We start from the raw sequence: 144,179 nt of genomic DNA, 5'->3' as shown, positions 1-144,179 counted from the left end.
TTAGCAAGCTTCTCCACATTATTGCAGCTGTTTCATCTGTCAGATGGTATCTGCTCTTTCCTGACAAAATTTTCTCATTGACATAAATACTTTTGCTTCAATGTTGCTACTTTCAGTTCATGGGAAAGTTGCAGAGCTTCTAACACTCACTTTGATGTGCCTTGGGAAGGGAGGCAGTGAAAACAGAAGTGCTTTTGTATGTTTTTCATTACTTGCATATTTTGCTACAGAAAAGCTATATCCCCACTTCAGCACAGGATACTTAAGGGGTTTTGGAAACATCAAAAGTGTTGAATTCAAATTTAGAAATTTGCAAGTTGTCCTGGCTTGAGCCAGGATGAAGCCAATTTTCCTTTTAGTTTGTTTTGTTTTGTTTTGTTTTTTTCCTTTAGTAAGCTCTCTTTTAACTAACAGCAAGTGTTCCAGCCAGTGAACTGATAACAGTGGAATGTTTGTAACTGACAAGTTGCTAAGATTGCGTTCTAAATAACAGTTCTAAAAAACTACAGGTATAAAAATCCTAGATATAAAACATCCTGTTCCTATCTTAAACTTTATAACAATCTTAAAAAATTTAAACGTACAAAGATCTCAAAAATATATATACTGTAAACTTGAATAGAAAAATACAAGGCATGTTGAACTGGAGGTAGTTTGGGGGTAACAGGGTATAAAAATATTCCTAGAGCAATTGTTGATGCTCCACCAACATGATGTTAACTGTATCTAACCGGCTCCTGACAAATGACACGAGTCTGTTCAGTATGCAGGGTCCAAAGATTAATGCTATCATGATCATTGTGATCGGTCCCATCAAGGTAGATATCAAGGTGTTCAGCCATGGTGAATGGTTGAACCATGCTGCAAACCAATCTTGTTGTGCCTCTTGTTGCCGGGGTGTGCAGGTCACGAGGACGTCTGGTGATCCGGTTCTGTGGATAAAAACTTAGTTTTCATTAGTTTCATTCTGGAGGTCAGGCTTAATAGACTTAAGCGGACACCGCTTGACTTTCCCATCTTTTTTGACTGCAGCATACCCTCGCCCTGTAAGGACTAGCCTCCACCCTTGTTCCCATTCCCCTAGCTCATTTCTAATTATAACCAACGGGCCTTCTTCTAGCGCTCGAGTGGCCCAATGTTTTTGTGTAGGGCTATTCATCTCTTCCCCTCTAGGAAATTGATTCAGTGCTAAAAGAGCGGTCGCTAGCAGGCGTGCCTGGTCTCCTGAGGGGATGACATTGACAAAACCCTCTGTCTTTGCCAGCACCTCTAATTTAGTTTTCAGGGTTTGATTTGCTCTTTCGACTATGGCTTGTCCTGTGCTATTGTATGGAATGCCATGTATTAGGGTGATACCCCATTTCAGAGCAAATGCCTGGACTGATTTGGAAACAAAATTCGGGCCATTGTCTGTTTTGATCTGACTAGGGATACCAAGCCATGCCATGACCGTTAGCCAATGCTGGATGGTCGCTTTGGAGTCGGTTTTGGCGTGTTGTGTGGCTACGATCATTCCGCTATAGGTGTCCACAGTTACTGCTAGCCACGCTCGAGGTTTCAGCAACTGACAGAGTGTAAAGTCTGTCTGCCACACTTCAGAGGCCTTGAGACCTCTGGGGTTGACTCCACTGGACCACAGTGGTGCTTTCTGACAGTGAGGACATGTAGCAACTACGTGTAAAGTTTCCGAAACTGCTGATACCAGATGGTCCACCTGACTTCCTGACGGTGCGGCGATCAAGATATCGTCCATGTACTGAATGATAGTCGCTGTTGGGTCACTGCGCCGAACCGGTGCCAGCGCCCGATCCACTGCAATCTGGCAGATGGTAGGTGAGTTGATCATTCCCTGAGGCAGCACTTTCCACTGGAAGCGCAGGTTAGGGCGTTGGCTGTTTGGGAACACGACAGAAAAAGCAAACCGCTCCTTGTCCTCTTCATGCAGGGGTATTGAAAAGAAACAGTCCTTAATATCAAGGACGGCACAAGGTTGTCCTTCTGGTATCATGGAGTTCATAGGTAATAACGTTTGGACAGGACCCATTGGTTGGATCCTCTTGTTTACTTCTCGCAGGTCATGAAGGAGACGAAACCCTTCAGCAGACCGTTTGGGGATTACGAAAACTGGGGTGTTCCATGGGCTGGTGGAAGGCTCTATGTGACCTCGTTGTAGTTCTCGGTCAACTAGTTCAAGAAGAGCGTCCATTCGAGGCTTTGGTAGGGGCCACTGCTCGACCCACACTGGGTCGGACGACTTCCACATCTGTCTGATTGGTGGAAGTGGGTGTACAGCAGTGGCCCTCACGGTAAATTTGTCACCCTGGCTTTCAAAAGGGCTAGAGCGTCCCTTCCCAACAGGGGTGGGACTCCAGGCATGACATATGGGAAGAGGGTTATGGTTTTCTCTGGTCCTTTTTCCGTGTGAAGCGTGAGCGCTACTAATTGAGCGCTCTTTCGAGCCTGGGTTAGTCCTCCGACTCCGCCCACCATGGGGGCATTCTCCAATTTCCAGTGCTGGGGCCAGTTTGTTTCGGGAATGACTGTAACATCTGCTCCGGTGTCAATCAAAAAGGGAACACTAATGGTGATGTCATTTAAGGTATTGCAAAGGGAACAGATCCCCCAAACCACTGGCGGGCTATCACATTTCACTGCCAGGGCCACCCTGGGGTCTCGCCCCCAGAAGGTGGTCCTTGCTGTTCCTGAGGTAGGGGCAGGTTTGGCTGGATTGTTGGTTGAGCCATAAAGTTGGTTGCTTCTCGAGGGTGCTGCGGGTTTGGATGCATTCCACCCCATCCGCGGTTGGTATAGTTGGGCCGCCTCATGTCCCACGTGGGAGAGGGCTGTGCACGGCCCTGGTGCCCTCTCCCCCTCCCGTTTCCCTGGTTTCTACATCTGCATTCCCTGGCGAAATGTCTCTTCTTTCCACAAACCCAACAGAGTCCTCTGGGTCGATTTTGGTGCGGGGGGAGCGCTGTTGGTGGGTCCCCCAACCGAGGGCAGTTTGCTACCATATGCCTCGCCTGACCGCATTTAAAACATGCCATCACATTAGCCATCATGGTATTAACAGCCATCTGAATTGGGGTTAGATGCTCTTCCCTTGCGACGTGCCTAATCATGTCCGCAATACTCGACCTCACTGGCAGTGAACGTAGGATTTCTTTGGTTACTGAGTTACACTGCTGACGTAAACAGTCTGCGACAACTGGGCCTTTTGCTTCCGCGGGCAGGGTTGAGGAGTCAACTGCTGCCTGGAGGCGATCCACAAATTGTGCAAAACTCTCACTTTCCTTTTGCTTAATCGAGGACCACGGCGATGGCTTGACAACAGTTCTGGAAGTTGCGCGAATGGCTTCTCTGGCTGCGCGAGTGGTTGCCATAATCTCATGGACCCGCAGGCCCTGGGCCTGCGCCTGGGGGGCGATCATTGTTGGGTCTTTACCCATCAGCCGCTGCAGTGTGGAGCCGTAGAGTGGGTGGTCTGCCCCGGTCACCTGGGCTAGTTGCATTGTACAGTGGTCCTCCCATTCTTGTTTAAACACAAACATCCCTGCTCCATCAAAGATCATTCTACAGGCTTGATTTATATCAAATGGGAGCAGATCATCTCCCCCAAAAAGGCCATCTATGAGGCTGGTGACCATAGCAGAATTGAGTCCTTTGTCTGCAATTGCCTTAATAATTGTATGTATGTCCTTAAGGTTTATTGGTGAAAAGACCCTTTGTCCTCCCTCCGTTAGCCGGACCGGGAATGCTAGTGTGGTTGGTGGGACCAAATCAGCACACGCAATTTTTATTCCTCTCCAATCAGTGAAAGGGAATTCTTCCCCTCGCAGTCCTTTTTTATTTCGGATTTTATTTTTATTTTGGATGGGGATATATTTGCTTTTGACTGTATTTATTCCCCTTTCCTCTTCCTCTGAAGTTGAATCCGTCGCGAACTCCTCGCTCCAGTCCCTGTCCGACCCGAAGCCAGAGCTCGACTGACCGGCCGCTTCCGGTTGCCAGTGCCCTTTTGTCAGGCTCCGGCCCCTCCCCCTTCCGTCACGGGCGGTCGGACTCCGGCCCCGCCCACCTCCTCTGCGAGTGGGCGGTTCCCTCCCTCCTGGCTCGCCCCGCCCCCTGCGGGGCGGGCTGTTTGCCCTATAAGGCGGGTGGCTCTGATTGGCTCCGCCCTTTGCTCACGGCCCCCTCCCCCTGCCGCTCGTGCACGCCCAGCGATGCCGGCGCCTCCTCCCCGCCCCCGCCACGTGCGCCTCCTCCCCGCTCCCTCCTCTTGCGCTCGGCGCCATCTTGGGGCGCACATGGCGGCGGTTCCGCCCAGAGCTCCTCAGACCCCGGTATCTCCGCGGCGCCCCTGGCCTCCTCGGCCAGCCCGCGCCAAAAGGATACGGCTCGTCTAAGCCTCTCCGTGAGCGGGTCGGGCTCTGGGGACCGTGGGGGGTCTGGGGACCGTGGTGGCTCCGGGGACCGTGGGGCCGCGCCGCCCCCCCCGCCGATCGGGGCTGGGGCTGCGCGGGGGGGTCAGAGCGGGCGGAGATTCCAATGTTTTTGTCTCGCCTCCCCCCGGATCCCCGGGCTCGGCGGAATCGTCACCGCCCGGGGGGTGCAAGGTCTGTGTGGCCGCCCCGACTCCCAGTTTCGGGGTGACCTTTAAACAGTTCTTTGCCTCCCTCCAGGTCTCCTGTTCTCGTAGGGCTTTCTCCAGGGCCTGCACGACCCTCCTCCACGATTTCAGGTTTTTTCCACTACCCGAAGACATCGTCTCCTTGGCTAAAGCCTTAGTACATTTGTCCCACACCTCAGGGTGGAGAATATCCACCGGCTGGTCAATGACCCCGGTTTGCAAAAGTCTTGCAATAGCAAGAGTAAAATCTTTGGGCTTACAATCAATCCCCCACTGCTTATGTATTTGTAATACGACCTTCACAAGGGTTTCCATTTCGACCTTCACGAGTGCCTCAATCCTCGTTGGTCCCGGAGCGTCCTCCTCCTTGTTGGTCCAGGGCGTCCGCCGGGCTGGTTTTACCGCTCCGGCCGCTGTTCACCAGATTCCAGGCGATTTCCCGATTCCGGCCGCCAGACCCTGGCTACACCATGGGCTGACAAAGAAGGACTGCTCTTCTCCTACGTCCCGTTGCACATGCTGGGAATCCCTGGGAAGCGCCCAACAGGTTTGCAAGCAGATGTTCATACAGGTACTCACAGGATTGGCTGTGCTCCCGAGAGAGCAGGTAGATGGCGAGAGGGGCTGTGTAGTTCAGGCACTGCAGCACTGTGTTGAGGAAGCAGGTGTTGCTTAAGTTTTGGAGTCCTGCTCCAACGTCTGGTCTTTCCTGCCAGCCCGTGCTTCCTTGTGGAGCCATTCCTGCAGCAATGACTGCAGGGAAATGACATTGGGAAAGAGAGGAGACCATATGCTTGCCTAAAAGCATCTTTTAAAAGCCCAGTTCTTCCTCTGCAGGAGCATCCAGGGCAACCGGCCTGAACCTCCAAGCCAGAAATGCCAGGGGAAGCCTGACACTGCCACTGGAATGGACTGGTCCTGAAGCACTTTTGGAAACTAGGCCGCTTGTTCCCCTGCTTGCTTTGCCCCTAGTCCAACAAACCCACACTCAGACTTGTGTGCCTCTGGCTAGCTTCCTTTTCCCCTAGAGCCTGGAACTGGCTTATCAGGCCAAGCCTTCCCGTTTCCTGGTGGTCACCGGAGGAAAACAAGCCAGCACCGAGCACAGAAGGTAGCCCTACTGACGGCAGATCTTCCTACGAGCAATGCCATCTTTCAAAGTCTCGTCCATAGTGGCAGAGAAGTGACACAGCCCATTTTCCTGCATCTCATCCAAGCCCCCTGGGTAAGTCTGACTGCTGTCAGGCATGCCCCTGGATTCCCTCTGGGTTGTCAGCACATCAACACCTGGGGCTGCAGCCCCAGCCCTTGCCTCTGGCACTCACTAAGCCCAGACCTGCTGAGGAAGCCGCTGCTCACAGGAGTCGTTCCGCACTGTGGCTGTTGCTGCTCTCAGGAAAAGAGGGGAAATCTCTGGATGACCAAGATGACCAAGGCTGTCAGGACGTGCTCCAGAAAGAGAAGGTCAGCGCCAATCCCGTTGCCTGATTGCACAGGAAGGATTGTAGCTCAATGAAATGATAAGAAAATGCCCCAGCCAAAAGGCACAGGTTCAGCATCTGCCACCAGGAGTGTCCCTGTGGGGCTGGCACCTGCTGCAGAGCTGCAGGCCTGAGGGCACACAAGTAGCCAGGGAAGGAGCCGACGTATCCCAAAGGTGAGCTCAGCCCAAGTGGTTGTCAGTGGGGCCCACACTGGGGCCACTGGGGCTCTTATACCCCGGCCACGTGACATCACAGGTGCCACGCCTGTGCCACATCACTGCCCCTTTGTGACGTCACAGGGTTGCGTGGCAACATGTCCCCTCACTGTAAAGTCAGGGGGTTCCGTGGCAACTGTCTCCTCACAGCCTGGTCACCTCCTGCCCCCACTGGGCTTCCCCAGGTGCTGCTGATGAGGGGCTGTTCATCCCCTGGCAGAGCTCCCACCTCTTCCAGGAGCTGCACAGCCGGACAAATGAAAACCTGCCCAGGGCTCTGGATTTGGGCTGAAAACAGTGTTGATAATCCAGAGTAGTGTCAGATTCCAACAGAGCAGCACTGCAAAACCTGCAGACGAGAAGCCGCCACGGGGACTTGCAGGGTCTGCATGTGGGAGGTGATGGACAGCCCAGCTTGCCTTTTCCTCCTGTGGTGAGCTAGTTTCTTGGCTTGAGCCTGCTAGCACACGATCTTGCACGGGATTGTAATGAACTTGGTAGCTTGTCTCCGTGTGTATGGATTGGACTTTGCACGCCCGGTGTTTTTTGGGACAACATTGCTGAAAAGATCCAGACAGTTTGGGCTTGCAGCAGGGACTGGTTGATTGAGCACACAGCTCACCAAATCAAAAGATTCCAAACTGTGGTGCGTTAAGGCACAGACTCCAGGGTGAGAAGCAATGGAATTGTTTATTTTGGGAAAATGCTCCCTCATAAACTTTTACAGGGGGAACTGAGAACAAGCAAGCAGAGTGCAGAGTGTAAACAGCACTCACACCTGCCCCTTGGCACATACACGGTCCTTGGGTTCCCAGGATGCAGCCAATCACACACCGAGCACATGACAAGCGGTGTCCTGATTTATGTCAACGCTCACAGCGCTGCTCACGGCAAGCCATGGCCCTTAGCTGCTCTCATATTGGTTTTATCTACTTCTTTACAGAGAGAGGAGGCCCCTTTTCTTTTCCCATGGCTCTTCTCCACACCAAACAGCGGCATTTTGGACACTTCTCTGATGCTAGAACTAGTGCAGCAGGGTGCAGGAATGCTGCTCACCTAGGGCTGCTCTGCTCACCTGTGTAGGGAGAAAAACCATAGAATCCAGTCCAGAGGTTTCACTGGCAATTATTTGAGGCCCTTTTATTGACTCCTGCTCATTTTTGTCAAAACATGCCTCCCAAAGGTGGGAAGATCCAACAGAGGGGGATAACCTCATGGGTCGAGAGCAAGGCAGTGAGGCAAAGCTGTGTGCACAAGCAAAGCCGAACAAGGAGCTTATTCTCCACTTCTGGCAAGCAGATGTCCAGGCACCCCCTGGGACCTGGCTCCATCACACACAGTGGTGCTCCACCCCCAAGAGATTCGCTGCTCCCTGCAGAGCCAGCCTCACACCTCCCCATGCTCCTACGCAGCCCCCCTGGGCTCACAGGCTCTCCCCACAGCCTTGGGGCCAGCAGCTTGGCCTCCCACCATGTCCTCCACCCATGGCTTCTCCCCACGCCTGAGCAGAGACCCCCCTGAGCCAACCCCACCTGGCCTGGGTGGGTGGGAAGAAAGCTGCGCGTGTCCCCCTGTACCAGGTGTGCAAAGCCCAGCAGCTGCAGGCGGGCTGAGCGAGGGGCGTCTGGCTGCCCTGCTGGGCTCCTGCATGGCCACCTCCCTGGGCAGGGCAGGGCAGGTCCGTGTGGGGACTCTTCCCCGAGGCTGCAAGGGACTCCAGGGACACGAAAGCAGCGTCAGCTTTGCTGCTGGTCGCGGGAAGCCCCTCCGGGCAAGCTGAGCCCCGCTGGGCGCTGAGCAGAGCTGCCCATCCCGGGATGCTTTCATAGCTCGCTACTTTGTACTCTAAAACCTGCGATTGGTGCTGCGCCCTCTGCTTGGAGCCATCCTCCAACCAGAGCCCCAGAACTCGCTGCAGTCTGAGGGCGGAACAGCGACCATGTTGCGGTTTTCCCGCCACAGGGTTCCCGGCTGGAGTCCTGCTCCCCGTTGCGGAAGGCAAGTTGTTTAGTCCCTGGGGAGGGGGAAGGCAGGGAGCACGAGGAGCAGGCATTTTGAGCAGCTTAGGGCAGTGCTCCGCGAGGCATCACTTGCTCCAGAGCGGGGACCCTCACAAGGGGTGGCAGCCCCTGAGCTGGGGGCTGCGTCTGCAGGGCTGGAGCAGCAGGAGCTGGCAAGGGCCTGAGGCCGAGGAGCCCGAGCTGTGGGCAGGAGAGCAGGGAAAGGCAGCAGAGACAGTGGAGCTGCAGGGGAGGCTGTTCCTGCCTGGGACAGCTGGGCTTTCCCCGTCCTGCTGCTCTGCTCTCCCCTTGCCACGGCCGCCACGCTGGGCATGGGGCTGCTGAGAGATGTCCCTGCACGGGGCAGAGCAGCTGGCAGCACGCAGGGCACACAGCCCCACACCCTCTGGTCCCTGGGGGTGCAGGGGGGCAGGTCCTGCCAGAGCTGAGCCTGCAGCAGTGCCCGGCCCTGCACCAGCTCTGGCCTGAGGGGTTCGGCCCCATCTGCCTCCCTGGGGCCCTGCTGCTGGTGCTGCCGCCCTCCCTCTCTCCCTCAGGTCTGCAGCTGAGCACCCTGAGCTACATCCAGGACGATTTACTGTTGGGAAAGCCAAGGTAACTCTTCCTTCCTCATCACCTTTTCCTTTGTATGTCCAGAAATACGTCTCCAGAGACCTCCTCCTGTGACTCCCCAGGGACTGAGGTGAGGCTGGCCAGCCCGCAGCTCCCCGTAGCATTCCTTCTGCCTTTCCTGCAGGTGGACCAAGGTGAGTTGGCTGACCTGTAGTTTCTGGGTTGTCTCTCTGACATTTTGGTGCAATATTTGTCTGTTCCTGGCTGTTGGGACCTCATCTCCGTGACCTTTGAGGATGGAAGCGAGCAGCCTTGCAAGGGAATCTGTCACATCCTAATAATGGCAGGGGACATTCTGGCATATAGAGAAATTCATGAGTTAATTTCTTATTTCCAATTGTGCACTCCATTGGTTTCAGGAACGGCTTTAAAACTCGCTTTCCAGTTGCCTCAGCAGTGGATATTGTAATTGGACTTAGAGGTCCCTTACAACCCTGAAAGGTAGCTACTGAATGTGTGGCTCCAGCATCTAACAAAAAATCTATAGTTTCACCCCCCGGCTTAATTGGAACTAGAGGATCAGCTGAGAGAATATTAGTAATTTCATGTGGTCCCCCCTCAGTCTGAGTCACATTCTTCCACCACCATCAAATTTGCATCAGTTTCCAAATTTTCCCATTCCCTATCTTTCTTGCTCCTGTTTTGGGCACTCATTTTTCCAGTGCCCCTCCTCCCGGCAAGCTGCACACTGATTTAGCCCTAATGGGGCTCAATTTCTGTGATCCCCCATAGACAATGATCTTACATGTCTCACGCTGCCCTGACCTCTGCTCCCCCCCCCTCTCTCACAATTACTCTCAGTTCTAGTGGCAGGTAATAGCAGTGCCTGCAATATCATTTGGGTTAGTTTTTCCTTTTTTCTCTTTCTCATCTCAGCTACTGCACACCTTATACACTAGTTCCATCAAGTGCAAGATCAGCATTCACACAGAATCACAGAATGTCTGTGGCTGGAAGAGGCCCAAGATCATCTAGTCCAACCTTAGACCTAACACCACGAGCTCGCCACTAAACCATGTCCCTAAGCACCAGGTCCATGTGCCATTTAAATGCCTCCAGAGATGGTGACTCCACCACTGCCCTGGGGAAACTATTCTAATGCTTGACAACCCTTTCAGTGAAGAAATGCTTCCTAATATCTATCCTAAACCTCCCCTGGTGCAGCTTGCACCAGGGACCCTTTGGTCCTATCACACGTCAGCAGGGAGAAGAGGCTGTTCCCCTCATCACTCCAGCCTCCTTTCCGGTAGTTGTAAAGAGCAGTGAGGTCTCCCCACAGCCTCCTCTTCTGCAGACTGAACAGCCCCAGCGCCCTCAGCCGCTCCTCATAGAACTTGTGCTCTAGGCCCTTCACAAGCCTCGCTGCCCTTTTTTGAACATGCTCCAGCACTTCTCTATCCTTATAGTGAGGGGCCCAGAACTGAACACGATACTCCAAGTGTGGCCTCACCAGTGCCAAGTACAGAGGGACGATCAGCTCCCTATTCCTCTGGCCACAGCCTTCCTGATACAAGCCAGGATGCCACTGGCCTTCTCAGCCACCTGTGCCCACTGCTGGCTCATATCTAGTTGATTATTGATCAATACCCCCAGGTCCTTTTCCACCCTGCAGCTTTTCCACCACACATTGCCAAGTCTGTAGTTTACCATGGGGTTGCTATGACCCAAGTGTAGGACCCAGCACTTGCCTTGTTGAAGCCCATACAATTAACCTTGGCCCACTGATCTAATCTGGCTAGGTCCTGCTGTAGAGCTTCCCTACCCTCTAGCAGATCGACACACCCACCTAGCTTGGTGTCATCTACAAACATCTGCAAACAGCAGTTCTGCCTGAAAAGCAGGAGCTGAGAACTAGCCAATTAGCCAGTTTCCATGGAATTTCTTCAGGATACTTCATTTATCTAAAGGCAGTTCTGGTGGGGCACATTATGAAGATTCTGCTGCAGCCACATCACCACCTCCCTGCAGGTCTTGAACACGTCACTCCCAGAGGCACATCCAGCTTCCCTGCTTGCCTGGGCCTTGGCCAGAGGACAGGCTGAAACTGGAGCTGGGGGAGCTTCCAGCAGCTTCCAAGAGGAGCCACCCCTGTGGGCCACCCACCCCCTAAATCCAAAACAAGGATTTTGGGTACAAAAAATACAAATGCCAGGTCAGTTCTGGGAGCACCCCAGTTTCCTCTGCTTCTCTCCTGCAAGGCCAAGTGCTGGATCCTTAACAAAACCTATTGCTGCTGCTTCAGGAATCCTGGCCCCCTCATCTTGGTTTGCAGAACAATGGACACAGTGAAAAGAGCAAAACAGTCAAATAATTAGTGTAAACATAAAGCATTTAAACAATTAAACAGTGATTTAATTAAACAGTATGAATATAAAACATTTCAACAATTGAACAACAAAACAGTCAAACAATTCAACAATGTAAATATAAAACATTTAACCATTTAAACAGTGATTTAATTAAACTGTGAATATGAAACACTTCAACAACTGAACAGTGGAAAAGTCAAACAATTAGTGTAAATATAAAACATTTAACTACTCCAAGGTGAAATGGTGAAATAAGCATGGAAAATATAAAACAGTTCAATAATTAAACAGCGGAACAGTCAAAAAATTAATGTAATTATAAAGCATTTAAACAATGAATCAGCAAAAGACTGAAGGAATTCAGTGTAAATATAAGACATTTCAACAATTAAACAGTGAAACATTGAAAAAAAATTGAACATATATTTAAACAATTAAACAGCAAAACTGAAGAAATTTAGTGTAAATATGAAGCATTTCAACAATTAAACAGTGGAAAATTCAAACAATTCAACAGTGTAAATATGAAACATTTCAACAATCAGTGAAAATATGAAACAACTAAACAGTGCAAATAATAAAGATTTAACCAACAGTGATATAATTAAACAGTATAAATGTAAACCAGCTCAACAATTAAGCAGCAAAACAGTGAAACAATTCAACAGTGTAAATATGAAACATTTAAACAATTAAACAGCAAAACAGTGAAACAATGAGTGTAAATATCAAACATTTAAACAATAAGTGAAATGGTGAAAAAATAAACATTGAAAATACAATACTTAAGAAATTAAACAGTGAAACAGTGAAGGAATTTAGTGTAAATATAAAGTATTTCAACAATTAAACAATGGAAAATTCAAACAATTCAACAGTGTAAATATGAAACATTTACCCATTTAAACAGTGATTTAATTAAACAGTGTAAATACAAAACATTTCACCACTTACACAGCGAAACGGTGAAATAAGCATTGAAAATATGAAACAGTTCAACAATTAAACAGCAGAACAGTCAATTAGTGTAATTATAAAGCATTTAAATAATCAGCAAAAGACTGAAGGAATTCAGTGTAAATATAAAACATTTAAACAATTAAACAGTAAAAACCCACCACAGTAACCCAAATCAAGGATTTTGGGTACAAAAAATAGAAATGCCAGATCAGTTCTGGGAGCACCCGTTTCCTCTGCTTCTCTCCTGCAAGGCCAAGTACTGGATCCTTAACAAAATATAAAGCATTTAAACCATTAAACAGCAAAACAGTGAAACAATGAGTGTAAATATAAAACATTTAAAGAATAAGTGAAATGGTGAAAAAACAAACATTGAAAATACAACACTTAAGAAATTAAACAGTGAAACAGTGAAGGAATTTAGTGTAAATATAAAGTATTTCAACAATTAAACAGTAGAAAATTCAAACAATTCAACAGTGTAAATATGAAACATTTCACCACTTACACAGCAAAACGGTGAAATAAGCATTGAAAATACGAAACAGTTAAATAATTAAACAGCAAAACAGTCAAACAATTAGTGTATTTATAAAACATTTAAACAATCAGCAATAGACTGAACAAATTCAGTGTAAATATAAAACATTTCAACAATTAAGAAGTGAAATATTGAAAAAAATTGAACACATAACATATTTAAACTATTAAACAGCAAAACAGTGAAGAAATTTAGTGTAAATATGAAGCATTTCAACAATTAAACAGTGGAAAATTCAAACAATTCAACAGTGTAAATGTGAAACATTCCAACAGTGAAAATATGAAACAATTAAATAGTGCAAATAGGAACAGTGATATAATTAAACAGTGTAAATGTAAACCAGCTCAACAATTAAGCAGCAAAACAGTGAAACAATGAGTGTAAATATGAAACATTTAAACAGTAAGTGAAAAGTTGAAAAAATAAACATTGAAAATACAACATTTAAAAAATTAAACAGTGAAACACCGAAGGAATTTAGTGTAAATATAAAGTATTTCAACAATTAAAGAGTGGAAAAGTCAAACAATTCAACAGTGTAAATATGAAACATTTCAACAAGCAGTGAAAATATGGAACAACTAAACAGTGCAAATAGGAAACATTTAACCAACTCTTGATATAATTAAACAGTGTAAATGTAAACCAGCTCAACAACTAATCAGCAAAACAGTGAAACGATTCAACAGTGTAAATATGAACCATTTAAACAATTAAACAGCAAAACAGTGAAACAATGAGTGTAAATATCAAACATTTAAACAATAAGTGAAATGGTGAATAAATAAACATTGAAAATACAACACTTAAGAAATTAAACGGTGAAACAGTGAAGGAATTTACTGTAAATATAAAGTATTTCAACAATTAAACAGTGGAAAAGTGAAACAATTCAACAGTGTAAATATGAAACATTTAACCATTTAAACAGTGATTTAATTCAACAGTGTAAATACAAAACATTTCACCACTTACACAGCAAAACACTGAAATAAGCATTGAAAACATAAAACAGTTCAACAATTACACAGCGGAACAGTCAAACAATTAGTGTAATTATGAAGCATTTAAACAATTAATCAGCAAAAGACTGAAGGAATTCAGTGTAAATATAAAACATTTGAACAATTAAACAGTGAAACATTGAAAAAAATTGAACACATAACATACTTAAACAATTAAACAGCAAAACAGTGAAGAAATTTAGTGTAAATATGAAGCATTTCAACAATTAAACAGTGGAAAATTCAAACAATTCAACAGTGTAAATGTGAAACATTTAAACAATCAGTGAACTAACAGTGAAACAATAAAACAGTGTAAATAGGAACAGTGATATAATTAAACAGTGTAAATGTAAACCAGCTCGAGAATTAAGCAGCAAAACAGTGAAACAATTAAACAGTGTAAATATGAACAGTTAAACAATTAAACAGTGAAACAATTAAACAGTGAAAATCTCAAACAATCCAAAACTGCATTTCCTCTAGCCCTCTACTACTAAGAAATTGTAATGGTAGAAATACAGGTTTCTTGGAATAGGTAATATAGAACAGATTATGCAAAAAACATTCCAAGAGGCCGAACTGCTGCATTGATAGACCTTTTCTTTTTCATTCCTCTGGCGAAGGGGCGTCATCGCATTCAAACACCTCCTCCATGCTGACAGTGTTGGTGAGGCAATCGCTTGTCCCTTCGTCCCAGGGACTCTGCAGGAGAGCAGCAGCCATGAAGGTTTCATCCCAGCCCGGGCTGTTCTGCTGGGATTCAGTGAGGACCTGCTCCTGCCCCTGGGGACCCTCGGTGTGCTGCCCACAGACCATCAAGTCTAGGTCTTGCATGATGGGGCCGGTTGGAGGCAGAAGGTCCAGATCCCCAAAAGTGGACAAGTCTGCGTTCAGGCTGGTGTTGAAGATGGCCTCCCAGTCCCAGTCACCTTTCAAGGATCCCAGCTCCTCTTGCTCTTCCTGGCTCAGCAAGTCAGAGCTGGAAAGCCGAGCCACCTTGGCCGGTCGGGTGGGCAAGGGCTGCTGGTGCTTCTGCCCTGCTTGGCCCCCAGCTGGATCACAGGTCTGGCTGCCCATGACTTCTTCAAACTCCTGCAGCAGCTGCTGCGACTCTCTGCTGACCCTGAGGACGTTCGTGGGGGTGCACACTGGAGTGGCTGGGCTGGCGTCACACCCTGGTTCTTGCTGGGCTGCTTCTGTGAAGGCCGGGTGGGTCTGCGCTGGGGACCTCCTCCGCTTTCTGCAGGCACCCTTCTGGAGCCGCTCGGCACGCAGGGGATCCATCTTCCAAAAGCCTCCTTTCCTGGGCTCATCCTTCTCCCGGGGCACCCTGATGAAGCACTTGTTGGAGGAGAGGTTGTGCCGGATGGAGTTCTAGGCACCAAAGAGAAACAAAACCAGGGTGGAGTGCTTGTCTGCTGCCACAGCACCACCCTGCATGTGGATGCTGGGGGAGAGGCCCCTTTCCAGCAAGGACCTTTGGGAAAAAGAAAGCAGACACGGCAGCGTCAAGCCTGGAGCCAGGCTCCTGTCAGCAGTTGCCAGTGACGGGCCAAGGAGCAATGGACACGAGCTGGGACACAGGAAGCGACCAGAAGGGTGCCAAAGCACTGGAACAGGCTGCCCAGGGAGGCTGTGGCGTCCCGTTCTCCGGAGATATTCCCAGTCTGCCTGGATGCAGTCGTGCCTCTGCCCATTGCTTGTGTTGAGGGGAAAACACTTGGCTAAAAACAGGCACCATCCCTCCCTGCATCCAGGCGGAAGAAAGGAAAGACACACGAGAAAGACAGAAAATTTAGAAAGAAATCAAAAAAGAAGGCAAGAAGGCAAGAAAGAAGGCAGGGAGTCAAGAAGGAAAAGAAAGGAAAGAAAGGAAGGAGGAAAGAAAGGCAGAATGGAAGGAAGCAAGAAAGCAAGCAAGAAAGGAAGAAAGAAAGACAGGGAGAATGTCCTACCTGCCAGGTGGGGTTGGCGTGCCGGAAATAACAGAAGTTGTCCGTGATCCACCGGTAGATGGCCGAGAGGGGGATCTGGGGCTCCCCACTGGCTTCCATCGCCATACAGATGAGGCTGGCGTAGGAGTACGGCGGCTTGACCTGCGCGTCGCTCTCGCAGCCCGCGTCCTCTGGCAGCTGAGGGCACGCGGCCATGGTGCGCTGCGCCGGCCTCCCGGGGGAAGAGGAGCCGGGGTGGGCGGGAGTGCGGGGCACGGCCGTGCACGCCGGGTCAGCAGCCGGGGGGGAGCAGGGGGCAGCAAAGCTGGGGCTCCCGGGGCGGTCGAGGGGGTCTGGGATCCACGGGGGCCTGGCCATGCCGGTGTCCTTGACGGAGAATTCCCGCAGCCACGCGAGGCTGGGCGGGCTGTCCGTGCCGGCCGAGCGCCTCTTCCTGCCCTTCCCGCTGCCGTCGGGCCGCCCCTCAGCCATGCCTGGGCTCCTGCCGGCACGGGCTGCGCGGGAAGGGCAGGAGGTGACCGGGCGGGTCCTGCAGGAACGCCAGGGAGAGGGTTGGGGCTCCGCAGGGCACCGCCGCTCTCCCGCACCCCCGCAGGGCTGCGGTGCTGCCGTTCCCGGGTGCTCCGGGTGCAGCTTTGGGCTGAACAGCCGGAACCGGCGGGTTCGGGGCCAGGAGAGCGCGGCCGGACCCGGCCGTGCCGAGGAGCGCCGCGCAGGCTGAGCCGGCCCGGGCGCCGCGAGAACGATGCGGGGCTCCAACCGCCGCGGCGGGGCGGGACCGGCAGCCCCGCTCCCTGCAAACAGGCTTTTCTCTCGCAGCAGAGAAGGCTGGGGCAGCCACGGGTCGCTCGGGGGCCCGACCCCCGGTGTCAGCCCTCGGCCCCCGCAACCTCCCGCCCCCGCCAGGAGGGAGATCCCTGACACGCCGGCTGCGGGGGCGGCGAAACGCATCCCAGCACAACCCCTGCCCTGCGCAAACCTACCGGCCCTGCAGGGCCCGAGCAGCCCGGCTGGGCGCCTGTCCCACCGTCCTCCCGGCTGCTGCCGCCCGCCCCCGCCCCCGCCCCTCACCTCGTCGCGGCGACGTCCCGCAACTGCCACCAAGTCCGCAGGCTCCGCGGGCACCAAGAAGCTCCTGGGGAAACAAGAGCAGAGAAAGAGAGAAGGTGAACGGCGGCCCCACGGCGCAAGCCCCAGGAGCCCGTGGCGGGGAGGCCGGGGGGTCGGTGCGGTCCCCGGGCGGAGGCGGCTCCGCGCCCCGCAGCCCCTGCTGCCGCGTGCGGGACCTGCGGCCGCGCGGGGAGCGGCTGCTCCGCGAGGCTCGGCGCGTGCCGGCCTGGCCCTGGCCCCGCCCCGCACTCAGCGCCCGGCCCTGCCATTGGCCCGCGCGTTGCCACGGCAACCACCCGCTGCCGCCCGCGTTGACGCTCCCGGCTCCTCCGCCTTCTCCTTGGCCGCCTTGGGAGTCGCTGCCATCGCTTCCTCGTCAAAGCTGTTCACCAGGAGCCTGCAGGGGATGCTTCAGAGGAAGTCCTGCAAGGCCAAGTGCTCCAGCTCAGCCTTGGCACACTCCAGCCCCGCCAGGAGCCCCTCCAGCGGCAGGTCACAAGTGCTCACCTTTCAGATGGTGGCCAAGAGCAGGATGGGCTGGGGCAGCACGCTGTCCTCCCCGCAGAGCGCTGCCAGGGCTGCCCAAAGGGTGCCCTGCTGCAGCTGGAGCCCACCTGCCCTGCAGCCTGATGCTGCTGATGCTGCTCTCTCCTGCTGCAAAGGCAAAACCGTTCAGAGCCCACCAGTGGAGACCACCAGGCAAACGCTGCTGGAGCCTGCCCTGTCTGGCCCTACCTGTAGCTTGGTGTTGAGCAGTGCAGAAAGACAGGCAGGGAGCCCGTGGCTGGAGCTGTGGCTCCGGCTCGGAGCCTCCTGAGAGCCGATGTGACAGTGGGACGCCTGCTGCCCAGGGCATGTCCTTGCTCCTCTTTGTCCCTTGGGCTTCTCAACCTGCATGGCAACACTCAGGGGAGAAGTCAGTGCAGCTCAGCGACTTGCAGGAGGTGGCTTTTCTTTCCAAAACTCACCTGGTGCACAGAGAATCCCTCTGTGCTGCTGGATGGGGATGTCTCAGGCCCTTCCTTGGGATCAGCCTGCAAGAACCAGGCTGTGCTTAGAGAGCAGCCCTGCAGCAGCAAGGGCAACCAGCACCAGCAGCCTGAGCGTGGCACAGCTGGGACCCTCTGTCCTCCCAGGCTCCCTGCCCCACACAGCTTGTTTCCTACCAGCACCACCAGCCTGGATATGCTGGTGCTCCTGGTGGCTCCCCAGTCCTCTCTGCTCCAGGAACGGCACTGCAGGAACCTCCCTCGCTCCTGCACAAGCTGATCCCTCTGGCCTCTCATTCCTGGTATTCAGAACAGGCCAAGGTGAAATGCAACCATGCTCACCTCTGCCTGGCTCTCTCCAACAGCTTCTCCAGGTGCCTGGTGCTGAAAGTCCTCCACTGGGCAAGAGAGAAGGAGGGGAAGAAGGTGAGCAGTGATAGATACCTCTGCTGCTGGGCTGCAGGAGCAGTGCTCGGGGGACAGAGCCCAGACCAGAGAGACACTCACGACATGGCAGCAGCTGAGCTCCTTCTCCAAGCCTCTGAGCAGGGGCAGGCAGGTGCCGTGGGCTCCCTTGGCTCCTTCTGCTCTCCTGTGCACCAGGCATGGACATCCAGAGAGTTGGCTGAGCCCCCAGCTGCCCCTTCTCTTTTGCCAGGCACCTCTGCCCAAGAGCTGCCGCAGCCAGAGGGGCACCTCTCCCCTGCTGGGAGCTGTGCTTCCCCGTCCGGCTGCGCCTGCAACCTCCCCACGTCTTACCCTGCAGGGTGCCCAGCACCCGGGAGCTGCAGGAAGAGAGGAGAACCAGCATCAGGCCCTGCTGCCCCCCAGCCTCAGGCACAGGCCATGCACAGGGTGGCAGGGGCATGGCTGGGAACCTCTCCTGCCGGCCATGGGACGTGGCAGCAGGACTCACTTCAGATCAGCAGTGCAGGAGCTGGTGGGCCAGGCAAAGATAAGGGAGATCATGTCCTTCTCACGACCTCCCTCGTCTTCTTCTTGCTCCTGTGCTGGCTCCTTCCTGCTGCTCAGCACCCACAGGTGTTCCAAGGCCAGGCAGATCTGTGGGTGCAGCGTGGTGCCACCTTTGCAGAGAGGAGAGGAAGGCAGTGAGCTGGAGGTGGCCTCCTCAGGCTCCCCCCGTGCAGAAAACCCTGTCCCCCGCCTGCCCGTGGGGATGGACATTGGTGCATCCAGGACCAAGGTGCTGGGGCCGGGGCTGCTGCCAGGGTGTCCCTGGGGGGGGCTGGGGGAAAGGCCACGGGGCTCTGAGGGTCTTACTGCAACTTGGCGACCACAGTTCTTCCTGGAGGAGCAGAAGTTGCCTCTTGCTCCATTTGCAGCCCTGAATCAGCCTCATGTCCATGCTCAGCACCAGCTCGGTGTCAGATTTCTTCGGAACAGTATTGCCCCTGCATTTGAAATTAGGGAACACAAAATCGAAACTGAATTCAAGAAAAATGGTCACCCAACTCCCTGGTTTTGCTCTGTTGTTTTTTTGTGTGTGTGTGCTGCGGGATCAGCAAGTGGAAAATGTGGAGCTTTCTTCACCTGCTCTCTCTGCTTTCTTCACCTGCTCTCTCTGCTTTCTTCCTCATTCTTTAATTCAGCTTTTTCCCCTGCAGCCACGATAATTGGAAACACTTCCTTTTCATGAAAACAGCCTGTGGGGAACGGTCCATCTTCTCTGCCCCCACATAAGACTAAACAAAATGCCTTTCAAGCCGGCAAAACAAGAATGATGCATTTTTGCTGATTTAGCCAAGGACGGACTGGAACAGGCCCCCTATTCTACCAGATCAGTCCACAGCAAGAGAAGAACATAAGGCTTATGACAACTGGCAGCAAAATGGACAACAGGTTAAAGCCTGCCTCTCGTACCTGGCCAGTGCTAATTGGCTAATTTGAACAGTGGTACCTAATTTGAATGGTGATCTCTGATGGTTGGACTTGATCATCTTAGAGGTCTCTCCCAGCCTTCATGATTGTATGATTCTATGATATGGACACGGTCATGTAACGCTAGCAAATTCCAGAGTTTGCTGGAGCATTCTAGCAATATGAAGACAAAGTTGTTTTTTCAGTGGCAGAAGGGAGATACGAAAATGGGAGCTTTCAACTCATCACAATCAGAGGAGTTATGACAAAACTACATTGTTCTTCCAAACTACTATTTCCACACAAACAACTGATTTGCAATTGTGAAGATGAGTGTCTTAGCACATATAGGCCCTTCTATTACTAAAAAGTTGCCTTATTCCTTCACTGTAGTTATCATTTTAATAAAATGAATATGAATAATTTTTTCTACTTCTAAGTCTTGTTTTAAAGGGACTGCTTTTATATTAGCTTTTCCTTATATATGCTTTTCAAGGGTAGCTTGTATTTTGTCTTAGTACCAAACAGCTCTAATCAAGGACTTGTTCTGCTGCCCTCATATTCAGTGAAGCTTTTCTGTTTGGGGATCATTTTGGATCATTCCTCCTATGATATCTTACAACAAATTTGCATAGTCTTAACACTTTCAGGGAATGGCAATTTCTGTCGCTACAGGTGCTGTGCATCGAGCCAGTAGTGAAGGGTTTAGAGCTGCTCTCTGATCCCAGTAACCCCTATTCCTTGATTATCTGTTTTTCTTTACCCTTCACCTGTGTAACCCACTTTTGTCCTCCTCTATGAACACACACAGCCCCTGATGAATGTCTTGAAATGTCTGGGAGGCATGACCACTTTGGAAATAATACTTCTTCACCAGCAGAGGTGTCCATAAATTTTTTTGGTTTTAGAAAATTGTTCAAAGAACAGCATGCTGTTGCCGATGGCTCTGTGGCCCTCTGCGTACAGCTTGGGTCTGTGCTGCAGACACACCCCTCTGAGGTGCTATGGACTTCTTTGCTCCTAGAGGAAAACTCAGCCATGTCCTCACTGCAGACAGGCTGAGTGGCATTACAGAAAGAGGCACAGTCAGAAGGTTAATTGCACTCCCTGTTTGTGGCCCTTTTTTTTTGGCCTTATGAATGAGAGGTGCCAAGCATTGTAAATGCATGGTTATTAAAGAAGCTGCCAGGACATTTTGCATCTGTTCCTGCAATAAATGAATCTTTCAGTTAGGAATGTATAGAAATGGGAGGAATTCTTCAGCAATAGCCTGTGAACAAGACTTCAGTGAGATTAAGTATATAGGAAGAGAACAAGTTATTGCATGAAGTGCATATGCCACTGCACTGTGTGGACAAAAACATGGCAGAAGATGAAAATGCCCATTTTTAAGCTTAGGTTTCATAAATCACATCCTAGATTTATTTGTAAACTGGCTTGAAGCTCATTTTCTAGCTAAACCAATAGCAATATGATTGAAGGGAGAATCCTTTTTTGGCCCTCACATAATGTTTCATTTGCACTTTAAAGCAATGATTCAGACTTAGTTCAGCCTTAACTATTATGACCTAACTAATTTCTTTATGATGCAAATCGTATCTGAATGCAACATATGCTTTGACATGTTAAGGGCTGGCTGTTTATTCTCTGGCTTGATCTGTCTTCTCCTGACTAGTTTTATGTCACAGCACTTGCCCTTTCCATTCCATGCCTAATCTACTTAACATATTTCTATTACGTGTCACTAGTTTCCTACAGGGAAATTATGCAGGATTTTGTTTCAGGCTGTTTTGCACAAGGTTGTGTTCTTTCATCCTCAGTGGTTGTGTAACACATGAGCTTCAACAGCCTGAAGGCAGATAGCTCACACTTTTTCTTCATAATGCAAAAACCAAAACAAAACAGTTTTCTTGGAGCACAGAAGCATTCCCAGCAATGCTTTTTATGGTCAACTGATACATTTAATCAATTTCATGCCTCCTGGAAGTTTACAGGTGCAGTACAAATTAAAAGCTCTTTTGAAATAATTTTACTCTGAGATTGGCTTACAAAAATGGAATGTTAAAATAATTATTTTCAAATAATCCTGAGTCTTGTACCTGGCAACTGCTGTGTTTAGATCTACAGAAATGGGTGGAGAATGAAAGTTGGAAGAGAAGTATAAGTCCTGCCTAACTCACAAGCAAAGGTAAAATAACCTATGCCTTTTGTGCAAAAGTATTACCTAGAAACCCTCACTAAGCCCTATCTATTGGAGATCATGATGTTATGGCTACGAAAACAGCATCTCTCTTGGAGTATCTCTTGGTTTTCAGAAATAAATATACAAACTATGGAACTCCTTGTCATTGGTCATCATATTGGCCAAATGTATAAAAGAGTTCAAGAATTACTAAGATGAATTAGTGGAGCTGTTAGACCTACTAAGCAAAGAGGAATAGGTTTTAGGGTTAGGGTTAGTTTTAGTTCAAAAACCACTGGTAGCTGGAATTTGAGAATGAAGACTGACAGGAGTGTCAGTCTATGGCAGTTCTCCATTTTATCCAAAGCATCTGCTTCTGGATGCTGGAAAGAAGGTACTAGACGAATCATTGGCTGACCAGTAAATCATGCATTGTGTTATTTGATACAACTGAGAACAAATTATTAGCAAGGGGCAAAGTGGGAAAGGAAAAATTTCCTTTACTGCTTTTAAAAACTTGAACAATAGATCCAAGCCTATAAAAATTCTCTTTAATGAACAGTTCTTGTCATGTGCCACTGTGGTGTTCCCTACCCTAAGTCCCTGATTTACTGTATTGAGTATTCTGTTTTAGATTGTATTTACTGGACACCACATTACAAAGTCTTGCTGAGCATAGACAGTGTTGGGACAAATATTTTTATGCTGCTAAAGGCATATTTCACAGTAAAGAAGGCAGATCTAAGGAAAAAAAATAATATCCCAAATGTGGGAAAGTATTACTCTTCAAGATCTGCAGAAATTTTCCTTCTTAAATTTAGACTCCTTTTTTTAAAGTACCCTGAAGATTAAAGCACACCAGATTATGAAGTGGAAATTGACAAATATTTTTGTTATTTTAGTCAGTTGTCTCAAGGAATATGCTGCAAGCTACAAAATGTATCCTGATTTAGTTGGTGTTCAATTTCAAAATCAACTATGCTCTATAAGGAACTCAAATCTTGACAAAAATCAAATGTTCCCACTGATTAATATGTGACATTTAGTTGCCAACTCGTTGTTCACTTCAAATATTCCTGACAAGGATCTGTCTGAACTGAGAGTCTTTATACACGTGTAAATGCCAGGCAGGCTGTGTTAAAGACTGCTGCTTTTGGAGACAGAATGAAGAAAGGCAGCTTTTGTCCCATAAGGTACTGCTTCGAACTTGAGAACTTAATTGCACTGAAAAACTCACATTCATTTTCTGTTCAGCTCCAGATGTCAGCAGAGCTTTAGGTAGCTGGCTCGTAATCAAGACTTTTACAATACATACAGCACATCACATGCCACACCTAATGTACTGCATGATTTCTACTAAGGTGTGAAGAATTGCTGTCCTCTGTCCCTCCCCAGTTGTTCTCCTGCATCCCATGTTTGATCTGCTCAGTGCTTTGTGGTGCATAATTCCATTCTGCTGCTGTTCCACAGGGAACCACTCAGGCATAAATTATTTGCTCACTTCTGCTAGAGGGTTCCTGATGCTGCCTAACTCAACCAAGACCAAATACCACCTTATAAGAGTTCAAAAACAAACAAACAAAAGGGCATTTGAGTGGTTAACCCCCCCCCCCCTTAGGCTTTACTTGGTACCTGTCGAAACCCCACCTGGGGTCGTGCTCAAAAAGGGAATGAGGACACTGAGCGAGGGGTTTATATGTGCCGATTATCTGTAAATAAAGCAGGGATGAACAAATGTAAATACAATGCAAGCCGCTGACAGGGTGCAAAGGATAGGAAGGGGATTGTTATGATCAAGGGAGGTGATTCAGAGCGTGTCGCAGTTCCCCCCACTGGGGTCAGCAATGTGAGTGTGAGAATGGGGAGTGAACTCTATAGAGAGACAGGAAAGAAGGGAAGATTTGAAGCTGGGGTTCTTGCTCTCCTGGCGCGTTGAAGGTGGCCCCCTGGGCTGAGGGGCAGCGGATACGCACCACACGGGCTGCAGACACGCACCGCGTGGGCAGCAGTTGCGGCAGCGCTCGGGGCTCGGGTGCTCCCCGGTTCCACCCCCGGCTTCGTTAGCTCGGCCGGGTCCTTCAGGGCGGCGGTTCTGGCTTGGTTGGTTCCGCCTGGCTCGTCCCGGTTCTGGCTTGGAACCAGAGCTTCTCCCAGCTTGGCTGGGCTGGGCTCCAGCACAGTGCTCCAGCTCTGGCGGCTGCAGGCGGCTCTTCCTCTCTTCTCCGGGAGCAGGCAAGGATCTCAGCTCTCTGTTCTTAAAAGAACAGTAGCGTTTCAGCCTTTATTTAGCCCCTCGGGTCCCACAGAGGTCTGGCAGGCAGTAGCAGAGCGGTGCGCTGTAAGCTGTCGGTGATTTCCGCTCTCATTTCACCAGAGGCAGAAGCCTTCCTCTGTTGTCTGGTGACTATTCTCAGGTTAGGGTGTTGCAAGCTGATGCCATCAGAGAGGCTACCGGCTGTCAGGCGCTTCTGCGACTTCCCCCCCCCAAATTGGAGGGGTATTTAAATGAACCCGAGGGTCGCACGTGGTGCTCGCCTCTCACGGCCGCTGCGGGACCGTATCTTAGAGTGGAGATTAGAATCCCACCCTCACCACGCCCACAAATTGGTACTGAGGCCAATATTTACTTTACGAAGTAACCAGTTTATTGAAGAGCGGTTACACTAAGGGATGAGGTTCAGGAAAAATGTAAAAACGGCAAATGGCTACCAGGGATATATGCAAAAGTACTGTGCCCTTCAGGGAAGTGATGCAAAGCTCTGTGCCCTTAGGATGCTCTCTCCGAGAGAGGGCTGCGGATCGAAGGAGAGGGAGGGAGGCGGGCAAGCCTCACAAAATTCCTCCTCAAAAAGGGGTCGCGATGTGTGTGCGAGTACAGGGAGTGGGACCGTGGTGGGGCAAAAGGGGGTTGTGCAGTGTCGTTGCCCTCCCGCAGCGGTTCCCTCGGCGGCTCCTTCGGGGCCCGCTGGCTGTGGGGGGTGCAGCCCCTGTGCAGCCCCGGCAGCTTCTGCCCCAGCGGCAGCAGCGGCTGCTCCCCCGGCAGGGCCCCGCGGTCTGGGGGGCAGCCCTTCACGGCTCGGCAGCTGCTCCCCTCAGCGGCAGCGGCTTGGAATGAAGTGTGATTTTAAAAACAGTTCTCTGTCTAACACATAGGACCTGTAATTTGATAATGAGAAAAATTCAGCCTTACAGTAGTTCCTCGAGTTTCTGGGGATAGAAGGAAACAGCCCTATCTTTTGTGGGACAATACCACTTTCAAAAGCATCTCAAGGCCTGATTTTAAGAACAACATGGTGTGCTGTCTGTGTGTTTGGACAAGAGCGGTGCCAGGAAATGCAATGTACATCATGACTCCTCTGCTTTTTTCAATTACTCTCCTACTACACCTCTGTGAGTCTGTGAGATTTGTGGCAGGGAGGAGAAATGTCACAAAGCCTTCACCTTCTAGATGTTCTTAAGCTGTCATGGACCATCTGTTCCTTAGGAAACTGGAGTGATAGCTCTTGTGGCTTCAGCCTTGCCTGAGACTAAGAAGAGTGTCCTGGTGGAAGGAAGCAAGAGTCCTGCTTTCTTTAGGAGTTTCTCTTCCATTTTGAGGAAGCCTAGGTGAGCACATTGGTCAAGGGCTTGCTTTCATTGGATGTTTTATCTTAGAAACACAGAATCACTTAGGTTGGAAAAGACCTGCAAGATCATCAAGTTCAACAGTTAACCTACTACTGCCAAGTCCACCGCTAAACCATGTCCCAAAGTGCCATATTGACACATCTCTTCTTCTTGCTTTGCATGCACTGGGATCCTGTTCAGATTCCTGAATCTCTTCTGTATTATTGTAGGATTAAAGTGTGCCTCCTGCCATGTTTGCAGGACTTTTATGTGTCTCCGTGGTGAGTTTGCACACATCGCACCTTCTCCTGCTGTTGTGTACTGCTGTGATGACAACTTCCATCTATCTCTCCTAAGGAAAATGTGGTGGAATACAAACACTGGCTTGATAATATCTTGCTTCTCTCCCCTCCAGAGCAGTGTGTTTGCATGCTAGTCAGAAACATGCAGCATCTTGTAGAAACAGAACCGGAAAACGACAAGATTGGTTGATTCCCAAATCACCAGCAAGTGGATGGACCTCCAGTGCTTGATGGATGCACATGAAACTTCTCTGCTGTTAGACATCCCCCCTTAACTCAGGAACCTGGATAGATTAGCAGAAACTGGTGGCACTCCTCACTCCCTATGACGCACAAAATCAGAGTATGTACTCTTGATACTGGCTCTCACCTACACAAAAAGGCTACCATATCAGTTCACTTCCACCAGTAAATCTGCTGACTAAACACTAATCTTTTGTGTCAGGTAAGAAAATTGGAAGTGAGAAGGCAGACACAACAAATCTTGGTCGGAAAGAATGATTTCAAAGCAATTGCTTTTCTCGTAAATTGTTTCTTGTTAGGGTAGTACTTTACTTGTTCATGGTATTAACGGGCAAAAAAATCCCACTGCACAGGAGATAAACTGAAGTATAATTGAACACAGCATGGTGACATATGATTAGAGATTTTTTATCTCAATGCTGCATTTCATTATGTATAGCTCTCTTGCTACTGTTTCCATAGGAAAAGATTTCCACCCAAAGGAAATTTAATTATATTCAGTACCTTATCAATTAGGTTTTCAAAATAAAGCAGAAGTGGCTTCTGCAGACTAGTTTGGTGGCATTTGTAGTTAATTTACTATGGTAAGCCATGGTATTTCCTGAATAATCAGGCTATTTAACCTTGAGTTAAATGGAGATGAACAAAGGTAGTGGAGGGCAAAGCAGAGATGCTGCAGCTCTGAGCAATTCGTGCACTATGCAGCAATTGCTACTGGCACCAACACAAGAGTGACAGGTACTCTTCCAAAACAAATAATTGGCAGAATCAGATCTCGTTAGCAACACTAATGAAGTCGCTGGAGCCAGTGGGCAGGAATGGAGGTTCCTCTGGCACTTGGACCCTGCAAAGAGTTGAATTCCTCTCACTGTTCAAACACTTGGTGCCCAATTGTGCTGTGTTCACAGTTCTCATCTACAGATTTTTCATTTTCATTTCAAAATCGGGCCTGGAGAAACTGATTCTGTTCCCTAAACCTGACACCAGGCCTGACTACCCAATTGCACAAATCTTCAACAAAATAAAAGAATCTGGGGCTTTATCTCAAGTGGGTTTCCTCTGAGACTAATTTAAACAGGCAGACTTCCTCTCCCTCATCTGAGACATTTTTTATGTCGATTGCTGCCTGTATCAGCTAGACACTTCAATGTAGTGAAATCATGGGCTGTATTGTGAACATGAGAGTCCAGAAAGCAAGGCTGCTCTGTCTGAGACAATCCTGCATTCTACACCTGAACACAAACTCTTCCATACTGCTCCTGGGGATGTGTTGTAGTCAGCCCTTCCAAATAATTCAGAAGTTTGACAGTAGAAGGTTAAGTTATCACAGCAAACATGGAAAGTGAGATACCACTCATCCTGGAATTCTGCTTAGGAATTTCAGCATAGCTGGCCTCTGACAACAGTTGGCCACTGTTGTGCTATGTATAGTCCGATAGATCCACCTAAGCTACCATGTCATTCTTGGTATTTTCTGCCCTTAGATATTGCGACATGATCTTACTTCATGCTGAATTTTACTGGCAGTAGTGGTTGGGGACAGTACAAATACTGTTCTTTGCAAGAGTATTGTAGCTATCTCCATAACACCTACCTGGTTTCGGCATTCTGGTGCAGAAGAGGTGCTTACAGACCAACAGCAACCTCAATTTCTGTGCAGCTGGAGCCCGCTCCTTAATTCACAGTGAATCACAGAATCATAGACTGGTATGGGTTGGAAGGGACCTTAAAGATCACCTGGTTCCAACCTCCCTGCATGGGCAGGGCCACTTCCCACCAGATCAGGTTGCTCAAAGCCCCATCTAGCCTGGTTTTGAACAATATTCTTCTTCCAGGGATGAGGCTTCCCTTAACTTCCCTGGGAAACATGTTCCAGTGTCTTACAACCTTCATAGTGAAGAATTTCCTCTGAATGTCTAATTTAAATCTCCCCTCTTCCAGTTTTAGGCCATTACCCCTCATCCCATCACTCCATGCTCTTGTCAAAAGTCACTCCCTGCTTTCCTGTAGCCCCTTCAGGTACTGGAAGGTTCTCTAAGGTCTCTCCAGAGCCTCCTCTTCTCCAGGCTGAGCAATACCAAATCTCTCAGCCTGCCTTCACAGCAGAGGTGCTCCAGCCATCTGATGATGGGAATGCAAGGAAGGGAATCTGTGACTCAGCTCCAGGGTGCCATGTGTCACATCCCCCACCCTTTCCCCACAATTCCTTTGCACCCATGTACTTGGGTAAGTGCATTGGGGGCTTGGTAAGTCATAACATCAGAGAATGTCCTGCTGTTGTGACAGGGGGTGTTTCCCAGATTCCTTGAGGTAGTGCCACCCCTTTGTAACCACCAGCCATGGCTCTTCCCAGGGGAGGGGGGAGATGGGGCCTTTCTTAGTATTCAAATCAATCTTGCTTAAAACAAGGGCCTAAACAAAAAGAAAACAAAACAAGAAACAAAAAGCAACCCAACAAGGAAAAACAGCTAAAAGTTTTTTACTAATTTAATTCTAACTAAATATAACTAACTACATATACCTAAAACCAAATTAAAAATGCCTTTCTGAGGCCAGCAGACCCTGCCTTTTCTCTTGGCCACGGGATGTCCCTGTCAGGCACTGGGATGGGGCTGAGCCCTTCATGGCTGCTGCCTGCCTCTGCTTGTGGGCCTGCTTGGTGGCTGGGGCTGGGGGGGTTCAGCTGGGGACCCCCCGTCCTGCCCGGCTGCCGAGCTGATGGATCTGTCCCTTGAGGTCACGAGGGGCAAGCAGCTCCTCCGTGCCTGGGAGCTGTCACCGCGGGCTGACGCTGGCCTTGTGTCCCTCCTCTGCCCTGGGGACAGCCTGGGCTCATCCCTCGGGAAGCCTGGCAGGAGAGAGCAGAGGGAGCTGGTCTGGGGGCAGCCAGGGGCAACGCGGAGGGGGGAAAACCTGCACCTCCGAGGGCAGCCTGCCCACCTCGCTGTCCCCTTCACCCCCCGGGATGCCCCCGGACCCGTGCCCAGCCGTACCGTCCTTGAGCCCAGGCAGCTGCCAGTTCTGCTGGCCCCTGTCCCTGCGCCCATCCTGGTGCAGCATCTCCAGCTCATCCTGCAGGGAAGGAAGAGCAGGCTGAACGAACCCGAGGCCCCTCCTGCCTCACCAAGCAACTCCCCCAGCTCTCCCTGGGGAAACTCAGGCACGGAGCCCTGCGGGCTCTCGGCATCCCCCTCTCAGCCCTGTTCACCCCGCCTCCCTCCCTCCTCCCCCCTACCTCGCTGAGGGGCTGGAGCAGCTGCAGGGCGCTGGGGTCCAGGGGCGGCAGGCGCAGGGGACGCGGCTGCGGGCGGGTGATGGTGTGCCGGCCCCCGCAGTCCCGAGGGACCCTGGGGAACCTCCACTCGGTCATCTGCTCCCTGTGGATGGGGCACGGGCTTGCTTAGTGTCTGGCACGGCAGCACTCCTGGGCGTGCTTAGTGTCCGGCACTGCAGCACTCCTTGTGCCAACCTGCACCAGGGCAGTGGCCGGGAGATGTTCCCAGCTGGGCTCCACTGCTTCTCTGGAGGACCCGGACCCCCCCAAGCCCCAAGGCAGGCTGGGACCTGGCACTAAGTCATCACATGGAGCCTCAGAGCCCTGGAGGTGGAGACCTGGGTCAGAAGGGGCAGCACGGGGGAGGCTGTGGAACCCCCCAGAGCTGGGGCAAGCACGGCTGAGCCTCCAAGGCACATCTATCTCTCTGTGCCCCTGCTCTGCACAAGCCCTCCCCGTAGCCCCAGAAAGAGCTTTCCCCCACCAGGGCTGGGCCACTCTGCACCCAAGGGGCCGGGATGGGTCTCTCTCCCCTACCTGTGCCCGTGCTGCTGGGCTGGCTCCCACTTGCTGTCAGTCTTGGGGCGGCGCTCCTGGTGGACGTGGAGTGGTGGCAGGAACGGGACGGCCTCGTCATTCCTGGGGAGGGCAGGAGCCATGCGTGAGTGACAGGAGACACACGACCTAGTCCAGCTTGGGGCAGCACCCCAAAACCCATGGGCTTGTACACCACAGCCCCCCCATGCCCCTGGGGAGGGGTCCCTGTGCCCCCTCTGCCTGACGGGGCTGCAGGGGGGGCTCAGCAGGGTCACACCTCCCAGGCAGACACCCAAACCCCTGTGCCCAGCACGGCAGGACACCACCAGTGCCCACGGACCCCCCACCCGTCCCTGGGAGGCTGCTGGGTGCTACTCACTGGCCAGGCACCGCAATGCTGTGGGGCTCGTCACAGGACAGGCAGTGGCAATGGGTGTTCCTGGAGGGGAGAGAAACGGGCTGGGGGAGCTCGGGGGAGATGCAGGGGGTGTGATCTGGTCCTGGGGTGGGAACTGCAGCTGGAAGTGGGGGGAGTGGGCATACTGGATCACTGCCACTGCCAGGAGCTGGAGCTGGAGCCGGAGCCGTGCTGGCAGTGGGGTGGCTTCTGCCTGTTGGCTGGAAGGGCGGCTGGGGCTGGGAGGGGGAGAGCAGGGGTGCTGCCCTCCTCCCTGGGGGATCAGGCCAGCTGGTTCTGCATGACATAGAAACCTGCCGTGGGTGCCTGGGGGGGATGCAAAAGTGGGAAAGCAGCTGGGAGGGTGGTCAGGAGAGAGGCTGGAGCTGTCACGGGGGCTGGGAGGAGTGGGAGGACTGCATCTGGGAGAGGAGGGTGGCTGGGAGCTGTGGGCTCTGCCCCAGGGGAGGATGAAGCAGATGGGGCCAGAGCCTGTCGAGAGCTGGCACAGGCCAAATGCCCACTGCTTCTCCATCTGCCCAGTTCTCTGCCTGCAACTCCTATGCACAAGGAGCAGCTTTGGTTCAAGCTGCTGTGGGCAAAGAAGGCAACTGGATAGTGAACCCCCAAATCCAGCCAAGCTGTGAATCAACGGGGCCTGAATCTTAAAAATAATAACTAAAAGAAAAAAGCTGTATTCAGAAGAAGATGAGAAGCCCACTGGTCTGAATTCTCACTGCAAATACAAATACATGATATTCCTTAAATCTATGCAATGAACCCACACATTTTTATCCATACACGTCAGGCAAAGGGAACTAGGGAGGAGCTGACAACTTCAATATGAGAGGTGCTGTTCTCGGAATTGGGATAACTTTTAGTATTAGTGCTTCTGGTGAGAACTTTTCCTATGTCAGGATGTATTTCAGGGTCCGTCTCCAACAAGATGAATCATCAGCCTTAGAATATTTACTGTTCCTTTCTCTGATCCAGATCCTAGAGTCATGGGGCCATATGAGAGTATCTACTTCCTTTTGACAAAGACCATAGCTAGCCCTGAGGGTCCTGGGGTAGGGGGCAGAACAGCACAGGAATGCATGCTTCATAAAGAATAACTAGGCCAGTAATCTTTTCTGTCTCCCTTTCCACAGAATCACAGAATCACAGAATCATAGGGGTTGGAAGGGACCTCGAAAGATCATCTAGTCCAACCCCCCCGCCAGAGCAGGGTCACCTAGAGTGCATCACACAGGAAGGCATCCAGGTGGGTTTTGAATGTCTCCAGAGAAGGAGACTCCACAACCTCTCTGGGCAGCCTGTTCCAGTGCTCTGTCACTCTCACAGTAAAAAAAATTTTTCTGATATTCACCTTAAACCTCCTATGCTCCAGTTTGTATCCATTACTCCTTGTCCTATCACTGGTCATCACTGAAAAAAGCTTAACTCCATCTTCTTGACACTCACCCTTTATGTATTTGTAAACATTGATGAGGTCACCCCTCAGTCTCCTTTTCTCCAAACTAAAGAGACCCAGCTCCCTCAGCCTTTCCTCATAAGGGAGATGTTCCACTCCCTTAATCATCTTTGTGGCTCTGTGCTGGACTCTCTCAAGCAGTTCCCTGTCCTTCTTGAACTGAGGGGCCCAGAAATGGACACAATACTCCAGATGCGGCCTCACCAATGCAGAATAGAGGGGGAGGAGAACCTCTCTTGACCTACTAACCACACCCTTTCTAATACACCCCAGGATGCCATTGGCCTTCTTAGCCACAAGGGCACACTGCTGGCTCATGGTCATCCTCCTGTCTACCAGGACCCCCAGATCCCTTTCACCTACACTGCTCTCCAGCAGGTCAGCCCCAGTACTGGTGCATGACATTTTTCTTCCCCAAATGCAAAACTCTACACTTGCCCTTGTTAAACTTCATCAGGTTTTTCCCTGCCCAAGTCTCCAGCCTGTCTAAGTCTCTCTGAATGGCAGCACAGCCTTCTGGTGTGTCAACCACTCCTCCCAGCTTGGTGTCATCAGCAAACTTGCTGAGGGTACATTCTGTACCCTCATCCAGGTCGTTGATGAAGATGTTGAATAACACCGGTCCCAGTACCGACCCCTGAGGGACTCCACTAGTCACAGGCCTCCAACTAGATTTTGCCCCATTGACTATGACTCTCTGACTTCTTCCTTTCAACCAGTTCTTGATCCACCTCACTGCCTGATCATCAAACCCATACTTGATCAACTTATCTACAAGGATGCTGTGGGAGACAGTGTCAAATGCTTTACTGAAATCAAGATAGACCACATCCACCGCTCTACCATCATCTATCCACCTAGTCATTTCCTCATAGAAGGCTATGAGGTTGGTCAAACATGACTTACCTTTGGTAAAACCATGTTGACTGCTCTTGATGACCCCCATCTCCTTGATATGTCTAGAGATAGTGCCAAGGACAAGTTGTTCCATCACCTTTCCAGGGATGGAGGTGAGGCTGACCGGTCTATAGTTACCCGGGTCCTCCTTCTTGCCCTTCTTGTAGACTGGAGTGACATTTGCCATCCTCCAGTCCTCAGGCACCTCTCCTGTTACCCATGACTTACTGAAGATGATGGAGAGTGGACTAGCAATGACCTCCGCCAGCTCCCTCAGCACCCTTGGACGCATTTCATCCTGACCCATCGATTTATGGATGTCCAGATTACGCATCTGATCCCTAACCCAATCCTTATCTACCTGGGCAAACTCCTCCTTTATCTTGACTTCTACTGGGGCTATATGAAACTGGGGCTCATGGGGAAAGCCTGCAGGAGTAAAGACAGAGGCAAAGAAGGCATTCAGCACCTCTGCCTTCTTTAAATCCTCTGTCACCAGGGCACCCGCCTCATTCAGCAGTGGGCCTATATTGCCTCTGGTATTAGTTTTGTTGGCTATGTATTTGAAAAAGCCCTTTCTATTGTCCTTAACCCGACTTGCAAGGTTAAGTTCCAAGGAGGCCTTAGCTTTCCTAGTCGCCTCCCTACATTCTCTGACAACAGTCCTATACTCCTCCCAAGTAACCAGCCCCTTCCCTAGCAGACTAGACAGATGACCAAAACTGGCTAAATGGAGTATTCCATCCCATGTGTGTCATACTTGGTATAAATTGGGGGATCACGGAAGTCAAGGTCTCTTTCATCCATGGTCGATGTCCAAGAAGGACTCTGTCTGTCCATCTCCACTGATCCCTAGGCCTGTGCATTCCTGACCCTTGTGTCTCTACTCTCAGCTCCTGGCTGCCTTGCCACTGCCTCCGGAAGCGCTCTGGAACTTCTTTTGGGACTGCCCTGCAGCTCAGGGGAGTGCTGTGGGAGTTGGGGGGGGGACACAGCAGGGGTTTTATACACTCCTGTATATATTTGTAGTTTTCAGTCTGGAAGCTTATCTCCTTATTCTCCTTCTCCTTTTCCTATCTGGGCAGGAGGGGGAGCGGATAGAGAGCATTACCATCATTAGTTTAATTGCCAGTCCTGCGCTAAACTGGGACAGGAATCGTGTGTCCTGAATTTATCCCAGGTGATGCAGGACGCAGGGGTTTGAATGTCACTACATGTCTGTGTATCAGACGGAGTTTGGCAGAACTGTGACCATACTAACAAATAAGCATAACTACTTACAAGGGCATATGTAAGTATGAAATAGGTCATAAGAAGGCTGTCAAAGGTTCTGTTTTGCCTTGAATTACTTCTGTAAGTGGAAACTCAAGAATTTTCAGGAATCCCATTCTACCTAGTCCCAGAAGATACCTCCATTATGGAGGTCATTAGGTAGGAAGAATTAATTTGGCATGCAAGCTAAAACTGAGTAAGAAAGGATGTATATGCACAGGCTGAACAGTACAACTGAAATATTTGAGCTGCATTTTGAGAGTGATTTGGCAGAATGTAAGGCATGAAACATGGCTTAATTGTAATTAGAGTAAGTCAATTGCTTATTTTGGCCCTATATTGAAATATCATAGAATAATGAAGGTTGGAAAAGACCTTAAAGATCATCAAGTCCACCCACCCTATAATCCCTAACCACTAAACCATCTCTTGAAACACCACATCCACCTATTTTTTAACACCTGTAGGGACAGTGTCTCCACCACCCTCCCTGGGCAGCCTGTTCCAATGCCTCACCAGTCGTTCAGTGAAGAAGTTTTCCCTGATATCCATTCTGAATCTCCACTGGTGCAACTGTCCCTCCAGTCTTGGGGAATGATGAATGGGTGAACAAGAAGACCTCACAGATCAATTCCTGGCTCCAAAACTGGTGCTACCAACGGGACTTTGGGTTTTTTGGTCATGGTTTTGTTTACAGGACACCTGGCCTGCTGATATTGGATGGGAAGACCCTGTCCCACAGGGGAAAAAGGGTACTAGGGCAGGAATTAGTGGGACCCATTGACAGGGCTTTAAATGAAGTTGGAAGGCAGTGGGGGATAAAGCCAGGATTACTACAGATGAGCCTAGGGGTGGTGTGGTGGTCAAGTCAGCTAGTCAAGCAACTTTACTGAAGGCCCACCTTAAATGCTTTTATACAAATGCAGGCAGCTTGGGGAATAAACAGGAGGAGTTAGAGATGAGGGTGAGCCTGCAGGGATATGATCTCATTGGCATCACTGAGACCTGGTGGGATGGCTTTTATGACTGAAGCATCAGAATGGAGGGCTACAAACTCTTTAGGAAGGACAGACAGGGGAGATGGGTTGGGGGTGTTGCCCTCTATGTCAAAGACCAGCTGGAGTACATGGAGCTCTCCCTGGGGAAGGATGATGAGCCAACAGAGAGTTTATAGGTTAAGATCAAGGGGAAGAAAGGCCAAGGTAACATCATGGTGGGGGTTTGCTGCAGGTTGCCTGAGCAGGAGGATAATATAGACAAGGCACTATATAGACAGATGGGAGCAGCTTCACATTCGCAAGCCATGGTCCTCATGGGAGACTCCGACCACCCTGACATCTGTTGGAAGAACAACTCTGCTAAACACAAACAATCCAGGAGGTTCCTAGAGTGCAAGGATGATAAATTCCTTTTCCAAGTAGTCAAGAAACCAACAAGCAGAGGTGCTGTGCTGGATCTTGTCCTCACCAAAAAGGAAGGGCTGGTGAGGGAGCTCAAGGGTAGCCTTGGTTGTAGTGACCATGAAATGTTAGAGTTCAAGGTCCTTAGGGCAGCAAGGAGGGCTCACAGCAAGCTTACCACCCTTGACTTCAGAAGGGCAGATTTCAGCCTCTTCAGGGATCTGCTGGAGAGAGTGTCTTGGGATAACATCCTGGAGGGTAGAGGGACCCATGAAAGCTGGCTGATATTTAAGGATCACCTTCTCCAGGCCCAAGAGTGTTGCATCCCAACTAATAGGAAGTCAGGTAGAAACTGCAGGAGGTCAGCGTGGATGAATAAGCAGCTCCTAGAAAAGCTCATACTGAAGAAGGAAGCACACAGTGGATGGAAGCTAGGGCAGGTTCCCTGGAAGGATTACAGATAAGGAACTGGCTGGATGGCTGCACCCAGAGAGTTGTGGTCAATGGCTCAGTGTCCAAGTGGAGGCAGGTGATGAGTGGTGTCCCTCAGGGGTCAGTACTGGGACCAGTGCTGTTTAACATCTTTGTTGGAGACATGGACAGTGGGATTGAGTGTGTCCTCAGCAAGTTTGCTGATGATACCAAGCTGTGTGGTGTGGTTGACACCGTAGAGGGAAGGGACCATCCAGAGGGACCTTGACAGGCTGGAGAGGTGGGCCAGTGCCAACCTCATGAAGTTCAACAAGGCCAAGTGCAGGGTCTTGCACCAGGGTCAGCAGAGCCCCAGGTACAAATACAGGCTGGGGGGAGAATGGCTGGAGAGCAGACCTGAGGAGAAGGACTTGGGTGTGGTAGTAGATGAGAAGCTCGACATGAGCTGCCAGTGTGTGCTGGAGCCCAGAGAGCCAATTGTGTCCTGGGCTGCATCAAAAGAAGTGTGGCCAGCAGGGCCAGGGAGGGGATTCTGCCCCTCTACTCTGCTCTGGTGAGACCCCACCTGGAGTGCTGTGTACAGTTCTGGTGGCCTCAGCACAAAAAAGATATAGACCTGTTGGAGAGGGCCCAGAGAATGGCCACCAAAATGATCTAATGGCTGAAGCACCTCTGCTATGAAGACAGGCTGAGAGAGTTGGGGCTGTTCAGCCTAGAGAAGAGAAGGCTCCAGGGAGACCTTATAGCACCTTCCAGTACTTGAAAGGGGCTACAGGAAAGCTGGGGTGGGGCTTTTCATCAGAGAAGATAGTGATAGGACAAGGAGCAATGGTTTTAAACTGAGAGAGGGGAGATTTAGGTTAGATATTAGGAACAAATTCTTCAGTATAAGGGTGGTGAGGAACTGGAGTGGATTGCTCAGGGAGGTTGTTGATGCCTCATCCCTGGAGGTTTTTAAGGAGAGGCTGGATGAGTTTTTGTGCAGCCTGGTCTAGTGGTAGGGTTCCCTGCTCATGGCAGGGGGATTGGAACTTGATGATCTTAAGGTCCCTTCCAACCTTAATGATTCTATGATTCTATGAAATAGTAAATTATTCTCAAATGCTAGTGCAGTAAGGAGAGGGATCAGGAAAACTTTCACCATGGACTTTCAAAGGGTGGACTTCAGCCTCTTTAGGACGTTGGTTGGGAGAATCCTGAAGGACAAAGGGGTCCAGGAAGGCTGGACTCTCCTTGAGAAGGAAATCTTAAAAGGCCCAGGAGCAGGCTGTCCCCATGTGTCTTAAGATTAAAAGAAGACAGCCAGCCTGGTTGAACAGGGACCTCTTGCTGGGCCTCAGGAAAAAGGTTTACCACCTTTGGAGAAAGGGTCAGGCAACTCCACATGAGTACAGGGATCTTGTGAGGTCATGCAGAGAGAAAATTAGAAAGGCAAGAGCCCAGCTGGAGCTCAATCTGGCTACTGTCATAAGGGACAATATTTTATTTTTTTTAAAAATACATTAACAATAAAAAGACAGCCAGAGAGAATGTCCATCCCTTACTGGGTGGGGGAGGGGGGCGAGAGGAAACGTTGCAACCAAGGACAAGCAAAATGCTGAGATAATTAATTCCTTTACTGCCTCTGTCTTTTATAGTCAGACCAGCTACCCCCAGTGTGTTCAGCCTCCTCAGCTGGAAGATAAGGATGGAGAGCAGAACAACTCCCCCATAATCCAGAAGGAAGTAGTTAAGGACCTGCTATTGCACCTGGACACTCACAAGTCTATGGAGCCAGATGATAGTCACCTGAGACTGCTGAAGGAGCTGGCAGAGGAGCTCGTCAAGCTTCTCTCCATCATTTATCAAAAGTCCTGGTCAATGGGGGAGGTCACAGATGACTGAAGTTTGGCTAATGTGATGCCCATCTACAGAAAGGGCCCAGAGGAAGATTTGGGGCACTACAGGCTTGTTGGCCTGACTTCAGTAGCAGGGAAAACCATGGAGAGGCTCATCTTGAGTGAGGTATCATGGCAAGTGCAGGGCAGTCAGGGGATCAGGGCCAGCCAGTGTGGGCTCAGGAACGGCAGGTCCTGCTTGACCGCCTTGATTCCCTTCTATGACAAGGTGACCCAACCGGTGAATGAAGGAGGAGCTGTGGACATTGTCTATCTAGACTTTAGTATAGCCTTTGATGCCATCTCCCACAGCATTCTCCTTGAGAAGCTGGCAGCACATGGCATAGGGAGGTGGACTCTTCACTGGGTAAAAAACTGTCTGGACAGCTGTGTCCAGAGAGTTGTAGTGAATGGAAATAAACCCAGCTGGTGGCTGGTCATCAGTGGTGTCTCCCAGGGCTCAGTTTTGGGGCCAGTCTTGTTCAATGTCTTTATTAATGATCTAAATGCGGGAATCAAGTGCACGCTCAGTAAAACAGATGACACCAAGTTCGGAGGGAGTGTTGATCAGCCCAAGGGTAGGTTGACTCTTCAAAGGAATCTGGACAGGCTGGATTGATGGGTCAATGTCAACTGTATGAGGCTTAACAAGGCCAAGTGTTGGGTCCTGCATTTCAGTCACAACAAGAAGCATTTAGATGTGGTCCTTCAAGATATAATTTAGTGGTTGTGGTATGTGTATTGCAGTCGGACTCCATGATCTTGAGGTTCTATTACAATCTTAATGATTCTGTGACTATTCCTGATACAAACCAGGATGCCATTGGCCTTCTTGGCCACTTGGGAACATTGCTGACTCATGTTTAGCCAACTTCTCCACTGGGATGCTTTATAGCCACTCTTCCCCAAGCTTGTAGCTTTGTATGGGGTTGCATGTGACCCAAGTGCAAAGTGGATTTAGAAAAATAGCTATTAAACTCTAGAAAAGCATTTCAAATTATTAAAAGGGAGGAAAATAAAAAGTACAAAAAACCCACAAACACGTTGTGAGTTATGTAGTGTGTAGAGTGACTGCTTTCACTCTTTCCGTTTCTGCCAGCACTATTCAAATGCAGGTACAATCCTTGCCTGTAAATTATTATAGAGGGCTTCTTGAAAGGCAGAAATATTCTCTGTTTTGTTGAATTACCTCATATATTTGAAAAGATTGAACTAGATAGGCAGCTATCAGACCAAAATAAGAGAAACAGAAATACAAGGATTGGATTATAGCAGATTAGATTTCCCATGGAAATCAAGATACTTATTTTGAAAGAAGCAAAAGAAAAATTCTAATAAGTGTCTTATATCCATCTTTTATTTATCTCATTTGAAGAGAGAAGAATATTACATTTGCTTTATAACTGAAAAGACCACTGTCTAGGTTATTTGCTGAATATAGTGCTCTGCCAGGTCTGGACAGAATATTGATGTCTTGGATCTCATGAGAGGAGTTCAGCTGGCGAATTAGTATTTCAGAAAGGTCATCTAGGTTTACTGTCAAAATTGAATTATTTTTTGGCATCACCAGAAGAATGATTCGTAATCATTTGGAAAGACTGAGCTTCTTCAGCTGAATGTCGGAGCCAAATTAACTCACTGTACCTTGTGAGAACTAGTGTTCTTAATTGAGGAAGAAAAAGAATTCTGAAATAATACAAATCTCCGTCTATTCACCCAGCAATTCAGAAAGTGAAAATAATTAAAAATATATAAAAAAAGAAAAAAGCTATTAAAAGTCAAAGGAATGCCCTTAAAATCAGCTACATCTTTATATATCTCTGTGTTTATGTACATAAATGTAGCCAAATGTTTTTTTAAGGATGTGCAGATAAAAGAAGTTTTAAGCAAGCAGTAATTTAAAACAGAGGACTAAAGAAGGAATTTTGGATCTGGAAAGCAATGATCTTGCTCCCAAATGTTGCATTACAGGCAATGTTTTGCTTTTCTAATGATGCTTCTCCAGGTTCTGATGCTTAAGAGTACAGCCAAAATCCTATTCCTAAAAAATTCTCAAAAAACATTGGCTACTGATGACAGTTTAAACAAGTGTAATGTTCAGGGACTTTCCAGCTTTTCTCAATGACCATCTGGGAACTAACTACACTAATCACACAATGATGAACAGACAATTTAAATGGCATATATTGGCACTGGAGGACCAGAAATGCTACTTTAAAAAGCTAGAGGGAACAAAACCAAAAGAGAGTACCTGCTTGCATACAGAAGAGCTCACACCTGGGGAGGTAAAATGAAACAAGGAAGTCAAGATAATTATCCCTGCACAATACATTTGAAGGGAAGGGTCACTACAGGAATCTAAAACACATTTCTTGAGTCTTTGGACAGAAAAGCTCACGTTGCAGAGTCACCAGAGGTAATCTGAATGGAGTCAGTGAGATCTAGACATCTTAACCCCTTATGAGTGGATTCAGGGACATGCAGCATCCTTAGGAAAAGGCATGCAGAGATGGCTAGGGAACAATTATGTAGAAATCTGGAATTACTAAGGCATTGCTGATTTTTTCAAGGCAGGCTTTGTAATAGAAAGTTTGTTAGGAAACCCAGGGAAGTAGCTAAAAATGGCCACATCAGGGGCACTAAAGGAAATCTGACATGCTCCTACTGGCTTCTCCACATGTTTCTCCTTTTTCTTCAGCTTTCTCAAGGATTTTATCCTGGAATCTCTACAATGATGTATTTTGAATAACAGAGAAGACAGATTGAAAGCAACCTTTGGATTAAATGAAATTCAGTATAATTGCTCCTCAAATCCAAAAGGAAAAATTTCTGATCCAAAGTACTTTTCTTCAAAGGAAACTGACCTGTGCAAGCAGATATATTAGAAAACATCACATTGAATGAGATAGAAATGATCAGATGAGCTTGACTCATGTCACTCTTTTGTGTAGAATTAGGCTTCCAAGTCTTTACTTAGCAAAGAAATGTCTTTTACTTTGATAAACCAGAATAATTATGCAACCTTCCCATGAATATATTTGTTTCCTCTTCCAGGGACTTAAATGTCAGGAAAATACTCACAGGAAGAATGAGGATCTCATTACCAAGAGTGTTCATCTTCTTGTTTAAAACCTTTTTTCCCATGCTTCAACTAAAAAACTATTCAAACTCTCAGACTAAGAGCAGAACCATCACATAAATATGCCACAATCTGTTTTCTCATCTAACATTCAAGAGACTAGGATGTTTGAAATCCTCAGTGTAAACCTTCCATTTCCTGTTTTGTGAGGCTTTCGTTCACAGCAGAAACTTTATCGCTTATAGTACAAGATAAAAATACCTCAGTGATGCACCGGTATAAATTCTCTCTGCTAATTAAAACATTGAAAAATTTCAAAATGCTCAAATGCATTCACTTTCTGCACTGAGGCTGACAACCTCTGCGTATCAACTCTGTATCGTGCAAGCAGTGAAACAGGGCTGATCAAGATGAAATGCCTGACACTACTTGATTAATATAGTACAGTTCCAGTAGGGATGGCAATGTAACCATACACTTGTTCTTTTTTCAGTTGAGGATTTTTGATTGTAGACTTTTTTTGTCCATATGAGAACAAATTATTCATTATTTCCTTTTGGTTAAAGATTTCTGGGTGTGGGCAGACTCTGTATGTAAGCTAGGCTACATGCCAGGTATTTTGCTGAGATTCAACCTATCTAAAATTAAGTCTCCAGATAAGAATTGTCTACCTCCTGTCTATATTATGACCTCATAATCAGTAAAGAGAGAAAATACATTCCAGAGGAATTCTGTCCTGTGAGTCCTGGTTGGACACAGTGATCTTAAAGGTCTTTTCCAATGGTAACAATTCTGTGATTCTGTGAAGTACGATTATTTCATCATAAGGCACAAAATACCATAGAAATAGTTAATTTCAGAAGTACTTTCCACACCTTTCTTTAAAGATACTTGAAGGGACAGACAGGATTCTTAATTTAATTTATTTTTATTGAATGAGTTATTGATACAGATTGAAAACCAAGGTAATTTTTGATAGGGCACATTTGTGGTGAAGATGTAAGATTTGTTTGTCCTGCAAAGAAATAAATTGCTTTACCATATCTAAATAATCGCTCAAAGAAGAAGAAATTAATTTACAAAAAAATCTACACTCATTGAAGTTTGGGAGGGCACAGGTATGATCTCAGAGATGCTCAGGTGTACTATTCATGGTTACATAATTCTAGCAAGGATAAAATACTCGGAGAAACTGGCCATGGCTGCCTCAGTCTTGATGGGAGTGTGCAGCTGATGTTTTCTTTGAATATTTTATGTTTTAAAATGATTGAACTGTGGAACTACTTTACTTGTCATTCCAGGCTTTGTCAAAAAGTGGTTAGTTATCTTCTTGATATGAAAAATCATCATAAAATATTGTCAGTTGCCAGTTTACTCTTCACAAGTTTTGTGAATTAAACAATTAATAATATAGGTTAATTTTTTAGCTATTAACTCACTTGTGGTTTCTACAGCAAATTGTAAATGCAGACAGCTTGTTAGGCAATGAGCCAGTGTTCTGCTGCTCCTTGCAATACATGGGCTACACAAGATTTCATCTCAACAGATGACCTAATTAGTACCACCGTATTTTGACTGTGGACTTTTCTACTTGCTTTTGAACAAATATTTTTATTCTTTCTTAATCCAGTTTGTTTTTTCAGTGTATAAGTCCTATAGGAGAGACTTTTCATGCCCAATAGCAAATGCTTCCAGCCCTGGGGTCTGCTGTGATTAGTGCAATACAACGTTTGTGGTGTGCAATCAGCAAACATAAATGATACATACATGCTTGTGTTAATAAGTTTGGTCCCAAGAGATCAGCCAGGATTTTGTAGCACATCATATTTTCACTTATTAATTTCTTGGGAGCTGATTAGTAACAATGTTTCAGAAAAAGAAATGTTTTTTTCTCTGTAATATCTTACGTTCTGAATTTCGCCCTCTTCAGGACTTTCCATAGAACCCAAATATCCTTTGAGTTTATGCACATGAGTAGAGCTGCTCTTGAGATAATTTTTCATCTCTGCAGTCACCAAGAGAAGCACTTCTACAGGATATTGAATGTTAATCTTGGAAGCCATTATACAAAAGAGAAACTATTGGTAAAGTGGATATCCATATGAATGTGACTGAAATGGCAGTTTGAGTTTATACAGAACTCCTACTACAATGTTATATGGCATCTACTTCAGATTTAGAAGTAATCAAGCTGTACTTGAGAAACTGGGGGAGGAGAAGAAGCAGTATTTTTTTTCTAAGTGTAATTTTTCTGAATATAATTCTGTTTGCTTTCTCTGCATTTTTGGTACTTTTCTTCAATTACTTTGCTACAGTTTGAAAATTTATATCCATAAATAATACAGATGATGTGGTAAGCAATACACAATTTACAAAACAACAGAATCTGGAATATTGTGTCCAGTTCTGGGCCCCTCAGTTCCAGAAGGACAGGGAGCTGCTTGAAAGAGTCCAGTGCAGAGCCACAAAGATGATGAAGGGAGTGGAACATCTGCCTTCTGAGGAAAGGCTGAGGGACCTGGGTCTCTTTAGCCTGAAGAAGAGGGGACTGAAGGGTGACCTCATCAGTGTTTATAAATATATTAAGGGCGAGTGACTGGAGGACAGAGCCGGGCTTTTTTCAGTGATGTCTAGTGACAGGACATGGGGCAATGGGTGCAAACTGGAACATAGGAGATTCCACGTAAACATGAGAAAAAACTTCTTTACTGTGAGAGTGACAGAGCACTGGAACAGGCTGCCCAGAGAGGCTGTGGAGTCTCCTTCTCTGGAGACATTCAAAACCCTCCTGGACACGTTCCTGTGTGATGTGATCTAGGTGATCCTGCTTTGGCAGGGGGGTTGGCCTGGATGATCTTTGGAGGTCCCTTCCAACCCCTAGGGTTCTGTGATTCTGTAAAGCAGAGACTGTAAATGTAACATTTACTGACAACATTTACTCAAGCCTGCATGAGCAAATACAGATCTGTCATTCTTTACTGAAGCAGGTCACAGTCAAATGTAGCCATCTCACCTCTGCTTTTCTGCTATCCCCTGTCCTCAGTCTGCTGACTTCTTTATCAAGATAAGTTCATTCTGGGTCTAAGTCTCTTGTGTCCCATTTGTACAGAGGAAGAACCTGCACAGAGAGCCACAGATAAGCTTTATTACTGGGACAGATTCACCACAACAATCCACCAGTGAATTTGCAGTGATATTGTAAGCTAGTTTTTCCATGTTGGGTGGACAGAGATTATCTCATTATTTCCCATGCTCCAGGAGAATTCCTCCCATACCTCTATGCCAAATTTCAATAACCTGTTGAAAAAAACCAATGTAAACAATGACAAATGTAAGCATGAGAACAGTCATCTGTCAATACGAAAGCACTTCTACAGACAGGGCAGAAACTTTCTGTATTACAGTCATTTGACGGATGGCAGATTTCTTTTACTTAGCAGTGGACTCCTAATTACGTCTGCTATTTCCGTGTGTGTTCTCTCACTCCTGTTAATAGCTTTTAAGTATCAAGCCAGAAGTCTTGGGTATCTCAGCCCAAATGATTTCACTGCCATTTTAGGCTAAACTTAATCACAGAATCATAGAATCAGACATTCAAGATGCTGCATCCAACACTTTCGCAGGTTCTTCTGGATCCCCCCAGCTAATGTTGTTGCATGTTCGAGACTGAAAGAAACTGCTAGGAATGTGAAGAGGAGAGAAAAATGTAAATGTCAGCTCAATTCTTGGCAGTGCTAAGTTAATGGTTGGACTTGATAATCTTAAAGGTCTTTTCCAGCCAAAACAATTCTGTCATTCTATGACTCTTAGTCTGTCTCTCCTTATCCGTAAAAAGTAAGGAAAAACTACCAGTCAACAGTAGCCTTCACTAACCTAGTGATGAGATTGGGAATAAATATTAAACAGCAAATACAGCAGGAAGTAAACACATAAAACTGCTAGGGAAAAAAAAAATCTATTAGAAAATAATCCAAACCTTGTATTTTTTAACCGGTTGCCACGAACTATGGCTCTCATTCAGGGTCACTTGACCTAAACTGGAAAGCTTGTAGCTTTGCTGGAGGGGGATGTATCCATCAAGAATTTTTAAGCAGGTGCTTCAAATGTCACAGGGAATGCATGCAGAGCAGCCACTTACATGGCCTATTATGGAGCTTTTACAGTGCTATAGAGGAAGTTCATGAGTAAACATAATCTTGTTTTCTTCTTTCTAGAATTTTCTTGTGAAAGATACCTAAGATCAGTTTGTAGCCATTTAAAATGAATTATTATATCCACATGTGGTAGACTGACCCCAGGCAGTAGCTAAGCCTTACACAGCTGCTTATTCACTTCACAGTACACTAATAAGCAGACCTACATGTTGTCCTGGTTTAAGCCAGGATGAAGCCAGGACACACATCTTACGTTCCTCAGTGTGCTATTAGTTCTTAATAATACAATCTCAGACAGATATCTTCTCTGAAATGAGGTGAAGCCTCATTGTAATTTTCTAATCCAGTTCATGGCCTTCCAGTGGCAACAGTTTTCAGTCACTCTGTACTTGTATTCATCCATTTGTTGTTACAAATCTTTCTAAGGATTACCTAGACATCTTTAACAGCTAATATTTTTCAGCTGATTGACTGCTGTATCAAAAAATGTCAAAATTTAGAAATTCAAGTAAGTCTAAATTTCAGCCTGGTAAATATATTGTGAGATCTTCAGCAGAGAGATTGCCGTGTGAAAATGTATCTGCAGAAAACTAAATCCTTGCCACTCAGGGACAGTGTTGTTCCTTGATCATTAATCCCCAAAGCAGGTGAGCAGTATGTATAAACAAGCCCAATAGATTTATTTAGTCAAAAGCTGGACTCCTGTCACTGGCGACTGAGAGTTTCTAAGACTCAGGTGAGCCCGAATCTGTGGATGTTGTAACAGACAGTTATAGTGAAGTGAATTTAACTGTGGAGATTAATACCAGCTTACTTTTCAGGTCTGTACTTTTAGAATACTAGATGAGTGACAAAAGTGACTCAACAAACACAGTGTAATTACTCATGTTGAACAAAATCCTATGACATAACTTTTCCATTTCATTAATTCTAAAATCCAGCTAATGCTAATTTTTATAGTATCAATTTGCCTGCTGTAGAATAAGAATGCTATGCACCTTCAACCAGAGAGCTCTGAAACACTATCTTCCCTGTCTCTGCCAGGTTGCCTCTAAAATTAGTAGAAAAATACATTAAGCCAGGTGTTCTATAGGCGTGTAGAAGAGCACAAGATTTGCCTTATGTTTATATGTTCATAAGCACAAATAATTCCAAAAAGAGTATTAAAATTCCTATTTCTTTTCTGTCCATTTGAAGAATGAACTGTGTCATTTCATGTGTCCACTATCACATAATGTTAGCTTTGGAAACCATGGTCCAGTGGAAATCCCTTCAAATCAGTTCTCTTTTCAGATTTGATCTCTTATGAGATTTGGATGATCTGAATCCACAAATATGAAAGTGTAGACAAAATACAGAACACTGAAGATCCCAAATAATAGAATAAAAACTGTAGGCCTTATGGAGGAAGGAAGAGGCATTATCATCAGAGGAGGCTTGACAGAGAATGATGCCATTCTTATACTCTTCTGAGAAAAACCTTTTATTTTAATAATTGTATTTCTGAGTATCATGGCAATATGCTGGTTTTCCAGACTTCTATTTTCAGTGAAGGCAAACTCTTGGATGCAACCCAAATAATCTAAAAATGGCTTAAATATAATCTTAGTAATTTTAGCTTTCTGTATACTCTTGAGAATTTTAATAACTTGGGTTTATGTATTCCCCTAGAAGTTTTTTGTCCATAAATTTCTGTTATTGTTCTTTTATTTCAAGTTTTATGTTGCCTTTGATAATTTCTCATAAATATAGTCCCACAACCACTACATAAATTTTTCCTCATCTTGACTGTATTATTCTTTTCAGATGTACCAGACTGAAATAAAAAGTACAATTAAATGAAGCTGTTTCAAAAGAGCAAGCAAAAAAGCTTTGAAATTTAAAAAGCATAGCAAGTGTAAAACATTCTTTTACGTGAGAAAAACTTAGACACAAGGATGGCATAGTAATATATTTTTGTTTTATTCTGTTTTCCCTTCAGGAAATTATATTGTACTTGAAATTTTATATGGGTGAAAAATATACAGAGGAAATTTGTTTCATAAGGCAAGATTGTTTTGAAAAAAAATGAGAAAACATAGAATTTCTTTTGAAAGTTCTACTATTATCTCTTCTTCATCATTCTACCTGAGTTTGCATGGGGAAAGCACATTACTTTCCTTTGCTGTCCTCAAGGATAATATTTGTCAAGCTCATGAAAAGTATACTGAAATACATGAGGATAAGAAACTCAATGTGTAGGTAGAAAGATAATGCTTTATTTTAGAGATGGTAGGGGTAAAGTGTCAACATACCTTATAAACATGTCTTATAAGATATGCATCTACATAAAGGTCCGATAATGAAGAGAAAAGGGCCTGATTGGTGGGAAGTAGTCCTCACATTAACAAGCAGAGAAGTAGCAGAGAGGAGTTAATAGTAAAGGAAACCCAAAGACTTCATCAAATTTGCTTTGTCAAACAGACAGTGAGGCAATTGTGAGAAAATGCCAGAGTTTAAGATTGTGATTCTGGAAACTGGCTTGGAAGAATGAGATTAATTTTAAAACAGCATGGTAATGCTGCTTTATTTTATGTTGCTGATGGCAATCCCCAGAGACAAAGCTGACAATGTCTCTGAAACCTTCTGTGGAGGACAAAGAGGCAGAGGAACAAGAGCTACAGAAGCCAGAGTTATGAAAGCCAAGGAAAGACAAACTTTTGGAAGAAGCAGAGAGTGAAATGACTTATCTGGAGAAAAACAGTTCATGACGGTCCCTGCCCCCGCTTTATCTGTCAGGCAAACTGCAGCGAACTCATACTTTCACTGCCTACCCAGCAGGTGGCATCATCAGCACATTCAATTTCTACTCTCTTTTTCTCTAAAGTACAGCTAAGAAACTGCTTCTTCAAGACTTTATCAGCTTCCTTGGGGACAGATGAAAACAGTTTTGTGACTGAACTTTTGACTGTCTGCTGTGTGACCTCTCCCCTTACCATAGCAGTTAGCAAAATCAAAACAAAAAAAAAATTCCTCTGGACTAAGACTGATGTATGATTGAGCACCCTAATGCTGACCTTGTAGCTGGTGTAGTGGTAGTGGTATGGTGGAAAAGCACTTCCTTCCAAAACACTGTTGGGGTTGAAAATATAAATCCTAAATGGTGTAGGGTGTGAGAAGACATTGTTACAGTAACCCAGGGTGTTTCAACTCCCTTATCTGAGTCTGTAGCATCCTGAGCACCTCTTACTTTCTTTTTATAGCAACCTGAGACAATCCACTTCTTCCCAGCCCATCTGAATATGTAGAGTCCCAAGCACATTTTACCTCATTGTTGGTAACCTGGGGTAGTTTGCTTCTCTCACATCTGCACCTACTTTTGCACAGGTGCCAACTGTAGTGTCCAGCTCTGTCTCTGTGGACAACAGCACCTGCACTACCCCAGTGAGTTTGTTAATGAGCAAAACAGGGTACTGTATATGTATGATAAGTTAATCAGCACAGGTGTGATTATGCACACATGTGGTGCTTTCCCTTGAGCTTCACCCCTGAGCTGGGTCCCATGACATCAGGTCTTCCCAAAAAGCATCCATGTCTGGGGGACCCCACTGTGGTAATGGCAGGATTTCATTAGAGCCCAGGCTTTCATTAGAATTCAGGCTTTCACTTGCTGAGTGCTGTGCCTCACCCCTGAGGGATTTGCACATGCTTTTCACTCGTAACTTGTGTGCTTGCAGTTTTATATTAAGGAATTTCCCTTTGGTAATTGTTAAATTTTTGTGAAGACATGCAATTTGTAACAAACCTGTGTTTGCAGGCTTTGCTTATCTCAGAAACAAGAATGGAATTATTTCCCAGCTGGGGATTAGCCAACTACTCTAAAATATCTATATAACTAATGCCAGGGGAGAAAGTTGGTTCAGCAAAATAAATTAAAACAAATTTGCTAAAATATGATATAATTTAAAAAAAAAATAAAATCTGCTTTTTTTGAAACATGCCAAAAGATCTAAGTCAACCAGGCTATTAATGTTTGATTAGGTAGTTCTAACAAATGAGAACCAGAGTTTAGTGCTTTCTTATTCCTATTATTTATTACCTTAAGTTTATTTTATTTAAAAACTGGAACTCTAATTTAAGCAGTTTCTGTCATCAGTTTTACTCTTTGAAGCCCATTCTACATGAAGGTGTTTACAGCATATTTATTCCTAACCATTGTCCATAAATAGCTTCTTAATTTCTAACTCTGACCAATGTTGCATGTTGGTTGTTCCTGTGCCATTGCTGTGAGTGATTCTTAATTCCATGTGTTTCTATTTTTTTTAAATGTACTTCTAATTGTGTTTTGTTTTGTTTTGTTTTTTGGGGGGGGGGTTGGTGTTTTGTTTTTGTTTTTGTTTTTGTTTTTTTTTTGCTAATGCTGTGTCATTTTTAGCATATTCTTTATGTATATGAAGGTTTTAGTTCACAGAGCTGCTGCTTGCTAAGCTACTGTTTATCTGGTGTCATTTTTATAACTGGTGCATAAGAGAGGTCAGGTAACAGAGGAACAGTGGAGAGGCAGCCAGCAAACACAGCAGTTTGCACAGCAGACAGCACAAAAGAGAGGTCAACACCTTGGCTTAGGAAAACATGTTTCAGCAATGGTGTTGCTGCACCACAGAGCACGGTCCCCCCACAGCTGTGGGATTAACTGTCCCTGTACCATCTGAGCCGTGACCCAGTCGGAGCTCTGGAGGGCAGATGCGGCCTTCCAGGAGAGCCTGGGGCCCCTTGCTGAGGCTGGGGCAGTGGGAGAAGGCTTCCTGTTGCTGCAGGAGGTATGTTCTTGTTGAGAAACAGTATTGCCAAGTAAAAAAGCTGCAGCAGGTCAGCAGACTGTGCAGCACCAGAGATGATGAAAAAGAGATTCAGCAGGTCTTCTCCAAGACTGAAGCTTCAGTGCCTGAATCTAAAACTGTACACAATGCAGCACAGGAAAAGTGTGTACTTAATGGTTTGGGAAACAGACACTCATTATGGCAAAAGGTGGAAGCTAATGTGTTTTGGCATCAGGAGAATGGCTTCTGCTTCATCTGCAGAATTGCTAATAGTGAGTAGGTGCACTGCTTTGCAGATGTCAGACCTAACAACTATGTCAAACCAAGCCTCCAATTGGGCTGACCTTGAGCCCTGCAACAAGACCAGGGTGAAGGAGGAACTGGCAGTGAGAAACTCCTTGCTGCAGTTCCTTTGTGGCACTTATGAGATACATAAACAGAAAAGAATCTGACAGTTTTTCTGGAAAAGAGTGAGACTGGCTAGAGACCTGAGGTGATGAAAAGGAATGCAGTTATCATTGTTAGCTTTGTTTTATTGGCCCAGTGGGGTTTTTGGCAAAGTAAGAGCAAACTTGACATTTTTGTGATACCAATACCTTTTACAGTACCTGACTTTTTACAAGAGCATGCAGCAATAGGATGAGGGATACTGGTTTCAAATGGAAAGAGGGGAGATTAGGTTAGACATTAGGAAGAAATTCTTTAGTGTGAGGGTGATGAGACACAGGAACAGGCTCCCCAGGGAAGTTTTGGATGTCCCATCCCTGGAAGTGTTCCAAGGGAGGCTGGATGGGGCTTTGAGCAACCTGATCTAGTAGGAGGTGTCCCTGCCCATGCAGGGGGGTGGGACCAAAGTATTCTATGACTCTAGTCTTTTATTTTCTATTATTCTATTATTATTATATTAATCTACCTGTTTGTTACAGAACTCTTATGCTGACCTTCTAATAGACTGAGGTCTGCCCTGTAAAGTCTTTCCAACCAAAACACGGAACAGCCTGTGTGCAGTCTTTACATAACTAAGGGAGCCCTAAGGAGTTAAGTATCTTTCCCTTTTTCAGAAGATCACTCACCTGTGCAGATAGTTTTGTACAGATTTCTCCACAGAAGGCTTTCCTCAGCTGGTATAACCTGGCATAATTTAATTGAAATTTTGAGAATTTATGCTGCCCCTCTGCAGTTAAAAAGCACTCTGAGATCTCCACACAACTCAGAAAACAGAGCTGAAACGTTGGTTTTCTTGAGTAGCAGTCATCAACTGGTTACTATTTTAAAAATAAAGGTCCAAAGGGACCTTGACAGGCTCAAGAAGTGGGTTCGTGCAAACTGCAAGAAGTTCAACAAGGCCAAGTGTGAGGTTCTGCACCTGGGTCAGGGCAATCCCATGCATACAAGTTGGGAGGAATAAGGACTGAGGACAGCCCAGAGGAGAAGAACTTGGGGGTAGTGGTGGACCAAATGTTTAACATGAGCCGTCAATGTGCACTTGCAGCCCAGAAAGCCAACCTTATCCTGGGCTGCATCAAAAGAAGGAGAGCCAGCTGGTAGAGAGAGGTGAATCTCCTCTCCCTCTACTCTGCTCTGGTGAGACCCCACCTGCAGTACTGTGTCCAGTTCTGGAGTCCCCAACATAAGAAGCACACAGAATTCCTTGAGTGTGTCCAGAGAAGGGCCACGAAGATGATCAGAGGGCTGGAACACCTGCCCTATGAAGAGTGGCTGAGGAAGTTGGGGTTGTTCAGCCTAGAGAAGAGGAAGCTCCAAGGTGACCTTATAGTAACTTTCCAATACCAAAGGGGGCCTACAGGAAAAGCCGGGGTAGGGCTTTTTATATGGGTGCATAGTGAGAGGACAAGGGGCAATGGTTTGAAGCTTGAAGAGGGGAGATTCAGGCTGGACATTAGGAAAACGTTATTTCCTGTGAGAGTGGTGAAATGCTGGAACAGGCTGCCCAGGGAGGCTGTGGATGTTCCCTGCCTGGAAGTGCTCAAGACCAGGCTGGATGGGGTCTTGAGCAACCTGATCTAGAAGGAGGTGAACCTGCCCATGCAGGGGGGTTGGAACTAGGTCATTCTATGATTCTATGAAAATTTTCTGACCACAATATACTTTCCTGTCTTCTAGTCAGAATTTTCATTAGAAAGTTAGACTCAGCTTTCATTGTCTACTGGCATAGTGCCTGCAGAACAAATACAAACTACTCCCTTTTATTAGGATTAATCTGTGGCTCTGAAGCCACAAAATACTGCAGAGCCCTCTTAAGCTTTTATTGTTATTCTGTACAGTATCCACAACAGAAATATCCCTTGGTCTTCAGCTTCTGCCTATGGTGAACAGAAGAGCTAGAGAGCATTTGGAGTCAGGTCTCCTTCAGCATGAGATAACATTTACATACCACCAGATTGTTATGCCCAGAGGAGCTGTCCCTGTAACCACTGAGAGGAGAAAAATTTATTCATTGTCCCCAGAAATCAATTCCTAGTTGCAGCACCACTGAAAAAATGCTGTGAATAATGTACTTCTTTTAGATTTTCTCAGGTGCCATTACTGCAAGACCGCAATAGGCAGAAGCAACATAAAAAAAATAGAAGTGCTGCTTGTGAGGAGTACTAGGCTGTCACCACTCAAGAACCTGTCATGTACTTTGCAATTGCAGTTCTGCTAGAGACAGGTCCCATGCATCAGTTTTCTTTGAAGTACTTTGAGCAGGTTAGCTTATTATATCTTTTAAGAACATAATGGGTTTTACATTACCCATACTGAAAATGCCCTAAAAAGATATCTTTTGTAGTTGCACTTAAAATGCCACACTTACAAACTAGAATATTTGTAGGAAAAAAGATAAAAGTATGTCTCAAGAGGTAGGATTATTATGCGTCTTTTAAATTTACCCTGAAATATAGACCAAACTTCATTGGTCTATTCCTCATGAAAACATACACTCTATTTGTAAATATATCGTAAGAAATTAATAAAAGCCATTAAACTTACTGAAATGTTCATACTTTACTCCAGGTGCAGATTCTGTGTTGAGCCTTACTTTAGCTAACTTAAAAATTAATTTCACACAATACATGCAAATTACTTTTTAAGGTCAAGATACTTAAATAAATCTTTGAAAATGCTCTTGGACCTCGAGTTTGTATTCTCTGTTCCAAAGCAAAGCTAGAGATGCCTAGATCTCTCCCTGCAGGTATTTGCTTAAGCTGTTATTAGCAATCTTCACTGACAGAAATTCTGCAAGTTCCTTACATCAAATGTTGCCATGCCTGGTCAGTATTAAAATTAGGTCATTTTTACTGTGAGGTAGATGAATTGAAGCCGAGTATCAAGAAACATGTAACTAAATAAACCTTCTCCCAGGTCACACAAGGACTCTGTAGAAGCAATGAGGTTATTTTGCTCCTGTTTTTCCGAATATTGCACTTTGTTTCTCTCCAGTCAGGTAGAGATTTATCCCATCAAAACAAAAATAAGCATTTGTAACCTTGCAGTCATGCCCATATTTCAAAGGTTGATTATCTTGTTATCCTCCCTCCCTAATGATATTGTTACATGAGTTTGGCATCTAATACACTGCTATTTCTAGAAAAAAATAAGGGAGTCACTAACAAGTTGTGAGGACCTATGAGACCTTAAGCTTAAACTGTAACCCAGCATATGAAATCAAATAAGAATAATGGTTCTGGACAGCCTAGTAAATTACTCCTGGATTCTGCTATAATTAATACTAGGGTAATGAACTCATCTAAAACTGTGTTCTTCTTTCAACTGTTTAGTAAAATTACTAAAACTTTTGAAAAAATTATAATCTGGAGCAGCATTTCGTGATGCTGCTTAGTCAGACTTTCTATGTGATGTTTCTCAAGGCCTGTCTAAATAACACAAACACAAAACACAGTCTTGCTTTATACTGTGCCTTGAGACCCTGTGGCAGAGAGACATTAGAGATGTGGAAAGGAGTTCTGCCTCCAGGGGCCTGCTGGCTGCGGAAGGGGACATACTATGTTTGAGTCAAAGACAATCATTGGAGATTACATATCTGAGGTTCACACTAGTATTTACAGATGGGGGAGAAATATTGTTTTCTAGAGTTTAGACATAAAAATACTACTATGTAGGACCACAGTTCATGTTCTCAAGATACAGTATCATCTAAGGCATGCATTATTTTAGGTTAATTGCCATTTGCAGGTCTGAGTCCAGGATAGTATGCTCAGAATAGCACTTCAGAATAGATATGTTTAAATGCTATCTTCAGCTAAGCAGTTAATTTAAGAATATATTTAAATTACTTTTTGAAACAGGATGTTACTTATAATGCTGTTTATTTTATAGCACTTGTCTTTTGTCTACTGAAAGTCATACACTTACTAAAGTTTTCTTCATCTTCTGTGAATTTTATTTTCACTGATTATTCTCTCTGCACATGAGCAACACCTTGTTAAATTTAATGTGCTATAGGTTGAAGACACCATGTCACTTATGTGGTATGACTACAGAGATGAACCACTCCCAATGGAATTCAAATGGAAGGAATTTGTAGAGCTATCTTCATTAAATTAGTTAACAAAAGAAACTAGACGCTAGATTGGAGAGATTCCTTTGTGATTGCTAATGCACTGTTCTAAATTAGGATTATTTTTTTTACACTGGCACCGCTTCATTTCATTGAATCTTTTTTAAACAGTTCTAAAGACAGTTGTCATCTCTGTCTGTAGGTTATTCACTAAAGACCATTTCTTTGTTTCCTCTATCTGGGTGAACGGGGCTTGACACATATTTTCATAGGACAGTCTTGAGACTCCTTTTCTGCCTCCACAGAAGCAATATACAAGAGTATGGGTAGCAGTTCTTCCTTCATACCGTCTTCCCACACTTTCCTATTCCTTCTCCCAAAATCAGTCCTAAGCAGCTTTTGTGCCCTGGTTTGATGTGGCATGCTGTAGTAGTCACACACAGAAAACTTTCCCAGAAGCGATCTGGATAAGGCTGTCATTCAGATGACAATATAAGTAATGTCTTCATTAAATCAGTGAGGCAGGTTACCCTTTCTAGCAATATTATTGGAAGTGTTTACACTCAGCTTAGTCTTTCAAACAGTCCTTCAAAATTCCAAGGAGAAGGATCTGCTTGTTATCACATAATCACTGAGGCTGGAAGAGATGTCTAGAGATTACCTAGCCCAGCTCACCTAGTCAGTGCACGTTCAAACACTTATGTACGGATTTTTATACCATAAGTGGCTTCTGATTATTGTTTTAACTCTTAATCAATTTTAGCATTTTCCCAAGTGAATGTAATAAATTATATATGTGCACTTTGAGAAACTTCAAAGGGATTTAACTTAAAACCACAAAAAATGTGTTCCTTATATTTGTGTTATAAATATGACTTACACATGCTGGATTATTGATATGGCATGGATCATAAATTGATGGCATGGATAATGGTAGTTTCATGTGTAGAATACCTTGAAATGCAAGTTCATCCAGAAATCTGGGAATGCTACAATTAGGAACCACCTCATATGGAGCAACATCAGAAAGTGCCAATAGCTTCCTGAAACTTCAAACTGACCGTGTTTTAGATATTAGTTGTGATAAAGGTCTTTACTGCAGAAAATGTATGGTTCCTCTTGAATTCTACTTGTTTCAAAGCCCCAATAATTATCTATGAGAGGAATAATGAAATAGGAGTTCTGGAACAGTGAGGACATGGTCTGTCTATGAGCCAATTCAAACTGGATGTCAGGTAGAGCCTCAGAAGGAACACAGATTTGCCAGATGGTTCCTGCCTGTATGCCTGCATGGAGGAATAATTGGGCTTTTTGCAGATTGAAGTACTACCAGTGCCACTAACAGTCCATTATTGCAAATGCAGTGCTAACTGTATCTTCTGTTAAACTAGTTGAAAAGACTGCTTTTTTGCAGCTCAACCCTGTGTCAGAGAGCACTTCCAGCTTCTAGAAGCTGACCTCAATTTTTAATGAAGCATTTATACTGTAAAGACAATATTATTAGAATTAGTAGCTTTCAGCAAGCTCTTTCTTCTTTTTGTCTACACACTGAGGCAGTTGTTTCTAGATATGGTAAATTTTCAGAGTAGTATCCTAGATGACTGATAGTTCTTTTCATGCTTGAATTTTTATTGTTTGTATCATGGTGAAAGAACAGGATGCATCTGATTGTGCCAGGTATTGTACAAGAAGCAATGGATTTGCTACTAAGCTACAATTACTTTCTCTCACCATTTCTTCATTTATATACTGCTGCATCATTATTTCCTCTGGTGGTCTTTGCACTTTCTGAGTTTGTAATTAAGAATCTTGGAAAGCATTTTATAGAGAATCCCCAGACTGGACTTGGACCTGTATGTTAGGGAGTGTCATGAATTCCTAGAACTTAATGATAGTGACAATAAGGCTGATTGTTTAAGGGTAAGAGTCAGGAGGAAGTCCAACAAGGCAGTCAATCATGGTGTGAGTCTGTTATAGTTGAAGATAAAGAGACAGATAAAATATTTTATAGGCATCTGAGAGAAAACTTTTGATTGCCCTTCTTCTTGTTGGGAACTTCAACTTCCCAGGTGTCTGCTGGAAACATAATACAGCAGAGAGGAAAAAGTCCTGGAAGTTCCTAGGGTATGTGGAGAATAACTTCCTGACACAGCTGGTGAGGGAGCCGACTAGGAAAGACACCATCCTGGAGCTGCTTTTCTTGTAGAACCTATGGTTGTATTTGAGCATTTTAAGTAACAAGGACATGGTTTTATTGACCCCAAAATTCTAGAGGAATGCAAGGATGAAAAAAAGTGTGATACTCACTCATGTAGTATTAGACCAGTTCAAATTGCCTTGGTATCAGTGGTTAATTGTGTGGCAAGTGTGACTGCAATTTAAAAAAATGTTTCATAGGCCATTCTGGGGGGCTACAAATCAGTCTTTGTTGAGACTGAGAGAATTTGAATAAGCTAAAGAATAGCAAAAGGACTTCATGCAGACATCAGGTGAGCATTTGCAGAAATGACAGCAACATTTTTTTGAATAAAATATCCTTGGCAAAACAGAGAGAACAATGATTTTTAGCATTTGTTTTCTTCATGTTGTTATCCAGATATGTCTGATGGTACTGGATGGTACTGGAGCACTGGAAGACACAGTTGCAAAAACCAATTGGTCTTTTGATATGAATCTTGGCTATTACTTTAAGGGGTGTTTGACAATCTTAACAGCATTTTCTCCAAAGTTACTATAGTGACTAGTTTAAAGGAATCAGTACTGTATTTATTTTGTTACTGTAAAGACTTGCATCAACTGGATTAATTATGATTCATGCATAACTTGTTACAACTTAAAGCTAACTTGTAAATATACGGTACAAAAGAAGGAAATACGAAAATAAAAAGTCCCCTCTTTGTTTCCAATAAGTTAATTTAATAACTACATATCTGAATTTTAAGCTCACAGATTGTGCGTGGACACATGGATATATTTGCTTCCATAATTAGTCTATTTTCATCCTGACTGTTGAAAGCATGTTTAAATAAGAATACCTTTAGCGTTCCTTTACTGGTTTTGCAATGAGTTACTATTTATACCAATTTCCCTGAAAGCCAGCAGCAGCTTACTTGTAGAATAAGCAATGTGGTTTTGCTAAGCTTCGTCCTAAACTGGCAGGAATTTTTCGCCTATTGCAAAATTATTTCTTCAGTGATGCAGGAAAAGCTTGACAAACTTAAATATGTGTTTTAAGACAGAAAATAAATGCTAAAAAGCCCTTGGTTTCAGCCTAAATCCTTTTTTCAAAACGTTACCTATTGCTTATCTCACTGTGCATTGAATGTTTTAGAAGCTGGAAGCAAAAATCTGTTTTGTTTCTAAATTTTTTTAATGTCTTCTCTAGGAAGCTCTTGCTGTCAGATTTAATGAATGCTTCCATGATCATTTGCATTCACTCTACGTAAGAAAAAAACCTTGAAGAGTTTGTTTTGAAAAAAAAGTATTACATAGATGTACATAGATGTTGGAAATCAAACAGGATGATCATAAATTGTGCGGAAAAAAACCCACATTATTAAGAATAATGAAAAATTACCTAAAAATCTAACCCAAGTGACCAGCATTCAGGTAGAGACCCAGGGATTGCAGGTTTCAATGGCCCATTTAGGCAGTTTTGCTAGTGCTGAACTGCTAGCTTCAGCTTTTTCAAAACTAAGTGTAGCTGCAATTCAGAGGAATTTTTCCTAACATCAGAGTTTTCAGCCAAAGCACATAAAAAGACCATCAGATATACCTCTTTCTGCCTTAGGAGACAAGGCATGAGATACTCTTGTGTCATTATATATTCTTAGAATTGCATGAAAACAAATCCATGGAACAACTAAATATATTTTGCATTACAAGTAGAATGAGAGGAAGAAGTTAGCATCTCCTGTTTGGAACATCCTGTGTGAATTTAATGATAGTGATACTTTACTGAGAGCTTTATTGCCAGGGTGGGGAGATGCCATGGGATGCCCCCACTTAGGTAACAGCACAGCACTTGTGTTGTGATGTCTGTGGCTGGCTGCTTCTGGCATTTCTCAGAAAGGAAGGGTTCTGCAGGCTGTGCCTGACACAATGTGACCCAGAATCTACATGGCCAGCTGGCTGCCACTGAAGCTGTAAAATCGTTGCAGAAGCCAAAGGTTTTTTTGTCTTCCAAATATGGCTTGTCCTGGCAAACTAATGATAGTGTGAGTGTAAGCTACTGACAGGCAGAACTATTTCAACTAACTGTGGCATAAAGTTAGAGACTTAGTCTCTAAGCTGTGCCTCTAGGATCCATTGTAAGAGGATGGAGGGGGAGGGAAAGGGGGGAAGAGATACTTTGTAGGCACAATATTGTTGAATCTGTTTTATATGTTTATTCCCTCTGTTTTAGATATTATTCCTGTTTAACTATCATATTATGACCATAGTGAGGTGCTCTTCTCACTCCATTAACTGCTATTCGAGATAGCAGGCTAACAGAAGGCACCTTACCTTTTGAAGGCTAAAATTATGTGAGCTGGATTCCACCTACGCTCTAAAACTGAAACATCCAGTGAAATTAAGGACATAGTAAGTGAAGTCTGAGGGCTGTAGTCACTACTGATTTTGGAGTCATAGATTAGTAAGCAGTGAGTAGTAGAGTGTAGAGTAAGTAGAGTGACTTTGAAATATTCTTAATATTATTCAAAGTTTTTGATATTTTTAAACCTCTCCATCCTTAGGAAGATAGAGAGCTTTTTAACCTAAAGACTCCAGTCAATGTAGACATATAGTCCTCATACACAGAGCAGTTCAAGATTCTTACATGCTGCCTGTCAACTCATAGGTACTCCTCTTGAAGTCTTTGATCCAAATATAAGTACATTTAAAAACTTAAAATTCTTGCACTAACAGAAAGCACTTCTTCATATTATATCCCATCCAACCCTTTTCCAAGATGAAAAGACAATTTCCAATTTTTGTCTTCTAACACAAAATATCTTAGAGTAAGCAGCTTTCATAGCTCTCCATTTTTAGTTCCAGTCCATACTACTGCCCTCTTTGAACTCCACTATTATCTTGTCTGCTACCCATCAGCCAGCTGACTATCTCCTTGCTTTCACTGAAGGAACCAGAATATAGCTGGATTTTCTTGTCTTTGTAGAGCAGAAAGCAGCAGAACACCCTCACCCTGTGCAACAGCAGCAACCCAAAACTGCTCCACTTCATACCTTCATTGCATTTGCAATGAAATGTTCTCTGCTAGTTTGTGTGCCTGAAGGTTTTTCCCCCCATAGCTGACCAGGCATCTCTTCCATGTATTTAAGGAGTCAATGAACAGATTTGCACAATTCTGTTACCACAAGTTACTGAAGAGAGTACTCACAGTACTGCAGTCACTAGAGCAAGGTTATTACAGTTTTCCACTCTTACAAACACCTCTCCTACATTCTACCCTAGAATTGGTGGTGCTGCCAACATTGGTGCTAAGTGCGGGCTGCTCAAAACCACGTTATACCTGTCCAAAATTCCACTGGAGTCACAGCTTCCAGCTACGAAAGGCAAATGAATCTTGTAGTAACTCTGTTTTCTCTCTTGCTACCACCATGAAAACACTCAAAGGATTCAATGCCTACTTGAAATATGTATCAATACTCTGTATTTTCTACCCTAGCCCCATGCCTTTTGAGATGAACATTGGTCTTTTTTTCTTTCTTTTCTGGCTAAGGCAGATATTCTTCATAGAACCATAAAATAGTTTGGGCTGGAAGGTACCTTGAAGATTATCTAGGTCCAACCCCCTGCATGGGCAGGAACACCTCCCACTAGACCAGGCTGCTCAAAGTCCCATCCAGCCTGGTCTTGAACACTTCCAGGGATAGGCCATTCACAACTTCCCTGGGAAACTTGTGCTTGTGTTTCACCACCCTTACACTAAATAATTTCTTCCTAGTGTCTAACCTAAATCTCCCCTCTTCCAATTTTAATAAATTACCCCTTCTCCTCTCACTATATGCCCTTGTAAAAAGCCCCTCCCCAGCTTTCCTGTAGCCCCTTCAGGTACTGGGAGGCTGCTATAAGATCTCCCCAGAGCCTTCCTTCTCCAGGCTGAACAGCCCCAACTCTTTCAGCCTGTCTTCATAGGAGTGGTGCTCCAGCTCCCTTATCATCTTTGTGGCCCTCCTCTGTACCTTCTTCATGAGCTCCATGTTCTTCTTCACAGAATCACAGAATATTAGGGGTTGGGAGAGACCTCCAAAGATCATTGAATCCAACAATGCTGCTGGAGCAGGACCAAAAAACCACACGCAACTAGGGCAGATCACTCAGAAAGGCATCCAGACAGGTCTTGAAAATCTCCAGAGAAGGAGACTCCACAACCTCTCTGGGGAGCCTGTTCCTGTAACCCTCACAGTAAAGAAGTTCTTCCTCATGTTAAGGTGGAACTTTCCATGCTCAAGTTTGAGTCAATTTCCTCTTGTCCTATCACAGGGCACAAGTGAAAAGAGGTTGTCCCCGCCTTCTTGATGCCCAGCTCTCATGTATTTATGGGCATTAATCAGATCCCCCCTCAGCCTTCTCTCCAGACTGAATAGCACCAGGTCTCATAGCCTTTCCTTGTAAGGCAGGTGTTCCAGTCCCTTACTCACCCTCATAGCCTCTGTTGGACTCTCTGAAGGAGATTTCTGTCCCTGTTGAACTGGGGAGCCCAGAACTGGACGCAATACTCTAAGTGAGGTCTCACCAGCCCTGTAGAGACGAGTATGTTGGGGGCTCCAGAATTCGACACTGTACTTGAGGTGGGGTCTCACAAGAGCAAAGTAAAAGGGGAAAATCACCTCCCTTGACCTGCTGGCCATGTTTCTTTTGATGCAGCCCAGGACATGGTTGGCTTTCTAGGCTGCAAGCGCACATTGCCAGCTCATGTTGAGCTTCTCATCAACCAGCACCCCCAAGTTCTTCTCCTCAGGACTGATCTCAATCCATTCTCTGCTCAGCCTGTAGCTGTGCTTGGGATTGCTCTGACGGAATTGCAGGACTTTGCACTTGGCCTTCTTGAACTTCACGAGGTTGGCACGGGCCCACCTCTCCAGCCTGTCAAGGTCTCTCTGATTGACGTCCCTTCCCTCCAGCATGTCAGCAACACTACACAGTTCGGTGTTGTCAACAGACAATCTGCTCCATAATCTCACTGGGAACAGAAGTGAGACTGACCAGCCTGTAGTTTCCTGGGTCTTTGTTTTTTTCCCTTTTTGAAAATGTTACTTAAGTTTCCCGTTTTCCAGTCAGTGGGAACTTCACCAGACTGCCACAGCTTCTCAAATATGATTGAAAGTGGCTTTGCAACTTAATCCATCAGTCCCCTCAGGAGCTGCAGATGGGTCTCATCATATGCCATGGAGTTGTGTATTTCCAAGTACTTTAAATAGTCTCAAACCTGCTGTTCTCCTTACAGGATCTTCTTTCTCCCAGTCTCTATCTTCGCTTTCTGCAACTTGGGTGGTGTGGCCAGAGCCTTTGCTGGTTAAGACTGTGGCAAAAAAGTCATTGAGTATCTCAGCTTTCTGCATATGTTGCATTACCAGGTCTTCTTTTTCTGTTACATTTCTCTAGCTTTCCAAGCTCACCCTTGTATGCTTTTAACAGATAAGGCTTTTAAAAGCCTTAACCAACTGCAACCTCTCTGTGAGCTTTGTCAACAGGAGTGCATAGTATATATAAAATGCTGATTGCTCAGGATGGAATTCTTTATCCATTTAACATTCCCAGTGATTTCAGCAACATTCAGCAATTCCAAAGAGAACATTTTTAATAAATTCAGGAGAATCTGAGGTGGTTCTTTCCCTGCATGATGTTTGCTGTATTTTTAAAAAAAGACATTGCAAAGCCTTCCCTCCGTTCATTTCCCAATTTTCCCATCTGAAAAATGTTTTAGAATTTGTAAGATACCTAATAACTTTTCTTTGCCTACTCTTCCATGCCTTTCCTGACACCTAACCTGGCCAAGGTTTGGTCTGTCTTTTTTCATAAGTGTTCCTGCAAACTCTTCTTACTGCATGCCTCTTGTTTGTATAACCTGGTTCCTGGTTTCTCTATCACCTCTCATTGTTTAACTTACCTTCAAAATTAACCCTCCAGGTGCTATTAATCAATTTTTCATTAGTTTGCACAATGTTTTGTGTTTTGTTTTTTATTTGTTTTATCACCTTGATGAGAGTAAACATTTTCTCCTTTGTCAGGTATAAAATTCACTGCAGTCTATGCTTTCAGGTTCTGTTGTGTTTCCTTTGACAGAATATTACACATTGTATGCTGAGATAAGGGTTTATATATTGAAATAAAGGTTTTCAAACTCTATATCAATGAAGGAAATAGTCTCTTCAAATTTACATGGTAACAAGTATTTGTTCACTTTATAAATATCAAATATAGAATTAAACCCTCTCTGCAGTGGCTTTCTTTCTAGTTATAAAAAAAGTTTTCAGTAATTCACGGAGTTATGAATCTCCCATTAATCATTATGTTGATCTCAAAATTCATAAGGGCACAAAAGTGAAGTATCACAATTGTAGATAATAATCTACAATTCCCTCAACTCTTGTAGATTCTAGGTTAATTGTATTTTTAAGAAAGTACATATTAATTAATTATTTTTTAGATCTTTTAACCACCCTGACTAGTTGTGACTAATACATTTTCCTTTGCATTGTATGAAATACAGGAAACGCATTTGGCAGCTTAGGATGGTAAGAGGAGGGTGGGATGTGATATTTACTGTAACAGCCAAAAATAGCTGCAAAGATTTAGGGCACTGCACATTTATCTGATGAGACAGATCTTCACGTTTGTCTGCTGTATTTCTGTTGTAATATGAGAGTACTTCCTGCAAAACTATTTTTTTGTGGTTTATATCCTTTTATATAATCTTGTATTTATCAAAAACACTGTGATTTTTCTGTATTTCCATTTCACTGAAACAGCTTTTTTTCTTTTCATAAAACAAATACTTTAAAAGATAGATACTGGAGTATGACACTCAAGGTTCTATTTCTGTTAATTCTTACATATTCCACATTAGTTACCCTCCATATACACTAACAAACACAAAGAAAAACTGGTCATACTGTTCTGAACTCTTTCACAAAGCTGAAGATTAGGATTCTCATATATTTGCCAAAATGAAAACAAGTGCTTTCAACCACCCCTCCTAAGAAAAATCTTTTTTGATTTTCAAACTGTACCTCAATATGCATTGTAAAAGATTTGTTCATTCACCATTAAATAGTATATGCTTGTTTACAAATGACTGCTTTTAATTTTAAAACATTACGATGTCTTTAACAATCCTTTTATTATATTAGAGAGGGTATATGAATGAGTATTTGATTCTTCTAAAGATATTTTTTTGTGCAAAATTAATTGTTTCCTTGATTCAGATCTTTAAATTTAGCTTTTTGTGTGTTTCCTTTTATTCCATCTCTTTCCCTTTTGACATAAAACTAGTCAACTGGGTTACTTTGAGGTTTTGTAGTCCTCACTCAGAATGAGTCTAGAGAAAAAAGATAGCTTTTGTTCCTAGGCGTTGCCCAAGGATTTTAGAGATATTACTTCCATGAGAATATAAATGCTGGGATTTTTTGTTGACTGTCCAACCCTGAAAAATTGCAAAGCTACTAGTGTTTTTTGTGTTAGTGCAAAATGTGTGGAAAAACGAAACTACCAATCACACAACATTAACTTTGAAGGAGCAGATGTATCAGCCCTTGAAGACAAACTCTGCAAAGCACCTGCATATTCATTCATGCTTGGTTTTCATTCTGCTTCTAGCACAAGTCTTGAAAACAGATTAATTCTATCAAATTTAGGAGTTACAACATCCTTCACTTCATTATTAACTGTTACTTCTGGTTTACTGTGTCACAGATATTTACAAATATTTTCCTTGAGATAGAAGTCAGAGTACATTATAATACCTGTCTTCATTTTTCTCTTTGCTTTAAAAATTGTTAAAATTTGGCAAGATAAATAAAAATGGTCTCCCAGTACTTGGACAGGTACCCCAAATTTCCCTACCCATGCTAAAGAATAATACAGCTGGCCTAGAAGGCAAGGCACATGGATGATCAAGATACATAAGCTCATTCCTATCAGACTTTTAGCTCAGTACTCATGCTTTGGAAAGCTGTATTGTACTTTCTATTTTCCATGTGATTTTTGTGTAAATGGGATCACAAGTTACATCTTGCATCCAGATATTATTTCTACATTGTTCCCTCAAGCAACAATTTGGTTTTCTGTCCTAAAGTGTAAAAAGAGGGAGAAAAGAATGTGTCTCAAAGCCTGAAATGCTAATGCATGCTAATGTATTACAATTAACTGTGAAACTTTAAAGTTTTTATTTATTATTTTTGAAATACTGGTTATGTTGACGATGTCAAAAGCTGGTATGGATCTGTCACCACTGCCTATAAAAAAGTTCACCACCCATGTGCAGTCGCAGATGTCTTCCTACTGTGTTTTTCTTTGGTGAATTATGTATATCTTCAGATACTTCAAAGACAATTCATGACTTATATGTTTTATTCACAGCCTGATAATTCATTTCAGCCTGATAATTAATTTTTATGTATTTAAGTCACAAGAAAATATTTTAATATGAATGTTTCATATATATATATTTACGTGTATTTCTACTACAGTATGTATTTGGCTCATGGGGATTCCAAGACTTTAGAGAATACATTAGAACCTTCCTCTGATTGCTGAACCAGAAATCTTTAAGATGCATGGAAATGCCAGTGTAGTGTTTCAGATTTGTAAGGTTTTTTTATATTCATTTCTAAACTAATTGCATTAAATGAATTATACTTTGTAGCTTAAAGGATAAATTTGATTTAATGATCACAGTTTGTTAAGCAGAAATAATAGGGAGGAATGGCTCTACTGCTCATTAGATCTGGCTTCTTTCAGGTAGGTATGTAACACAGGATTATTCCATGTTTCTTTTGACTCATTTCCTGTCAACTCAGGGTTTAATTAATTGCCTCTTCTTATTTATACTTTGTATCTCACATATTAACATATATATTATCCATGGTTGTGCACGAATCAATCATTTTCATGGGCTAGTGGTTTTTGTACTTTCTGACTTTATGAAAGAACACTTTAAAGGAATAGTAAGAAACTGTTCATGTCCAAGTTCCCAATTTTATATTTGTTGAATCTTATTCATTTTCCCTAGGGGGACCCCAGTAATCCTCTAAAATCTGCTTAACTAGGACGTTTATAGCAGCTGAACCAAAATAATATTATATGCTTAGAAAGACTCGGGGTAAGAAAGTTTGAGACTTTCAATACAAATTAATGGATGCATAAACAACAATGAAAAAAAATGTTAGTTTGTGCTTAAGGTTTTGGGGTAGGACTGCAGTGATTCTGTACAATTCTTGATTGTGCCACAGATCCCATGGGTAAGTCATCTGATCTCTTTTTATCTTTGGTCATCAGAATAGATGGTGAGATATACTTTCTTCTTATACCCATTCTATTTAATTTAAAAGCTCTTCAGGTTGATTGTAGACAGCCAAGCACATAAAAAAATAATTTTGATTGCTTTCTATGAGTGCTTCTGTATCTTCAATAATCACGAGCCATGAGTTTAGAAATACATGTATGATAATACTCCCTATATCATTCTGAATAACCTAATCTGTAAATAATTTATCTGCTAGTTTCTACAAAACGTCTATTTTTTTAAATTTCTTTTCCAAATCCTTCAGGCAACAAAATACATATCAGTCCCTTTGTGATGATGGTATCAACCTCAACTTTTAGAAGCAGTTTTTGAACAAAATCAATTTACTTGTGTCGTAGCTCTCTATTTGGAAAAAAGCTCCAGTTTCTGTCTGTACCACACTATTGATCACAAAAGCTAGACTTCTATAGCAATAAGCTCAAGTACTAGCCAAATAAAGGAGACACCTCCCCCTAGAAATTAGGGAAGACAGAGAGCACAATATTTAATAAACTTTATTCTTCTGGGCTTGAAACATGGATTCAATAACATTTAGTACCAGGATAATTAAGTAAAAACATTTGAATTTTACTAATTTCGTTTTATTTAAAGTCCCATTAAGGAGTATACATAAGGATTTTAATGGAAAAATTAGAAACATACTGGGAAGAACAAGGTTCTTTATGTAGGAAACAGTGAAAATTGTTTTTTGAATGATCACCAATGAGTATTAATAAACACTTTAACATAATTTTAAGTATATATCTTAAATTTAAATAGTATTCAATAGAAAGATTACTGTGCAGAATTAAAAAACATTTTATTTCCTGGGAGTTACGTTTAGGCAACCTGTATTTCCTATATAGTTAGTTATTCATTTGCTAAACATCTAAGAACAAGTAGAAAGCTGGTGCAGAATAGCAGAACTAAGTTTTGGAGTGAGCCATGTAAATAAGATAATAATCCCAAATATTCTGTGGAAATATTTCCTCTGAACAAAGAAAAAAAAAAAAAAAAAAGAAAAGAGGAGGCTTCTGGTGGAAAGTGCTATGAAGGATTCCTGTTTTCTGTTCCCCCTCACCCTCTATCCCATGAGAACAGATAAATACTGTCATAAAATCCCTTGGGCTGCACCCATGAGCAACAACTCAAGGTTGAAGAAAAAGCAGTGATAACATTTTTTAAGCACTTGCTAACACTATCTTGTCCAAATTTGCTGGTACAACAGTGTCACTTCCACCCTTCTTAGTGCTGCTGTTCTATATTGCAGACTGTTGCTTGAAAAGATGGAAAACTGGTTCACTATTTTAAAAACCCACTTCTAAGAAAAGTGCACTTCTCATCATACCATCATCTTACCTAATGAAATAGTAATATAGATATCACATATAAAAAGCCAAAGCTTATGGTACTCATGAAAGTTTTCTGTACTTCGAATGCTAAAAAGGGAAAAAGCCCTTCTCATAATTCATGGATAACCCATGGAAGTTGTTGCATAAAGCACCATTGAGCAACAAAGTTTCTTCACAAAGTTTTTTTTTGATCAGTGGCTTGAGTGAAACATCAAAATAAGTGGGTAGGATAAACCAGTGTGTTGGATCCTACTGACCTGCTGCTCTTGCAGGCACAATAGTAGCAACTTAGGGAACCATCAGGGGAGAATTTAGAAGCTTATAAAATTCATTTAGTTAAGCACCAACTTTCAGGATTTCCTCAGTTTCCATAACCTCCTTGCATTTGAGAAAATGGCTCTTAGAAAAGGAATTGCATGAAAAATGTGATGTGATTAGGTTCAATGCCTTCTCTAGCTCAACTTTTCCCACATCTTCTGTTTTCCAGAAGCTATTTTTTGATGGGCCCAACAACTGTATGGGAAGACAGAAGGGGGAATGCACCCCTGGAGCCAGAACAAGCACTGGGCATTTTGTGGTACAGTAATAAAATACTGGATTCCGACAAGGCATTGGAACAATTACCACTGAGTAAGACTGGATGCTGGCTAATGTCAGGCCTCCTCACTACATCACTGTAAACTGAAGCAGGCAAAACATTTCACCAGAGTAGTTCTGGCTGCTGGGTAAGCATATAACCAGCTGTGAGATTAATGTCTTTTAGGTGATGTGAGTGTTAGGATTTTCTTTTAGAGGAAGGGAAGGGAAGGGGAGCTGACCAATGAAAAGTTTTGATTAGTCCCATAAAGTAAGTAAACTTCTGTGTACTTTTTCTTTCTGGCTGTGTTCCCTTGGTTCCCCAAAATTTCTCATCTATTGTTGTTTTTACACCAAGAATTTTTTTTATAGGTATGTACTGTTTGGATTATGTAGTGTGTATACTTTGTGAAGAAAGGGGAAGCTTGCACTGCAAACAAAAATATTGCTCTTAAATGCCAGTTTACAGCTCAGCAGAAGAGACTGTAGTTCAGTTGTACTGTCAGGGGTTAAGCCTACATGTGAATTAAATAGGGATAGTATTTATTTTTTGCCTAGTGGAACGAAATATGTATATTGTTGCTATGATACCACGTCATAAACAAATTTTGAGCAGTAGAGGTGATTTTTGAATCACTTAAGACCTTCAAATCCATTTAGAAATACTGCCTTATTTTCCCAGGCAGGCACTGGAGTCAACATTTTTTAGTCAATAACAAACAAGTCAGATACAGGTACTCTCATGTCATGTTTTTCTCATGAACACCTGCCTCTGTTTGCCTGTAGGAAAATTATTGTGGGGTTCACTATAATTTTGAAGGTTTAAAATTTGTTTCTCTTTTGTAATAAACTTGAATGACTGTAATGGTAACAGTTCAATGTTTTCTGCCTAGAACATTGATTTTAAAAGACTTTCAGGAAACCTCCCCCATATTTATCTTTTATTGAGAGGAAAAAAATTAAGCCAGTTCTCTGGTCACTATGCAACATGTAAAGTGTTAAATATAGTTCAAGAGTGGCCTAATCCACAGCTGACATAAATTGGTATTATTCGATTAGTTTAGTTGGATGACACAGCATGAGAGCTCTGGTTTGGGTGTTTTTCTCTCTTGTTTTACTTTATATGAGAGAGATTGACATCTGTCAGCAGAGATTGTTCTTCCAAACAGAAACTTAGAAATTTCAATGTCCAACAGACACCAAGAGCTCTTTCACCCAGTCTCCATAGCAAGTACAAGATTCCGGTCTGCTGCTGGCATATTACACAAATCTTCTGACTTGTGTTTTGGAATGATTCTTTGAATGTTTCAAGTTAGTTTTACTAATGTGATAAGTTAGGAAAGAATTCATAAGTTGTTGCAAATGCAAGATGGGTGTTTCTGTACAAAACTGCAAATTAGATCTAGCACATTGGAGTCCAAGTAGTTGAAATATTAATCTAGATCCGTGGAAATCAAAAGCTCTGAAGATCATCCAAAACAAAAGCAATCTGCCTGTAAATAGTGAGGTGTGAATATAGACGTCTGACTGAAAGTATTCTATTGGAAATCAGCCTTCTGATGCTCTTGAAAAGGGAAAGCAAAGACCCACATTTCAGACAAGATATGTTTGTACTTTGGCAGTTAGTCCTCCCTGTCTTATAGCTATTTTAGCAATGCTCTTTTAAGCCATAAAACCTGCAGGATTTCATTACATCTGTGCAATTGGTAACACAGAGAAGATGTGCCATTAATGTTTCTTAGATCAGAAAAATACAAGAATAAACCGGCTGGTTTTGAGATTTAAGCATTTCTCACTGTGTAAATCACTCCTTTATTGTTTGTTCAGTTAGTAAACAAAAGAACCTTGGTGCTTGTAGTGTTTTTACTGAAGTAAGGTCTGAATGTGCCTTGAGTAGGGATGGCACAATTTCTCATGTCTGTCTTTCTTTGCCCGGAATTCACACTCACCACAAGCACAGGATCAGCAGAAGCATGGCACCCATGTCTCTGTACATGTCTCAGCTGCAGTTTTCTCAGTTCTCTAGCTATGTCTATCCCAGCATAGGAATATATATTTAATCAGTTTGTCTGTACTTTGGTAGCTTTGGGCCCATTCATCAGGAGGGGTCTGTCCCCACTAGAACTTTACCAAGGGTCACCATGGTAGAATCTTTCTTGGTTGCCTTCTCCATACTAAGTGCAAAAAAAGCTGTACAAAATCCAGCACCAAATCCTGTACTGCAATCAGAGAAGAAGAGATGTATTTTACCTCAGTCTATGTTGTAGAAAGAAGAATTCCAACCCAGATTAAACTAAAAATAAAAACTACAGACACCACTAATATTTGTTTGCTTTGCTTCTCAGACTATTTTATAAACTCAGATGTCTAGGGAAGGATGCTTGAATGGGAAAACAGATTTATCCACAGCTCATCATTTTGAGAGATGTGTAATCCCTTCATGCATTTTCCCATAAGGAAACTTTAATCTTTACTGCTTAGAAGGGTTACTGATAATTGGTGATAACGGTGTTGAGCTTGGTTATAAACAGACTGTGATGTCAGCCAAGTGAGCTTGTCATTGCCTTGGTGGGTGCAGCATGTTGTAAGCACAGTGAACCACTGCTAAGTCTTCAGTAGATGTGTCCTGTCCTTAAGACGTTCACTGTGCAACAGATTAATACTCACATGTCAGATACCTGCCATAATTTTGTCTCTGAGCTCAGGATAATACAGAGATTTGTGTGAGATTTCCTCCTGAATGCAGAGAAAGTTAGAAGCACACCATCAAGCTCTTACTGTGAAGGGTTTAATATGTTGCTCTTCTGGAAGATGAAATAACTTATTTGCCCTCTGCCCTTTAAAAGTGGTGAATAGTATGGCAATATGCTGCCTGTGATAAAACCTGAACAGCTGATTCTGTCCCTGGCCAAACCATCATTTCGCTTGTCACATTTATTTGTTTGTTTGGGAATTCCATAAGGCAGACTTCAGTTGTGCCATCTGGAAAAACATGTCTCAACTGAGGGAGGTAAACGGTGTGTCTGAGAGTAAACCCCCCTTTGTCATCTTGCCAAGAAGACTCTGCTAGTATGTGGTAGAAAACATATAGTCACTGAGCTACAAAATCTAAACCAGTTTTATGGCGGTTGGTCAACAAGATAAAAGCCAGGCTCTTTTTATGTGTCCATGGGATGGCAGCTCATGTCCAAAATTAGTAATAAAAGTAATTTTAAAAGGCACTATTACAGTATTTTTATATCAAAACCTGTCTAAAATGACAAAGATGTTGCTGCCTAATCATCCACAATTCCTACTGCTTCCATATTTTAACAGCCATGGAAGAAAATTGCCGGCGGCGAGGGAAGCAAGCAGTCCAGAATCAATGTGATTGATAAAGCAAGCTTCGATTTATTGAATACACAGTGTTACTTTTATACCCTTTTCTGAACCTACATGTAGTGAATTCATTGGATAGTAACTACTTGTAGTGAATTCATTGATAGTAACTACTTGTAGTGATTTCACTGGATGGTAACTACTTGCAGTGATTTTACTGGATAGTAACACACATCTGAGTTCCAGGGTTCTTCCTTGTTTTCTATTATTCTACTTCTCTACCTTGTCCTTGAGTTAGTTTAAGCTAACAGAGAGATTGTTTATACTTGTGTTAGGCTAAAAAAAGAGATTGCTTGTACAGCTGCTATTTGTGTTACACTCTCAAGGCCTCTCAAGGAGATAGCAAGGGCCCATGGCCCTGCTGCTCAAGCCATTCTTCAACAGAAAATTATGGACAGCTGCATGGCTAATTTTTTGTCTCATCCAGTTTTGGAAGATCAGTTAGTCTTTGTGTGCAGACAAGCTACATGCCCTGAAATGCATCCCCAGAAACTTTGCAAAAGGCATTTCTCAAACAAAGATTCTCCTTCTCTCTCACTATTGAGCTCTGCCAAGTTCAAAGGAATCTTCACTGCTTTATAGATGCTTATCACCAACCCTTAGTTTTCCAAAAGCCCAAATTTTTACTTGGCAGTCTTAGTTGCCCATGTTGTAAATCTGGCTGCTTCATGCTATTGACATTCTCTCACAAATACACAAGTACCAGAACCTGACACTGTTTTTTTTGCAGTAAAAGCCTGTTATCCTGTAGAGGCAACTGTTTCAAAATCTTGGTTATGAATGAGGCATATAAGGTCCACTTCTGGTTTTGTGACAACACTTTTAAATCTTGTTTTTGGATTTCTTGGGAACCCTGAAAAAAGCCTTTTTTTTTTTTTTTTTGTTATGTCAGAGGAGATAACATCTACCATAGTTTTCTAAACAATCAATTCCTGCTATGTGGGTCAATGCAGCATATCTCCTACAGCTCACAGTAAGTTTGGTACAAGGTCCTCATGATAGCCTTTCTAGATGGAACTGAAATCTCATGCTGAATATGATGTCTCTCAGCTTTAACTACGAGAGCTGCTCAGAGATACAGAAGAGGAGGCTGGCCCAAATTTGCTGCATAGTCCATTCTCCAAAGGTAACAAGAAACTTAAATGCAAAATTCACACAGCACACCCACTGAAAAGTCTGCTACTAATAGTAATGTTATTACCATTAGATGAGTCAATTCTGTTTTGGGACACTTGGTTTCAACCTGCTGCAATTTTTCAAGGCCAAAGGGCAGTAGGAAGAACAGGCTGAAGCACATCCCCTGTGGCACTAATGATGGTTAGCAGCTCCATGGCTTGAGCCTTCCAGGTCACTGCACTGTACCAGCCTCTGAAATCTGCTCATTCCCTTCATCTGCCCAATCTGTAGTGCTTTCCTCTAGCATTGGTTAATGGTGCTTTCCCAGATATGTGATCTATCAGGTTTCTAGAAGCAGCATTCCACTTTACACTGATGGAACTTGAAGGTAATTAGAGAGACCTAACTCTCTAGCTGTCCTCCTCATTACACAAACACTACTGGGCTTTCAAACATCCCTGCTGAGAACCTGAAGCTCTGGCAGTAATTTCTGCTGATGTTACATCTGTTTGTGCTGGAGTATCCTGGCTCACTCAGTCCCAGTGCACATTTGTTTTAAATTCAGCATCAGGAGGAGTTTAGCAGAGAGATTTGTTAGAGTGGTAGTATGCCGTGGACACAGCTTTAAAGAATGCCCAAGGGACTTTGACAAACAGAGCATTTCAAACACTGGGTTTTGAGCTGGGAAAGTGCTTGAGATTATGTATGCCACACGGTTCTAAAATTTCTCAGATTCTCCTGTTTAGGAGAATACCCACACTACCACTAACATAAAAACCTTCCTTTTGTCACTGCCAATTCCTAAAAGCCACAAGCAGGCACTACCTGTTACAGTCTATGGTGCATTGTCCATGTTGGTGCCACATTGCAATCTCTCACTTGCATATAGGCCTTAGCCAATCGGAGTTCTGTATCCATGGTTCACAGCCTGGATGGGATCTCCCGCCTTTGGATCTGTCAGTCAAACAAACAGGTTTACCCTTGTTTATTTCCTTGAATAGCCAGCAAGAAGGCAGGGAGCAGCAGCCCTTTTGCCCATAGCATGTGCTGGTCCCAAAAGGCATTTTTGTATAGTTTTATGTGGAGGAGACAAGCCATTCCCCACAGAGACCTCCATCCTTTACATTGAAAAGATCTCCTGTGTGAGCTGTACTGGGAGCTGTGCATGGGTTTTGTCAACAAACAGGGTCATTCTTGTTGGAAAAGACCTTGAAGATCATCAAGTCCACCCATAAACCTAACTCAACTGAGTCCAGTGCTGAAACCATGTTCCTAAACACCACATCCACGTGTCTTTTAGACACTTTTGATGATGGTGATTCTCCAGGTAGCCTTTTCCATTTTCTTGCCAATTGTTTTCCTTTTGTCAGAGAAGTCCATGTGGACTGTGTTAAAACTATCTTTTACTTAGGGAGGCCTTGTGGGACAACAGGACAGAGCCTTTTGTTAAATTTAACAAAAGGAATGCAGTCCTGCCAGTCTGTCTACTGCCCCCCCTTCCCCCCCCAGAGGGACTGTCTTGCAAAAGACAGCAAGATAATCACTGTGATTCTTACCCAGGATAAGGAGTAGGGGCAGAAGGAATAGACCATTGTGTTATCCAAGGTATTGGCCAAGAAAAAACTCTGGATATGTCTTGTGCATCTTGACTGCAGACTTGATGACTGGCAATTAGCATGACTTCTGGAACCGGATGAAGATTCTGTGGCCTGGGGTCGTAGCGATGAGCCAAAATGATGGAAGCGATGACACCTGAGAAATCTGCATCCAGAGTGACACTGGTCCTTTCCCCCTCCCCTCTCTTAATTAATAAGTAATATGAGCCTGTGAAGGTACCAATCAGAAAATGATTTATGGCCTAGTCCCATCTCATCAATTACTATAAATTAGACTTATAATCCTCTGGTTGAAGAGATCAACGGCTATTTGCACGGAAACTTTGTCTTTCAAAATTCTTACTCTGACATGATCAAGATCTTGCCGATACTAAAATAACTGTGTCATGACTGGTGAACATTAGGGCTTTGATTACTAATAATAATAATGATATCACCATAAAGAAGATTTATGCTGATACTAAGTCAGCTAACAATGCTTTAACAGGTATGATATCAAACATAAACCCAAGAGACACTTCTACTCTTGTCTCTGAAAAACCTGTATAAACTCACTCTTAAGTAGCCTCAGGTTCATTCAAAAAGAAGCAAAGGGAGCCAGCTGTTTTCATGTATTTTGTGTCCTCCCTCATTCTGTGTGAGTTAAAAATCAAAACAAAACAAAACAGAACAGAACAGGAGACTAAGAAACCCTCAGTTTGCTTAAAGTCCCAATCTGGATTTATGATTCTAGTAGGAAGAGTAAATCTTCCAGCCAGATGGTCACCACTCAATGCAACCTCTTAACTCAGAAGTACTCTCACCAAGTGTATTACGGAGTTTCAAATTCTTCTTCCAAATTCTACCAAGAGGAACCTCACAAGAAGAAATAGATTTTAACTTATTTCTCCTGAGTTTATTTATGGAGGCATTTGACAGTATTTGACACTTGTATTGTTTAAAATCCCAGATTAGTCCTGTTCTTTATTAACATTCTTCTGATGATAACATTCAATACACTGGAATAGGCTGCCCAGGGAGGTAGTTGTGTCACCATACCTGGATGTGTTTAAGAGTCATTTGGATGTGCTGTTGGTAGATATGGTTTAGGGTTTAGGGGAGAACTTTGTGGAGTAGGGAAGATAGTTGGACTTGGTGATCCCAAGGGTCTTTTCCAACCTGAATAGTTCTATGATTCTATTATTCTATGATGTATACCATCTTCTTCTCCTGGGCACATGGTAAATTAGAGTAAGAAAACGGTTTTAGCTCATGATCCTCTGTTTCTTGATTATTGTCACTACTAAAATGTTACTGTTGATTGAAAGAATGGTGTAACTTTGCTCTACTATATACTTTATAGTGACTGTGGGAAATTGTACAGCTGTACTTCTCATCTGCCAGGTAAAATTACAGAGCTTTCAAGATTGATTAAAATATTCTAATAAGAATGGAAAACAAATTATTTCAGGTATATTTAAGTATTTGAGCTAAGATAGTTAAGGTGCTTCAAAAAAAGCTCAAAGTCAAAATTATGCTTGATAATATCTACAGTCCTTTATGTTTGATTAATCAATCAGGGCAGATTCTCATCATCTAATGCTGAATACCTCCATACCAGAAATCTGCCATGTTTTCTGGGAAAAAAGCATACTCCTCAGGATGAGCAAGTACTCAAGAACCTTTACTAACATGTTACCAGAGGACTGGGGGGTGGGTAAGACCATCACTCTTTGTGTAACATTTGTTTAATTGCTGGATTTTGTAAAGGGTATTACAGGTTACTTTCTTGTTGCCACTTGCTGTTTGTAATCTATTTGAGATTTTTTCCTTCTTTTAGAATTATCTTATACCTGAACAGATCCTCTATGACACTAACTAGTGATGTCACAAAGAGCTGTAAATTAGCATACACAGATGATGCATCAATGTTTCCAAAGGTTCTGTTTTTTCCAGAAAATCTTAAGTCATTCAAATTTTATTCTGCAATGCTCTATTTAAACAGTAACCATTTTTCTGTGCCAATTTACAGATTTTACTATACACATTCTACAAATATTTTGGTAACATTGTCATTACCTTCCAAAAGGCCAAGTGACAACTGGATTTCAAAAGGATTTGCCTTCCTCTGTGATAAAAAAGTGAGCAACAAGCAGTCAGTCTAACTTAAGGATTTGTAAAGTGCATGCTGCAGAAACAATCTGTGTTTTAGGACCATTCTATAAAACACAACCCAGCTCTGAAATCTAACAGTATAAAGAAATAATCTATAAATGGATTTTTTTAATTTACTCTGGCTTTTATAAAATAAATAAAATTATTAAAATTAATTTTATGCTATTGTTTTAAAATAGTTTCTGTACTTCTGATTCAAGGATGTATGCATGAAATTAAAAATATCCTTATACAACAAGTCTATGTTTATATAAGGAAACATGCTTTGCATTGGGATGGCAGGTTCTTGTGACTGTGTGCTTTAACATTAGCTTTTATCTTTTTAACTTGTCACTGGAGATTACTTTCAAAAATGGAGATTTTCTAGCAAAAAACATTAGTGGTCCCTGAGCAAGTGGACCTGAGCAAGTGTTCTAAAGGTCACTCAGCATCCTGCATCACAAGCTGCAGAAGTAATTTGATATTTAGACTTTTTGTTTATTAGTTGCCCCCATAACTACAGCAGTAAATTATACTGAGCATTTTGGCTGCTGTTCAAGAGCAGAGCTTGATATCACTAACCCAAACCCCTAGACCTGTTCTGGTCTTTGGTTAGATGTATCTATTAGCTGACCCCCTTTTGAATTGCATTCTCTACCTCAGCAAGGTCAATTTTGTAAGTAGAAGCAGTAAAATGGGCAGGAGAAAGAAGTTGACATCATGGCAGTTTTGTCCTGCAGGCTCAGAAAGAGCTACTTAGGGCACTAATGCCCTCTGAAGATCTCTGAAATATGTATTGAATTTTCAGTAGAGGCTTTTACTATAAGCCATTTTTACCCCTTTGAGCTGCATCTGGAACTGAAGTTTCCTCAATAAGTGCAAAACCTAAGTGAAATACAAAAAAGATCACTATAGCCAGTACCTCCAATATCTTTTAGGTGCTTCTTCTAATATAGCTCCAAGTAATGTCATAAATCCATTGGTATGGTGATTTAATCTCACAATTACAGAGGTAACATTACAATGAAGTCTCTACCTGAATAAGCCAGCCATCACCACCTAACATAGAAAAAAAAGCTCCAGTGCTTTATTCTAAAAGAAACAGTTGTATATTTCTGCAGAAATTCTGTAGAATGCCATCTTCACCATCACCTTTTAGATGGAAATACTTTCCACTGAGTAATAGTGCCATGATCTGCTAATTTCTCTCTATCAGTGATGGCGGGGAGGATCCTGTCTTTCATGCAGAATGGAAAATGTCAGTTTATGCAGGCGAGCACTACAAGTACAGGAAGCTGAATGTCAGCCAGACAATAAAATAGGTTGTTATTTTCCTTTAGTGGACATTCAGAGAAGTGTTGTGTTAGCTCCAAGAGGAAAGGTAGCTCTGCTGTGATTAGTAGGCAAAATAAAGTCACAGCAACAGAGATGTCATTCCTACCCACGAGAGTGAGCGGTAAGAAGATGTGGTTGAGAATAGGTTTTTTTGCCCTTACTTTCCAGGGGAGTGGCATAACTGGATTATTTTTCATTAATATGTAGACATTATAGGAGAGTACTCATGAACAACAAATTGATAGTAAACATTGCTACACTAAATTTAAGCAAAGTAAAATCAGTCTTTTACACACTTCTTTTCACAAAACCATACTGGTCAACTTGGAAAGGGAATTTTGAAAAATACTACTTCAGTGGCATAGACTAAACACTAAATCTGAGCCTAATTGTATCTGTGTCAGATTTCTTATAGACTAAGCAGAGCCAAGATTTTTAACCCAGTCACACAGAGTTAGTCAGGAGTAGGACAGCAACTGTGTCCCAAGAGATCAGAGACTTCTGATTAAGTAGCCTCTCAGGATGACAGCAACAGTCAAGAAGCAGTAGAGCTAGGAAGGCAATCTTAATGATATATATGATTGTCAGCATGGAGAATAATTTATTTTCCAATCTCACAACGAATATCACCTAACTAAAAAAAACAAACAACAACAAACAAAAAACCCCCCACAAAAACCCCACAAAAACCCCACAAACAAACAAAAAAAGAGATAATATTCTAGGAAAAATACATTTTGCTACCATATTTACAGAGAAAACATTCCAGACACTGCAATATTAAGACCTCATAAGACCTAGTTTATTTTTGTAAATGCACTATACAGCATTATAAGACTGTGGAGATACATCTGTCAAATTTGAGAAGTGAATGTCACAGCCGCACTAAACAAAAATAACAAACCACAAATATCCTGAAAACAACAAAATGCTGTAAATCTTATAGACATAACTGATCATGTAAATTGTTAACAATATCTAAAAATTCACAATTTCATAGTAACACATTGATACTAGTGTTAACTTGTAATAAATATATTGCAGATTGGAATGCTTGTCTATAATTTGCCACAGATCATGACATAATTACATGTGTAACTAGTCTATGAAGTAAGTAACAAAGCTCAACATGTTTACTATTCAGTATCTACAATCACTAACATCAGGAATAATTATCTCCTGAAATAATTTTCATCCCCTTCTGTGTATGTTAGCACATATAAGTACACTTCTCTGAGTTAAATTACCTAGCAAAATTACTGGCAATATTCACTCTTAAATTACCATGCTCATCCTTGAAATCCTTATGCAAAATCCTTTGAAACTGCTTCCACAAAATTTGGAGCAGACATGAGTATTGTAAATGTGCAAATGATGGCAAAAAGGGTAAATGCAACCAGGCATAATCTGTCTATAACAGCAGCTGCAAACTTCCACTCACTGCAGACCTCTTCACCCTCATCTTGTTTCCTGAATCGCATTGCTATGAACTGAACTTCCTCCAGAATCTTCACGATCACCGGCAGAGTATCCATTAAATCTTTCTTTTGAACAAGCTCAGAATCTTCTGGTAAGGTGCAAGTGATCTTTCCACTCTTGCTACCCAAATCATTCTTCTGGGGGCAGCATGGATTGTCCCTCGTGTGGTAGCTGTAGATTGTGTTGCCATTGCTGGACTGGTGCCCAGGGAGGACATTCATCTCAATGCTGTTTACGCTCAGATGACGCTTGGGATAGCTATATTTGCAAGAGAGGGGCTTTATATTTTCCCCAGGTTTTTTCATTCGTAAAAACCAAGCACACCAATTCAGCAGGATGACACGGACCTGAAAGACAGTGATCATAATAGAAATAAACAGAGCTTTTGTACATTTAAAAATCACAAAGAAAAACATTACATTTTTAATGTATTTCACGACTGCTATAGTTAGTCTGTGTGGTACTTCAGAAAGACAGACTGCTTTCTATGTTCCCCAGCTATCTGCTTTCAAATGGTGCTTTTGGGGTCTGGCTTCTTCCTGAGAATGACCTTTTTTTCAGATACGTATTGAACACAGAGGTGTTCAATCCCCACTTATCTTATAAAGCGAAACAGATGTAAAATCTTGCTTTATAAAATGGTTCTTGAAATTCTGTCTTTAGCAAACAATCCCAGATCTCTGCAATTGAGAAGAGGGCACAAAACCATCTGCATGGTTTTCAACCATTTCTCAGGTAGTATGAAAAGATATATATTTGGATATTTTGGGGACCCATGTTTTGATTCAGCTGAAAAAGAACCTTTATGCAACAGACTAATAGCTTTTTTTAGCACATTCCATGTCTCTATTGTTTAAGCCTAAATAAACAGCCTTGGCTGGGGTTTTTTTGGCTTTTTACTGGAAAACCATTTTAATATTCCTTTGAGGAGTTCAGCCGCATACTACAGCAGGTCTTTTTTCAAAAGAATAATGGTAAATCAATTAAATTGGGCAGTCTGAAATCTGATTGCTACTATTAACTGCTGTCATTTCCCTGTGTATAACTGTTGTGGTGCATCAGAAGAGTGTTCTAACCTGCACGTGACAGATTGTAACCCATATGTTGCTTGTCAGGGTCATCAAATGAGCTAATTCCAGAATTTTTCCAGCACCTTTTCCTAGTGAACTTATCTTCAGATGTCTTGTCTGAAGTTAGAGCCTGCCATGATTCCTAAAGTTATCGCTGTTTGCTGTGAACGGCAGCAAAAAGGCTGTGAAATCAGCAATATTGTGGGAAGGGCAGCAGACTAAATCAGTAATATCTTGTAATTTAAAAGTCCTTCAAGCATTATGTACAAAAGAAAAGGACACTACTCAATATGCTTTTGAGACTCCCTTCAGGAAGATAGATAGCATCTTTAATCACTCTATCATTCTGGATGCAAGTCAAATAATCCAGGAAAGAACAAACATGACTTCCAGTTTCACTTCTGAACCTTGGCCTAGGACTTCTTTAGTGTCTTCTTCATGCTATCTCAGCAGACATTATGGAAAATGTCAATTAGCCAGCCACTCTCATTTCACAACTGAGTAGCCAAAAATGCCCTGATTGAACACCTCAGATTTAAACTCTTCTTTTGGAAAGAATTTGCTTTAAAGAGCCAGCAAAGATTAATAGAAAGAAAGGCACAATTCTCTTACGAAGGGAAGAAGTCAGCACCTACAGAGAAGCAAAATACTACTATAAACCTCTCATCCCTCTTATGGTTCAAAGGCCAAGCACAGAGTCCTGGGGAGACAGGCAGGGAAAATAAGCCGTTCAACTGTAAACAGTTTAGAAAGGGAGTGTTTAGGCAATGCAAACAGTTAAATGTTCTAGGTCTGAAGCTGCGACTACTCAAGCCCAGTGTCTTACCATGCAGCTTACTCCAGCAGCTAATTCCATTTAAGCAGGTAAGAACTATCCTGTCACAACTAACTAGGGTTAGAGCTTTGCAATAAACAAATGTCTGGTTCTGCCAAGATGAGGAGGTTGTGGGGAGTAAGTAGATGGTAGGGATATTTGCTGGGTCTGGAATTGCAGAGAATAAATTTCAGGTAAGCTATTTCCTTCTATCTGCAGATTGTTATCTTAGATTCCTGGTTTTTTATTGAACAAAAAATATTTCAGAGTATCTTTGTGAGAAACACCTGACATAGCTGGACTGGGAAAAACAAATAAATAATGAGACTCTGACATGAGCCTTGTCCATGCCTTGCAGAAGACTAATGTGCACTTTTGTGTGGTCAGCCTCTTCCCTACACACTTGTCATTCACCCTTCTTCTCTTGAGATCTCCTAGCCCTGTCAGCTTGCCTGCACTTCCCAGTAGTGCTTTCCACAGTCTTTGCTTCCTGATCTTGTTTTTTGAATGTATGCCAGTTCAGCTGTCAGGCCACTGAACAGCGTTCCTCAAGAGTGAGAAATCATCGCACGCTATGTTTGCAGCCAAGGGAGCAAAAGAGCTGACTTGCAGGGCCTGTGAGAAGATTTAACATGAGCCACCGTATCTAGACTCTCTGAAAGGCAGATGACACAATGACATTTTCCATGAGAGCTGTTATGCTGCTACATACCCTGTCCATATCGACATCTGAAGCATGTTAACTAAGATTTGTGCCCTCAGGTCTTGCTTAAATGCAAGTTCACCCAAAATTCACATGCGCTGCTGTCTTGAAACTAAGGTAATTTTAAATGATAAAGCACTATGAGAAATAATTGTTAGTAGGCTTAATTGCTATTAGACTTTATTTATTTATTTATTTATTTATTTATTTATTTATTTATTTTGATTTGCGTTAATTCTTCAGTTTATCTTTGAAGGCTAAATTAGAGAGCTGCTCTCTGCTCAGGTGTACATTGGTAACAATATAACATTCAACATAACCTCAGATAAATTATATAGCATGACAAACGTGATGAATGAAGTCCCAGAAGATGCTGTACAACCAGAATTCTGTGAAACCAGGGTGGCTAGATAGTTGGCTATGGCTGTATCTGCTTCTGCTTTAATTCCTTTTCTTTTTGTAAATACAAAGTATACCCTGCTTATTCTAAAACCTATTCTTAAGAAAAGGAGAGGGGAAAAGGTCGAGCACAAAGTGTGACAGTGAATGGGATAACATCAGGCTGGTGCCTGGTCACTAGTGGGGTCCTGCAGGGCTCCATCCTAGGCCCAGTCCTCTTCAACATCTTCATCCATTACTTGGGTGCAAGACTCGAAGGATTTCTAATTAAGTTTGCTGATGATACAAAACTGGAAGGAGCTGTCAACTCCTTCGAGGGCAGGCAGGTCAGACAGGTTAGAGAGATGGGCAGTCACCAACCACATGGAGTTTAATGAGGGCAAAAGTAAACTCCTGTTTTTATTTTGGGAGACTACAGCTCTGTTGATTTCTGCAGTGAGGACCTCTGTAAGGGAACAAAGCAGACAAACTGCCCAGAAGAGACAAGTGTTTAGTGCTTTGAAGTGTTGCATTTTGTCAATGCTGGTGTCTGCTGGATTAGAAAACAAAGGTGATGCTCATGGGTTTAGCACTTACAAAGTGTTCTGCTGTGACTCAAACACCTCAAAGAAAACTCAAAAAAAAAAAACCCAAAAAGAAAACCCAAAACACAGGAACAGTTTTTAATGAAAAATGAAATTTAGTATGTTTGTTCATTCCCTCTACTAGCAAGAGTGTCACACATACTGTCTGTAGCTGACTCTTTGATTAATGGAGAAAAACTTCTGCCCCTTATCTGTAATGAATTTACTACAGATTTTAGATTATTTTTTCCTTTAAACAGACTGTTGAGTATTTACCATCAAAGCTGCTTACCCATTTGGGCATCTTGCCTGCTTGCGGGTCATGATGGTGAAACTGCAGAACCAGCACTGTTACCACCACAGACAGACCAACAATGACCATGATGCTCGCGAAATACTGAGCTGCAAGGAAAGTAAGGACTTGGTTAGCAGGGGAAAAAACCAAATGAAAGGCAAATTATATTCTTTGACCATGCCTCAAGATCTACATTGGAGAAGCTCTGCATCACATCCAAACATCTTCGCTGGTCTTCCACACTGGAGCATTTGAGGCCTTTGAACTTGCTGGTGTATCTGCTCAGCTCCCTCCTCTCCCGTGAAGGAAGAGAAGAATGTAGGGCCTCCTTCCAAGGACCTGCTCCCCACTTGCTGCCAGAACAGTGAGGTGCTGACCTGACCAGATCCACTGAACACCAGCATCCCCAGCTCAGGGCCACCCTGCAGTACCAGCAGAGCAGCTGGAGGGAGATGCTGTCCTCATGGTGTCACCGGACCTTCTTAGGAACTGTCACCAGGCCCCCTCCCTTGCCCCAACACTGCTCAAGGGGTTAGGCTTAATTTTCAGTGTCCTCTTCAGCCCTCAAGACCACTTTTTTTTCATTCCTACAAAAGCACAGTATACCCTTGCTGAGTGCTAAATTTAAGCATGCCACACAGGAAAGAAATTAAAATATTGAATGCCAGAACTAAAACTTCAAACATATCTCCTAAGTGTCAGTACAGCTTCCTCCTACCAGAGGTGAGCTTGATGCACTGGAATGTAAAGAGGAATTACCCACAAGGCTAAAGACATTTGAAAGCTGCTGTGGCAAAATACCAGGGACCATTTCATTTGCCTGATATGATGGGTTGATGCAGGAGAGTATGTGACATTGTCTCAGACAGCAGCCTTCTCCCACCCCCAGCTCTCCCTCCTGCAGCTTGCAAGAAAAGCAAAAAGTTCAATACAAGCTCCAAGGCAATTTTTGTTCCAGCTCTGTTTCTTAATACCACTGCCCACTGCCTTAGCAGCAAAAAAGCTTGTTCATAATAATGAAGTTCTCAGGCCTTTCTGAAATCAGTGCTGCAATTGCTTCAAGAGGCAAGCACAGCTTTCCCTGGCAAATGAATGATGCAGCTGGGTTAGATAACACAGTCCCAAGGATAAGATAAATTTAAAGGTCTCTGTTGCACTTCCCTGTGACAGCAGAGCCAACAGCTAGGCAGAAGCAGGGCAAACCAAGAACTCAGGTGTCAGGAAAGCTGGCTGATCTCATTCCAGCATGCTCCATGTAACAGAAACACAGCAGTGGTGATAGCACTGGTTTAATTACTTCCACAAATCACTAAATAACTTCCATAAATTCTACACATTTTGATGCAACCAGACCTCAAAGGCCTGAAGTGGTCCATTTAAAATGGCTTTGGCTAGAATTTTTCACAGATCCTTGGAAAATTGTCATCTGGTTGAACTTGGAAACAACTTGGTATTATCTGACTCAAGATCCTAGCCAATGATCAGGAGAGGAATCCACACTCCCATTTTTTTGTGCTGTAAACTCAGGAACAGAGGTCAGAAAACTGCCATGGAGACTGTTGTCTCAGGAGCAGACTGGGAAGAAGTTCATTTTTTTTCCCCTGGTGACAGGAAAGAAAGATGGCTGGGTGTGCATCACCTTCATTTGCTGGGTGATTAGTGGGTGAGGGGACAGAGGCAGGACTTCTGTTCAAGGCAGAGTGAAGTATCCAGTTGGAAAGTAAGGATGGCAGAAATAGAGCATGGTCTTTCACTCTGTTATCAGTGTTAGGCAATCATATGTCACAAGATACCTGTGAAATGGACTGGCAGATAGATATATGCAGCCCAGTTAGGTGCAGGTGCTGTAGTCATTTCAGGGGGAGAAAGCCCCAAAGCCTTGGAGCAGCCCAGACCTACACTAGGGCTGAATTTTCCCAGCCCTGAAGAACCAGCAGTAAAAAGGGAAGAAGAAAGTAACCATGATTGGCACACCTGTCATGTTAGTCTTTCACATTGCTAGTTAGAGATTTGATGAAGTCTGTTGCTTCTTTTCCTGTGGCAAGTCAAAGTAGACCTGATAGCCATTGTTCACAAAGGAATCCTGATAGCCATTTTTTACAAAGGAATTGCTAGATCTTCTGCCCATGGGTCTCTTTGATTGAACAGATGACCCTGTGCTTACAATCCAGATCCTACTTTTGGGGCAGGTAGGGATGGCCAAGACCTAGCTGGGCCTATGTTCAGTGATGGTTCACCTGTAAAGGAACAAAAGGGTCCATCCCTGAGGCAAAATAGTCCTGGCTCTGAAACTGTATTCATACCTACTCAGCATTTCCTGAATTTTCCTTCCAAGGTTTAATCCTACAACGTCTCTTTCCCATAAGCAGAAAATAAATGGTTCTCCTTTAGCAGTCAGGAGAGGTGGTGGAGAAGAATCCTGCGCTGTCTCCCCTATACCTCCCTAAAAGCATGGTTTAATTCTCCTTCTGGTCTGCTGTCTTGGCATCTCTGTTCCTGGAAGTCTTTAGCCTTCACACCAAACAGATCAAATCTCTAACTTGGTGAAATCTACAGCCTCTAGCACCCCACATGATACAACCAAGACTCAACTTTCTCCAGCAACCCTGTGAGAAGAAGAGCCTAGCTGCTGAAAGGATCAAGATACTATGTCCAAAGGTAACACTTTCCTTGGAGCCATGGGACTACAGTCTTCATTCACCCTAACCTAGCTCCACACAGTTTTGCATTAGTGAACTCTATTCCTGGGCTTCCACTGACATTGCTGAGCACAGAAATAGCTCTGCTGTGAGATGTGGCACTGGAGACAAGCAGTGGAGTAAAATCTGAGATATGGTCTCCCAGACAACAGCCACAGTCCAGCCACAATACTTTTTTCACCAGTGTTTTAGGGTCCATCCTAAAGCACTTGCCCAGTTCAAGCTTTGAAGCTATGTCTCCCTAAAAATCCTACCCCCACATGCATCTGTTGGGAAGGGTAAATGCAAACCTGATTTTATAAAGAAGCTCAGCCCTTTCATCTGAGCTGCAGAAGGAAAATGGCCAGAAAGTCTCACCGAGAATCTTTCTGTATCCTGATTAAGAACTTCTGATAATCCCTGGCATGGATGGGTCAGCTTGGAGGCTTTAACAAATTACTTCACCATGGGCAGTGGCAGGAAGGTCAGTCCCAGACCATACTGCATTTGAAAGAGCAGGGGCCTGGCTGCTGTATGCCAGCTCTTCTGGGGCACAGTTGGGAAGCAACTGACCCATTCTAGAGGGGAAGTGGCTCATTTCCACTCAGCCCTGGACAGCTGCCACACGCCAGGAAAAGAGACCATGAGACCTGTGTTTGGAGCCCCCCAATATCCCTGACTTAAACAGCAGCATTCCCCAGGGATACCACAGTCTGTCTGGTCACCAGTAGATAATCTTCATGTACTCTCAGATCTTCATTCTGCTTTCTTCAGCAGTTGTGTGCAAATAAGTAAGCTGTTTGGGATGCTCAGTTGATCTCTTTCAAGTGGTATGAACTATTTGTGCCTCTACACTAGATTTTTTCACCCTTTCTTTGGCAAAAGATGCATGATGTAACACAATACCTAAAAAGCTGTTTTAACATCTGGGAACTGTCAGCCTTTCTATTTCAGCACTGTCAAAAGATGCTGTCAGAAGGTGCTGTTGTCATATCAAATGTAGATCTAATACTACTACAGATAGCCAGGAAGTATTGCAGGCATCTTCTGACATCACCTATATCAAAAGGATGGCAATGACTCACAAATACATAAATTGAAGGTCTTTCAGTATAACTTTTGAACCTTCTCTGGCATTGTCTGATGTTAGAGAAGCACCTTAGGATTAATTTAGAAATGTTTAGGAAGATCTGCTGCTTGAGTGAAACTGCAGTAACTTTAAGGACTGATTAGGAGCAGGGTAAATAAAACAGATACTCTAAGAGGAGCAAGGTGATTCCAGATGGATGCTTTCCCTTCTTGATATTACCCCTGAACACTGATTGAGAAAGGAGTATATTAACCAAATTTGTTAACATAGTAAATGATAGGATAGGCAGAGCTGCTCCATTGTGACCAGTTACAGTATTGCAATAGTGGAGAAAGGAGGAGAGTGTTGTGCTCAGGTATTCACAGTGATCAAGTTAGATACCTCCCACAGGTGTTCCTCTTTGTATTCCCTCTTTGCAGGAGATGTCAGGTTTTGCAAGTGAAATGACAGGCTGGTTTAAAGCTGCTGTAAGTCAGGTTATTTCAGTCATTCTATGCTGAGTGTTTCTGGTGGTAAAAGGAAGAATAGGGAAAATGTGGGCCCACTGCTGGGTGAGGTGGGAGGCCTGGTAACAGTGGATGCAGAGAAGGCAGAGCTGCTGAATGCCTTCTTTGCTTCAGTCTTTACTGCTAATACCAGCCATTGGGAATCCCAGACCCTGGAAGTAAGAGAGAAAGCCTGGAGGAAGGAAGACTCTCCACTGGTCAATGAAGATTGGTTTGGGCAAACTGAACATGCACAATTCCATGGGCCCTGATGGGAAACAGTTGAAAGAGCTGGCTGATGTTGTTTCTCTGCCTCTTCACATCATTTTTAAAAGATCATGGAAAAAAGGAGAGGTGCCTAAGGACTGGAGGAAAGCCAGTGTCACTCCAGTCTTCAAAAAGCGCTAGAAGGAAGATCCAGGAAAAAAACAAACCAGTCAGCCTCAACTCCATGCCTGGAAAGATGATGCAGTAGCTCATTCTAGGGGCCATCTCTAAGCACATAGAAGAAAAGAAGGTTATCTGGAATAACCAGCATGGATTCACCAAAGGGAAATCATGTTTGACTAATCCGATACCCTTCTATGATGTTGTGACTGAATGGGTAGATGCAGGGAGAACAGTGGGTGTAGTCTACATTGACCTTAGCAAGGCTTTTGACACAGTCTCCCGTAACTGCTTTACGGGTAAGCTCAGGAAGTGTGAGTTGGAAGAATGGACAGTTTCACTTGAGATTAGCTGTAGCTGGGGCACTTTGTGCTGTCCAGTAACTCTCACTGACAGTAGAAAACAAAGAGCATAATCTCAGTCCAGCTTGCCCCTCATAATCATGAAAAGTCCTAAAAGAGTGAGACACTTGGGGACTGGACCCTGAGACTACCTGTTGGTTATAGTACTTGTAGAGTGCACAGGGCCAGTGTTTTCACAGTGTTTTTAAACTCTTCTCCCAGATGCTTTCAAAGAATAGAACTGGGTGTTTGAAAAGTAAAACTGGTTTGTTTTGGTTTTTTGTTGTTTGTTGGTTGGTTTGGTTTTTTAAACAAAGAAAAAGCATCCAAAGCTTATAGCTTTGGGAAAATCACCTTTAAGCCCAGGGCATGAAACTGTAAGCTTCTGCAAATGACAATTTCTGTTTCACAGAAGAGTCTGATCAGGGTCCTGATCCCAGCAAGGAACCAAGCAGAACCATGGGAGGATAGAATAGCACTCCACAAAATCAAGAAGAAACAGAGTAAAGTGAAGTGGCATCAGCTGAGAACACAAAGGCTGATGACAGAAAATGTAAGAGAAGATTAACCTAATTTTCTCTCTCAAGTCAGAACCACTAATACCTTCTGCTCGTAACTTAATCTGTAACTCCTGAAGGTGGCAAAACACTGCATTGCTTCCTTGTCTTAGTAATCCACAGCCTTGTTTGCTGTATGACTGACTAAAAGAAGTCACCCCAATCATCTGCTGCAAACAGACTTATTCACAGTGTAAAACCTTAATTTTTACTGATGTATCATAGGCATGATGAAGAATGGTGAGCAGAGGACACGGCTGAAAATAAGTCATGATAGTAGAACCCTAAGAATTATTGTTTTTAAAGAAGCAAGCAAAGGAGCTCAGTAGAAGAAGACAGAGAACAATGCAACTTTTTATCTGGAAGTGAAGATAACTAATTTTTATTGTGCACTATTTGATATGTCCAGCCAAGATGTCAAGCTGGACATATCACATAGATGTTGATCATAGAAAGTGACAGTTCCTCACACCAATGAGCCCTGTGTTCTCCTTTCAAATATTCTCTGCACAACCCAGCTTTCAGGTGTTCCATGCTTTCTGCTATAAAACTCATTTTAGAGAAAAATACAGATTCTTGATTCACCACCAGTGGTGTTATTTTGGAGAGAGCTGGAAGGAAATAATTATTTGCAGCACTTTGGAGTTCTTTGGACATTGGGGAAAAAAAATAATAATAAAAAAAATTAAGTAGTTCTCCTGTGCAAGAGCATGCTTTGCATTTCCAGGTGTAAGAACTTTTTATGGGAGAAACAAATAATCTGACTGGCCTGAGAGGTCTGAACATTTCATTTCAAGATTTGGCTTCTGGGTACAAGCATGCCTTATTTGTTTTGACAAATTATGTTGAAAGTTACACTTTGGCAGAGCACTGCCTGGAGTGGAGGAAGAACAGCCAACACAGAGCATATTGCAGCTTTGGTCTCAAGCTGAAAGCATCCTGCTGTGGGTGCTCCTGGCTGTTTCTCTTTGCGACTCTAATCTCTGTGCCACCTGGGGCATGAACTCAAAAACTGCAGTAGCTTTGGACCAATATGAGAGTAAAGGGCTGGGCAGGGTTTTCAAAATAAGCATTTTCAGGTCTGTCTCTGCACAGTGGCACCTTGTTCTCATGGCAGTGTGATTGCAGCAAAGTAAACCAGAGGTGACTGCAAGGTGGATGTGGGTGGGTGGATTGGGGACCTCACAGCCTGCCTCTCATTGCAAAGTACAAGCAGCTGCTTATGAGGTCTGGGAGCTTAATGGTGTTTTGTTAAAAAAAAAAACAACCAAACAAACAACACATTGGGTGCTGGAAGCAGCCAGGATCACAGAGAGAGAGGGAGAAGTGGGGACAGCTACAAATTTCTCAGTGCCATATGGGCCCAAACGTTTTTCCCCTTTGGATGTGATATTGCAGGCAGAGAGACAGAAGGACAGCAAGACGTGCTGGTCATGCTTGTAACTGTGTTACCCCACCTTTCCAAAGCAATGGCTTTTGCCCATGTCTGACTTTACCATGGACTGTGGATTAATCTGTCTTTCAGAAAAACTGGCTGGTTTTGGTAGTAACCGAACATTAAGAGATTAAATGTTTTTAACTCTATGAGCCCAAGGTAGAAACTTATGCTGAGACATTGCTTTTTTAAGATATTCCCACAGCAGTGCAAGATGAATGAGATTCTGGTCACTGCTTTGCCAGGTATCACTTGATGAGGGTAAGTATGGCCACCAACTGTGTAATCTTAAGGATGCTCTAGTCAAAGGATAATCATGAAGGGGAAGAGTTACAGTTATAAGACTTAGGGAAACTTGTTCCTTAGTTCCATCTTAATGCATGATTTCCCAGCCTTAATTACAAGGTTGCTTTCAAATGGAAAACACAGTTTAATGAAGCAGGTCAGGGACGGTACACAGGGAGGCAGAGTACTCTTTAAAAAAAGGAATTCAGGCATATGACTATTGCCTAAGGAAGGAACTCATCGTTTCTTCAGAAGTGGTCATAAAACTATTACCACAACTAGATTTGATTATCAAGTGCTATTCACAGGGATCACACTGTCTTCACAGAAATATAAAAGCCCTTCCAGTTTAGATCTAAATGCCTCAAATGGAGTTCTCAGATCTAAGATCTAAAATCTAAGACCTTAGTTTAAATGGGCAGGACCTGACCTTGTACACAAGCTATAATTGAAATAACAGTATTTGTTTAATTTCAATTTTGTCATTGAACCAAGAAAACAATGCAGTGGGACATGGATAACCCTTCTTACATAATGCACTAGACTGGGTACAATGGTGTTAGCAGGAAGGTGCATGAATTCCCCATTAAATTACTGGCATTTATTGTGTGAGGCAAATCTGTGCATAGCTGCATACAATTTTAGAAGCAGGAAGAACAGCTGTTGTCTTTTACCTGAGCTGTATCACACAGGCTTTATGATTTTATCCAGTGCACTCAGACCAGTAATTTCAGGTGTGTAACTCATATGGAAGCCTCTTCATTTATGTATATCCTTTCTCAAGTAACAAACTCCATCTGCCTACTTACATAGATGCTTGATAGAAATATTTTTAAACAGAGAAATTTAAAGTAAGTCAAATCACTAGTGCAGCTAGGCACACTTCCCATGAGGCATGATTAAGCTATACTAGGAAGGGTAAGTTTAGGACACAGATGATGCTGCATATAGTCACAGTCTGAAAGTCTTTTAGAAGCTACACTCTAGAGATTTTAAGTGCCTCCAGGACCTCCAGGACCCTGTAATGAAACAAGCCTTGTTCATATACTTGACTTGTATTGGGTCCTGGCCAAACGGCTGTGTTTGTAGGTGTCATAGGATTTTAATGCTTTTGATCCAAATTGCTGAGATGGTTTCTCTTGTCATGGGTGGTTAATTTTTTAAACAGAAACAGAGGCATCTTTGCTCTGGTTCTCAGACTTCTCCTTCTTTGGCATTGCAGATGAGTTTGCAGAAGAGCAGGATTCTACTTTTGAAAGATGTCAGTGCCTTCCTTCACACATATGCATGCTGCTGAAAACTGTTTTTTGAAAATATCTTGTTCCTTTAAAAATGGAGACTCTCCTGTGAATGCAAGCCCCAAAGAAAGACGAGTAAGAGCAGGAGGCAAACAGAGTGACACAGACTGTCCAGCTGAAATATTTCTTGGCATAGAAAGGCACTGGGTCACCGTGGAAACGAAAACTCTAACCATCACCCTGCAGTGTAGGGCAGCAGCAGAGTCCTGGTGTTCAAAGGTGATGAACAGCCTGCTCTTGATTTCTAGCTTTGATTTCCAAGCTTTGTCACTTGATTTTTAGAGAAAACAACCTGGGTTGGGTTTTATGTATATTAACACAGCAGTCAGTAGGCTACATAGAAATGGGAGTCCATCATGTGATGATGTTGCACATATGGAGTAAGGGAGTCTGCTCTGGGCAGCTTTACAAACAGAGAGAGAATGCAAACAACATACCAAGGAAGAATGGAGCCACTTTGCAGACAGGTAAAAATGAAGGCAAGTGTTTTGCCCCACCTGCTACCTTGTGTTTATTTAGGTTGAGAGGTGCTTCATTTACTGTAAATGTAAGTTGAGGTCAAGGGAGAGTGGCCTCAATTAAGAAGAATCAGGGTATGATTTCCACACTTGTTTGCAAACTTACCAGGCCTTCAGAAGCTAGTTATTTTCTTGGAGTCATATGAGATCAGTTTTCCTTTGCTCCCTCAACAAAGACAGTTTGAACAGCAGCTGTAAGAATTTCCTGTGTTATTACATCAAGTAGTTAAAGTTGAAGTCAGAATGTGGATAAAAGTAAGAGGCACATGTTAGGTGCTAGCAGTTTTGTATAAACAAGGGCTGGGATTGTTCATCCAGGTCCAGGTAGGTGTGGATGCATGTTTGTTTTTAAAAACCCAGAACCTACAAATATAATGCAAGATTTTAAAGCACATGGGTTCATGCTTTCAGAGCACCTCTGCTCCTGCATGCATGAAGACCAGTGACAGCGGCTTTTCTCCAGCCCAGCAATGGATCTTCCTACTTCAAATTACTTGCATCTTTCTCAAACTACACGCTTTAGAAGATTTGTTTATTCCTGTAACCTGACACTAAATGTGCTGATTCTCAAAAAATTGAACAAGCCGTCCAAGTGTCCTCCTCTACCTCACACTTATTCCTGAGGATTTTCAGCTGGAGCAGAGGTGACACTGAAGAACTGTGATCATGACCTGGTATATCCAGTTCATCAACTAAAATATGCCATTTAGGATCACTTAAATGATCATTGTGAAGAGATTATGCTGTGCTACCCTGTTAGAGTAAAGGTGAGGCTTTCAGAGCCCAAAGATCACGTAAACCCACAGATTTCAGCTTTGCTCATTAGCTGAATGAGGGCTGTTGGGTACAGAAGCCAAATGAGTAAACAGTCCCTGTATATTCGGGGCGGAGAAAGGAGTTGGGAGCAGGACTTTAAAGTAGGAATACTGTCAAAGAGACATTACAATGCAATTTTAAATGGAGAAACAGTGGACAAGACTGAAAACAAAATAGTGCTGAGTAGCCAGAGCAAGAAAGGAATGGTGAAACAAGGTGGAGGGCCTCACTTGCAGAGCAAGCAGATGTATGAAATCTGGGAAACATGCAGAAGCAACTGGAACTCTGTATGGACACAAAAGATAATATTGCTGGTACAATTGAGATGTGGAGGGACATCTTTCATTACTGGGATGCTCAGATGCATAGGTACAAGCTGTTTAGGGGGAGCAGTCATTGTAGACAACATGGAACCACTTCAATGTGAAGTGCTCCTCTGTGGGATTGATGAGAACAGTCTGAGAGACTGTGGGTCAGATTCAGTGAAGAAGCCAACAACAGTGATGCTGTGATGGGAGTGTATTGTAGACCAACCAAACACAGCAGATATGGGAAAGGGGCTTTCTTAAAGCAACTAAAGGAAGCCAGTGTATCACAGATCCTGGTTGTCACGGGGGACTTGGATATCCCTGACATCTGCTGAAAGGGCAATACAGTGTAATGTAAAAAGCTGAAAAAGGAAAACACAGGCTTACTTATAAATGGGGAGGATGATTTAGTGACAGCGGACAGACATAAGGCCAAGGCAGTGTGTTTTTTGCCTCAATTTTCATAATCTAAGTCTCTTTTGTCTCTATGCTTAGATATGGTTAAAAAATGAGGAAAACAACCAGCAGTAGATGGATTCAGGGATTGATTGTGAGATCTGAACTTGCCCAGGTCTGGGGGTATCATTGCAAGGCCACAGAGATGGATTAATATCCCTAACAACTGGAGAAAGACAGATGTTGCACCCACCTCCAAAAAGGACAATCCAAAGAACTACAGCCCTGTCATTCTGAGTTTTATCCCTGGTTAAACTGGGAAGTGAGTCCTCAGGGTACATTTCTGGACACTTGACAGAGAAGGTGGGAACTCGGAACAGCCAGCCTGCATTTATCAAGGATAAATAATGCCTGACCAACATGATTGCTTTCTATAAACAATGAAAACATTTGCAAGTAGTGGGAGATCAGTAGATGTCAATTTACACCATCTTTTAAAGGCTAATCACACAGTCTTCCACTTCCCAAGGTCCTTTCCAATCTGATCTGTCTTGTGATCCTATGAAACAAAATCTTTCATTGCACAGGAATGGTTAAGTTTCAGAGCAAGCAGCCCGAGTGCATCCCCCTGTGTCAAGGTTCAGTTTGCTTTTGGGATGTAACAGGGAAGCATCAGATGACAGTAGCCACAGAGTTGTTTTAGATATCCCACATCTGGATACTTGAAGTCAGTCTCCAGGGTGTTAAAAAGCATCCATGTGCAAGGATTATTCTTTTACAGTGTTTCACAATTTAAATTTTTTCTAATGAGCAGATGAAAGAAACAGACTGTGTTTGACCTACATGACAACTTTGAGAGGTGTATTTCTAATGCATTTGATACGCTCTAATTACTCAGGCATTAGGAAAACACTTGCAACAATATATGCTGTCAACGAGGCATATTTGTGAAAAGATAGTCCTTTATTTTGCCTTTGACTTTGTGATCCAAAAAGGGTGAAAAGCCTAAATAGTTGAGCCTACATCCACCTGGAGAAGGGGAACTTGATGCAACAGGGTTCACCAACATCACTGCTCCTCACCCTCTCCCAATATGTAATGTTCATATAACTATGCTGTGGTAAGTAGAAATTGATCTGTTATTACAGTATCAAGATCTGTAATGATACATAACTATTCATCAATTTTCTTGGTACAAATCTTACTTTCTCTGATAGGGGACTACATCAGTAGAAACTGATCTAGTTAAAGCTAGTGGACTGGGCATAGGCAAGTGCATCCCTCTACTAATTCCAAACAGATTTTGTTATGTATTACATGAAGCAAACTTATATATCCAAGATGCCTGTGTCTCATCTCTATACAAAATGTTTCTTTCAAAATTATATCTGCCTCTGTGGAGCCCTAGGTATGTGTTCAGAGATAAGTTCTGTTAGTTTTTTGGAAGTTCCTGTGGGACTCAGAGGCAAGAGTCTTGTTGACTTTCAATAGGAAGTCCGAGTTACTTGGAGGCTTTCAGAAACTCTTGCCTATGGGTGCTGTTGCCCTTGCTGTTACATAGTCTCCCTCATTCCCCATAATTCAGTCTGAGGTTTTAATCCTTGAAGTTACATAATGAGGTTGTTTGAGTAAATGCTTTTTTGTCCTATTGATGACATAACTTGTACAAGGCTTTAATTATACAATAGAAAGATACAGCTTCCATTAGTACATAGATGTATTGCTGAAATTTTATTTCTGCTTCCTGGAATGTACTTTAGTCATTATTTGAATGCAAAGATTTACGTTAGTTCAGGAGATGATATTTGAACAGGCTGTGAGTTTTTCTCTGGTTTTCATACTTTATTTTGTGAACAAGAACAGGTTTATGTTCTCTACCTTGCTATGACTTCAGGGAATAATGTTTTCTCCAGTTAACAGGTGAGAAACTGAGGACCCCTGTGACGAAGGTAGAGGGATGTTCCTAGTAAAACAGAGGATGCAACCATGCCTGTCTGGCCCACGTTCCCAAGATGATAATTCGTCACATAGTTTTCAGCAAATGGTAAAAATGCTCCAGTGATGTATCTGAATTTTGGCAGTACTACCTTGAGTTGCTGCAGTAGAGCAGAGGAAGAAAATGATGAAGATGGGGAAGAGATGCATAACCGCAGGGATGATGGGAGATGGAGAAGAAGAAAGATGAATTTTCCCCAGCCAGCAGCACTGAGACTTTCAAAAGCTCTCTGAGCACACAGATTCATCCAGAGAGCTGTTCAAGGGACTTTATGGACAAACTGAATTAATCCAGAGCCAGGGCTGAGTACTATTCTGGTATCCCACTCATGCCTGTGCATTGGTGATGTTGGCTTTGTGCTTTGCCTACCCAAACTTTTATGTTGTATTTTGATTCCATGGCCACTCATTGTTGCAGTTAGCAGCTTATCTGATATTTCCAGAGCTTTTTTGTATGCCTCATGTAGGCTCTTTTCATACATGCAAACAATAAATCCGAGACAGAGATTTATTCCTGATAATTCTGAAATGCAAAACTATAGTAACAAAAAAAGAGTCAGTCCTCAAATAGGCTTTGAACAATTCTTGAGGTCCATCATGCCTTGTACTCAGGGTAGAGAAAATCAACTTACCTATTAGTGGGACTGAGTCAGAAGTTGCAGGCATGATCTCAGCCACAAGCAGCATGAATACAGTCAGGGAAAGCAGGACTGTGATACCTAGAGGGAGTGAACATGGAGGGGAAGGATGAGGAACACAAACTCTGCAGATGCTCCTCTGATGTATTTGCTGTTAAATATAACCTTGTCCTGTTCTATGGCTAAGCCAAACCCATGGCTTTCTGTCTGTCAGTGCAGATGAGCAGGTCCACAAAGTGAGAGCATTTTTGGATGCAACTTTTCCTGCTGTCTTTTTACTTTCCTCAATTATACCAGAACATTTGCTCCTTCTAAAAAAAATGGACCAATCTTTCCTGCCAAGTGAAATGTAGCTTGCAGAACTGGTAAACTACTTAATTTCAGGTACTGGAAGGAAATTATAAGGTCTCCTTGGAGCCTTCTCTTCCCAGGCTGAACAGCCCCAACTGTTTCAGCCTTCTCACCTCTTCATAGGAGAGGTGCTCCAGTTCTCTAGTCATCTTTGTGACCCTGCTCTGGCCTTGCTCAAACAGCTTCATGTCCTTCTTATGCTGGGAACCCCAGAACTGAACACAGCACTCCAGGTGGGGTCTTTTCCTTACATACATCCTAGCTTTCATAGACAGCAATTGTACACCCCATAGCCTGTGTTTCACTTCTTGTAAGACAGTGAGTATGCTCTGATCCATGATTGTTCTGTTAACACTGAGGGCACTTCATTTGATTACTTTGATCATCCTCTCTCCCCTGATTAGACTTGTGTACAACAATAGTGTACAACTATCTAAGGTCTTGCCTGGGCCAGTCTTTTGTATATTAAGCTTTCTCCTGTCTTCTCTTGGAAGCACCCCTCCTATCTTTACTGACATACAACAGTAAATATCATCTAGCCCTTCCTTGGTTGCCATTGATTTGCATTTTTGAGAGACTCATGGCCTGGTGTTTTGGGAGCTGAACTTGGAAAGTGAAAATCCAATGACCAGCTGCTGCTGCTCGCAATCCTACATTTTCTGTCTCAGTATGTCCTATCTGAAAAACAGAGTTAATCAGCTGTGAAATGCATTGAAACGTACTACAGAACAGAACAGAACAACAGGGATGACAGTGTACTCTCACTGCTGCCTGTACCACTGACAAGTTCTTCTGGGTAAAATCCAAAAGATTTTAGAAGTATTTAGCACAGGATATGCGTGTGCCATACAGAAAGCTGTTACCCTGGTTTACACAACCAAACAAGTGCTTCTATTGCTCCTTCAGGAAAATCTTTATACATGAAGCACCATGAGATATTTATTTCTCATTTTTTAGGAAGTGTTTATGAAATAAATTCATTCTTTAGCACTTACCTAAAGAAATCTTCTCCCCTGAATCAGCTGGTAAAAGGAAAACAAGCAGTGCCAAGCCAGATATGAGAACACAGGGAATGAGTAGGTTCAAGCCATAGTAGAGAGTGCGTCGGCGCATGGTGATGGTATATGTGACATCTGGGTATGGTTCTTTACAGCATTCATAGTACATCTCATTCCTCTTTCCTGGGACACCTATAGAGAGGGAGATCAGAGCAGTGGGGAGAGGTGTCGAACCCCCGGGTAATCACTGAGAATGGGACAAGGGGTTTAAGAGCCAATATGTGGTACTTCTTTCACACGCTGAGTGTTGAAGAATGCTTCAAATTGTCCTGTGGCAATTGATAAGGGAGAAAAGACATCCCCAAATCAGTTACCAGGCAAAAGACATTTTCAAACACTTGTGGCCAATGATGCAGACATGGATGAACAGATTAAAGGGGACAAAGGACAATGTGCCTCGGTCCAATGTTGTTTGAAAGCTGAAATACACTACAGGGTTAAATGACCCAAGAAAACTCTTAGTGTGCCAGTGTCTTCAGCAACATCTGAGGCAACAGTGAAAGATGTCTGCTGTTCTTAGTCCATCTTCTGTGTTTCTAGGGTTTCTTTTTATGCCTTCTGAGTCATTAGAATGTGGCTTAGTCAAGAAAGATCATCTGGGCCAGATCAAAAGAGTTCTGAGCATCACACCTCAACAAGGAAAGATTTGCAAGCAGTGGCCAAAGTTTAACTCAGTACAATCGGAATTCTGTCTTTCTGGATCAAGAGAACAGAAACAAAAAGCTGATGTCATGTTGAATAGCCCATGCAGCAGATTTTCTGTGTGACGAGTGCCACAGGTTCTTATTTTCTGTCATTATCATAATAATTTGCTTTGTTTTGTCAGGAAAAACAAAGAGGATATAGCTTAAATTTCAAAAGAGATTTTAAGTTAAGCTTAAAACTGTTGTTCAGTACTGCAAGGTTGGCCATGGTGACCCAGCTGCAGCAGACTGCAGATGCTGTGTGGAAAGAACTGCAGCAGCACAGGAAATGTCAAGGGAGTTGGAAGAATCTTGTATCTTTTATGTCATCATAGCTCACTTCTTTTTTGTTTCTGTGCACATAACAAAAGATATGACCACGTGTATGTTTTGGCAGGAACATGGCAAATTGCCCATAAAGGATCTTGCTGTGGCTTGTCTGAGATGTTACTTAATGCTTTTGCTGTATGAGCTAGGTAAGTGTCTGTTTTATCCACCCTTGGGCAGGGTTGAAGGCAGATAAACCACAGGTCAGTCTCTTCATCAGATACGCAAAAGTATTGGACTGAAATAACCAATAAAAAGGAGCACTGGAAAGTCAGAAGTGGTCTGAAATGGACAGACTTTAGGGTAACTTCCCTATGGGGTGCTTCAACTTCTCATGAAAGTGAATATCAATTATGTTCCTTCCTGTATTCTCAGATGCCCTGAATAGTAAAACTACTGCACATAGCTGGTCAAGGACAGTTATTTCCTTGTCTGCATATCCTGACTAGAAGATGAAATGTCCCTTCTGCAAGCTTTGCTTAGGGTCGTCTAAGGTCTATCAATTTCTATAGCATTGCTTCTGACTTATATCTACATGAATGAGTTCAAAATAACTCACTAGGAGCTCATTCCAAATAAGTAGTTCTGGATATAGATTCCTCTTTTAAAAATACAGGCATCTTTGAAAGCACAGAAGGAAAAAGAGACATATTGAACAGCAGTTATCTGCAGTTATTATGAGCTGGTAGACACTTTGATGGTTTTCTGGGTGAGACAGATCTATCTCTATAAAAGCTTATTCCAGTTTTGCTGAAATACTGTTTTTACACTAATCAAATTTTGGCTGACATGTTACAGTAGATGTCACTGTCCTGTTCCGTGCACCTCCATGGCATATGCAAGTTTAGTTCTGATGAACTGCTCAAATGTAGCAGGAACAGGAGATTTCATTTACCTACTCAGTTGCAGGCAATTGCTTTCAGACACAGTTCAATTGACGCAGCTCAAAGGTTGTCTCTGATCTGTGAGTTTTTTCTTTTTCTATTTTTTCCTTTTTTTTTTTTCCCTGCCTCTTACATAGTGGCTTTTAATATTGGTGTTTCGTGTCCCAGTAGGATTGACAATTTCTATATATTTAGGGTTTGCCTTTGAAAATTAGAATAATGAAAATTTTCAGGCCAGCCTATTTACCCACTAAATCCCATTCTCCATTTGAGATGTAGTTGGAAGTATCTGCATCGAGCATCTGCAGGTCAATCAACCAGCCACTGTGAGTCCAGGAGCCAAACTTCAAATCACACTTCTGCACGTCAAAGGGGAACCAGCGGACATCAATATAACATGTGCTTTTCAAAATGCCTGCAGACAGAAATCAGCCAGAATCAAGCATGTGCAAGGTACAATTCATCTCTACCTTTATCTGTCTGATCAATTGATTTTGAGCAACTTTTATTCCCAGAAGTCTCTGTGGCATAGTCATGGGGTAACCAAACAAGTGCAGGTGGAAGATACTGCCATGAGTGGAATAACTTCACTTCCTGAGACACACATTAACATCCCTCTGTCTTCCACTGCCTCCTTGAGGTAGATTGCCTGGGACACTGGCCACCCAGGAGCAGTCCAGCCTGTCTCCTAATGCTGTCTGGCCTGGAAGATCACAGGCAGTGCTACAAGGCCAGACAGGAGCATAGAGTGCCTAGACTTCCACACCTTGTGCCTGCAAGTACTGTGACCAGTTCTTTAAACAGAGTTCCGTGTCAGGCCCTGCATTAGACCCACAGTCCCTTAAAAATACATTGTTTATCTTCAGTATGTTAACCTGGACCTTGAATTTTACTCTGGATGTATCTAGGCCATTATTATGTGACATCTTAAGTTTAGGAGATTAATACTTGTATATTGTTGCAATTTAATTATTTCATTTATATATATATATTCAGCTGAGAGAAGGAAAAAGTAAATACAACACCTAATGGATGCTCTAAATGTTCTTGGGGCCACAGCTTCAGCTGTGGGGCTTCCCCAAACAACTGGCAGTGTAACAAGTTTGGAGAGAGAGATGAACTCTGCAGCCTGCATCATGGACAGCTGGTGACAAAGCACAGGGGTCATCCCTGCAAGCCCTCATGCCTGTGGACCTCTGGCTTGGCAGCCTTGTCTTCCCTCACAAGTTCATTGCATGCCAGCCAGCTCAGAAGCACTATGTGAAAGACAGCAGTAAAACACCAGCTAATGTGAACCCCAGCTCTGAGTCCCCTAACTGAGCAAAGTTTGATATTTTGCAGTAAGTGCTTGATCCATGCCTTTTGAAAATAGAATCTCCAAAACAGAGATCCTTGATTCCTGTCTTTGCCTGCTGCTGCAAAGGTTGAGAGCACTCTGGCATAACCTTGTGTGCAAGACCATGTCCCTGCACAAGCACTGCTGCTCTAGGAGGGCTGAGTTCCCTTCATTTGTCCCTTTAAGTTCTGGGAGGTCTCACTCCCACCATCATGGCCAGTTTTGGATGGGCTACATGGAAGCTTGCAAAATTTCCACAGAGTGCTTCTAAATACCTTGGTTTCATTTATGAAGGAAAACTGCTTGTACTTATTCAAAGCTACACATTGACTTAAAGGAAAAAATGCCCTCTGTGCCTTACCTGGAGGAATATATTGGCAGGATCCAGAGTAATTCACCAGCACATTTGTGTGAAATGTCGCATCAAATCTTTCATCCGCACTGTAACGGAGTATAAATATTAAAAAAAAATCACAAAAAACCCAAAACAACAACAACAAAGAAACAAACAACCCAAAACAAACAAAAAAAGTAAAAGCCAAGATCATATTTAAGTTAAGATGTAGTAACTGTCAGCATAAAAATAATATTTTGGCTGAATTAAAGTCCTACAACTGGGTAAAGCAGTCAGTGTCTTGGCTTCTCATAAGCATTGTTGGCCTGCACCCAGCTATGTTGATTGGATGCTGTAAGAAGGATTTGAGGATTGCATCCTCAAAGAAGTAAGAGGCAGAGCTGTGTGATGTTTCAGGGATTTGAAGCAGTGAAAGAAACAAGCTTCACAGTAGCTATATCCAAAGACCAGACCAGGTTGAGGCTTTTCTGAGACTGCTGTAAGAATCATGTAGCTCATAGTGTAAATTAAGTTATCTGGCACCCACATATCTGTTGTAAGAGTAATGGTGGCCTGTCACAGTTTAATGCAGGGCCAACAATTAAACTAATAACAATAAGCTTTCTATCATCTCCTCCTCCCAATCCAGACAGGGAAAGGAGAGAGAGAATAAGGAGAGAGCCTTCTGAAAGGAAAACTAAACTAGACAACTTTAATGAAATACAAATGATAAAAAACAATACGTACAAATATGTACACATATGTGCAGGAGTGTACAAAACCTCTATCTCCCCCTCCCTCCGCCCAGCAACTCCCACTGCCCTCTCCTGAGCTGCAGGACAGTCCTGCAAAGGTTCTGGAGCATTGCCAGGGGTAGCAGCAGAGCAGAGTGGAGCTGAGGGCAGAGATAGGAGGGTCAGGAAAGCACAGGCCTAGGGATCAAAGGGGATGGATAGACAGAGTGCTCCCTGGATGCTGGCCATGAACAGAAGAAGAAGCAAAAGAGAACTTAACTTCCGTGATCCCTGAATTTATACTGAGTATGATGCATATGAGATGGAATATTTCATTTGGCCAATTTCAGACATCTGTCTAGTCCACTCCTCCCTACGGGAGGGCTATAGATACGACCCTTCCGCTTCTTTAGTGTCTGAAGCAGCAGATTCTACAAGCAGAGCAAATTGTCCTTGATCTCTCTGCAGTAACTATAAACATTCCTCTGGCTGGAAAACTTGCTGTTAATTTCGGCAAGTGTGCTGCTTAGAAGAGAGACCACTGAAGGAAAAATATCAGTAAAAGCAAAATTGGCTTCATCCTGGCCAAACCAGGACATGGCCTGAGAAAGCAATTCTGCAGTCTCTCAGAATGCAGAGGGACCAAGGGTTTGCTTGAAGCAGTGGAAGAAAGCACTGGGGAGAAGTTGTTTTATACTTGGGGCTTGTAGGAGGAGATTCATTGAGGTTCTGAGAGCAGAAACCAGGTGAAAGGGGCCAAGAAAAGATAATCTATTTGGGATTCTGGCAGCTCTGAGGAAAAAAAGAAAAAGTGAATAATGAGCCAGGCAAGGATAAGAACTCTTGTACGGAGTAGGCCTGGGGTCTTGTTCCAGAGCATCTCTAGGGAAGACATTAACTATTGGAAGGTTCCCCTGTCTGATGCTGCAGAACCTTGCCTGTCATGGCCACGTGCACGTCTGTGTTGCATGATTACACCATCTTGCACACCCCCTCTCACAAGCAGATGTTGGAAATTCAGGCCCTTTGTCTCTCCTGTGACCCGCTCTTTATTCATGTTTGAGTCCTCAGTATTGTCCCTAGCCCAAAACCAACAGGATAAAATTGAAAAAGCTAAGTGCAGAGTGAGTGATAACTATAAAAAGGCATAAAAGGCAGAAAGATATCTTTTTATAATTACAAGGTAACAAGGAAAAGACAAAATACCAGATAGAACCATTACTTGCTGTGGCAGGAAAGGAAACAAGGTGCAGAGAGCTGCAGTATCCTGCACCCTTTGTGCTTCACTCTTCACAAACTGTGAAGTACAATTAATCCTCGCACAGTGACAGGAGTCCAGGGCAGAATAGGAGAGGAACTGGCTAGAGAAGTGTAGATAAGACAGATTCCTGTTGGCAGGGCTGATGAAATTTACTCTTGAGAACTGAAGGGACTGGCCGAAATATCCTCTGAAGCATTAATGATTAACTGTGAGAACTCATGGAGAACAAGGAATGACTCAGTGAATTAGAGAAGATCAAAGAGAATTTTGATTATTTTTTTTAAAGGTGAAATTATAGACATACCAGCTTAACTTCAAAGATAATGAAGGGAAAACAGCTGGCACAAATTTGTCAAAGGTCAACTGCATGAAATCAATCTAATTTTCTTACTAACTCAGTAAGAGGATGCAGATGATATATCTGAATTTCAGAAAGTGTTTGCCACTTCATGTTCTTATAAACATATTACAGTAATATGTACTAGGCTATACACCTTCTTTTTAGAGACTGAAAAGGAATAAAAAGACCATTAAGGAATAAAGATTTCTGAAAAGGAATCAAGGAATAAAGTAAAACTGAAATAAAAATGAACACTTGAACAGTCCAGGTCACTCTGAGCCTCCTTCAAATATCTTGTGGAGAGGGTTTGGAATGGAAAATGAATCTTGGTTAACAGGGAAAACCAGCAGAATTAAATTCAATCTGTTTGACTAGAAGGTATTACCCTTACAACTGTCACCGAAAGGCAGATCATCTGGGGTTTGTGATAGACCAAAAAATAAATCCCAAACTAAGATGTCAATCAGAGCAAAACCAAAATCCCCTCCTCCTGGAAAGTGTTAAGGAAACATCTGTCTAGAGATCTTCCACACAATTCAAAACTGCAAAATTGTTCACTAGAGAGCTGGATTTGCCTCTGGAGGAGGAAAGACAGATTAGAGAATGTTCAGAGGGGAAGAGAAATGATGGACAGATTTACAAAATGTGAATGATGAGGAAAGTGAGAAGAAAAATCTGTTTGTTTGGTTAAGGCAGGAACACTATGGCAGACACGTGATAATTTTCCAGAGTCATTTTAATTAACTATAAGGAGAATATGGATTGTTTTCTCTCTGCATTCACTGGGAAAAGGTTCAGAAGACATCTGCAGAACTGCAGCAAGCAAGATTTAGATTGACTATCAGAAAAAAAAAAAATCTATTCGCTGGTACTTCTTTGTTTTTATTGTTACTGTATCAAGAGCAAGAGCCAAATCCCCATGTGGCAAAAGCCCCAGAATATTAGTGGAACATGGCTGATTTCCAGCACCTAATGCTCTGGTTCTAGGCTCCCACCAGCCACTGCACATCTCACTTACCTGTTATACAGAAGAATGTCTGGTACCCAAATCTGGTCAGCTGGAAATCGCAAGTTCTGCACCCCTGGGTATTCATATTGATCCCAAGACAAGTAAACATCAACCCAGTACTGTTGGCAAACACATACATCAGATTATATGAGCTGGTAAAAGTCTTCTAAGTTATCTGGAGTATTATGGGAACAGAATGGATTTTCCCAGTAGCAATAGCAGTAGTATGAGAACAGTTAATTGTTCAGCTTTAATTATCAAGAAAAGTTGGCATATATACTGAGAAATCTACAGTGTGAAAACTGAAAAGTGGGAGCTGTATTTTAATTTAGTGTCTAACCTCTCCACCTTGCAGCCCAAAGCCAGGAATCCCAAACCACTTCTGGTGGGCTGGCAGAAACACTGGCAGCAGGCACCTCCATGAGGCCTGCTGGTTCTGAGCCGAGGTGGTTTGAATGGCTTGGGTGTCATTGGTGGAATGTGGACCATGGTCTCACAATCCCCCTTTGGTGGAAATAATTTAATTTGTTACAAAGTTTGGGTGATTCTTTCAATAACCATCTTTCTATGAGAGGTAGGCAAGTGAATTGTAGGTCCCAAACAGTTGTTTCTGATTTCCCTTCCTCCTCCCCAACACAAATAGTTAATTCAAGAAAGGTGCAGGCACAGCTTTTTTTGCTGAACCTTATGATTTACAGCAAAGCTCTATGAGGGGGCTGCAAGGGAAACAGTTACCAGTGCTATAAGTGAAGAACATCTCTGCAAAGGACAGAACACTCACAGGCACTGTTCTAACAATCCTGTAGTCTTATAGGTTGATCTGGGTTAGTTTTTGCAATAGAAAGCAACTAATTTCTCCTGTATATCCCAGAAGATAGCTAAGGAAGAAACAGCCTGTCCAGTTGCACCCATTAACACACAAATATTATAGTGTTTGGCTGCTAAAGTCAAAGCAGAATTAGTTCAATCATTCTAGTCTAGGCTTTTCCCTCCAGAGCTGCATCTTTACTGAGCACAAGCCATTAAGGAGATCAGTTTACATATCATAGGAAAGGACCATATCTCCCGTTGTATGTGACTAGCAGCAGACCTGACAAGAAAGTTTCTCCACCAAAGCCATCAGTGAAGATTAGTTTTGCTTATCCTGCATGACCACTGCAGCTGACTTCTCAGCTGGAGCAAGCTGCAGAAGCAGGAACGTTTATGGAAGAAGTCTGCAAAGCGTGAGGGACGGCAATGTTCCCACTGACGTGCCTGGGCACTGCCAGCAGCAGTGCAGCACGGGCACTTTGCAGTCCCTGGCCACCCCACCACCCAGCCTAAGCAGTCTCCACCTGGCTTCTGTGTTCAGGGGCAAGTGCTGGGGATCTTTGTGCCGTGTTGCCCATGAGGGCATCCATGGCTTCCCATTTCAGACAGTGGTGGGGATTTTCTCAGAAGCCATGAGTGCTGGGTGCCTGGATCTTACTGGGTGTCTGACTCCTTCACGACAAGTTGCTGTCACTGGCCTTGGGCACCTTGAAAAGTCTCCCCTTCTGTTACAGTGTGACCATAAATTTGGGCTCCTCGTTACTAGATCCCTACATCCACTGGCCTAACAACACAAGTGGTTTCACCCTCAGAAGAGTCAAAAGATTTCAAGTAGTCTCTTGCGTTTCAGTTTCAAGGTTCAAAGGAGAAGGATTTTTCAAAGGACTCAAAATGCTTGTTTGTTACACATTATAGACAAGTTAAAAAACAACAACCTTATTTTTCAGCTAAGAAGTCACATTCAGTAGATCATTGTTAGAAAGGATTTTTTTCTCTATTGACACAGGTCACTCACCATTTGCAGCCAAGCATTTGTGATCAACACCTGATTCTTCTCATCCTTTGAATAAAAGGGTGAAGGAAAGGGAAGAGAAAAAGAGATAAGACTCAAAGTACAGTTTGATTACAGTTGGAAGAGATTTTAGGAAAAGCAGATTCTTAGGGTAACTAAACACAAACTTTATGGAGTAGATTTTGAGCTCAGTGAAAAACCACTGAATTGCATTACATGGCTCAGATGACAACGGCTCTTTTCCATCTTTTAAACATACAGACCTCCTGCATTTATTATAACTGATCAACAACAGAAGTGAGAATAATAGAGAATTGCTCTTATTTTGCTGGAGAACACTTAGCAAAGATTTTTCCTTCTAGCTAGTTGGTCAAAACAAGGTATTTTCCAGTACCACACAACATGCAGTAGTTGAAGAGATTTTATGATTGTGTTTGCTGCCACTGCAAAACAATGGTGAAATGGTGCTGGAAGTGGTGTTCCTTTGGAGAGTCAGTGTTCACATAGCTTAGCTCAGGCTGAGAGGGCTGGCCATGGGCAAAAGCAAGCACATGGCAAAAAGACACAAATGCTACCCAAGAAGAAGCTCACGTGGTGCCTACACAGAGCAGAGAGCTGAAGTCTGTAGGTTCAGACACCTGCGTGCTGAGGCTGTGGGGAAGCAGCTGTGGCTCACAGCAGAAACAAAGAAGCCCTCACCCTGCTGGTCTCCAAACATTTTGGGGAGCAGCAGTGTGCCCAGTTCGCTGCAGTTAGCCTGCAGGGGCAGGATCCTGTGGTGCTATGGCCACAGCAGGGGTGGAGAAGCAGGGCTGTAGAGTTACTGTGGTAGATACCCCTGCCTGGTACTGCTCCAAATACCACCACAGGTGTTCAGGAGCTCAGTGGCGGCTGGCGCACTGCATAGCCTGCTGCCTCCACACCACAGGGAGGGGTTTCTTCCACCTCAATGCATCCCCTGTGTCCAGCCCTGGGCACAGCAACCATGAATTGTTAGAGTTCTCTATTCTTAAAGACGTCAGGAGGGGCCAGGAGGTGAGGGAGTAGGTGGAGGAGGAGGGAGCAAAACTGCCACCCTTGACATCCAAGGGCAAACTTTAACTTGTTCAGTAGCCTGATTGCCAGAATCCCTTAGGAATCTGCTCTGAAGAGTATAGGAGTGCAGGAAGGTTAGATGGTCTTCAAGGAGGAAGTCTTGAAGGTGCAGGAGCAGGGCATTCCCACGTGCTCTAAGGCAAGCCAATAGCATAGAAGACCAGCCTGGCTGAACAGGGAGCTTCAGCTACTGCTCAGGGAGAAAAACAGAATCTATGGCCTTTGGAGGAAGGGGCAGGCCACTCATGAGGACTACAAAAATGCTGTGAGGCTTTGCAAGGAGGGAATTAGAAGGCCCAAAGCCCAGCTAGAAGTTAATCTGGCCTCTATGGTAAATGTTAACAAGAAGTTTCTATAAATATATTAAAAGAAGAAAGACCAGGGAGACCCTCCATTCTCTGCATTAGATGCAGGAGGAAACAAGGTGACAAAAGATGAGGAAAAGGCTGTGGTGCTTGAAGACTTCTTTGCCTCAGTCTTCAGTAAGAGAACCAGTTACATTAAGGTAATCCAACTCCCTAAACTAGGGGACAGGGACCAGGAGCAGAATGATACCACCACAATTCAAGAGGACATGGTCAGTGACCTGCTACACCACATAGATGCACACACTTATTAGCAGTCCTGGCTGACTGGAGAAGTACCAGGGGATTGGAAATAAGCCAGTGTAACCTCCATATACAAAAAAAGGACGGAAGAATGATGCAGGAAATGACAGGCCTGTTAGTCTGACTTCAGTACCTGGGAAGCTGATGGAGCAGATCATCCTGAGCATCATCATGCTGTACATGTAGAACCACCAGGTCATCAGGCCCAGTCAGCATGGGTTCATGAAGGGCAGATCCTGTTTGATTAATCTCACCTCCTTCTGTGACAGGGTGACCTGCTTATTGGATGAGCAAAGTTGTGGTTGTTGTCTACCTTGACTTTAGCAAGGCCTTTGACAAGGTTTCCCACAGCATTCTTCCAGTGAAGCTGGCTGCTCGTGGCTTGGATGTGCACACACTTTGCTAGATAAAAAACTGTTTGGATGGCCGGGTCCAAAGAGTTGTTTTCAGTGGAATTCAATCCAGTTGTGGGCTGGTCACAAGTAGTGACCCCAGGGCTCTGTACTGGGGCTGCTCCTGTGCAACATCTTTAGTGATGATTTGGGCGAAGGGATAGAGTGCACCTTCAGTAACTTTGCAGATGACACTAAGTTCAGTGAGAGTGTTGATCTGCCTGAGGGCAGGAAGGCTCTGCAGAGGGATCTGGGCAGGCTTAATCGACGGGCCAAGGCCAATGGCATGAGTTTCAATAAGGCCAAATGTTGGGTCCTGCACTTTGGCCACAACAACCCCACGTAATGCTACAGGCCTGGGGAGGAGTGGCTGCCCAGCAGAGAGGGACCTGGGGGTGCTGATTGACAGCTGGCTGAACATGAGCCAGCAGTGTGCCCAGGTGGCCAAGAAGGCCAACAGCATCCTGGCCTGCATCAGGAATAGTGTGACCAGCAGCTGAGGCTGCACCTTGAGCACTGTGTGCAGTTCTGGGCACTGCAGTATGGGAAGGACATTGAGGTGCTGGAAAGGGTGCAGAGAAGGGCAAATAAGCTGGAGAACAGGTCTTATGAGAAGAGCCTGAGGGAGCTGGGGCTGTTCAGCCTGGAGAAGAGGAGGCTGAAGGGAGACCTCATTGCTTTCTATAGCTATTGGAAAGAGGTTATAGTGAGGTGGGTGTTGGCCTCATCTCCCTGGTGACCAGTGATAGGACAAGAGGAAATGGGGCCAAGGTCTGCCAGGGGAGACTCAGATTAGATAATAAGAAAAATTTATTCACTGAAAGAGTGGTGAGACTGACCAGGGAGGTTGTGGAGTCACAGTCATTGGAGATGTTCAAAAAAAGGGTAGACATGATGCTTCGGGAGGTGGTTTAATGGTCATGGGAGTGTAGGGCTGATGGTTGGACTTTATAATTTTGAAGGTCTTTCCCAACCTAAATTATTTTATTATTCCTTCCAGAGAACACTCCAGCTTTGACTGAAGTGCATCCTGAAGCTTGGTTTTAGATGCTGTACTTGGGGGCAGGCCCGACCAATGCAGCCACTCTCCAAGAAAACTGCATTCTTGGCCTACAGGCATACCAGAAAGCAAGTTTCCCCCTCTGATTCAGCTCAAGGGCCTCTTGAGCACCTGTTGGAAGGCACTGCTATGGCCTGACCCAGGTGACTCACTTGTTCACAGCTAAATGGAAATCCATTCAACCTGTTTTCTTCCAGATTGCCTCCCATGGTGCATTGACTTGACTCGTCTTCCTTTAAAAAAATTGAAATAAACAATGATTTGAGCCCCTGAAACACTACTCTTCTTTTTCTAGGGACAATATTTTTATTTTATTGTTTTCTCCCCATTCTTCTATAGCCAAGTAGAAACACAGAACTCCTGCAGGGATCAGAGATTAGCTACATTACAAGGAAGATAAGATCTTTGAAGGACAGGTACAAGTTTTAGCATCAGACGAAGCTGTTGTGAAACTGCAGCAAACCCTATGAGCTGCAGCCTAACATTGCTGGACTGCAGTGATCAAACCCCAGGGTACAATGCAAATGTGTGGGAATGTGGATGCCCTAACAGGATGCAAACACTCCTGCCAAGTATCAGGCAAGTAACAGCCAGACAGGGAGCTTCACCAAGGTATGACTGCAGATTCCCAGGCTAACTCACAAAGCAGAACCTCCTGGAGAAGTCTCCTAATTACTGATTCCCCACCACTTGGGGCACTGGTACTGCTGAACCCTTGAAGCTTGTCTGTGTCATGATCTCTTCTCTCACTTGACTGTTTGAGCTGCAGAAACACCCTAACCTAGAAAGGGATGATATATCTGAAGGACTGTTAACTGTTTTGGCACTGTGGGCGGAGTGATCCTCTGCAGGTAGGCTCCTGTCCCCAGAAAAAGCAAACTTCAGGTTTTGCCATAGTCCTACATGCAAAACTGTCTATTACACTACCTCCTCTTCTGCTCCTCTTGCACTCCCTTGAGACCTGCCTAAACTGGTTTTGCTGCTGGGAGATACCACACAACTATCAGCTGGGATTTTATTTCATGTTTTACTGTTCATACATTTCCCTTTCACCAATCTGCTTCTCCCCAAATCATGGCAGCAAGTACGTGCATCTCTTTGTGTGAACCGCAACCCACCTCCAGGGGTCCTGTCTATCTGCAACTCCTTGGTTACAACTGCTGAAACAATTGTAAGAAGGTCCACAGAAAAAAATAAAAAAAGAATAATCACACAGAGGACAAAGCTTTATAAGACTTATTTTAGATGCTGAAGGATTTGAAAGGGTAAACACTGACTTGCAAAGGTATAAAATAATAAGGCGAAAAAAACCCAGACCTGGTAATTAATGGAACCATCAGATTGTCAACTGACCTGAAAAATGAAAGCAACTCAGCAATACAGAGAGTGTGCCAGATCTTTCTCATCTGACTGGTGCCTGCCTGGCCACTCCTCAGTTGTTTTCTAGGGATATTAAGCATGAGGCTTGTCTGAGTTTCTCATAAAATCCCAGCAATATTTTGTGTTGTTAGGAATCAGTAATTGCTTTATACTTGTAAGCTGCTCACAACCTCCCAGGAAAGTGCTTCTGCATACTGCTAAAGAAGCCTGAACACCATAACTGAAAAGACGGGCTGCAACTGTTAGGTAGTTTCTTTCCTGTGCAAAATGAAGGATTTTTCCCAGTCTACATTGCACCCGATAGGGAAGGGGAGATGGGGACCTTCCTTTTTTTGTTGGCTACCTGAGAGCTGCAGGAGGATGCACTAAAGTGCAGCGTAGAACTGGGAAGAATATGGGTTTCTTGCACATGGAGATGCCTTCCCTCAGGAGCCTTTCATATGTGGCTTTGGACACACAAGGAAACTCCCTTTCACCTGACACAGTAAGTTTACACTTGACAGACTCCATGTCTGCAAAGGAAAACATCTAGGACTGGCTTCTCTATTTCACAAAACAGTTTCCCTTACCTGCTCCTTCATCACACTTCTGTGAGCTCTTTGTTCAAAGTCAGACATGAATGACCTTGGTAACCTGCTTTGACTCCAAGCAATTTGTATTTCAGGTCATGTTAAGTTTACTATCTTGGTAATGCTTTGCCTCCTCTTCACAGGGCTGCTGTGCTCACCATGTTTATACTGCTCAGATTCATTTTGCAGGCAAAGAGAAGCTTGTGTATTAGAGTTCTCACAGGTTTATCTATAGCATGACCATGCTCTGCATGGTCTTCCCTGTCTTGCAGTCCACAAGAGCACAAAGTCTAACCAGGGCTTTGGGCTGCTTATGAATCTTTCATACTTGGGGAAAAAAAAAAAAGTCACTTCAGGATGTTTTAATGGCCATTCAGAGTCTGTTCTATTCTCATCCTTACCTTCAGGCTGCTGAGCTTTCAGGGGATGTTTGGCTTTAAGGAAAGGAAAAACAGAAAATGTTATTTCCATATTCAGCACTTATCAATAGGTGCAGCCTGATGGGTCCTTCTTTTCACAGAAGATAATAGAATAGAAAGTTTTCCAGACAAGAATCTTGAGTTTGCTGAAGTGCCTTGATTTTCAGGAGCGGTAAGGCTCACTTTGCACTGGGCATGTATCTGTCCAGGTGAAGCTCTCTTGTTAAGCCCCTTCTAGAAAGGACCCTGAGGAACCTGGCCAGAGGAAGACTGCGTGCTGGGGCTGCCCAGGACATTAGGGCTGTTAAAGTCTGCAGTCTGAATCCATCCTTTGTTAGAGCAAGAGACCTTCAAGGGCAGAGATGTTTATGGAGCTTTTGGTGGTTTACTGAGCCACATAACTTTCACAGAATCACAGAATGTTAGGGGTAGGAAAGCACCTCTGAAGATCATCGAGTCTAATTTTGCATCCTGTAAGGAAACAGTTAGGCCTTTGGAGGGGGCTGGTTGCCTTGCCTTTCCAGAGCTGTAGAGGAATCACGGTTCTTTCTGTCTTCATCCTGATCTGTGGGCCGTGTGCATCTTTGAGATACCTGAGCACAGAAGGGACCATATTTGTCTGTTACAATTTGTCTGTTTACAGACAATCATGAAATTGTGTGTGTCTCACTCTGTCCCAAGAGGCCTCTGATCAGTACTGGTTTGTCTACTTCAAAGCTAATTCTTGAGCTTGAATTGCTGGAGGCAGGTCTCTCACTGTTTGTCATTGGTTTGTGCAGAGGGAATTAAGGTTAGTTGTGAGAATGTCTTTTCTCCCAGGAGAAAATCTGAATAATTCACCACACTGCTTTTCCTGTGCAAAGTTTCTGTCTCACATGGCACTCTCAGACTTGGAGAAGACCTTCCATCTGTGTTTGGCAGGCTCTCAGTTCCCAGCTCTCCCTGCAGCAAAGCAACCAAAACAGCCCTGGTAAGATACCAGGTGAGGCTGGAGACAACTAGCTCACAGAGATGTTTTTCCAGCACTTCCCTGGCTATTCCCCTAGGCTGCAAACGTTCAGCTCAGACAAATCAATTTGTGTTTGTTATTAAAAAAAGCTGGAAAAGCTAACGCTGTTGTCACTAGCTAGTGCAACAGTTGTCCTTTAAATCCTTCCTGTCTTTATCTGGGTCACTTTCTCCCTTTTTTTTCTCCATCCTGACCCCAGTTAATCCTCTGCCCTGGATGTCTGCTTATTTCTACAGCCACCTTTGACCCATGGAGAGTGACAGAGTTAATTCGGTTTGTTCCAGGGCACATGCTGTGACATGTGGATGTTCTATTCTCATTTCTTGTCCTGCTCTCAATCCAAAGCTTACAATGTATGTAGGTTAGCCTACCTTTTGCATCACTACATGTCAGTAGGTTCTCCCTTGCCAGGCCAACAGCTAGATAAAATGTAACTGCCCTAAGACACACCTGGGTCATAGCACATGGACAAAAAAACTCAGGCCTTCCTGGTTCAGTAATCACATCACATGGTAATGTCACCCTCATAACAAGGCACTTGGTAAGAGAAGACTGACAGGTGTAACTAGTCCTTACCATCTCAAAGAGCAACAGAATTGGGAGCTGAATCAGCCATTGATTAATTGCAAGACACTGATGAGCAAAGTCCCAGATAGACTCATAACATTACGAGGCATTGGTATCCACACAGTATTTTGATCAAGAGTATCAAAAGGATTAACAAGGCTTTCAAATGTTTGTACACTCAGTCAACGACTGCAGAAGGCAGCACTTTGCATTGCAGAAGCACTCGTCTGCCCACAGCCTTCAGCTGGTTAACTAAAACTGCTTAAGCGCATTGTATGGTTGAAGTCCCACAAAACCAGACAGTTTGAGGAAAACCCAGGTTGCCTTGGCAACATTCAGTAAGCATTACTGGACAGCCTTTATATTTCAGGGGTCTCATTAAAAATTTACAATAAATGTTGCCATGGTAACATCAAGTTTTAAGAGATACCTGACTTTTAAGTACTTTACTTCAATACCTTTGTTAAAATCAAGCACCCTCAGGAGGAAGAAGGGAATCAGAGGGGAAGGCCCAGAGTCAAGGTGAAAAGCTGAGGAGAGATACAAAAATACACTGGAATAACAAAGGATGATAAAACATCCACCAACACCTGCTGAGCACTTCTTTGCCCACCAGGAAGGAGATGTGGCCAGGCCAGTGCTGTCAAGCCAAGAAGAATATAGTTAAGAGCTCATAGCTGAAGACCCTCACCCTTTTGCTTTTCTATTTTTATTGCTTGGTCCTTTTTTCCTATGAATGGTTGGAGATGATGTCTCATAAGTGTTTTTCACCTAAGGTTAAGCCATATTGCCATCTGTTGCCACTCACTTCTCCTTGAGGACATGATCTCTTGGTCCCTCTCCTGTCTTGGAGAGACAAGTGTCCCTTCACTGCAGGCAAGAAGTGCAACCTGCCTTTGGTCTTTGCACTGAGTAGCAGCAGGATGCTGCCTGTCCCCACTGCCTCTGACCACTCAGTGCTATCCTCCCCAGAAGAGCATTCTGGTGGTAGTAGCACTGCACCTCAGTCTGCTGCTGACAGCAGCTCTGTGCATGCTTGCTTTCACAGCAGGAGCTTTACATGTCAGAAGTTCTGGCCACTGTCAGATCACAATTCTTCCCTTGCAAGCCCCTGGAACAAGGAGCAATCACTTGTGGGGAGAATGGAGAGTTATGTGCTGGGAGGGACACAGTGTTCAAACTGGGACTGTGTGGGAACAGCCTGCAAACACAGTGACGCCAGCTGTGTTCCACAGGAAACTTCATGCATGGTTGTGTTGGGTCTGTGTGTGTGGGCTTTGGTATCCATGGAGAGCCCACAAGGATGGCTCCTGTGAGAAGCTGCTGGAAGCTCCCCCAGCTCCAAAATCCAGACCTGCCTCTGGCCAAGTCTGAGCCCATCAGTGATGGTCAGAACACTTCTGAGATTAACATATTCAAGAAGGGGAAAAGGAAACAGCTGGAAGACTTGCAGGGGAGAGGAGAAGGGAGGTGAGAGCAATGTTAGAGCAGAGATATCAAGGTCAGTGAGGAGGGAGCGTAGGGGTGTCCAGGGCAGACGTTCCCTTGAAGCCCATGATGAGACAGCAGATGTGCCCCTGCAACCAATGGAGGAGCAGCCTGTGAAAGACCATGGTGCAGCAGATGTGGACCTGAGGCCATGGGGGACCCTGTGCCAGTGGATATGACTGTTCCCAAAGCAGGCTGTGATTCTGTGGGAAGCGTGTGCTAGAGCAGCCTATTGCTGATGGACTGCACCTCATGGGAGGGACTCATGCCAGAGGGATTTGTGAAGGGACGGACCACAGACTGGAGCATGGGAAGACTGTGAGGAGTCCTTCCTGAGGGGAGGATGAAGTGGCAGAAAACAATGTGTGACCAACTGACTGTAACCCCCATTCCCCCTGTTCTGTTGGGGTAAAGGAGCTAGGGGAATTGGGAGTTAAGTAATTTGGGCCTGGGAAGAAAGGAAGGGGTGGAGGAAGGTATTTGTAAGCTCTGGTTTTGTTAGTCTTTGTTGTCCACTGATTCGATTGGTAATTATTTATTTATTTATTTTCCCCAGTTGCAACTGTTTTGCCCATGACCATAAATGGTGAGTGAACCCTTCCTGTCCTTTTCTCAACTAATGAGCTTTTCCTTAATTTTTTTCCTTCCTATCCCTCAGTAGAGGGAAGACTGGGAGAAAAGTCATGTAGAGCTTGTTGCTGACTGGGCCTAAACCATGTAAATGGCCAATAAAGTCTGTGGAAGGTGTTCCTTGTGAAGGCTTTGACTCCCTGTACATCAGGAACCAACCAGTTGCTTTCATATGGATATTAAAGACAAAGTTCTGGATGCAACAGCCACTGCAGGAATTACTGAACCTGTGCATTCCTCAAAGGCAACGGCAGGAAGGAGGAACAGCGGAAGAAATGCCATTTTCTGCTGCCAGCCAGAGTGTCAGAGGAGTCAGCCCTGCCGTTGTCTCATACAACTGGTGACTGAGAGTCTGCCAAGCCTACAGATTTCTGCCTTACCTGCCTTTTTGTGAACATTTTTCAATTTACACTGCCTTTGTGGTGAAAAAAGGCTTACTTATTCTTGCCTTGCACTTGTGACATGACCTTCAATGACACCCCAGGGCTATGAGTACCTGCCATAAGAAACTAGTTCAATTTTTCCAAGATGCAGCTTCACAGCAGCGCCTGAATATCAGGACTGCTCTGAAGTGTGCCACATTAGAGACTACAATACAGGTTTTGAGACTATTTGACTTCAAGTCCTTCAACAAAGACCTGCAATTTCCAGGGTCTCCCCGTCTCCACACTGCTACGGGGTTCTGGGGAGAGTGAAGGTGCTAGCTTTGTTCTAATGCTTCACAGATACTTTTCATGGAAACCCCAGGAGCTGGGTTAGAAGTCCTCACGTGGCTTTCCAGCCCAGTGATGCTCTCTGACTGTCTTGATGAACTGATGTGCATGTTTGGCTTCTGGGAGAAAGTATGTTATGCCACCTTCCAAAAAGAATTAAAATCCCAAGTCTACACGTAACATGTAGGTGGTTTATATACTCTCTAGAGTAGATAACTCATTTTGAAATAGCCTTCCATGTGTTTTGTGCACTGTTGGCAGATGTTTCAATAAAGAGGACTAGACATGAAATGTTGTCTTAAGCTATTCATTATTCATTGCCTTTTACAGTGTTTGAAAAACGGGGGGGAAGGGTGAGTTGAAAAAGGTCCCAAATAGGCCAACCCTGAGTACTTATCACGGACTCACATTCAAGCTCTCTGAAAGTCTGCCTGGGCTTTTTTTTTTTTTTTTTCCTGTATTGGCACACTGCAGTTACAGCACAGCATAGTAAGGGGTAGTAAGGGGGTATGTTCCAAAACTCAGGTGAGCTCTTAAAACCTGTGATCAGGGATAGAAAATGAGGGGAAAGGTTCCTACTGAGGAGCTGCAGTCACTGTCTCAGGAGTTACACTCAGAGAACACAGTTTTAACATTCTAAACACTTAGAAACTGAGATACAAGCTTAAAGACCACCCTGACAGCTTTGGTTTAACTGTTTTATTGCAACTGGTGGCTTTAGAAACATGAGCATTTGCAGTGCACCTTCCCCATGCCAGCAACAGTGAGGCATTGCCAGAAGGCTCTCACTGGGGACCCTGCTGTCTTTACTGGAAGGACATGTGGAAATTGTTTACCATTTCAAGCAGCCAAGTGCTTCTCTTATGCATGACTTTCTTTCCCTGCCACTGCTATTAATTTCCTGCACAATAATCAGAAAGATCTTCCTTTAAATAAACTTTGTTTCTATGCACCTTGAGGATCTGAAGTATGCTAAAAATCCTTGATGGTTCAAATTAGTTACCCAGAATTAGAGAAATATCTATGAGGTCAAGATCTAAATTCCCACATATTCATGCAACATCACACAGCTTTACTATCAGACCAGGAGAAAGTTTCTTAGTTATTGTGAAATGCTGAGGCTGGATGACCACCAAGGAAAAGGAGGGAAATCAGCCATTCATTAATTAGAGCCACAGCCATCAAGTACAGCTTGAGAGAAAATAAACTATTGAATTGCTGCTCACTAAGTTACCCTCCATCCACTCTTTGCCCTCAGCCAGGCAGAAGCCAATGAAAAAAAGCTGCAGGTAACATGCTGTTAGTTAGGGCTTCATTCTAAAGCTTCATGCGAGTGTGTGCACTAAGTAGTATTAGAATGGGAAGGGTAAAAGAATTGTATGGGAAGCCGTGATACCCATGGCACATAACTTCACTGTTTCAGCAAATTCACATGTCATGTTTAAATGGTTTAGTGAGATTGACATTTGGATAATACCTGGCACTTAGAAGGAAGCCAAAATACAAAATCATGGTTCAGTTAGCCCTGGCTTTCTTACTTTTCAACCAGGCTAATTAAGAGACTAATTTATTTAATTATTCTTCCCAGAGTTCAGAATTGGTTACAGTAAGTGAGCTTTATGACTAGGATAGAGAGTTTGGCATTTAACGTCAATTAATATGTTGTTTTATAAAACTGTCTATAATTTTTCTGCCTGGCCTCACTGAACTTGCTCTTGCAAGATGAGCCTGAAATCTCTGATGAAGAAAAACTTTCTGGAAAGATACATGGTTGGGTAGAGTAGCTCTGTACACAGAAACAGCGTAAACATAGCTCATAAAAGCTAAGCTGGAAGCTCACAAATAAATGCAAAGGTATTACTAGGAGAAGAAAAGGAAAGATACTTTAATCTAGAAGGGTTGAAAGAATCAATCTCTCTCACTATCACCTATCAATGCTTTTTCATTAAATAAAATTCTGAATACTTGCTTCATAATCCTTTCCTTATTTATTCTCTCTCCTTCACATACTCTTTCAGTCTTGAGTGGTCGAGCTTACATTGTTGAAGTTATCTATCTGTAAAAGATTTGTACAGGATGTACTACCAGGATTATGGTTTAATCTACTGAACACTGATACTATATTGGGAATAATATGTGAACAGGTGCTTTTGTATACTGGTGTATTTATATTTGTTTCCTTGAATCACTTGTCTGCTGTTCTGCTACATAACAGCCAGGGTTGAGATTTTGACATGTGGTGGTGCTGGGATGAAGGGAGGGAGGGGATGATCTAGCAGCTGTAAAGTCAGTTTAGGAAGGGAGAGGAGAATTAGATCTAGAAATTTAAGCTGTTAACTTTCTGGACATTCAGTTCACCTGCAGAACCAGCCCTAGAAAGCCTCTATTCCAGAGGATAGATGGTTAAGAGGTTGCTGACCTGGTTTGCCCCTTGGACAGCATCCAGAGCCAGCACTCTTGGCTGCCACCCTCCTCTGCCCTGCTGGCAGGACCACTGCCAGCACTGGCCAGTTCACAGCCTTGCAGCTCCTCTTGCCTCTCACTACAGCTCACAAAAGGGAAAACAGTGCCTGCTCTGCATTAATGCCTGCCAGAACAAATAAGCACATTTTCAAAAGATAAAACAGAGTTGTTTGCATAGTTGGTGGAGTTTAACAAGGCCCTTCTTGATCTTGAGGCTTGTGAAACAAAAGCTCTTACAAGCAAGGAAAGCTCCTGAGGGCATTCAGATCTGACAGAGGTTGTGTGAAGACACTGACACTATGAGGGCTGTATCAGACAGAAGGTACCGCAGGGATGGATATTGCATGCCTCCTGCTTTCTTACGTTCACCTTAAGGCATAGTGTCTACCAACAGGCAGTCTCTAGCTTTAGCAATTCTCACTCAAATGAAGAACTCACCAGCAAAGAGCTCATTGTACACCAGCTCCTGGGGACTGAGTTTGCACATCCTGCTAAATGAGGAGCAAGTCACCCAAGATATGAGAAGGCTGATAATGACATCTCTGATGTGGAGAAATGCCTGCATTTAAAAGTTGTTCTTTCACCAAAATCTTCCTCAAAAAAACCCCCAACCAACTCAAAATACAAACCAATAACAAACCACAAGAAAAACCCCAGAAAAAAACCAAAAAAAGCCCCATGAAGCAAACAAAAAAACCCCAATCCCTTCAGGGCTGTAATCCCTGAATAGATGAAAATCAGTGCAAAATAAAGCTTGACCCAAAGATTTTGATAAGTTCCTGGTAGAGAAGAAAAAAATTGCTGTGCTGCTGTGCTGCTTGTAGTGGCAACAACTGCATCTATGTGCTCAGGGAAGGAGTATGCAAACCTTTTCCCTTGTTTTCCCTGCACAGCGAGGCACAGATGGATTTTCCAGGAGAAAACCTGAATCATTGTACTTTGTTGTCCCACTGAATTCGTGTTACCTTGTCAAGCTGCTTTCCAGACCTGTCAAGAGCCTTGACACACTGCAGCAACAAAATCTGCAGCTTAAGTGGGACTGTTTGCAAACATGTCATCAGATTTGGGATGATCCTGCAGTGCTTAGAATATACAACCACTTTCCACACGGCTCAATCATATCAAAACAGTGGATACTATATATTCCAGGAATAGCATTTATTTTGGGTTGCAGCCCAAAATACAGTAAAACAATGTAATTTTTGGCTTCTGGAAGTGTAAAGCCAGTCTTGGCCATAGTTGTGCATTAATATAGTTTTTGGAATAAGTCTTTCACTTCATTTGTCTACCACAATTGTAACAAGTAAAGCACATGCCCTTCATGGCTTTGAGCATGATGGCTGACTTAGAGTACTAAAAACCACACAGATCCTGTGCAGACAAATATGTGCTGGTAGGAGCAGAAAACCCAATCCAAGCTAGTCATGTATTGAATTTTTTTTTAATGGATGTGAGGAAGTGAGATTTTAAGTAAAGTCTCTTGTCGCTACTGTTTGGCAAACCACTGGGACCTGAGAGCTGTCTTTCCTCTCCAAGCGGCAAAGTGAATCTAAATTGTCATCAGTGCTGTTCTCAGCAGGTTGGCTGCAGAAGATTTCTTTACAGTATAATATAGTATGTGTAGAAGTGATGCATCGTATGTGATGCCAGGTCTTGGCAAGGGCAAGGAGTTATTTCTGTGAGTATCAGTGGTGGAATCCTTCTTCCTTCCATGCAAAAATAAAAACAGAGACTTGTTTTTGTCTTCTTTACCTTCCTTCCACAGGGAGACCAATACAGGGTCCACTGTCTCACAACCATTGGAATGACTACTTGCAAAACATCCCAGTTGGTCCAGCAGTAATGTTGTATGTCTTGGCACATCATACTCCCCTGAGCACAGAGGCCTTATCTCCTTTGCAGGGAGCATGGTGCACAAAGTTCCCTCAGGCTGGGACCTTGCCTAGCATTCTGCTGGCATGCTGGACACACAAGTCTTTGGAAAGAACAGCTTTGTGCTTTGTTAGTGCATACACCATTGCCAAGATTGTGATGTTGTCCATCTCCCTCCCCAAGCAAGAAGCAACTGTGTAACAGCTGCTATGTCTTGTGCCAAGCAGAAAACTGAGGTTGTAGAGTCTACTCACTCCTAGCCTCCCATCTGAGTGAAGAGAGAGATACGTGCCTGGCTTGCCTCATGGTGTACCAAATAACAGAAGTTACCTCTCCTTTTTATCTTGCCTGCTACTCTTTATATCGCTGTGGCTATTACACCCTCCCTTTTAAACACACATGGTCTTCAGCAGCTAGAGCATCCAGATGCTGCAGTCTGTCCAGCAGCCACGGAGACTGAGGGGCTGTGTACATGCTCACAACCTGCTTACTTCTGGCATATTCCTGCATTGCTTCCTGATTTAGGGACCCATGGGAGAGGTGTTTTGTGGATTTTCAACATGGTTTGGTTTGTCCACACTTGATGCCACAGTGACCCTTCTACTACAGGAACTCAACTGCAGAGAGATTTTCTAGCCCTCCCCAAGGGAGGCAGGCATGGTTTTTACACCATGCAAAATAAACACTTTAGGCGAGTCTAGATGATTTTTAAATGAGTGCTGTTTGCAACACCATGAACATGGGACAAGTCAATAATGCTCTGAGCTGATTAACTTCTAGCATCTCTAGTGTGTGGAGAGATGGAGGGAAGTAAAGCTTTGTTTAAGTTTAAATTACCTGTCTTCTACTGTGGACAATCAAAAGGGAAGGGTGGAATTAATCTTGTTTTAATTAATATTGGCATATGCAGATAGAAGTGTTTAAAGAAACGCTGATTTCTTGAAGGGATGTGTTTCACACATGAACTTGAAACTCATAGAATCATAGAGTGGCTTGGGTTGGAAGGGACCCTAAAGATCATCTAGTTCCAACTCCTCTGCCATGGGCAGGGACCCCTCCCACTAGATCAGGTTGCTCAGGGCCCTATCCAACCTGCCCTTGAACACTTCCAGGAATGGGGCAGCCACAGCTTCCCTGGGTGACCTGTGCCAGTGTCTCACCACCCCCACACTAAAGAATTTCCTCCTAATGTCTAACCTCAATCTCCCCTCTTCCAGTTTTAATCCGTTCCACCTTGTGTCTTGCTACAAGTCCTCACAACTCCCCATCTCAACTGAAAAAAAGGTTTTATATAACTCCTCCTGACTGACTTTGAAAATCTACAGTCACAGCCCTAAGGCTAAAAAGTCCCCTTTACCACCTCCACCCTTCAAATTACTGCAGTAAATTGTCATCAGAGAAAGAAGTGCTGGAGCAAGATCTTTGGAGCTAAGAAAGATGCCTCTGCTAAACCTGGAATTGTCTGCTGAAATGGACTTGAAATTAGCTGGAGGATTTCTCTGCTCTTTTGTTCATGAAGAGCAGAGAGCTCCTGCCATGAATGAGTGACCTTAGTTGAGAGTCCTGATCTCTCTCTTCCAGCTCAATGCAGTTGCTAACATTTCAAAACAGAAAGCTGCTGCCTGCCTCCAGGAGCACCACAGCTGGCTGACCTGCCTCTTCTTGTATGGCATGATGCTGGAGGGCTAGACTTTCAGGGTCCCACATACCCCTTCAGGGAAAGCACCTGGTGTACTGTGCATTTTCAGAAAGACTCCGAGAGCTTTGAAAAGTTTAAATATTTGAGGTGTGTGTGAAATTGGCTTTTCACTGCACAAAGGTTTGCACTTCTTTGTCTCTCTTCGCTGTTCCCTCCATGGCAGTCACCATGTGCTGGAAACCAGCCCATAATTCTGAGTTTGGAAAGGGTAGGATGAAAAAAAGAACACTAACATCTTCAGCTTTTTGCTCCATTGACAGGATGAAAGTGGTCAAAATTGTTCTCCTGGCTTTTTTTTCTATGTAGAAGAAATAAATTATATACATATATACTACAGTTTTTCATCCAGAACTCTCTTCATGATGAAAAAAGGGATATGGAATTTTATGTCAAAATTTTTAATGGGTCAAATCACCAATTAAGAAAAAAACATGTTGCAATTAGTGGTCTGTGTCTCCAGGTTTTGCTTTTATATATTTCTCACCTCATCTCAGGGCAGGCTCCTTTGACTGTAGTGCATGGCAAAGACACGATGGGAGAAGAGGCCAATGCCATTATAATGTCTAAGGAAAAAAGTGTAAATGCAGTGATGCTAGCTTTGAATGCTGCACATGGTCTTCAGTTATTGCATCCTGTAAGGCTCTGAGAAGAATGTATCATTAATAATTTGTAGTAACACATGGTTTCTAATTTATTAATCTTTTTTTCTGATTAAATAAAATGGGAAAAACTACATAATTAATTTATTTGCTGCTCATGTTGCCACAAAAATGGCTGTGCTCTTAGGAGAATATTAACTTCTCCAAAGTACTCCAGCATTTAGGGAGGATGGTGAGCCAAAGACAGTCTGCTTTTATCTCTGATAGCCTGATTAAGAGGAAAAGTATGGTCCCTACATGAGGGGTGAGATTTGTTATACCGAATGGATGCCATAAAAAGCAGAACAGCAAGTAACTTACCACGTCAATTATCTGCAGCAAAGAAAGCTGGAGCTCAACTACAAGGGGCTGGGAGTCATTCATTACCGGTCGCTCAAGACGATTGTAGTTTCTCAGCAGTTCTCTGTACAAGCGTCTCTGGCTTTCACCCTGCTGAGAGACTGTGGGAAGAAAAAGGAGACATCTGTCATTCAGGCTGATCACTGAATGGCTGTCCCCATTGTAGCTCTGTTTTTTTCAAAAACCTCTCTTAATAGGTTTGTAATTTGGAAGTAGTTACTAATAAAATCCCAAAAAGTATTCACTAGAGTGTAACAGACACAACTTCTCTGCTTATGTGACTGATGAGGTCTTAAAAAAAAGCTAACTACTAACTCTAAATCATTACTAGCACTCAAACTGTAAAGTCTCTGAGGCTCTGAATACATGTACCCCTAACTTGGTGCCCCTCTTTTCTCATGTTCAGCGGAGATGTAGCTCCAAAACCATCAGATAGCTTCCTTGGCAGGCAGTCAGAGTGGTTTTATCTGCTTGTTCTTACTTCAGAGATACTGGCTGCTGGAAGACAGTGCCGATATTATCAGGACATACTGTGTGTTTACACAACATAAGTAACAGGTATTCTTTTTTCTTCAAATGATGTATCAGGACCTTTTTTGTGCTCAGGAAAGAGTAACAAGCCTTCTTCATACTCTCTTTGGTTTTGTGTGACAGTCTTTCCTGGCCTTTTTTTCTTCTCATGGCAGCACACTCTGTTAACACCTAATGAGGTGGTGGTGTGAAGGCTGGAGTATTTGACAGGTATGTATAATTATATTAAACTTACGGTGTTACATGCTTAACTTGGCTTCCACTGGGAGCAGCCTCAGCACTGAAACTGTCATGTAAACACATTAGCATGTTAAATACTAAGCAGAATTGCAGTCTGTGCTTAAATTGCAAGATACCTCTGTTCCCCACTTTTGAGGGGGCTCTGGAGAGCTACCTAAACTGTGTGAGTACGTTTTCTTCCCATTCCACAAAAACTATGGAAGAGGCAGGGTAGCAGTGATGGCTTGGGCCTCTTCCTGTGAGAGGGTGAGCATTTGTGGGCACACACTGCCCAGGAGCATGAGTCCTCCAAAACAGTGTAGGTGTTGTGCTCTGGTCAGTGGCAGTCTGAGCTCTACCTAAGAGCTGTATGTGAGAGAATGAGGGTCATGGGCTGCAGGTGCCCTGAGGCCAAATCAGTCCTGTCAGCATGAGTGAGTATTCCCTGAACTGTAGAAATCCAGTCCCTGGCAGGCAATCTGTACTCTAAATTATTATTACTGTGGACTGAAGCATGTTTTATCCACTGCAGCTCGCCATCTCTGTGTGTGACTTTTTTTAACTCTTGAGCAGAACTCTGCACAGTGAGACCAGGACTCCTCTCACAGTGGTTAGGATTAGTGTCTTTTTGACAGTGGAAACAAACCAAAACAACCAGTTCTGCCTGCCCCAGACTCTTACTGTGCTCAGCAAATGTTGCAAGCCTGGAACAAGCTGCTGTCCAAAAAAGCAGCCCTGCCTTTTAAAGCTAATAATAAATTTAGTTTATAAATAGTTTATAAGTTCGTTTAATTCCTGTTCTTTTCAGTTTTCCTCATACTAAAGGGAGCTTTGTGGCTTTCCAATATGGCAGTTCCTGAGGAACAAAGAGGAAGAGTATTTTTTTATTATTTTGGTAAGTTACACCAACACATCATCTTTATGGACCCTCTCTGCTGCTGTGTAATACATGACATGATCATGGGGATCCAGAGGAACAAATGTAATCACTGCTAACACATCAGTATTGGATACTATTTTTTCACCATCAGCAAAGACAAGCTCTGGCCACAGCATCTCTCCTTCACCAGCTCAAGCAAGCTTTCCCTCAAGGCAGTAATGTAAGTCCTCTGGTATGGCCTTAGTACTTGCTTTCCAGTGCCTCAGCAGAACCCAACTCCCTTGTAAGATCCTTACATGGAAAGGAAACCAAAGAAAATAAATACACATTGCTCTATGGGAAAAGGCTCTGTCTTTTGAGCAAATCTGCTCTCCTTCCACTCACCTGCCTACCCCACCACTTCCACCCCACTATATTCCTGTGCTTTAGGGAAAAAGTAACTGCCTGCTCTTGAGTACTTATGCAGTATTTACCTTTAACCTTATTTTTAAACTATCTGCCTCAGCCTTTAGCAGGGAAAAATGCCTTTCACGAGTCTCTGGAAGTCAGCTGGGCTGCTAAAGTGCCCTGGTACCATTGCTGTCATGGTGCATTAAAGCAACCCCCAAAGGAGGTCTGACTTGAAGAGATCTGAGCATAACTCTTTGCTGTGTGCTTTGGGAAACTGTCTTTGGCAGTGTGTGCTTTAACTGTGCTGCAAACAGGCCCCCTTCCCTGTGAAACTTCATAAGCAGAAGTATCCTACTACTGAAATTTTGCACCTGGTTTTACATCCCTTCTTCAACTCTTTGCTCTGTAATGCAATCTTATTACTTTGTGATCTCCTGTATCCAGAGTTGTTAACATAGCTTTAGTTGATCTATTCTTAACCAGCTGAGCTGGCATTGGTGACCACTTGTTTGTGCACTGCATGGTTTTGCTTACAAAACTATATAGATTCAGAAACAGTGGAGCCTTTGGGGGGTCTTGGCAAATAGCCATGGCAGCTGTTAGTACCCTAAAGACCTGGCTAGTCTGATCACTCTGCCATCTCTTTGCTACAGCTGCTTTGGAGAAGGAACTGAGATCAGCGACAAGTCAGATTTGTATTTTCACAAACTTTTTCTTCAAATTGTAATCTACAAATACTTTATGTTTCATACTTCAGAGAGATTTCTGCCTTTTTTCCTCTCTAATGCTTGCGCTAATGCATTGTGACACTACAACTCTGTGTGCTAAATGGACTGCTTGCTGGTGATGGGGAAGTCTGGATCTCTCAGGAGTAGTGGTAGAATAAGCTTTACCACTATCCACCACTCAGTCACAGAAAACTACCCAAAAGCAGTGGCACTGTTTCATCTTTTAAACTAGGATGGAAGCTGGATGTCAATATTTAAAATTGCCAGGTCAGTCTCCTAAAAGCAATGCCATGCTTACTTGCCTATGTATGTTACAGGAAAGTACAAGTAACTGGCAAGGGGCACGATGTTTTCTAGACAACGGATCTTTCAGCAACAGAGAGTCTTTTGTGTCCTATTGCCTCATGGAGTGTCCCCCTTGTTTCTGAATTATCTTTGAAGCAATAGGAAAACATAGATTCTCATTAAAATTTGAGGAAAGAACTGCTTATGTTGTTTAACTCAAGTTTATCAAGACTTGTGACACCATCTCTGCAAACATCCTCAAAGACATTTGTCTATGTCGCACAGGCTAGATAAGTGAACAGTAAGGTGGACTGGAAATTGATTTAACTGTCATGCTCAGAGGGTTGTAGTCAGCAGCATGAAGTTCAGCTGGGGGCCAGCCACTTGGTGGAGTACTCCAGGGTTAGACACTGGGGGGATTGCTGGTTTACATTGTTATGAATTATGAGACAGAGTGCAGAGAGTTTTCAGATGGTACAAAACTGGAAGGAGTGGCTGATACACAACATGGTTTTACTGCCATTCAGAGTGACCTCAAAAAAGTGGAGAAACAGCTGACAGGAGCCTCATGAAATTCAATCAAAGGAAGTGCAAAGTCCTGTACCTGAAAAGGAGTAAGCTCAGGCACAAGGATGGGCTGGGGGGCCCATTGGCTGGAGAGCAGGTCAGCAGAAAAGCCTCAGTTGTCCTTGTAGATACCAAGTTGACCATAAATTGACAAAGCACCCTTGCAGCAAAGGCCACCAGCATCCTGAGCTGCATCAGGCAGACCCTCACCAGTATGTCAAGAGAGGTAATCCTTTCTGTCTACTCACCAGATGTGTGGAGAGACACATCTGAAGTGCTGGGTCCATTTCTGGGCTCCTCAGAACAAAGGAGACATGGAGCAATTAGACCCAGGGTTACGTTTTCCCTCAAGGTTTACTATCTGAATAATCTTAAATGGTTCCCTAAACTGCTCGTGGAGTTTGCAAGTAACTGAGAGGCAGAAGGCAACCTGTCTCCTGGTTGTTTTATGAAATGTTTTTCTCTGGACACAGAGGTATTATGGACTACAGTTCTTAAATACAACTCTGAAACTCCTCCCATGCTTCTGCATGTGCAAGGAGCTCACTGGTTGATCAACACGACCTATGTACTGCTACCAGTGTCTTGGTATACGTGCTATAGTTGAATGTCATCTTTCTTCTTAGGAAAGGAGTGCTGAGAATTGCACAGCAAGAGAACCGGCCTACGAGCAATTTCCCCATTGGAACTAGAATATCTTTAAGGTCCATTCCAAATCAAACCATTCAAGGATTCTATGATTCTGTACAAGAAAATGTGAGTCCCTCCAAATGCACTGCAATTCCCCATGTAAGGTGGTACTGTGTGGCATCCTCTGTGCTGGACCAGGGAGTCCTATGATGTGAAGAAAAAACCTGTAGCAACCTGAAAAGCTGTCCTTTTCCTCCTTTGTTACCCCACATCATGATTTCCTTGTATTACTTCAGCAGGAATAAAGCAAGTCTTACAGTTTGAGCTCTCTTTCCTTCCACACACATGGCCTGCAGGAGAGATTACACCCTCTTTATTAAATGCAGTCATGCTGCAATGTCCCAGACAGGCTAAGCTGAGAGACTAGGACTGAAACATGGGATAATAGTATATTAAAAGAAACAACAACTTGCAGAGACTGCCTCAGAGCAAGCCTAGAAGTAAGTTAGTACTTGCACGCATGTATTTGGACAAAATGTGGCTAGAGGAAGAAAGGCACCTCTGATGAGGCTTGCACAGAAGGTTCCTCATACTGACTCTGAGCCTCCATGGGATCATGGGATCTATAAAGGGGTTTTAATTCTCTGAGAAACTGCAGTTAAATTTGATCAAGCCAATACTGGCTGATGACAGCTACAAGTCAGCAGCTGTGCACGCACAAGTTCAGGCTCAGACTCTTCAGGTTCTATTGCCAGTGATTGCAAGGAGAGCTGCCTCAATTGGCCTGCATGTTTCATAATGACCTGATACGCTGATCTTAGTGTAACTCAGGTATCTGCTCTGGCTACAAAGCTGACATGAAATACCCTAAAGATCTGGATAGGAAAAAAAACAGAAGACAAAACCAAAACCAAAACCAAACAAATAAGTAACCAAAAAACAAACAAACAAACAACAACAAGAAAACAAAAGAAAAAAGGAAAAATAAAAAAGGGGAAAAAAATATTTTAAAAAGGAGAAAAGGAGAAAAGGAGAAGGAGAAGGAAAAATAAAAAAGGAAAAGGAAAAGGAAAAGGAAAAGGAAAAGGAAAAGGAAAAGGAAATATGGCATATGGCTGCAGGCTAACAACAAACCTCTTTCCGGGTGGGAACCTCTGGGTATGGATTGCCTCCACCATGCTTGAGTGCCATCCCATCTTCCCCATTGTGCCACCATAAGAAACTCATAGTTTCTTCCATGGGTCTGGGTTCAGATCTGGGGAAGTGTTTCTGGCTGGAGGCTGTTCAGCATTGTCTGGTAGGAATGGCTGTCAAAATCGCAACTAGCTCTGGCCAGACTATCCATGCCAGGAAGGCAGGTGCTCCTTCCTTTCCTAGGAGCTCTGATGTCATGTCTGGTTTTGACTGGTTGATCCTTTTGCTCTGTTTTTCATGCTGAGCTTTCTGAGCTACAAGGCAAGAGTCCAGCCCTTTGCCATTCTGCAGGTTTGCTCTAAAAACAGTGATCTCCTTGACTCAGCTTCTTTGGTGTGGACTACATCATGGTTTGCTACGCTTAGTAAAGAATAAATAATGAAATATTAACAAGAGAGTAGATGGAAGTATGTGAATTTCCAAGAGGCTTTCAGCCATGGTACTGACAATTCCACTTCTGGTTAATTGTATTCCCTGGTTTTATTTTCATAATCATTGAACTGTTTGTTGGGCCAGCTGCTAGCTGAATGTTTTCTAGCTCATTTCTTTTGGCAGAAGTCTGAGCCTTATACATGAGTTATTACTTTATTAATGCAAGATTGTGAGAGTTATTGGTACCTAAAGGACTATCAGTTTTGAAACCAAATATCACATTCTTCCCATAACACTTTCTATTTACACATATCCATGCTAACATGTCTCCAAATTACAAAACACGCCTTTTTCTGGTTCTCTTCTCAACAACAGTTCCTAGAATAATTTGCATACATTTGCATGAAAACTAACAGTATATTCCTCATCCATCACACTGTTGCTTTTAAATGTTTTGGCCTCTGCTACTCTATAAAAGGTCCTAAACCTGTTGTGATAATTATGATTGTGGTATTTATTCACTCTTCTTCTACCTTCTACAGGTATTTCACCACATCTATGTAATTTTTTTCTATATTTTTTTACTTTGACACATTCCTTCTGTTTTGGTCTGTTTGGTTTTTTCTTTGTTTTACTGTTTGCTAAAAGAAATTCTGTGGAGTTCTGGCCATTTCTGAAAAACAGTGTTATTATACCAATATTGTTACAATTTGTTGTGTAACAGTTGTTTACAAGCTTGTTATAATTGGAACATCTACAGAAAAAAAGACATTAGGAAAACATATGGGTATCATCAGAATTAAATCCTAGAATTCCCAAGTATTTTCCTAACAACCTGCAGACACTTCTGCCATAGCTTCTCTTGTATTATTAATTTTGGTTTTAGTTTATCAGTGTACTCTTACATGGAGGTTTAGCAGTTTCTTTGGAAATGCAATTTGAATGATCATGGAAGACACACACACACACAGACACTATATGAATTATGAATGAAGTAACAGGAGTAGTATAATAGAAAAAGCAAGTTGTTTCACAGGCAACTTCATCAGTGTAAAGAACTGGAATGGTAACAGTACTTACAAAAATGTGGCATGTTCTAATGCTTTGGTAATAAACCACCCACCTTATTTTGTGTATTTTGCAGATTTCTGAGAATGTAAAGCATGTCACTGCCATATGTCACTTAATCCTGTGAGACACAGATGTGTCCTATCTGCTTTTGTTCTTCTGGACAGCCTGTTGCTTGTATTTCTGGCTGTGATTGCATTATTACTTTCCATGTCCTGTGATTTAAAATGCATGCCATCACACCTTCAGGGAAGAGCACTCACATAAGAAGCAGTGGAATCGCATCAGCTGCCTCAGCCCTGGGTATGTTTGTGTCCGTGAGTGCGTGTTTGCGTGTTGTGTATTTGAATACTTCTGTCCTTTAATACCTCTTTTTAATCTACTTCCCTTCTGGGTAATCTTTGACTCTAATCTTTGCCTCTCACTATGCAGATTGTTTCTGCATCTTACACACAGAAATAATTAGGTACTCAGAGGAATGTGAGAAATGCTGTGTTTTCCTAGGCAAAAAGGACCTAATCTTCCTGATACTGGTCATTTCTGTTCTTTAATAGCAGATAAAAAGCTCCCAGTTACAGATGGGTATTAAAGAGTATGCTAGGAAATGTTTCATCTCAAAGACTTTAGGCACATGACAACATGCTAAAAAGAGAATATAGGCCATTACATAATGGAAGGATGAGATTATATTTTTTGGTCCTGCTGGCCTGGTGCAGATGTTTTAAAGACTGAGATATGTGTGCAAGGTGAAGAGACACACGTATCTGAAACAGTGGAACACCTCTCAAACTTATGATCATTGTCTAAGCTACGTCATTGCTCCAGATCAGACACATAACTACCGGCAGAAACAGAAAAAAAAAATAATAACTTAGTGCCCTGCTATTTTACATTAGCTCCATGCAATATAACTCTAATTACTACAATACCAGATGTGGAAGGAGGAAGGAGTTGGAGCAGTAGTGAAGAGGAGCACTCTCCTTGCTAGATAAGCTACAGAGAGCTGTGGCTATCTGAAAGTTACTTGTGTCAGCCATCCATTTGTGGCAGCAGTAATGCAAGCCAGTGGAAAGAAACACAATCATAAGACAAAACTGAGATACCTGTGATACTGTAATCAGTGTACTGCAGTGAGCGTCTGAACTCCCTGCTCCACTGACTTGCAGAGCAGCTTGTCACATCCCTTCACCTCTACACATTTCAGTACGCAAACTACTAAACCAAGGGAAAGCCCTCCTTGGGAAAGAACTATGAACTTCACTGACCCAGGGCTGTCAATGAGGTAGCCATGGTAATAAGCAGCATTCACAGATGGCTCTGGAAAGGGTGACAGGGAATCTGCACCTCCCTATCAAAGGCCCAGTTATCACTATGTCAGGCATATGTGCAGAGCTCAGATCTGGAAAAGCCATATGTGAACAGACAGGCGTAATTGTATTTCAGTGGAAGTGGATAGACAAGTCTGGTTAGAGCTGAGAAGACAATAGGTATTAAGAGGTTTTTTTTCTGTAAACCCAGTGCAAATAATAGCAGTGAGAGAGGCTGCAATGAAATCTCAGAATATGGCTCAATACAGTTCTTCAGGCTCCACTTCCCACTCTGAAAATGTCACAATATAATTAGAAATAAGTCCTCACCAGGGTCAGTAAGATGCTGGAAGAGGAGGAAGATAAGTTAACCTCCTAGGAAGAGAAAGTTCAGTCATTCGGTACCCAAGACATAAGAAGATAATCAGTCTTAGTTCATTCAGCTACTATTCCTCAACCACAGTCATGCCTTTATCAGGCAGAGAAAGGTTGTTCCTTTTTTTGTAGTTCAGAGGTGAGGAAGGAATCTTGCCTCAATGCCATTGCCTCAGTGCATTGGTACTGAAGCAGCAGTGATACTGTTTAACTTTTCTAGGCAATGCAGAAGGCAGATAGGAGTGGAAAAGTTATAAACAGTAATATTGTGGAAATGAACCACCCAGTGTGCTCAAAGAGACTGCAGTGATTTTTTCACCCCTCTTCTTCTGCAATGTTGGTCAGTGGCAATGGCTGTGAACCCAGAGATGGCTGTTTTCCTGAAAGATGAACTTTTGCCTTGCCAGCCTGTCAGTTGTACTTGCACAGCAATGCTAAGCAGCAAAGGTGCTGAGAATAGAACTGGCAAGGCTAGTGATGGCTCCTCCTGCCTTCTTCCCACATAGCTCAAGCTTCAGCTGCTGCCTGTGAGCAAAGTGAGAGCTGCACTGGCTGTAAGGCACAGACAATGTACAAATGTCCCAAGTGAACATGGGTCTGGAAATACAGAGAAAGTTGCAAGCCTGCCTTTCCAATAGCAGAAACTCAAATGCTGGATGATATTGGAGCCCTGTGAACAGGATGTGAGCTACCCTGATGGAAATTTTGACTGCATCTTCAATGGCTGCTTATTTGTCCTCCTTTTCAGAGCTTAGCACCTGAAATGGGAAATAAAAGACACATTTCCCCAAATCTGAAAGAGTTTCCCACTTGGCAAGTGAAGCTTACCTAATACATGTATAGATGAGACTTAGCCCTGTTTTAAGCAGCACTGCTGAGCTTTCCCTAGGCCAGGCTAAACTTGCTGCCTCTCTATGTGAAAGGTGTTCTGCTAGATGGCTGGTGGTAGTTTGGAGGTTCTGGCAGCAGAAGTGACTGCCATCAAGGGATTTTTTCCAAGGCAAAGTAGTCTGAGGTTTTGGTGGTCCAGGTCTTCAAGTACAAAGGGAGCTGTAAATAGAGGCAGGAAAATTCTCTAGCAAGGAGTCTTAATTTATTTCACACTGAAAACAGAAGCTGCTTCTAAGACCGTCTTGATGAGGTAAATGACTGGCTCTGAGCAAATCAGACTTGTGACCAATCAAACAAGATCAGTGGAGATCTGATGAAAGACACTTGACATTGTAAGTACTTTGTTTTGGCTGATTCAGCCCAGAATTATTTATGTGCATATAAAGTGACTGAGCATGGTCTGTATCATGAAGTTTATGGCTGTTTTCTCACCCAGACTCTAAATGTCACAAGGTCTCAGTGACAGTGAGTGTTAGTTAGTCTTGATTGGCTTGCTTTCAGAATGCTTGATGCTATTATCTTTTCGTCAGGTATATGCCTCAAGTTCTGGTTTTGTGGAGGTATGAAATATGTGGCTTTCCCTGTGGCACCCTGACAGTCAAACCTGCATTGGCTGAGTCACTGATCCTAAGAGTAGAAATGAACTACAGTGAAATGAGACACTTCCAGACAATTATGATCTGGGTAGTAATTTTGTCTTAACTTTACTCTGTTGACTGAACACTTTTGTAACTTCAGTCAAATGCTCCTGAATTATCAGTGCAAACTAAACAAAATTAGAACAAAATTGGTGCCCCACACATCTTAATGGAGTATGACTGTGGACTTGTGATTAAGTAGCAATGTCTGCAGCTGCAGTATATTTGGTTTCTGAGAGAACAAAACTAGCCTGGAAAGCAGCAAGAGACCCTGTGTTGTCTTGTATTCCCTAGCATAAGGTCTTCCTGAGTCTGCTAAAGCATTTAAACACAAATGGGAAATATCTGCCCACTTGGGAAGGGGCCTCCTCTGGAGAAGGATATCTCCTCTCCTTACCCACAGACCTGTTCCACTTCAATTTATCCTTTCTCTGTCATCCTGCCCTCTTGATGTAATTGTCAGACAGGAGTGCTGAAGTGCTTGGGCTGAGACACCAATCAAACAAAATTTAATTATAAAGTAAATGGAAACTAGGGACCCTAATATCTTTGTACACTACAGTAGAAGGCTTAGACCTCAAAGAAAACACTGCTGCCAAGAGCACACTTAGGATAGCTGTATTACTATGTTAGAAAGACAAGTCTTTTGCTTAGAGCTCTTGAAGCTGTCTACTTGCCTTTCATGCTTGTGTGTGAAGCCAGAAAAAGAATGAGTCCAATTCAAAGTTGCTGCCCACTTGACACTTGAAACACTGATAACTGCAGACCATCCAACAACTGTTTATTTTATTTTTTTCTCTTCTTCCTACTGTTACAGCTGCTCAAGCTAGAATCCAGTTTGCTGATGACTTTTCTAAAATGACACAATATTCATGGGAATGTACTCCATCATTTGTCACGATCTGCTCTGCCACTTTGTAGACTCAAGATGAGGAAGTTCTTTAAAAAGAGCACAAGATGGCTAAGAATTACTGAATGCATTTTCTACATCAGTATATGACCTCCTACTTTTGTTTTTTCCCCAAACCTTCTGACTCAGAGGTGATGAACACACTAAGCAGCAGCATCTTCTGCAGCCTGTCTATATTCAGTATCAGTAAGAACCACTGCATGACACATGGTTAGCTCTGTGCCTAATAGAGCCTCCCCTGGGCAGCACAAGACGTACTGATGCTGTTGAGTGAGTCAAGTGGAGGCCACTGAGACAATGGGCTGCTGGAGAACAGAACATCTGAGAATAGGTGAAAAGACAGGGCTTTATTCATCCTGGGGATGAGAAAGCAAGGGGAATATTTTTTGGCTGCCTCCAGCTGCCAAGAGGAAGGGCTCTATGATGAAGGAGGTAGACTCTTTTGGGAAGCTCACAGGGACAACACTAATCAGATACAAGTTGTATCATAGACATTGCCAGAGTATCAGGGGAGCCTTTTTTTCTCTAGATGTACTCACCACAGGGGAGACCGCTGTCCTTGAAGATCATCTCAGCTTGATTGCCCAAGAAGCAGCCCTGCTCTGAGAAGATGAATGGACTGAGCAACCTCTAGATGTCCATTCCAGCCAAATTATTCTACCAGTCTTTGAATCTGTATAGATCAGATCCTCTCCCAACTCCACTGCAACAAACCTCTCTTTTCCACTTCCCAGCTTAATATTCTGTCTTGGCATGGTGGAGATCTGGAAATGTAAGTGACCAGATATTATTTCTGTGTAGTCACAGCTGAACTTCAGGGAACACAAGGCACAGTCTTTCAGCGCAGTTTGCAAGATGGGTTCATGTTGTTTGAGCTCTCCATGCAAAATGAGATCTTGTCAAACCTGTCCCTTCTAAGTTCTTCCAAATTTATGTTGCGTTATGGTCAGAAATGAGGACTGTAGCTTTCTCTGCAACATTCTGGAATGAAGTACTGAAGACATCCATTTCTGGAAAGTAATATGGATTGCAGACATCCATTTCAGCACTTTGGTAACCACAGCTTCTCTAACTGAGCAAAGACAATTGATAGCAAGGCAGGACAGTCACCTGCGCTTCACTGCTGACATGCTAAGTACTTATGCTGACTGCAAATTCTCTTTCCATTGCCATTTACTGGCTTAATTGCAATCCCTAAGTGGGAAGACTGTTATTTCCAGCTACATCATCTGGTTCTGGTCTCACACTTATTATCAGCTGTGTTACTCTATGCAGAAGGCATTTGATAAACAAAATTCTTTCTTCAAGCTGTATTTGATTAGGACTGTGTCCTAAAACAACACTAAATTCTTCTCTACCTTTTCCATTCCCATGGATGCTACTGATGGCCAATGCTAGCCCTACCTGTCTCAGCCAAACTTATTTCATTCCTTAATTAGGTTATGGAAGACCTTTAGGCAGTATGCATCCTTGAACAACTATGTCAGGATTGATGAAAAGCATTTTGATCTACTTTAGTCTCATCCTAGAGCTGGAGAGACTTCATAGCTCCTTCCTTGCTTATAATATACAAATTAAATTCTTTACTAACCCTTTGTTCAGGATGCACAGTGAAACTTAAGGGTATTTGGGTACACACATTTCCTTGAAAATCAGAGCCGTCATGTTCAGATGGAAGTGCTTCCTGTTTTGTGACTGCTGTTACCTATTCTCAGACTCTAGAAAGCATTACTTCATCATGCAGGTGTGAGAAGGGATGCTGCTGTTCACTGTTCTCACTGCACCAGAGACATAAAGTACCTCTTTCACTGCTTGGAAAAGTTTACAGTAGCTGATAAAATCATCCAATATGTTAGTGCCATCAGTGACTCACATTCTCCTCCATATGTCTTAAGACAACTAACCAGAGGGGAAAAAATGGTATGGAGCTGTATTTAGGACAGGCATCCTGTGCCTGGAATGCAAACTTCTGCTCTGGGACCATCAGAAGGTCCCCTGCACTGAGGCAAGGCTGAAGGCTCCCAAGGCACCATCTGGCATTATCCCAGTGACCACATGGATGCTACTTTCTCAGGCACTGTATCTGCTTCTGGACACCTCCCCACATGCAGTGTTATATCAATAGGTGCATCTAACAGCAGGAGCTGGTGATGTCAGGGCCAAGGTGCTTTTTCTGGACCTTCCCACTTTTTCTAGTGAGATTTGAGAAGGAAGATTTAGCCAGATCACTATCAGCATATATCCATGCAAATGCCCCTAACTGTCCTGGAGCCTGACAACTTCTCACATGCTTGGGCCAGCACCACAGGTGCAGCTGTGCTACAATAATAAAGAACAGCCTTAGAGCTGTGACAGTGAATGCACACACAAGATTAGTGACTGAACATGCAGTCTGGTTCACTGAACTGAAAAGTCTATCTCAAGAGGCAAGCATGTACAGCAAGTTATTGTAGCAGACAGTTACTCATAGGAAATCAGCTCAGAGATTTGCCTAGGCCTCTGCCTGCCTGTTGTAAATGTGTTGACACATGTTTCTGCTCTAGTTTCCTGATCATAGAAGACACCTATAAACAGACATGCACTGTGGCAAGTACAGTCAATCCCATCTGTCTCCACGCATATGTGATGCCTTAGCATGCTCTCAGAATCCAGACTGACCAGAATCTATGTTCCCAGATGTTACAGTAATGGCAGGGATCTGGCAGTAATTTCCCATTTCTGCTAGGTGCATGTGTGGCATCTTTTTAACCAATATTGAAGTAAAGACCTACTTGTACAAGCAAAAATCTTCCTCATATCTTTTTTATTTTAAACTTGCATCAGCTGGATTGTTGTCTTTGAAACTCAAACTCAGAGCATCAACACAGAGAATGTGGGAAACCAAGGAGTGTGCATTCTTCAGACTTCAAATTAAGAGAATGAATGAGTCTAAATGATTTAACTTTAACACCTGGTTCTAGTCTGGTAACATTCATAGCTTCTAAAAGGGGAGCTCTTTAACCAACCCCCTCAATTACCAATTACCTCTATTGAGGCAAAAAACTTCTTACATCTCTTCAACAGTGTCTCTTCAGAGTAAACCAGTTTAATTAACACAGCTCACTGCAGATCCATCAATCCTATCCAGCTAAGTCCCAAACTTTAGACTCCACATATATGTATTTAAGTAACACCCTTGGTTCTGTCTGCCACAGAGATCTCCCATGTGGTGTCATCTCAGTCTAACTAGCTCACATTAGAGAAACTGTAGCTTGGCAGCAGATTCTGGCCTTTTGAGACTGTATTGACAATGGTACTGTTGCTGCAGAAGTATCACCTGCTTGCATGGAATTGAAACCAAGAGCATTATCCTAGTGAGGATTTGTTCCTAGAGATCATCAGTTGTGTTCTGATATGATCATTAGAGCTCACCTAAATCAGCAAAGCTGAGAAAGAATGAAATGAGCGTAGCACAGGAATTCAACTTGGTATTGTGAGTGAGCCAAAGAGAAGCTGTTTTGTACCCTCTGGGTACACCACCTCAGGCCGAGTTACTTCATAATTTACAACTTCTAGCTGGTTAGCTCACTTGCAGCGTTCCCTGCCATAGCATTTGTCACATAATGCTGAGCACTTACATTCCCACTGGATTGCAGAGGAGGGGTTCTGGTCTCAGCTTGCTTTTGCCTGTGTTGGGCTTTTCAAAGGCACATGGCCAGAGTATGGCCCTGATGTCAGCCTGCACAGAGCAAAGAAACTAAGAGGTCTGATTCTGCCCTGTGTGCATGTCTGGCACTTTAGCGCTCTCACTTAAGAAATAAAATAAATAAAAAAAATAAAATAAAATAAAATAAAATAAAATAAAATAAAATAAAATAAAATAAAATAAAATAAAATAAAATCACAGTAATTAGAACACATTGGTTGACTGGAGACTAGCAAAGGACATGTATAATTTCCCTAAGTGTTCAGACCCAGCAGGTGTTCGTGCCCTGAGCTGAAGGTAATGCTCCTCAGAGAGCCTACATGCTCATGTGGTCAGTGGGGCATGTTTCTCAGGAGAAGAACTCCCTAGCAGGGTCATCTACAGCCTGGCTCCCAGACTATGACATGCTCAGAAAAGAGAGCAGGAGTGGGTGTGATCCTCTGTTCTAACCTCTCCCTGGAGCAGAATTTTGAAGTACCTCCACCTGAGGCTGTTGTGTAGCTTCTGGGATTCACAGGGTCCTTTTATACTCTGGGTGCTCCTTCAAGCATTGCACCTGGCCTGGAAGGGACATTTGGCTCTGAGAGATGTCATCCAGGATCTAGGGAGGCTGAGGATCAGTTTCCTGATTTCCCCTAGGGCTCATGGCCCAGGAAATCATCACTTGTTGCAGGGTCTTCAGGAAGGAGAGCTGCAAGGACCTAACATGGATGACATGTGGAGTCAAGTTGAAGCAAAAAGCTGTACAAAGGACCGAGAAAGTGTCTAAGTTCTTAATGTTCTGTTTTGTTGGGGTTTCTTACCTAGTTCTTTTCACAACTTTCCTGTCAAACAGCCCTACAGGAGTCTTCAGTAGTTGAGAATTTGTTATTAATTCTGTTGAAACAACTCAACACTAAGTGACAGTGGTGTAAATTATGATGGACTGGCTGTGACTTCCATGTGGATGTGGGTGCACTGAGAAATCCTAGGGGAACTCCTTTGGAGTTTACTGTTAGAAGACTCGATAACATGCTAAGATCATCTTGACTTTTTCTCTTTTTCCCCAAATGTACAATTCCTGGGGATTTTTTTCTTTTCTTTTTTTTTTTTCCTCCCTCCCCCCCTTTTCTTTTCCCTCTCTTTTCTTTAAATAGAAAAAACCTCAAACTAACCACAAAGCAGAGGTCAAACACAGACCACTTTAATCAGAGGTTCATTCCATTCTGCTTTAGCACTTGTCTGTAAAAGTGCATACTTGTAAACTGCTGGTAAAAGCACCTAACAAAAAAATCCTCTGAATAATTTATAAAAGCAGTTTGTATCTCCATGTGCCACTCAGAGAAACTAAGCAACCATCCTGAAGAATTAGTGACTATTCAGTATTTAAAAGGCAGTATTTACATGACACACAACAGCTTAAAATGGGAGTGAACACAAAGTGAGTCATACCATAACTAGCTGCCATCACCTGCCTGTTATTTCAGGTCCTGGAGTCGCATGGAAATGTGACTACCTCAGGCAACTGAGATGTGGAGATGTAATAATGAAAAGCATGGATGCTTTGCAGATTCAGATAAACTAATGAGGAATTATCTGTGTGGCATTAAAACTCTGGTACATCACATATACGTAAGTCTCATGTACCAAAGTATGTGGACCACTTTCTCTGCTTTCAGAAGACAATCCTTTCCCTATGGAAAGGAAAAATCCTTTCTCACCTATCTATCATGGATATATCATGGATAACATGATACCGTCCCTCACACCTGGAATACTCAGTTTTAGAATTTATAGTTGTTGCAGACATGCAAGTTTCCTATAACAAGCTGTTAGGGAGCAATAAAAGCACATTTTGTGTAGAATCCCGAACATCTCTCCGGACTGTGGTGATTTCAACCTCCCTTTTCATTTAAAAATTCATTATTTTTAGCCTTGCAGTCCTCCATGTTTTGGCAGAATCACACATTTCTACTTTTGCTGGTAACATGCTGAAACTTCAGAAGAAAGCTTGGTCACTGTTGACACCTTAGACAACAGAATTATTTTTATTAGATATAGCCAGCTTACACTCATCACTGCTTGGAAGGACTCTTATTAAACACACTCAAAGCAGGAGAAAAACAAACCAGAAAACCTAAATTTATGCATTTCTGCAGTTAAAAGTATTTCCAAGTGACGCATAGAAAGTAAATAGTTAAGAATTGTCTTCTTGTCATTTCACTTTCAAACCTACAAGGTTTTCACAGCCATCCTGTCCTGCTGGGAGTTACAATTTCTCCTTAACAGAAAACAACAGATAGCTTAGATTTTTAGAGGAGAGCAAGAATATGCTCCTTTTGAAACATGAACACTTCAGTTTATTTCTGAAAGTGAAAATCACTCATTTTCATTAAAAAAAAACACTGATCTTTTCCTTTCCTAAAATAAAGTGCCCAGCACTGTAAGATCCATAAACTTATTTAAACTGATAACAAAACTCAGTGAAACCAGCACTGGACACTAACAAAGTTTAAACTGCTAGCAGATACAAGTTCTTCCGAAAACAGAGTTGGAGTAGGATCTGCCTTATGTTTAGAAATAAATATATAAATGATTGAATGAATAAATAAATACCAAAACAGTCCAAAACAAAAACAAATTGTTAACCGCAGATGAGCTTACCTTTAAAAAAAGAGAGGAACAAGGATGCCCAAAGACATAGTCCAGAATAAACAAATCCCAAGCACTTTTCTGTGAGCATTGTCAGAAGAAGCTGGCTATCCTTCCTGCACAGTAGGTGAAAGAGGATGAAGTCTTGAAGACAGCCTGTAATGACTGATGGATTTGGCAATTACAGTAATAAGGCATCAAACCAGCTTCCCACCAGAGCAGTACATTTGCTCGTGTGGCTTCTCCAGTCCCCGGGAGCCAAATCAGCTCAGTGCTGGCTCAGTAAATCCAAACACAAAGGGACTAGTTACTTTGCTTGGGACTCGCGCTCCCAGGCACTCTGAGCCTTTTCTCGGTCAGACGCAAACGCTAGTGATCCCCGCGCACAGCTGTGTGTGTACGGCAAGGAGAGGGAGAGTGCTGCCTGGGAGATGCTTTCCACATCCCCACAGATTGTACCTAACTCCAGACAGCACGTCTGCAGCGCTTCCAGTGCTTGCACTCGAGTGCCTCTAGAGCTGTTTCCCAGCAAAATGAGTGTGTCCCTCTCTGCTCTCCCTCAGGTGCCAGTGCAACCTGCAGCAAGCACTCGTGGCATGATCCCTCTGCCCTTTCTCCCAGCAGAGGTGGCTGGGGAGATTCACTAGTGCAGAAACCGGGGAATGTGAAACTAGCCAGACTCCTCCCCTTCTTAATGCACCCTTCCTGCAATGACTTGCACAGGGGTAGGGAAATGCCCTGTGTGTCATCTTCCCCAGCTGCCCACTGCTGCTGACTGCCCACCATGGAATTTTGCACAGTTTGGCTCCCCTGGGCAGTTTCTCTACCTCCCCACTCCACTTTATTGACCAGCAAGACAAAGACGAGATCAAGACTTTAATATATTTCATGACATGCATCATTTGGGCCTTTTTTAATTCTTTTGCCTGCTCTGCACACTCACCCACTTCTCTGTGTGCTTCCCCATGTTGAACTTCCTGGGGCTCCAGCTTTGTCAGGGTACCAACCATAGGTTGGTGCAGAGAGCAACACCAAGCTGTGCATCCACAGAGGGATTTGGGTGCTGTCTTAGAGGGGCTGCCCTGGGCAACACAGGATGACAGGGGAGCAGGTGGAAGGCCGGGTGGGGAGGAGGCCAGGCCTAAGGTGATGCATAGTGGGGGATGGACTGGCCCTGAAAACCTCCAGCTGGAAACGTCTGCCCTAGGACCAACCGCAGAGATGCAGGCCTGGACCTGGGCAGTAATTGCTTTTGAGAGAAACAAAATAATTCCTGGTACTTGGATAAGGACCTGTCAGCATTAACATCCCACCCCTCCCAGACAAGAGGCTGCCTCACTGCACCCTCTCTGCCACCACACTGAGCCTGTAGAACCCAGCAGAAATGCGAGGAAATAGGTGTAGCAACAGGAAAAGGGAAGAAAAGCAGCACAGGTGGGGACACCAATGCTACCAAGATGGATAGTAATACTGAGATTTTTATGTAATTTTTCATGCTTTCAGTTTATTTTATTTTATGGTAATTAGACTGGGGGGGCTAGCACCACAAGGGGCTAGTGTGTGCCCTAGCTGTGGCCCAGCCCTGCTTTAGCTGGCCCGAGGCAGCCTGCCGGTGTCATTAATTTCTAGGAGGCCTGGAAGAGTCCTGGGAGCTGCTGGCCTTCCTCTTTGGATTCACCAGGGCCACCCAAGGAAGCATTCACTACTGTGAGCAGAGGGCTCAGGCACAGCCTCCTCTAGGTCTTTCTGTGGGTCTTCTTGTTCCCTGTTGGCAAGAATGGAGGCAGAGGGGGAGCTGCTAGGACCTCCACAAAGGGCTGGGGGCAGGAGAACGTCCTTTGGAGGCAGAAGGGATGAGGACAGCTGCCGGCTTCCCACTGCACCAGTCCATGATGGTGTTGATCAGCTGGTGCACAAAGCTCTTTGTGTGCCTGCCCAGGGCATCCTGCAGAAGCTGGAACAAGGTTTCTTCATCAAGGCATAACAGGTGCAGGCTGGATAGGACTCACCTCTGTGTTGCTGCTGATGCTGCTTCCTGGACATCCTTCAAGATCAGTCACAGTTCCTGTTGCAGCCAGGACAGCACAGACCAAAGCAGAGCTGGGTCGTCTTGGAAGAGGAACATTCAGATGTGGAGTTGGAGGCTGCCCACAGGAGCCCTGGGCACTAGCCATGCAGCTGAGGGTTCGGATGCTGCAGAGCAATGTGGATTTTGGACAGCTAGGTGTCCAGGAGCTAATCCTGCCAGGTGGATGACAATGGATGGTCCTGCAGGTGGTGGGATGACATGCTCCTCAAAGTTGTCATCTGCCCACACGAAGCGCACGATGGATCTCACCCTCCTCTTGCAGAGGGGGCACTGGGGCTTGTTGCAGGCCCAGTGCAGGATGCAGCTGTAACAAAACTGGTGCAGGCACGGCAGCACGTAGCTGGTGTCCTCCCAGCTGTCCAGACATACTGGAAAATGGCTGTCCAGCTCTGTGGCCATGCTCTCCTCAGGCTGTGGTGGGCTGGGGATGTTGAGCTGCTCCCTCCCAACAGCTCTGTAGAGGCCGGTGTCACCCTAGAAAAGGAAGAGAGGCCCTGGTGATGGGCTGGCCTGGGCAGGGGGCAAGGAAATGCCCAAGTCCCTGCAGAAGGAAACCCTCCCAGCTCCCCAGGGCGAGGTTTCCCCTGCCAGCTCACCTCTGCTGCTGCGAGCGTGCCTCCTGGTGCCCCGGCTGCCTGCAGCTGGCAGGGCCGGGGAGAAGCCTTCACTGGCTCTGGGGTTGGGCACTGAGAGCTGCAAGGAGCAACTTTCCAAGCAACGTCCCAGGCTCAGCCTCAGCATACAACACTCCAAACCTTGCATACTTGCTTAGCTGGAATGCAGCCAAGAGCGGGCTGGGTGAGAGTTGTTCTCATATATAAGCAGCGAGGGACACATGGTTACAATCCGTCACTCAGAATCTGCAGTGTCACGGTGTGAACACTGGTTATAATAATACTGATAAACCTTGGGATGCCTGTTCCTCTGAACACAGCTCTAGGAACAGCGACTTTCAACTTGTAAACATGGGAATTGTAAGGGATCAGTGGTGTCAGTTGAAGGTTCAGAAATCCATGGGGCCAAATGGGACCTGAAAATCTGAAAGAGCTAGTGGATGGCAGAGCAGGACCCCTCTCCAATCATCTACGGAAGGACTTGGGAGTCCAGTGAGCCCTGATGACTGCAAGTTTGCCAGTGTTATTCCAATCTACAAAAATAACATGAGGGAAGGCCAAGGAAAATACAGACCTGTTAGTTTAACCTCAGTTCCTGGAAAAATTATTAGTAAGATCATACTGGGTGCTGTTGAAGGGCATTTAAAGGACAATGCATTTGTCAGGCACAGCCAATGTGGGTTCACAAAGTCCTGTTTAACTGATTTTATATCCTTCTATGATAATGTCACCTTCCCAGGGGATAAAGAGAAGTCAGTGGATGTAGGTTTTTTGGAATTTAGTTAGGCATTTGATACTGTTTTTCACTGCATCCTTCTGGACAAGTTGTCCAACTGTGAGATGAGCAGATACATGGTGCACTGGGTGAAGAACTGGCTGAACAACAGAGCTCAGAGGGCTGTAGTGAATGGGGCTACATCTGGTTGGCAACCAGGCACCAGGAGTACTCCTCAGGGCTCAGTTCTAGGACCAGTGCTGTTCAATTTATTTATAAGTGATCTGCGTGCAGGAGTTGAGTGCACCATTAGCAAGTTCACTGATGACACCAAACTTGGAGGTGCTGTTGTGTCTCTTGAGGAACAAGACATGATGCAGAGGGATCTAGATGAGTGCACCTGTATCAAGTGTGTAGTTGACACCAAGCTGAGGGGTGCAGTTAATAGGCTAGAGGGAAGAGATGCCCTCAATTGCAAGATCCTGCACCAGCAGGCAATCCCCACTGTCAATAAAGACTGGGGGGTGAATGGATTGGCAGCAGCCCTGTGGAGGAGGACTTGGGGATATTGGTAGATTAAAAACGAGATATGGGGTTTTTTTGGTGTGTGGTTTGTTCTGTTGTGGGTTTTGTTGT

General features: G+C 43.6%; 2 protein-coding genes across 2 annotated transcripts; both read right to left on the bottom strand.

Annotated features, from left to right (window-relative positions):
* Positions 1-14,388: 14,388 nt before the first annotated feature.
* LOC127396019 (forkhead box protein J1-like) lies at positions 14,389-16,208 on the bottom strand. The gene is made up of 2 exons (XM_051643567.1): positions 15,738-16,208; positions 14,389-15,156 (listed from the first exon to the last, which is right to left on the bottom strand). The coding sequence occupies exons 1-2, from the start codon at positions 16,206-16,208 to the stop codon at positions 14,389-14,391; spliced, it is 1,239 nt and encodes a 412-aa protein (XP_051499527.1).
* A 61,780-nt stretch (positions 16,209-77,988) lies between these two features.
* Positions 77,989-140,272, bottom strand: LOC127395557 (neuronal acetylcholine receptor subunit alpha-7-like). The gene is made up of 10 exons (XM_051642698.1): positions 140,138-140,272; positions 122,786-122,925; positions 105,866-105,910; positions 104,050-104,159; positions 100,724-100,803; positions 99,274-99,441; positions 97,070-97,264; positions 95,718-95,804; positions 82,494-82,603; positions 77,989-78,999 (listed from the first exon to the last, which is right to left on the bottom strand). Exons 1-10 carry the CDS (start codon positions 140,214-140,216, stop codon positions 78,478-78,480), a joined length of 1,536 nt encoding a protein of 511 aa, XP_051498658.1. The 5' UTR covers positions 140,217-140,272; the 3' UTR covers positions 77,989-78,477.
* Positions 140,273-144,179: the final 3,907 nt, after the last annotated feature.

The sequence above is a fragment of the Apus apus genome, chromosome Z (assembly GCF_020740795.1).
Source record: "Apus apus isolate bApuApu2 chromosome Z, bApuApu2.pri.cur, whole genome shotgun sequence".
Lineage (NCBI taxonomy): Eukaryota > Metazoa > Chordata > Aves > Apodiformes > Apodidae > Apus > Apus apus.
Note: the sequence above shows the minus strand (reverse complement) of the source record. Positions and strands in the feature narration are given on the sequence as shown.

Bases quoted from the DNA above. Each gene is read 5' to 3' on its own strand.
- LOC127395557 (XM_051642698.1), bottom strand. From the start codon at position 140,216: ATGCTCACAGAAAAGTGCTTGGGATTTGTTTATTCTGGACTATGTCTT. The intron at 99,442-100,723 runs GTAAGGCACAGA...TTCTGTCTGCAG, and splicing joins CTGCCAATATATTCCTCCAG to GCATTTTGAAAAGCACATGT. The intron at 82,604-95,717 runs GTAAGTTGATTT...CTTTCCTTGCAG, and splicing joins TGACTCAGTCCCACTAATAG to CTCAGTATTTCGCGAGCATC.
- LOC127396019 (XM_051643567.1), bottom strand. From the start codon at position 16,208: ATGGCTGAGGGGCGGCCCGACGGCAGCGGGAAGGGCAGGAAGAGGCGC. The intron at 15,157-15,737 runs GTAGGACATTCT...TTTGGTGCCTAG, and splicing joins ACGCCAACCCCACCTGGCAG to AACTCCATCCGGCACAACCT.